Source organism: Siniperca chuatsi, linkage group LG2, assembly GCF_020085105.1.
Source record: "Siniperca chuatsi isolate FFG_IHB_CAS linkage group LG2, ASM2008510v1, whole genome shotgun sequence".
Taxonomy (NCBI): domain Eukaryota; kingdom Metazoa; phylum Chordata; class Actinopteri; order Centrarchiformes; family Sinipercidae; genus Siniperca; species Siniperca chuatsi.
This window is the reverse complement of record NC_058043.1, coordinates 5,636,567-5,780,745: the sequence shown is the minus strand read 5'-3', so window position 1 is coordinate 5,780,745 and position 144,179 is coordinate 5,636,567. Positions and strand designations below refer to the sequence as shown.

The window sequence follows — 144,179 nt, the reverse complement described above, 5'->3', positions numbered from 1 at the left end:
GAGAGAGCAGAAATGAGAAAGAGAATGAGTTCTCCTCTGAGATGCAGCATATGGCCAAAAGTAAGTGGACACCCGAACATTCCAGCCATACGTGACTGTTAAACATGGGCATTAATCTGCTGCTCTAACAGCCTCCACTCTTCTGGTTTCAGGCTTTCCACCAGATAAAATAACACTTTAACCAGACGTTGAACCTGGCTGAAGGGATTTGCTCCCATTTAGCCACAAGAGCATCAGTGAGGTCAGACACTGATGTTGAGTGATAAGGTCTGGCTCACAGTTGGTTGTTCCAGTTCATCCCAAAGGTGTTTGATGGGGTTGAGGTCAGGGATCTGTGCAGGCCAGTCTAGGTCTTCCATATCAAACTGGGAAAACCATTTCTTAATTGACCTGGCTTTGTGCACGGGGGCATTGTCATGTTGAAACAGGAAAGGGCCTTCCTCAAGCTGTTGACACTTAGTTGGAAGTGCATTATTGTCTAAAATGTCATTGTATGCTGTAACAATAAGATTTCCCTTCATTGGAACCAGGGGTATAGCACATATTTCTGGACCCTGTACATAGGCATTCTCTATGGGCCCCTCCCAGCATACACAGCTATTCATTCTAGTATCTTAATGGACCCTCCTCACATGAGGGCTCTGCATGCTCAGTCCTGTTTGTCCCCCAAGTCCTACGCCCCTGATCAGAAATAAGGAATCTGGTTCAAACCACGAAAAACAGACCCAGAATAACAGCACAAAAAAAGTACTTTGTGGACTTCCCTGTCCATATACTTTTGACCATTTGGTGTAACAAAGATTGAACTGTGTATAACAAACTTTGTATTTGTTTGCTCAGAACAGCTGAATAAAGTTTTGAATGAATGTGACTGTGTCAAAAGCCGCTTTATACCAATGAATCAGTTCATAGTTCATAAAAAGCCAAAGCCAAAACCAACTAATAGTTTTATATCATTCTGATAAATCTTTTACTCTTTTAAATATCACATGTAATGTAAACTCATTAAAACATACTCAAAGTCATAATAATGTGGATACATTTGAAAATTCCGCTTGTGTGTCCACACTAGCATTTATGGATCACTTTCTAAACATTTGAAAATTCCTTGGCTTGAACTCTGTTCTGTCTCCTCTGCCTCTCTGTGATTTATCACACAATCCAGTATAACATAACAATTTAACCTGCAAACCAAGGCTAATGATTCCTGAGTTGCTTCATTTAGAGCTTCTATCAAATCCCTATTGTACACAGTCCTGTCTAGATGGAAACCCTGGATTTACAGAAACTCTCGCGAGATTTAGGTTTAGGCAACACAACTACTTGGTTAAGTTTAGGAATACGCACAGTGAAGAAATAACGCGCACGAATCTCGGGAGAGTTTCACAATTCCAGGGTTACCATCTAGACACTTCCTATTTTCAGACTGCATGAGTGTACAATGGTTGTGAGAGAAAGTTGGCTTGTTAATGAAAGCATGAATGCAACTGGGCTGTACGGTAAAGGCTGAAAAAATATAGATTTTTTTAAAAAGCTGCTGAAAATATAGCATTAACATGTTAATTGTTATTACGTTAGAATGTAAACATGCCTACAGTTAGCATGTTAAAATGCATGCTAATCACTGCTAAATGTCAACATCCTAACCTTAGCATCGTAACATGTTCATTTTTAGCATGTTAGCATTAATCTCAAAGAACAGCTGAAGCTGATGGGAATGTGGTCATTAGATTTAGAGGCATCCTGTCATGAACTGAAGAACAAGTGCACATTTTGACATGCTGGTGGTGCTAGATGAAAAGTTGGTGGATCACCAAAATCACTGGGATTCATCCTCTGGGGAACACCAATGTTGATGATGAATCGAAAATGTTTTGAATGGAACCCAAATTTCAATCCATCCTATTGTTTTTGAGGTATTATCATACCGTGCATACTTATCATCAACCGGTAAATCCACTTTGTACTTTACACTTATTTTAATTTTATACTTATATCCACTTTGTACTTAATTTATCCCAGAGTTTCCCCTCAGGGATCAATAAAGTATTTCTGATTCTGATTCTGTATGATAATGTCATTGTAATGATTTGCTTACAACTTCGATTCCCGTGTGCACTGACGTGACAGTGAGCTGCTGTAACAAAAGAGTTTCCCCTCGGGGATCAATAAAGTATTTCTGATTCTGATTCTGATTCTGACGTCATTAAAGTGGCGGACCAGCAAACCACCTTGCTGATACCATGACAACAGCTAAAAAGTAGACAAATCTCATACAAAAAGGGACAATCCATGTAATGTTTTCATTACAATGTTTACTCAGCTCTCTAATAAACCAGTTTACACAGATTAAATGAATCTTTATGCACTTTCCTGTGTTGTCTGACTTGTACATACAATAATCCGTATTGCTGTGTCTAATGACCTTTGACCTGCACAGTTTGGGTTGATTGAGGCGTTTTACATCCACAATGAAGACAGGGCAGAAAAATGTAGTTGCTACTCTGATGAAGACTGATGAAAGTGTTTGCACCACACAGCTCACAGCTCTGCCTGAAGTGGGCCAATGGTCAAGTTCATACTGTTCAAATTCACTCTTTGTAATTTTGCTAAATGGCATGCTGAAACAAAATTAATGTAAAAGCAAAGGGATCTCCACAAGAGGGTGTGAGGCGCAAACATGCAGCAGACTAAACAGTTAGATTATTATCATGCAAAACACTACATCGTCCCTGTCAGCCTGTTAGTTATTAGCAGAGAAGCCTAGCTGCTGTGTGAGAGAGTGTGTGTGTTTGTTTTACAGAGGCCATGTATGTCAATACATCCGCTCTTTGGAAATGCCTGTTAAATGGATGGTCTCACACACACACACACACACACACACACACACTCCTACAGACAGACTGCTGATGAGACTAAAACCCCTCAGGACTCCAAGGGAAAATGCTTATGTGTGTGTGTGTGTGTGTCTGTGTCAGTGATGCTGCCACTCACACAGACTTGTGACTGAAGGGTCGCAGGCTCAAACCTCATGAAGTGTCACAGAGACGTGTGTGTGTGTGTGTTTACTCAGGTAAATTGAAGGACAAGGTCGGCTCGGTCTGACCTGTTCTGGGAAGATGCAGCGGATCATGTGGTCTGCTCAGGTAAACAGTGGGAGCTGATCTCTCAGTCTTTACTTTGGGTTTGTTTGTTTTGTACATCAAGGAGCTGAAGCCTGTTCTGACCACAGTGGATGTCACTCTGTACGATCTGTATGGATAACAGCTGTGCTTTTGAACTCAGTGTCAACAGTGCAGGTTTTCTCTGGAGTTGAGGATGTCATTTTTTTTTTTTTTTTTACACAGAGCAAGATAATCCATCACAGTAGACTGGGAGGAGCCTTCTGCTTTGTCCTCACTTACACTTCATTAATAATTTTATTATAGCCAAAACTGGGCAATGTTCTGATTGTTGTCAACTCTCAGTTAAGGTCAAAATTATCAAAAGAATTGAATTTATTTACATTAATTTAAAAGACCCTTCTTGTCCAAAGCATCTTACAATAAGTGCATTCTAGCCCCATTTTGTGCCTCTCATGTAATAACATTACATTCGAGTTCCAATGGTAGGCATTGGTTTTTTAACTAGTCTCCCAAGTCTCAACTCTGTTTCTTAATTCAAACCATGATCGTAGCCAGTGGCTACCTGGATAGGAAACAGAGTCTTGATTTGAGACTTTGAGGAATCTGGAAATCTGTTTAAAACAGCGGTAAGTGTTAAACAACCGTGGGCAACTCACTACTGTGGGACCAGAACAGAGAAGAGCCTTGACTGAGATGAGCGACTACAGCGTGCTCTGACCAATCATCCAGAGGCAGCGGAGGAGTGTAGGGTTTGACCAGGGTTGTGTAGGGTTGGTCCAGCCCAAAACTTTAGCTGTGCAACTCAACATGCCCTCACACATCTGCACGTGTTCATACCTCCAGATATGTAGACACCCAAAGTAATATAAACATAACTGTGTGCATGATTTGGAGTATCAGGACCACAGGCTTTTTTTAACACCCAAGACCTCTCCCTACTCAGCTCCCCTCCTCTCAGATATTCTTCTCTCTAACATGGTCACTGAGGTCACAGGGACTTTTGTCTGGCCTCTGCAATCTCTCACCTTTGACCTCCTAACCACCGACTGATGGAAATGCTTTGTCATCGAGGAACTGAATCTTGCTGTTCTGCTAATCTGACACACACACACACACACACAGCCCAGAGGCTTTCTTGTAACAGCCCGTTGAGCAACAGTTCACTGTGTACAGTACGTGTGTGCATGTGTCCTCTGGCTGTGAGCCCATCTAAACAGAAACCCCAAGTGTGAGGAGTTGGCACAGCAGATGCCAAGTTTTAGCGTGTAAGTCTCTCTCTCTCTCTCTCTCTCTCTGTTTCTGTCTCTGTCTCTCTCTCTCTCTCTCTTCATAATAATCCAGGGAATTACATGAAATAGATATATTGTTTCAAATCTAATATAGTACTTTGCTTTTTTAATAGCTTTTCTTGACAATGAATGTACATTTTGACCAAACCAAATCTGAACCACGTTATCAAAGTTCAGTGATACAGTAACAGTAGAGTAAAGTGTGCGAGTGGTTCAGAGTGGAAGCTGGCTAAATGCAAATACTGTATTGGCCCAATAAGACAATATTTTTTTCTGGATATTATATTTGAAAAAGTGGGGGTCAAAGATGAGACGTTTACATATTTGCAACAGCAGATGTTCTCTTTGAAAGGAACATGTATTGGCCCAGACATTATGTTACATTAATTAAGAGTGTTGCATTATGGGTTTTTTGTAGTCTAAATGATGCTAAGCTATTAGCTTGTCAGCCCTAAAAGTGTTAAGGAAACTCAGTTTAACCTGCAGGAGTTTCTTACTGCTCATGTAACGTGTTTGCTGCCTCTGAGGAAATAAACTCGAGGTAAAATTTGTAAAAAGCATCTCTCAAAGTCCATACATCAAATGATCTGTCAAATGCTTAAGAATCCCTGGTGTCACTGAATCATCTGAATGTTTCATCTGAAACATGCTCTCTGTCAGAGAAAATCATTCAGACCACAGAAATATAACCAGGAATCACTCAACAGATCACTGTTGGCCAATCAAATACGCCAAAGGGCACATTCCTGGCAATGATGTCATGATAATCAAGATTGATAAAAAGATAAAATGATTGTCACGGTGATAACTTCCAGACTTGTAATATCTTGTATCATAGGAACATAAATCTCTGTGCAGCATTTTGATCTTCAAACTTGTTGATCTATTACTCAAGCCAGTCTTCCTTGATCATATGTTATCTCCCCACACAAGGCAGCAACTTTTTTTCACGCAGTGTTTTTTTCAGTCTGAGCACCTGGTAATTCTCTGTTTTTCCCCCCTTTCTTTCTTTACAAGTCTCCTCTCCAGCAACCATTCAGTGATTATTTTCTGTTCATGTCTCATTGCATGAAAAAACAGCCTCTCTGTTATCAATCATATTCACAAAAAAAAGGAAAAAAACATTAATTTTAATCTAGTCTGGACAAAGAAAAGTGAGCTCTATGAAAAGTGTCACGTCTCGTGTTTATCTTAATAACAATGAATGTAAATTTAATTATACAATACAGGTGCTGTCATTGACACGTCATTCTGTTTCTATTATCAAACAACTGCACAAGTATAAATCAGTGGTTTCATAGATTGATGGAGAGAATTACCACTATCTATGATTACCAGGTAGCATTTATAACCTGTGATTAGATCAGTATTTATTACACCTGTAGTCTCTGACATCAAAAACAGAAAGGTATGTCAACGACAGTTTAACTGTCAGGAGCATGGAACAGACAGCAGCTCTTTGCTTTGTTGCCTAAAGCGAGCAGCTGCTGTTCAGATACCAGCTCTGTTCCCCAGGCAAAACACATTAGGTAACTAAACTCCTCAACTTTTTCTACATATGCAGTAGTGCTCCCAAAGACCTGTAAACAGACTTCAATGTGTAAAATCAGTGCAGTTCCCCTTTATAGACTTGCCAAGACCACATTTTTGGTATGGTTATTTTTAACCCGTGATCCAAATAAATCTAGAATAAATCTAGTTTTATAGATGATAGGAAACATTTTAACAAAGTCAACAAAGTCTGGTGTCATAGAAAAGTTAGCATGAGCAATAGCAATAGCTTCAACTTCTGCATCACCAACATTTCTTTTTTTTTAACAGTGAAATCAGAGGCTGCTCAAAATACACAAACTCACACACATGCACCCAACCACATTCCCTGGAAAGGTATTAGAGGAGTCAGGACTCTCAGTCATCTGGACACAGACATATGTGTGTGGTATGTATTCCTAGAAAGAGTGTGTGATATTATATAACCCCCACCTGGCTGTGTGTCAGTACACTGTGTTACTGTCTGAACCACTGGCAGCTGGCCTGCAGCTACAACTGCTTACAGTTTCTCCATTTGGTAGTAAAAGTCAACGAATCAGATTTCACACCACGGCAGCAGCAGCGATGGCAATGTTGTTGATCCACCACTGTGGTTTCAGACCCAGAATATCTCAACAAATAGTGGACGAATTGCCATTAAATTTGGTACAGACATTTATGGTTCCCAGAGGATGAATCCTACCAACTTTGGTGATCCCCTGACGTTTTATCTAATGCCACGAGCAGATCAGTTTGTTCAATAATTTGGTTTATGGCCACTAGCATGGCTGTAGGGTCTTGCTCTTGTTAAACACAAAGGTGATCTGTGACGTTAATGAATTACAGAGCTGTGTCATCAGTCCGACCCCATCGTCAGACAAGAACTGTCATTGGACAATTCTGTCTGCAAAACCTCAGATGACATTCAATGTTACCTGGTAATGCAACGTTTTTAAGAATCTTGCTTTCTATAATATCTGAGCATGGCAAATGCAGTGTGGTTAAGGTTAGGAGAAGATCATTTTTACAGTTAACAAAATGAAAAACATTAATTGCAGGTTTGTGATGAGACATGAACTGTCACTGGCAAGAACGTCAGACGACCCATCAACCCCCCCGACGTCCACACTTTCTGCTATATAAAGGGAACACTACTTCCTGTGTTGTTTTGATTGAATATTGGCACTGGACAAAAATCGTCCAATATGTCATTCTAAGGCATACTGTGCTGCATATGGTAAATCCATGAAAAAGCCTCTGCAGGATGTAAATAATAGAAGTCAGACATAAACTGCACTGTTCGTCAGCAGCCTAAACATGTGCCCCACAGGCTGTTACAGGTAAATTCGAGTTTTATGGACAAATCATTTTTCCAGTTAATTTTTTTTGTTTGTTGATCCTGTGTTGAAGTAAATGTCACAACTTATGTATCATGGAACCAGTTAACTGCTGGAATTTGCAATTTGTCAACCGTTTTAGATATATTTACTGGTGATAAACATGCAAATGTTTGACACTGAGTTGACACAGCGCACTTGAAGGCACCATTTTGGTCTCTGTTTGACTCATCACATTCTGGGAAGGATAAACCTTTGCGGGTCATGTCCTTTAAAGAGTATGCCTCTGAATTGGGATTATGTCTTTTCATGAATCCCATCAATTAAGCTAAAATGCATTAATATCTCAAAACTGATTGAAAACTGATTTGTACATTTAAATTATTTTTCAAAGTGTGTAAAAACCTTGACCTAATAACATAAAAGGCATAACTTAATTAAAACCATAAAATGATCTAATTCCTTTTTAACACCTTGAAACCCCAAATTAAACCCCTGAATTTGATCCTACATTAATTGAAAGGTCTTTGTAAAAAGGGTACAACTTAAGGAGTACCTGTAATATTTGTAACTTTTAAGCAGTTTTACCCCTTAAATTCAGACAGAAAACTCATTAAAACACCTCAGTATATTACAATCCATTAATGTGACAATTAATTTAACCCAAATATGGGATAAACCTATTAAATACCCAGATACCAAATAAGAATTCCCTAAAATATCAGTAATTTGAAAATATTTCCAACCCCTAAAGCAAACCAAAATCCTACCCTTAATAGCACCATAAACTGATAATTAAATTGATGCTAAAAAAAAAGTTGCTTTCAATATTAAAAAAATTAAAAGGCTGTATGAGTTTGTGTTCTCTCTATGGGTTAAGAATGCATCTTCACATCCTCCAGGTTGTGAAACCACCTGTTTAAGCTTTCACACCACCACCTCACACCCACTTTACCCTCTGAATGAAACCTTACAACATTTTAAATGTCTGGAAATCACAACTCAGCTGCTCTGCTAAGGAGTTTTCTGAAAAGGTCAGTGATCAAAGTAAAAAACAAATGGACTATGAAATTTTCCACCAAAGTGACCTTTTCGCCTCCAGATATTGTTTTCCCCCAAAAGCTTCCAGTTACTGTTAATTACGGTTAATGATAGACAGCCTGTAATTCCTCCTACCTTCAAGGATAACTAATCTCACATTCTTGAGAGAAACATTTGTATAAGATTTGCATTCCTGTAAACTTGCCCTCAGGACATAACCCAGCAGAAGACATCACACTCTGAAACTGGAGGTTCAGTAGGAGGGATCCTGAGGGAGCTGAAAGACAGCCCGACAACGAACTGTGATTGGTCAATGAAAACGTCAAGGTTTTTTTTTTTTTGAAGAACTTCTGTGTGTTTAATGTTTGCGGGAAAACATGAAAGATTTACATAACATCTATACAGATCTTTAAAGTTTCTCAAAGATCTTCCCGGGTTCACACCTGGCTTGCATCCTGAAAAGTTTCTTTATGAACTGAAACAGTCTCCTTCATTTCAACTTATTTTTTATTACTCTCAGTCAAAAAACCTGCATGAAACCTGATCTGTGTGGGTCCTTACGACAACCCCTCATTGATGTCTCAACACCAGAAAGACATACACCAAAACTCCTGTGAGTTGCTCAACAAGGTTGGTATTCAAATTCACTGTTGCTGGAGGATAAATATTTGAATGGCATTTGCATGTGAGTGGAAGGACGACCATCATGCTTTTTCATCTGAACTATGAGGCAACCGAGACGTTGGAGAACATTCCTGTCAGGGCAACGCTTATCTCTGCTGTCGCGTATCTGCCGCGGTGTTGACAGGAGGTGTGGGCCGCAGAGGCTGAAGAGGCTGTTTACTCTGTCCTCTGTTCAGTTAAACCACCACGATCAGATCAGAAATCAATGTCATCACTACTGTTCTGCATAGCTGCTTTAAATTACAGGAACTGATGCAGAAACATACTGACACATCACAAGGAAGCAATCTATAGATAATATAACGTTGGAGGTTTAACAATAGAAAGTTTCCTCAGCTTTAAAAGTGTCATCATAGATGTTTCCAGACACCTTTTCTGTACAAACAGGTTTTGTTGCATTTTCAAAATGACAGAAATTGTAATTAGCATTCTTGATTATATTTACCCACTGAAGCTAACTGTTTGTAGGTCTAGCTATTTTACTTCCTTCTGATCCATTATGTTACTTTCTCATGCAAGAGCAGGTATGTACTTTCATGTGTGTCCACTTTCACTCAACCTGTCTCATGTAGTTAGTGATGTCCTACATTTCCTGTAATGATTTTTACCCCAACCTAAAATACAGAGCTCAAATCAAACTATAGATTATGGGGATGTTTCAGAAGTAAGAAAACCTCATTCAAAATCTCTCTGACACTTGTAATAAATAAATTACAAAACATCCTTGGAACATAACAATTCTCAACAGTATGTCGTGCAGTTTACTCCATTTGTCCAGACAGGGATCATACATTTGAAAAAAACAAGGTAATATTGTTTTCTAATATTTTCTGTTTTTAGCAGCGTTTAGCGAACACCATTTCCCATAAACCTAATTTGAATGTCACCAGCTTGACAGATTGCCGAGGTATAAGAATGGATGGCCGAATGGCATAGAGGTTTTTTAGACAGCAGAGATTACAACTACAAAGGTGGAAAGATGACATTAGAAGAGAGCGTTGGTGGATGAAAGAAGTAAATGGACTGCATATAGCGCTCTTCTGCCTTAACGGACAAAGCGCTTTACAATTCACCTCTCATTCACTCATTCACACACACACTAATTGCGACGGAGCTGCCATGCAAGGCACTGGCCCTCAATAGACCTTTTTAAGAGCAAACATTTCGGCTATTCATTGCAGGAAAAGCACAGGTATAATTGATTAAATTAAAAATTATTGCATTCCATTTAGGTGAGCCAGTTCCAGGGTCCTGGTATTTTGCTTGCTGGCTCTCTGTCATGGCTTATTGGGACACTTAATGGCACTGAGCCATCATTAACAAAATTAGTTTCACCTATTCTTTTCCTGCTATGACAAGTCAAAAATGTCTGCCGTGAAAAAGGTCTATTAAGTTACAGAAGCTAGTGGAACAGCAGCTAGACAGAAAGTGACACTGTTAAACAAGAATCACAGTTTTCTACCTTTAACCAACAGTTTTGGTGACTCCATAAACCAAATGATTAATTTGAAAAGGTTGTAAGCTTTCGCAAATATTGCAGGGACTGGCTGGATTTGCAAGACTGTTAACATCTCGTTTCCTAAAAAGAAAAAAAAAAGCCTCTTTATTGCATACTTGTATTGAAGCATTAAACATTAAACATGCTTTTGTTTTTTTAAAAGGGTTGAATTTCCACCTTTGGATGATACTTAGCTCTTGTTCCTGTGAAGTATGAAAACCCTTCTTGTAAGTTTCTTTGGACAAAAAAAGGGCACCAAACTGTTGGATTTTACTTCACTGTTTTCCTTCTACCTAACAGCAGTTGAAATAATTAATCCTCAGTACAGGTCTGGGCAGAAATATTCCACCACCCTGCAATCAGTCCTTTTTCTGACAGTGGATTTAGAGTACAGTTAGAAGGTGTGTTACCTTGTGATCATTGGTAAATTTAAATTAATTTTGTTGAGCAATTGAGCAGGGGTTTTACCCACCCACGTTTTTACACAGAAAATAAGAAAACACTTCTCCCCTGCAGTATCAGAGTGTGGGAACAAGGATAAGTACCAATGAAACAGGTTAAAAGTAAAATCTGCATGGAAAAAGAACAACCTGGGTCACTCTCTGTACTCTATTTCTCCACAGAGGTCAATAAAGTTAGATTTTCTCTTGAATTAACAAGTTTAGGAATTTAGGACATTTACTGTCACTTTTCACTAAAATACCAGAAAGAATATTTTAAAATGGGAAATAATTGGATTTGACAACAACCAGCATTGTTTGGATTCAAATTATTGACCAACCAATCACTCACTAGGCTCACACTCCGAGAGGAATCTGATTGGTTGACAGATAATGTGGCCCTGCAGCTTGTATAACACCTCCAACAGAGACCACCGTGACTTTTACAATAAATGTTCTCTAGTTCTAACTCAGACAAACACTGTCAATGATTAAACTCACTCCACCGACACACAGTCACTTTCTGACTCAACCTATCGACTCTCTGCTCATTCGGGGAGATTTAATGACTCAAACACACAAAGACCTTTAGCAGCTGCTTTCTGACTCTTCTGAACTAAAAAGAAACTAAAGAGAATCACCATTAACCTCTGCTTCCCATTCAGGTGGATATGAATGATACACTAAATGGAGAGCAAGTGCTTTGCATAAAGATGAGCTTTTCTCCAACTGAACCCAGATCATCAACTTTACTTCAGAAGGTTTTGCTCCAATTGGTTCATCAACAGTTCGCTGCTAGCAGATTATTTCGCTTATTTTGATAAACGTTTACTTGATTTGTGCCAACATGTGGCATGCATGATCAATAACATGATTGATGTATAGTTTGGCTGTGATGTGTTCAATGTGTGTGTATGTCAGAATCAGAAATACTTTATTGATCCCAGAGGGGAAACTCTTTTGTTTGTGATGGCTGTTTTTTATGTTTTCTATATTATAATTATTATTATTATTTTAAATATGGGCCTATAGTGTGAAATAAAGTAAATCAAATTGATAGATGATTTTTGTTTCAAGCAAACACATTGCCTTTAAAGATCTTTTCAAACATCAGCTGTGCAAAAGCTACGGTCCCATGAGGCTTTGATAGCATACAAAGACTCATGGGAGATGTTGTTCAATCCAACAGTTGAGGTTCAAAGTTTATTCTTGACCACCACAAGGTTAATTTGTTAGCTGTTTGGGAGCTTTCAGTTATATCACATCAGCAGCAGCAGCAGAGATTAGGTTTGCCTTGTCATGGATTTTAACTGTAGATGTTCAAATCTGAGTCAATACACTGTCCTGCTCACTAGTGTAGCAAATGTGTATTAATACACAGCTGAAAATAGTACCAAACAAATGTATTATTTACTCCTGTTTGAGTAATGTTTGTTAAAAATTACAGTGCTCAGCTGTTTGACAAAATGATACTACACATTTGTGAGTATCAAGATTTACGCCTTCAGTAGGAAAGTATATGGCCTTGGGATTGAGAGCCAAATACATCACTGGAAAATACTGAGAGATGGAATTTAATAAAGTTTGTTGCCTCAAGTCCGTGTGCTCCAGCATACTTTGGATCTTACCTCTGAAGTCCCTCCTGATACAAGATGGAATAATGTGTTGTTGGTTTTGATCTTTTCATGGGATTTGTTGACAATAAGAAAAGATTGTTTAAAGTCAAAATGAGTACCCCCAAAGAGACATTCATTAAACACCAACTCCTGTTATAAAACATATCAGCGGAAACAATGACAACCCCAAATAAATTTAAATCTTCAGTAACTAGAGCCCAACTTTACTCCACTCTATTTATTTCAGTATAGTACCGAGGATGTTGGCCAGTACTTTAATACTTCCATCACAATGACTCATCCTTCTCTTATTATCCTATTTTACAATTTCCATCAGCTAATTCTTTCCTGCTGAGTAAAGACCCTTATTTTCTCCTTTTTTGTACATTGAGTCTGAAAACATGCACATTAAAAAAAAAAATCACAAGTCTGGGCTACATTTATTACAATTAGTTTTTTTAATTTTTACAAAGAACAAAGATTCACGGAAATGTAAAGTATTGATCTTGGGGTGTGAAACACCTGCATTCTGAATGACTATGTCTAGTTTTGCCTGATTTCAGTGAATGGAAATGAGGGGAAATATTGTTTTCTGGTGTGTAAAATGACCACAGAAGTACAAAATAAAAGTCAGTAAAAGATTTAGCTTACATCTATATTGTATTGACTTTTGTAATAATTGTATTTAAGCCAGCAGAGGTATGTGGAATAAAAGTAAAAGTCCATTTCCTGAGATCCAGGCTGTGTGAAACCTTTACGCTCCATGTTTGAGTAGTTTCAGGTCCTGGTTTTAATACTGACCTTGAGTTGCGAGCATCTCAGATTAGTTTCTGAATGACTAAGTTCTCACACATGTGAAGATAGTGATATCAGTGTCGGTTAGACAAAGCGTTTCCGCTGTAGAGGAATGAGTCACCGAATAGTAAACCAGGCCCTGGTTCGAGCTGTAAGCTGTTTATTACTGACATAAACACACACATAAATGCAGCGAAACCCCCCCACACACACACACACACAGTCACTGCTTTAGAAGATAGACACAGCAGCGCAGAGCATCTCTTTGTGTCTTTGTGTGGGGGTGAATGGGAGAACTTGGCACACTCTGCTGCTAAGGTTTGCATTAACAAGAAAAAAAAGCTGCTTCTTCACCAGATGATGATTCAAATGAAACACTAAAGAAACGCCTTCCTTAAAATCGCCTCAGTCACTGAACCGACGATCCAATTACTTGTTGTCTAAAATACATAATGACGTGCAGTATGTTACCCATTTTTTCCATCCAACATCACCAAATTTTTTAATTTGCCAATGAAAGAACCAACTTCCTGTTTTGTGCCTTGAAAAGATCCAGATGTCCCTCTAAACCAGGTAGATCACACCATAGCACAAACAGCACAGACTGATAAAGGCTAATAGTCTTCTTGGTAAGAGTCTTAGGGGATTAACCAGTGATCATCTCTGCTCTGCGTATTACTTCTGTGGCTGAACATGCATTATTGTAGTGCAAAAGAAACCCACATGACATGCAAAAAAACCACAGAGCTGCTGATATAACTTATACAACCCAAAATTACAACAAAAAGAAGGGCACTTCTTTATTGCATGGATTGTGTACAGTACATCTGAGTCAGAAATGCAGCAAAATGATAAAAATAAGGATATAGTGTCAAACATACATCTGTATATTTGCTTTCTTGTTCTCTTTTTTCTATTTGTGCCTCATAACACCCTCACCTACTTGCACAGGTATGTTGTTATTTGTTTCCTGTGTTCCTCATTGCAGTTTTGTCTTTCTCTCACCCCCTCCTCCCTTTATGTATGTGGTCTTTCCAAATATACTTAGAAACTTAGATTTTATGGTAAATTATATGACTAAATACATACTAAATACAAACTACTTTTTACAAATTTAGATTTTTGGTTATTTTGGTTTATATGATGGTTTCCCCACTGATGGGCATCCACTACAATCCAGTGTAAATCAGTGATTTGAAAATAAATGATAAAAGCATTCCAGGAAAACAAAAAAAAGAAAAATACCTCCCTCTTAGTGTTTCTCGGTCACTTCAAACACAAAACTACAGTCGAGGCAGAAACCTCAGGTGTGAATGTCGAGTTGCCATGACAGTGAATCAGTCCTAAAAAAAAAAAAATTAAAAATTAAAAGGTCTGTTCAGATACCTTCCATGGGGAAATATGTCACTTCAAAAAACCCCAAACTTGAACTGATGAAAAACATGCAGATAAGGAAGTGGGTGTTTTGCAGAACAGAGTCTTTTGTGACGCTTTGGTTGTGTGCCGTCACAGCATGAAAGATCCCCTTAAAACCCAGTGATCATTGTTGTTTACTGTTAATTTACCTTTGAAGGGTATGAAGTAAATATAGAGTACTGTTGCTAGAAATAGCACTATGAGTGTTTGTGAGATATGATATATATAATGACATATAAACTTTTTGCTTCTCATCACATATAATTTGAATTGCTTAATTTTCCTGTTACAGTAAGCAAAGTACCATAAACACCAAAATGATCTGTATGCTTGATGCTAACACTTTTGCATTCTCATCAAAGTGCAACATGCTACGTGTTTTACATGACTTTTGACACATTCCCTCATAGTTCATCTTTTCATGTTGTCTGTTGCTAAATCCTTCTATTTCATCTTTTTAAAAACAGGTGAAATCAGTCTCCCAGTGGGTTTCATTATAAATGTATATAAAGGTATTCACTAACAAAAAGTATTAAAAAAGGTTTCAGATTTCTCAGAGCATATCAATACTGTGGACCCCAACATCAAGTTCACGCGTGAGGACGCCAAAGAGAACCGCTTGGCCTTTCTTGATTGTTCTACACTCAGAGGAGAGGACGGAAAGCTCCAGATAGAAGTGTACAGGAAACCAACACATACGGATCAATACTTGCTCTTTGACTCACACCATCCATTACAGCACAAGCTGGGTGTAATCCGGACATTACAACATAGAGACCAAGAAGTGCCCACCGGCTCAGAGGGTAAGAAGAAAGAGGAAAGGCATGTCCAGAATGCACTGTGGTTATCCTACTTGGGCTATCAACAAAGTTAAAAGAGCCAAAAAACAGGACAAAAGTGTAACAGAACCAAGAAGGAACGGTGTCTCCATCCCTTATGTGTCTGGACTGTCTGAAAAACTACAAAGGATCTTTAGACAGCACGATGTTCCTGTTTTCTTTAAACCAGGCAACACTTTAAGACAGAAACTCGTTCACCCTAAGGACAAGTTACCCACACAGAAACAGAGCAATGTAGTCTACTCCATTCAGTGCAGTGAGGAAAACTGCAAAGAACGGTACATAGGCGAGACACAGCCACTTCACAAAAGACTTTATCAGCACAGACGACACGCTAACTCAGGACTACAGAGCGCCATGCATTTGCATCTAAAAGCTACAAACCACACATTTGAAGACAGCGAGGTGAAGATTGTAAGTAGAGAGAAGAGTTGGTTTGAACGAGGTGTCAAGGAAGCCATTTTTGTGAAAAAAGAGAACCCCTCTTTGAACAGAAATGGTGGTCTGAGATTCAATCTGCCCAAAGTCTATCACAGTGTATTATCACCTTGGTCACGCCAATCACATGCTAATCAGGTACTTAACAGTGATGAGGTAGGTGCAGCCAGAAAACAATAGGCCTGATTACTGATTACTGGGCCATCTTGTAACAATTAGGTCAGTTTCAGGTGAAACTAGCTATTAACAGATACTCAGGTAGATTCCTTCCTGAGGGCAGGGCTTACGTAACACAGAGTAGCTTAAATTTCTAGTTCCCGTTCCATTTTTTTCACAATTGAGAATGACTTCTGGATGGGAGCCGAAACGTCTTGATTCTGAAAACAGTGTCCAGATGACTGAAACCTTTTCTACGATAGAACACTCCTGGACGAATGAGGGACTACACCGTCTCACCCTGAGAAGAAGTTACCAAAAAAGTTAGTAAGTGGACCTTTGAGTTGACATTTTGTCACACGGTAATACATTTTATTCACTGAGCGCAGAATCACAGCAGCTGGAAATATAATCACGTGTTAGAAGAAATATTTAAATAATTTGATAGACTTTTTGAACATAGAAAGATTGGAGTAATTCATGCAGACAATGTAACTGTGCTTCACTAATGGACCCATGGACCCTCCAGAGCTGAACAACTTTAATTTACTGGGATGTCGATGCGATACTGAAGATTTGTCTCATTTGTTTGGGTGTTTCTCTTTAAATAGGAGGACGTTACTGATGTACAAGCAGCTGAAACTGCTCTGACGATAAAAATAACTTCAGTTATTGAGGTTTGTAGAGGCCGGAGATGTTTCCAGGACACGGGGGTGTTTGAGAAGAAAATGAAAGTGTGTGTTGAGTCATCAGAGAGAGAGAGATAGAAAGATAATGTGTGTGTGTGAGTGAAGGGTGAAGAAAAAAGAAGCATTTCCCTCCCCCCTGCAGAGCGGTCAGTCAGGACAGTTTGTGTGTATATTGCAGGGGGAGGTTAAATTGCCACCTTGCTGCAACTGAACCATCTGTCAATAAACTAAAACGACTCTAAAAGAGCCACAAAAGCAGTTTTACAAAAAAAAAATCCAGGAAAAACAAAGACACACAGGAAGGATTTAAGTGGATTTAAATTATTTATTCAGTTTTTTGTTTTATAAATAAAATCCTCCAAACTTTATTCAAACCACCAGCTGTTTCTGTTTGTTACAGGAAAAAGCCCATCTGTGTGCGTACAGCAGAAAGTGAAGGGTTATTATCACTTTACGAAAAGGGAAAAGATAATCTGCCTAAATGCTGCTTAAAATCCAATTTGATTACAATGGGATGTGTTTCTGTATCAGAAACGGTTCTCATCATGCATCTGTTCAGCATAAAACACGGCTGTTCAACTTCCACAGGAAAAGGAATAAGGACAAGGATGAAAAACACTAGGATAGCCTTATTACTATCTGTTCACCACTGAGTTCATCAGCTTTGTTACATGTTGTTAAGTACTTAAACAGACTGTTAATGCTACTTGTATGTAATTGTATTGTATGTGAGGCCAAAAGCTCAACAGTAAAATAAGTAGAAACATAATTATCTTCACTAAAGTTATGTCTATGCACATGAAAGGCTGTTTGTTTCTTATGTCTGTACTTTTTAATTGCCAAGAGACTTGTTACTGCAATTACTCCTGTCTTAGCGTATTGATTAACCTGTCACGGGGGCCCCAAGGAAAAAGACAATTACTGTTGGGCCCCAATTGACCTTCCCATCTCCCACCCTCTGTTATGCATTGTGCATGTGGCCTCGCACCTCCATGTTCTCATGAAAAACAGCGCACACAGCGGACCATACATAGCAGCTTCAACATTAAATCCTTCATCATCCCTCGGCCAGTACTCCTGTTATGGAATAACACTACCTGGCCCCAGGTTTTCTGTGTGTTTGAGATCATTTGATTACAAATTAATTTAATACTCTGCTTCAAATAATAACCCGTCTGATATGTTTTTCCGCAAAACACAGTTCTGAGTCAAGGTTGACATTAAAACTTGATCTTGATGCAGAGCACCTCTACAAGACAGACCCACCTTTGTTCTAATTACACTATAGCGGTGCAAATTCCCAAACATTCCCAAAAGTCTTATCATTCACATGTACACAGAAGCCAATCCTGAATTTGGTATGGTATTAGAGCACTGCTAAGGACTATATGATAAATAAGCATTTTCTGCATCTGCTGTACAGTGAAAACATTATCTTTGCTGGAAGGCTTTTACTTTGAAGCAGCTGCAGAAAGTGTTGAGTTTACACGAACAGAATACTTGCATTACAAAGTCATGAATGAACCTTATTTATATATTACCTTTCATACAATGCAGCTCCAAGTGCTTTACGTTAAAGGGTCAGTTCACCCAAAGAGATTTCTGTCTCTGAAAGGAAACACACACCAGCGATGATGCCTTATGATAATGCGTCACTTATGTACGTATAACTATTGGAAGGAGAAAGCAAAAAATGTAAACACTTAAGCATTAAAACATGATTATGCAGTCAAAAAAGTGAAAGAGGCAGTGGAGAAGTAACAACAGATTTTTAGTGAAAGTAAGGCTAAAAGGGTTCATATATTATATATTATTCATTATTGCTGTCCACGGATGTTGTGCTGAAGGTTTGTTGTTTGTTTGATCACCTTGGTGTTGGCATTCAGATACAAAAATTATTTAGATATGATAGATAGATATGCAGTGTTGGGCAAGCTACAGCAACAAAAGTAGCTTACTACATCGAAGCTATTTTTCCTTTTTACATTGAGCCAACTTCATTCCAAGTCAATGCTATCTCAGTGACCAATAAAACTGTCAATAAGTTGTGCTCTCTGCTCTCACTGCTCCAAAACCAACCACGCTTAATTTTATACATTTTCTGCCAAAAGACACTGAAAAAATTTGTAGTTAGTGGTTAGTTATTGACAAGTTGCTGGCTGGTGTTTGTAGACTGCACTGAATTGTGATGGTTAGCTTGGTTGGCGATGGTTGTGTTAGCTTATTCGGGAATTCCCTGCATGTGTAAACTCAGTCCCGCGTGTCTGTATTCCACTGCAGCAGAGACGCTGGATTGGTATGTGGTGTCACCGTCATATGGAAGTGCTTCTGTTGGCTACACATACACGTCCACACGTCCATGTATGATGGTGGCGTCACCTACTGATCCTTAGCAGTTTTATTTCAACCCGCAGCAGAAAGCTTCAGAAAATGCTCAAGTTTACTCGAAATGGGGAGATGTAACGTTAGCTTGTGTGGACGCTACTGCACTACTTGATTAATAAAAGAGCTAAGCTACTAAAAAGCTATTTGATTCAGAAAACAGTGACGCTTCCACCACGCTACTGAGAAATGAAACTAGTAGCGCCGCTACGTGTAGCTTCAAACTACAGTCATGGCAGCCAACAGCTAACCTGGTAGCTAGCTAAAGTTTTAGAAAAAGAAGAAGAGAGCTTTACTGCCAAAGTCCTTGAGGTAGTTGTGAAGGTTCAGTGCTTTGCTCAAAGGCACTTAGTGAAGTTCAAGTGTATTTCAGAGCACAAGTTAATACAAAAACAGTTCAAAATACAAAGCGAGAAAACAAAAGGTTAAACGCAGATACATATAGACAATACACACACAAAGTAAAGACTAAAGTAAACCAAAATATTTAATTCAGGCTGTTTTTTCCAGGTTTTAGTTGCAAAAACAGCGAATGCTCTGAGTTTGTAGGAGGTGGCTGTCCTGTTGTGCAGTTCTCTCCACTAGAAAACCCCTGACTGTCAGTGCCAGGAATCAAACCAGCAACTCATGGCTGATTGATCAGTCTGTGGTTCACTGGCCCAGAGCAGCACTGGTTTAGAAAAACATTTCTAGAACTAAAACTGCAATCTGCTGAACTGAACTAGTAGTCTGAAGCTGATTATTGATCAAGCTTGTGTGTATGTGTGTGAGTGTATTTTCGGTTTTGTGTTTGTTATGGAATAAACTTCACAGTCCGGTACAGTGATGACGTTGGAGGGGCTATACAGAACTGAGTGGGCTTCCACCGAGGATTACTGAAACCCAGTGGACCAGAAAACACACAGACACACCTACACACCCTTCATTTGTTTCTATAAGGTTCACCACACACCTACATAGATTGTCCATGTACACTGTGAGCGCAAAGAAGCAGAGAAAGTTCCCCTACTGTATTTTTAAGTCTGTCAGGCTCATTCAGTGACTCACAGACTGGGTGAAGAAAACCACACGCTGTCAGTTCAGGACTGATTTGGGTTTTTCAGTTTCAGCTCCCATCCTCGCTGCTGAAAGATGGAGCAAATGAACAATCAGTGGTCTCTGCAATGTCTGCAGAGGGACCACTGAGCAAAGTGGCAAACCCTTCAATGTTTATAGGAGACAGATGGCCCACAGCAAAGGTTAAACTGTTTCTGAAGTGGTTGTTTTGGTGTTCAGCTCCATTTACTTCCATTTAAATGATCTTTCAGTCTGTATATTTTTGGTAGGTGACGTTTAACCAAGCAGACGTCAACAAGCAATTTTCCTGCTGCTTTCTGCGCGCATGATGCAGGTTCACTTTGGGTACACAGAGTATCTCTGGAAATAAAGAGAACTGTTTTACTATGAAGCAGTGTCTTCTACTCAAAATGGAAATAAAACAAAAATTTAAACACTGCAGAATTAAATCATACAAAGACATTACCTGCTCACTTCAACTAATGAAAAAGAGGCTGGAGCTCAGTTGGTAGAGCGGGCCGTTAATCGTAGCTGGTGGTTCATTGTTCAAGGGTCCTTAAGCACGACACTGAACAACAACATTGCTGCTCATGGGTGTGTATGGGAAAGTTTTTGTCACTTTGGAAAAAAACGGCTGCATAATGAATTTAACGTAATGAAGAGACCATATACAGAAAAAATATATATTTTCAGGGGAAAATCCAACAGTCAGCCCGACATATGTTGAGCGTCTGTGGTCGACCATCTGCTGTTGTATTTCTGGTTTGTCCATCACCACTGGCTCTAGTTGGCCATTATCGGCTGTCAAGTCAGCCTGTGGATTCAGGTGAGCTGACACACAGAGTTGGATCAGTCGGCTTTGACATAGCTGGTTGTTTGAGGTTGCTGTGGCGTGTCAGACATCAAGTAAATGCAGTTCCATTTTGTGGTTCCAGGGATTAAGAATTATTTTTTCAAGAAGTTGGGACACTCACAAGAGACAGATTTGTTTTTAAAAGAATTATCAAAATTAAAGCTACAAAGACCTGAAGTCCCTAGTATGAGTCAAACTCCAAAAACACTGGGTTTTAAATTTCCCTTAATGCCCCTCTCTGCCTGATAAACGCACCCACATCTTTCAAACTCTACACCTTCAGTTCACAATGCAGGCTTTCTGTTATAAATGAGTAGTTTCCATGCCTAAATCGAGTAACTCAACCGACGTCACTTGACTCATTTCCTCAGACTTGACAAACCTCCTCCAGAATGACAGAATACAGTTTCACAGGCTGAGAAGACTCCCTATGACCAGTAAACTGACTTTGATGTGTAAAATTGGTGGAGTCCCCCTTTAAGACAGACATGTTAACAAGGTTTCTAGAGAAGAAAAAGAAACGGTTTACATAGTTTCTGTATGTATGGACAAAAACAATGAACATACAAAGAGCAAGTGTGTGTGTGTGTGTGTGTGTGTTGCTTTATGAAGCATATCAGGTTGCATTCAGCAGAACATTTCTTGATATGTCTTGGAAACAATAGCAAATAAGCCTGTAGGTGTGAATGGGTTTGTGTTAGTCCTGTGATAGACTGGAAGCCCAGTGCTTGTAGGGAAATTCTCCAGACCCCCAGAACCCTGAACATGATAGGCAGCCTAGAAAATGTATGAATAGCTGGAAAATAGGAGACGCCAATGCATCAAAACATTGAACATTTGCACAATTGCTTGAACTGCGGATGGTGGTGAAGATCGAAACTGACATAACCAAAACCTGTGGCAGTTTTTTTGAAGAAAAAAACATATAAATAATACAATGAGTGCATTAAGTTTGCTTTTTATATATGTTAGAAGGTTACAACCATTATTTTTCAAAAGAATCAGTGTTTTTTGACTTACCCTGCAAGCACACTGATGGGAGTAGGACTGGGGGGCCATAGGGGACTGCGTATGCAAGGCCCTCATGTGAGGAGGGCCCACAAAGATACTAGAATGAATAGCCGTGGATGCGGGCAGGGGCGCATGGAGAATGCCTATGTACAGGGTTCAGAACAGGCTTCCTTAAGTAGCTTCAACGTAGAAAACAAACTAACAAACTATTCCTTTCAAGAGCCATGCAGCCATGTTGTGATTAAATTATAGTTTTAAATGTATCAATAAAAAACACCAGGTTCAGTAAACCTGATGTTATACCAAATCAGGTGCATTTCAATATCACAGTTAACAAAAAAACTCCTTGACGAAATCTACAGATGCCATTATGTACAGATCAACCACATTTGAACAACAAACGTCTGGGTACAGAGATACTGCATGGTATCTGTATGGTATCTTTTTAAAATTTTCTTGAGCATCATTTTATAAACAGCCTGACATGTTTGGTTTCCTATTAAACGTGTGGATTGATGAAGTTACAATCTTTACAGAGTGTGTTGATGGCTACACCTACAGCTACAGGCTGTAACACTGCAGCACTATTAACATTATTTGTTGGGGTTTTTTTTCCCAAGAAACATAGACAGCCAATAAGTCCTGCTCTTTTTGAAGTTAGCCTCTGTTCCACCAGCCTCAGCCTGATGTATTTTCTCATTAGGGTTTCTTTAACTGATCGTTCTGAAAAGCTGCAACACCATAGAGGGATTTTCTTTTCATACCATGAAACAAATGGTAAACACTGTACTGAGCAAAATTATAATACATTTTACATTATTATTTCTTATGCATGAGGAAATTCAATTCAACAAGTCTAAATAACCCCTGGAAGCATGGATCCTCCAGTCCTCCACAGTATGTTCAATGTTCAGAGTAATCAGTCATCAACAGCCAGACTGAGGAATACATCATGTATTATGTAAGGCCTGTTGCTTGGTTTATGAGAGGGGTCTTCCACCCCAAGGAGCACTGTAAAAGCCAGTAATATTGGACAGGGCATAACTGATCCAATTGTGCAAAATGCACTTGCAGACTATGAGACGACAACGGAAAAAGCTCATCATTTTCATCTCCCATTGAGTTCCTTGGAAATAAATGCCTAGATTCTTGAAAGTAGAGCTTCCACACCTGCGATCATCTAAACTGGTCAGTCAGAGTAAAAGTGGTATAAAAGAACCAATTCACAGTTTACTGTCAGAACATTTGTCGCTTGTGCAGCTGTTAGAAGAAGGAAATTCAACACAGACGTGTTTGGTTTAACAAACAAACAACCAAACAACAAAACAACATTAGTGGTGCTCTGACATGAAAGGACTTGCCATACAATGTGAATATTAACAGCTGACAGTCCAACCCGTTCTCATTCCCAGGTCTTCAAATACCGACGTTTTGTCATGCCCCTTGGCATCTCATACATACGGAGCCCCCTAACGGTCATGGCGAGAATTTTTTTGATGACTACTTTTGCATTCCCTCGCAATACGTTTTGCGTTACCTCTCAATATTTTGCGTTCTCTTGCGATACTTCCTCCATTCCTTCTGAGTCATGTCTATTTGTATTGGAAGGTAGTGTGGAGATTCTCAAGTTAATGCATTATGCATTGTTTATGGACACCTCACCTTATATGACATCCACTGCAAAGAAGCTATCAGATAGAACATTATCAAACTTCTGGGTAGGAGCTGTATGTATAAGGAGCATCAATTATTGCTCCACACTTATAGTAACAGGCCTTCTACCAAAACCTGTTTCAGCATTAAAGGTTACTTTAATTTGTTTTGCGCAAAGAACAGAGGACCCTGTGCAAGTGGTTCAATGCTGTCTGCTCTTTCTGTGACAGAACCACAGACTCTGTTTGCAGCATTTCAGTCGCCTTGTTCTTCTTTTTTTTGACTCATATAAATACAGCACATTAGCTTTATGAGGTAGATTCAACTGCACATCCGTAATTCCGACTCTGGAGACATCTCCTTTTCCTCTGTGAAACCCCTCTGGGGTAAAGTACAGTACAGATACAGTAATTGTTCACAAATGAAACCGACAGCATCCTGCAGATTACTGTACTGCTTTCGTCTGGAGAGACCTCTTGATCTAAGAATTTGTTTAATTTTACTTTCACTACTTACATAACCATGCATGCCTATTAAGCAGTAGTTTTGTATCAGCATACTTAATGCCCAGTTCAAAGTCAAATACAATGAGCTGATATACTGTTGCATTGCGCTGTGAGCAGCTGATTGGAAATATACATATGGCTCTGAAGGAATGGAAGGCGAGTTAACAGTTGGAAGTTGCGAGGTAACACAAAAGTATTTAATTGCGAGAGAACGCAAAACATATTGCGGGGAATGCAAAAGTAGTCCTCAAAAAAATTCTCACCGTGACCTTTAGGGGCCTCCGTACATACAGAGGCACAAGGTACCCTTCAGCGTCTGTATGAGACGCACCGGGCTTTCAATTAACGCCAATGTAAAACCATGCATGCCTCAGTATTTGATGACCTGTGAATGAGAACGAGTTGGTCTTTTCAGCCATAACCCAGGCACTTCAGGCCTTCCTCTAAGCCTATTGATAGATAAAAAAAATACACATAAAATAAAAATAAAATAGAAATAGAAAATAGAAAATAAGAGCTATAAAAACTACATACACCTGTCATGTATAACAGATATGTGATGGATAATTGCACAGAATACTTATGGAAACATTGTAATACAACAGGGTGTGTACCATTATATTACTATATATATATATATATATATATATATATATATATATATATATATATATATATATATATAGATAGATAGATAGATAGATAGATAGATAGATAGATAGATAGGTAATACATAGATAGATAGATATGGTAAGTTCCTCATACAACCCCACTTAAAAAAATACGAACTAACCCTTTAAGTAACCAGGTTACGGTCGGCTTTCTTCAGTAAGTTGATTTCTTAAACGTCATATAACCGAAAACCTAAGTTCTACAATCATTGTAAGGTAGCCTATAAGAGAAACCTAATTTCACCAGCTAGATTTGTCCTCGAGAATGCCGATTTCTTGGCCGTGAATGCAGGTAACCGGGTTTGTAATTGGATTTTTACAAGTACGCAAGTGCAGCACAAACACTTCAGACAGGGAAAGTAACGGCAGCAGGATGAAAGGAGAGGACAGTGGGAAAACAACTTGCATTAAAACACGTTGTTTAAAGTACCAGTGAGACAATGAAATACAATCCAGGAAGTCCAGTTGGAGTAACAATTTAATGCATTTCATGTCTTATCAGATGCCAAAACACACAGAACGGTTTGTAATGCTCACAGACAGGATTTTACAACTCTGGAAAGTCATCACGATGGCAACTATTTTATCTTTCATTGCAACCATAGCGAGGTAAACAAATACGATGTTCACGTTACAAAGCAACATACCAGGAATGTGCGCCTGCATGTATTTGATTGGCCATTGCAGCGCCTTGCCGGATGATGTTGCATGCTGCTCCGTTGAATGAGAGGGCTGCTGTTTTCCACTCAGGGCTCAAGTCGATCTGACAATTCATTCTCATTTTTTAAAATTATTTCATCCGACTAAAACTAACACTAAGACAATGTAGCCTGTGGAAGTCTAAAAAAAGCCTTGGTTGCAATATAAACTTGGGGTAGGGCAGAAATCTGATTACTGACCTGCGCAGATGAACAGTAACCAGGTTACTACGGTGCATGTAAACATGTTATCGTACTGATCTGAGTAACCTGGTTACTTAAGTGCATGTAAACGTACTAAGAAATGGCAACTCCTGCACGGATGACAAACACGGATGAGAGTTTAACGGAAAAGAATTTTAACACATTGTGTTATAAAATATTTTACATTATTTTGTTTTCATTATTATTATCCACATCTTAAAAACGTTCAAAACACTATGTTCTTGAGGAGGTTACAGTGAGCTCCAAAAGTAAATGATTAACGTGTGTTTACTTTAAAATACATAGCGAAAGACATCACCAGGACTTTGGAGACATTTTTTGGTGGATGTGGATTTGGTAAACAGCTCGGTAGTGGATGGAAAGAGGGGAAAAAGTGTGAACAGTAAGGGGGGAAAAGGAAAGAACATGTGAGGAGGGAAAGAAAGAGGAACTCTATTGTCATCTTTTCTTGCTCTGCCCCCCCCCACCTCTCTTGTCAGGCCCATTGTCCACCATCATAATGGAGGCTGTTTGATCATCTTAAAAACTGCTGATTACCAGTCAGGACGCTTTCAAGGTCCGACCTCAAAACAGACTCAACAATACAGATCAGAGAGGGAGTTCCTCTGAACAGTTTGGGCCCCTGCAGATTATAAAGGCCATGGCTTTAAAGCCCCCCCCTCCCCCCACTACTCCTTCTATACCTACCCCAAAACACAGTGGAAACGCCATGCTGCAGTGGATTGTGGTTATGAGTGGCGGGGGGTTTGAGGTGTGGGACGCATACCAGGAAATATATGGCTGCTTCTTGGAAAGAGAAGTAGAGCACACAAAATTTTTCTTCCAAAAAACATGCCAGCTTGTGTTCTCTGAAGTGGGGTCAGCCTGGCATGTGTGTGGCCCACAAGCTGGTATATTTCAAACATCAGACATTGTGGAGTTTTGAGTTTATAGGAGAAAGTGTTTTGGCATTTTAAAATATTATTTTGAACATCCTCAGAATCAAAGAGTGAAGGCTTCTGTAATTCCGATAATTCCAATATTTAAAGCCTAAGTTCGCATCTTTTCAAGTCTAAAAACAATACTCACATGCCTATATTTACATCAAGAGGTATTGGTAATTGTTCCACGTCTCCATACTGGCAGTGAAAAAAATCTCGTCCTAACACCATTAATGTAAGAGAAGAGGAACAAAATCCAGTTATCGCGCTGTGGGTTTTATCCAGCGACTCCTGGTCCTTTTATCAGCCGTCAAGTGAAAAAACGAGAAAGACTTGTTGCTCGTGTGACTAAATCCGGCACTTTATATATCCATGTACAAAACACACAGGCATCGTAGCTTCAGCGGCTCTGGGTAGCTTGTGGAGAGAGAAAGTCATGACGCCACTTGTGCGAATTTTGGGTGTGTAGTCTTTCTAATTACGTGTTTTCACAGTCTTATACTTCAACAGTTTTACGACAAACTGAGACTTTCTTGATATGCAAAGTAATCTTCATGTGTAATTCATGGCACAATTCAAACGGGATCAAAATATTATTTGTCTCTCGCCATTGACTACAATTCATGTTTTTTTCCGAAATAAGGTCCCATGGTGGTCCACCGGAAGTATAACTTTACAGGCTGTTAGAGAACATTTATACGCACAAACACTGTACATTTCTATGAAACCCACAGTCGGCCCCTATAATTTTAAAGGCAGTTGGCAAAGAGCAGGACACACACAAACATGATTCCCTCAGTCCTCAAAGTTGTCCCTGTAATTTTGTAGTGTGATGCTGAATTTGTACACACACACACACACACACACACACACAATACACACACAGTGACAAAGGGCCAGAAGACTCTGTGCTATCAAAACATGTGGGACATGAGGAATGTTTGTGAATTGGACACTGTATGATGTGTGTGGGTGTGTGCACTTTCTTACTTCTTTCTTTATTCTTTAATTTCAGCCATCCTTAAGTCAGAATCAGAATCAGAATCAGAAATACTTTATTGATCCCCGAGGGGAAACTCTTTTGTTACAGCAGCTCACTATCACGTCAGTGCACACAGGAATAGAAGTACTAAGCAAATCAAAATGTAATACGCCATAATACAGGTAAGATAAATTAAGTACAAGAAGCCATAAAGACAAAAAGACATAAGGATGAAAAACATGTGTAAAGTCTAATAAAACATTGTTATTATCATATTTTAAAATCAGTAAGTTATAATGATTTATCAAATAAGACACTTCCTAATTATGTTTCGGCAACATATCAACATTAACACAAAAATCCTGCCATCTTTTCCTGGAACAATATCGATCATCAACAAACATTCATTGGCAGAAGGAGAATATCGACTGATAGATTTCGATAAACTGACAATCATCATTAGTTATCATTATCAAACAAATTAACTCAATATACTCAAGTATTTAATTGAAAAAGCCTTCGTTGGGGAGACGTTTGCAAAGCTCTTCAAAAGATTTTCATAATGCTACTTTTTACCATTTCCTATCTGATACTGTCCTATCCAAAATATGAATAAAGTAACAATCTTGAGTAAAATGTCAGGTGTGAAAACTAAACTCTGAATTCTCAGTCATGTATTTAATGGACATCTGTTGGTTTTCATATGAATGTCAGTTTCCCATTTCCTCTGTAAAAAAGTACATCCCCACCTGTGATCTCTCCCTTTGAGTGTGAAATTTTGATATGAAACTAACTCTTTGTTAAAATGTGGAAAAAATGTTAATGTGTGGGGGTGGGGTACATTTTTGTCATGTGAATATGAATTCTCGCATCTTAAGTAAAAACTGTGACTGATAATGTGATTGTGAAAAATTCTCTTGAAAATATATAGATATTATGACTAAAAAACAATAGAAATATAGATTAAAGAAGGGGTTTTGACCACTAGTAGCACTATGCAGCAATGTTTTTTCTGAAAGGGTCCCTCGCTCAAGCACACGGGCGATGTGATACACATTTCTGCTGTTATTATATGCTGATCAAAAGTTTGAGAAACAAAGAAACACTAATGCGCCAACAACAGCAGTGAAAAAGAAGAGGGGTAGCAAACATGGATGTAAACAATGCGAGATTCAAAACATTCAGAAACATGGCTATGCAAATGTTTTATGAGAAAGGAAATGCATTCACCGTCTCATTCAGCGTTTTGGTGAGAAACAATGAATGCAAACATAACTGGGAATTTAAGTGTAACATTTCATATAACATGAGACATTTTTATATGCACTCATGTTTTTGACTGAACAATTTACTAAATTGCCCTTGAGAAGCTTGAAAAGTTAAATATTTCTCTTCGTTGATCCAGATCTGGGCCCTGTTTCCTGATTAGCGATCAGTCTTTCTGACAGCATATTCAACCAACACTCTTAAATTATTTTACGTGTTTCCCAAAGCAACACTAAAGAGCAAGTGCACACTTAAGCTGTTAAGAGCTTCTTAATGTCAGTCTTGTGTCAAAGTTTGTCTGATAAGCGTTGCAGAAAACGACTGTTTGGGATACTTTTGATAGTTTCAGGGATTCACTGGGTGGAAGTCAGTTTAAGATGTTTCATGTATATGTATGTCATCAATGGTGGATGTCATTTTGTCATAATTTTCTGTATCACTACAATAAATAGAAAGAAAAGACAAGATATGGAAACTGAAAACAACTTTGGGAAAGTTTAGGCAGAAGAGATTAATATATTAGACGAGAAGAAGGACAACGATGAAAGAAAATGGCAGATCAGTTGTTCAGTTAAATATTTTTGTCTGCTCTATAATTGTCATTTTAACCTCATCACTCGTTTTACATCAAACTCACTTAGCAGTGAACATCAGTGCTCATGATAAAAGACTTAAAAATGACCAAAACCAATAAAAATTGAAAAGTGAAACATGTAATTTGCAGCTGGTCTTAGCTGAGTGGAACACCTTTTAAGCTTAACAAGCTTCATAAGAGAGATTTAATGATTGTCTTAGCCTTAAGATGCTTTTGGAAAACGGGCCCTGATTAATTTTCCTAAAACATTCAAATCTGTTGCAAACTGTGACCAAGTATCTTCTGATTGGCTCGCTCATCAAAGATTTCAAGTTTTTCACTCTGTCGTTGCTGCTTTTGAAAAGCAAATAGCATTTTCCACATTACACCACCACAGAAAAATACTGCAACAATTATATATTAAAGTCAGAGACAGAAACTGGTTCCCCACAGGAGGTTTTGGGGGGTCAAAGGTCAGTGGTCTGTAGCTGAATAGACTGTTCCAACTTGGAGGAAGAACAGGACTCTATTGTGTCCTGGAAGTGGATCCTCAAAAGACCTTTGACCTGTCAAGGATTTAAGATCATTAGCTGGTGACCCCCCTCCCATCTCCTCAACACCTAATTCACCCTTTCACCCCAAAATCTCCCAACTCGCCACCCCAGTCCAACCCCCCGACCCCCTGAGGCCAGCTTAAGTCCTGACAGTGAAGTGGTTTAGGATGGAGACTGTGTCCACACTAGATTAGGTATTCATACAGATTCAGATTGTATTAAGACTCACCTACTAGGAAAAGTAATTTTGTTGTTTGTGAGGCAAGACAAAAATCCAAATTGCAGACAGAGAATATAATTTCAAAGGCTCAGTGTGTGTTATGTGGTGTCCAAACTAGTCCCTTGCTATCCACCACTACCTGCAGTATAATAGAGTGCCAGTCCTTGCTGAAGAAGTCACTGTGTCAGACGACGTTGCGACCGCGAAATAAGTTTGGTCACCCGGGCTGTCTGTCCCACTCATTATCAGATGTCGGCTATGTTGCATGCTTTTGAGATTTTGCCATTTTTCTGTCCTTAAGGTGTTGCTCTGTGAGCAGAGGGCTCTATCAAAAACCTGGACCTGGAAATGTTAGTATGGATTAATGGATTAAACGGCTTAGTGTAGATGTAGTCCAAGCTTCTCTCCAAACAGCAGTCACTTCTGGCATCAGCACCTTGATAATAGCTGCACCAAAGTCCTTAGCACACCAAAACATGGAGGTGATGCCAACACCAACCAACTAGGAGACACGTCTATATTCAGAGTTGGTTGCAAGTTTCTGTAGTGCAATGGCAACCCTTTTCTCTACACACAAATAGACAAAAACAAACGTCTTTCTTTTATAATTCTGGGTACAGCATGCAACAAATAATAATATTATAAAGAGTACAGTCTAGACCTACTCTATAGGAAAAGTGCAATGAGATGATATGCTATGAATTGGCGCTATATAAATAAAATTGAATGTCTTGCAACATTCTGAATCTTTGTATCTGCTGGGAATCTATAAAGCTTGGAACCACCATTCAGTGGCTCTCCTCTGCACCCATATTGATGGGTTGAAGAACCGAAAACACAGAAACACAAGGATTTCTCTTTAAAAAGTAAACCATAACACATCATCACATACAAATACATACAAAAGAATCTGCGGGTTTTGGTTTACAACCTGTTAATGATCATAATGCTAGGTGCAAGCTAGCTGTTGCCTTAATAGCCTTATGGTTGACTACGATTATTAACAGAACACATTCTTACATTTGTTGGCAACACTGGAGATGCACATTTTTATGTCCTCAGACCTGCTTCCATGACTTAATCCATAAGTTTAACTTTCTGCTTTCTGAAGTTTTCCATCCTCTTTTGGAATTCTTTCTGTCTTCACAATTGTCGATCTCAAACTCACATAAAAAAAGGGAAAGACAATCTGTCAGAATTAGCGTCACTTCTTCCATCGTTCTGGTGTTGTGCTCATTGACAGATGTTTCCCTAGTTGGATAAACACCCCTCTCTCCCATTCAGAAAATTCTACTGTGAACACGATATCAGGATCTCTCTCTTAAATCCACACACTGTTGTGTAAGTAAAAGTTATGTGTGCATCTGTCGCCTCCATTCGTCTTGCTGTCAGACAGAAGGATCCCTCTGTGTGTGAGTGTGAATGTGAGTGTGATGATTGGACCAACACACGCTCACACCTGTTGAAGATGTTACTGCTGCTGTCAGAAGGTAAACCGAAGCCATTTGGTGTTGGACATATGGCAGCATGCTAACTGCAGGATGCTAACAACAAGATGTTATCACAGGCAAGCTAATGTCAAGATGCTAAAGGCGGCACGGCAACAGCAGCCTCAGTCTGCATCAGCAAACGCACATTTTGTGAAGAGGCAGACTGAAAAAAAGCTGCAGACACCCCTCTCTGAGTGTTTTTCACCACTTTCAAACAGTCAGCCACATGCGAAAAATAGCTTAATTTGATTGCTGATGATTTGACTCTAGCCTGGATTTTCAGTTCTTCAGAGCTAGCTTTCAATTTTATCTAGAAGCAACAGTTCTCTTTAAGTGAATCTTATTCACAGTTAATGGAGTGTCAAAGGTGAATCACAGCTTTTTCATTCAGTTGGCACCAGAACAAGTTAATATAATTACCATTTGAGAAGATGTAGAAAATAATTGTCAAAATGTGTATTTTTATTACAATTTCATTTTCACAATGAAGAGTAAAATACTGAATACTTAAGTTGACTTAATAATAGTTTTCTGAATAATTTATAATAATGACACTACAGGTTTACGTTAGGGCCATCAGTTTGAATTCTTATTCTGAATTAATTACTAAGATTCTGGCGTGAATCAGAGCTGTAGCAAATTCAGAACACTTCATTTTTGCAGTTGAGAATAAAATCTGTCACCATGGTTACTGAATTCATCTAAAACTGACCAAAATCTGAAAACTGATTTAAACTGCTGAATGTTGTATACGTTTCTAGAAAGTATAATCTTAAACTTTGGCTCGCTGTTAGCAGAGCACGCAATATAATTTAAAGCTCTGTGGTTGGATGTTGACTTCCCTCCTTCAGTTTTTATGTCCACGGGCTTTTTTAATAAAAACCCTCATACATTTTCTAACACAGTTGTTAATCTTTTGAACTGATGTGTCAACCAGAAATGTTTCATGTCCATTCAGCCTTGAAGTTTTTGAAGTCATTGTTTATGAGAAAATGAACTGGACTTTTACTATTCTATCAGCACAAATGTTACTGATACTTTTCGCTTTAAATGAATACCCTGTTGACTGTCAACGGGTGATGTTCCTGCACTTCCTGCAATTTGTGCTGCATTTACAAAAAAATCTGAGCATATGTATGTAAATACAGCTGCAGTCCACAGTAAACAAGCTGCATTTTAAATCTACAATTAGCACTTCGATTAACACGTACCACAGGCCTCACTCCATCGTGCAGCTCCGTTAAAACAAAGTTATCTGTGTGTGTGTGTGTGTGTGTCCACCTGTCCTCCATACATCTTGTTGTCAGAGATATCTACATAGCATAAGTGTGTGTGTGTGTGTGTGTGTGTGTGTGTGCGTGTGAACAGGGATGTCATACTAAAGGACTGTAGGTTAGAAGCATGCACACACACACACGTCAGACACACACACAGGAAATTATACAAATACAAAAGCAGTACAAAAGGTTGAACAATGAAACTATGCATTGGTTCAATAATGAAAAAAACCTAAACCAAAACCTAAAAACTGGATTGTAACCCAGTCATAACATACTTCACAGTGTTTAACCCATGAATCATTTCACATCTGGGCGAAATGGAGAAATAGGAATGAAAAAAGGCAAAGACGAGAGAACATGTAGAAGAAATAAAACTCGAGAAACAATCAGGGGAGAGATCAGAAGATAACAGGAAAGGGAAAGAAGTCAGCAAAAGCTAAAGGCTAAGACATGTTGATTTTGTTGTTTTTTTTTTTTTTTTTTACAAAAGCATTAACAGTGTTTTTCCATAGGTTCTAAAATGGTTCTGAGGATTTCAGTTTTAAAGTGCATTTTTAAAGTGCAAACTAATATTCCCTGGAGTGCACAAAAAACACAATTTAAAAAAATAAATAAAAGCGGGGATACAGTATCCATTTTTGCAATTTAACCTTCCCTTTCTTTTTTCCCCATTGGTAATTGGTCGTGGTATAAGACCTCATCCAATATTTTCAATATTTAGGACATTGTCATGCATTATTGCTGACATGTTAAACCTCATCCTGCAGTGGAGTTAAATATTTCTGGCATGGAATGGAATGTAGCGAGGGTGAGGAGGAGGAGGAGGAGGAGGAGGAGGAGGTGTTAGTGTTGTCAGAGTGTCAGGTTGTTTGATATTCAACAAATGCCTTTCATCTCCTAGTGGAGACAAGTGAAGATAAGATGGCTGATTGGGAGGGGTGTTAAATACACACAAACACACACACACAAACACACGTACACTTTAAAGATGGGTGATTTGGTGGAATTTCGTCACATTTAAAGGACATTCTGGCTGACGATAAATAGCCCACTAGCAAAACAACACAATGGTCTGTGTTGGTGATAAGATATAAACTAAGAATTCCAGTTGGAAGGATTATCAGTATTAGACTCCTTCAAGCAGAAGGTAGAATTATCACAATACTGCGAGCTACATGCTGTAAGGTAACCAGAATGAGAATCAAGAATCTGTGTTTTTGTTTCCACAATTATCTTGATAAGGGAGAAATTGGATTATTGACCTGCTGCATGTATACGCAGATGTACAATAACCAGGTTATCACATTGCATGTAAACATGTTAGATTACCTGGACTAGCCATAACCTGGTTTCTCGTGTGTATGCAAACGTATTTTATGTGGTCTAGTTCAGTCGGAAAACTGCTGGATAGGAATTAAGATTTCTGCTTGCGTCTCCAAAATCCTTTAGTATGTACAGAGCAGGAGTATTTTTTTTTCATATTTTGTTAAATATTATACATTTGTAGCTTTTACACTAAAATGAATAATACATTTGTTTCCCCAATGCTGCATGTATTGGGAGTACTGGCACCTTTACTATTCTAATAATAATTTCACATATGGTCATATGGGGTTTTTGAACACTTCACTTGTCACATATAATAGTTAACAGGTGAAGTGTAATATTTCACACATACAAACATGAATTTCCCTTTATTGCTTTATTGTATGAGATATTTACCTCTCAATACACTTACAGAGATTAAAAGTATGCTAACAATCAAATATAGACATATACAGTACAAAAACCACAGTTAAACAAAAGTATGTGGACACCTGAACATTACACCCATTTGTGATACTTGAACGTTTGATTCCAAAACCATGGGCATTAATCTGCTGCTGTAACAGCCTCCACTCCACAACAGCATTAGTGAGGTCGGACACTAGCTGTTATGTTCATGGAAACGCCAAAATTCAAAACAACTTCCACAAATTTGCATCTAAGTTTACACGCTCGCTTGAGTTGATGCGCATAATGGGAGTTGGAAACACTTTTGCCGAATAAGTTCAGACGCAGCGAACATTTAACTCACATGACTGATCAGCTGTAGAAGAAGAAGAAGAAAAAGAAGCTGTTTCCGTTGTCGACGTCTTAGAAAAATTACAAATCCCTCAAGATGGCCTAGGCGACTGGTTTTGTTTCTTCTTGTTCTTTGAGATTTCTTAGTGTTTGACAAACAACTGGTTTCATTTCTTGTTCGTGACCTCTACTTCTTCTACTCTGTTTATTACAGCCATGCGTAACGCAGCCTATACTGCCAACTTCTGCAGGAGGACGAAACTATGCTTGTGGATTGGTTCATTCGCTCCAAACCAGTTGGAAATGTGCCTAATTTGCATTTTCTTTTTTTTTCTTTATTGCGACATTTCAAAAGTTTGCTTCAAATTTGCTTGAGAATTAATGGAAACACAACTACCGATGTTGTGTGATAAGGTCGGGCTCTCAGACCACAGGTCTACAGGTTGTGATGTCATCTGACAAAATCAACATAAATAGAGGTTAATGACAACACTTGTGGTGTATGATCGGCTATACTGACGTTTCAAATACGCAATCACAGAATAGTAAGACTACAGAAAGTTGTCTTCTTTGCTACCACATAAACCTAAACATGAATCCAAGTTATTGACAGCAGCTCTTTCGTGTATTCAGCTATATTAGCATTTCAAATGATCAATCACAGAGAAAGTTAGAGGTGACTAAATGTTGTCTTCTGAACTTTACTGGCATACAGGCCCCAACCCTCACTGGGCTGGTTTATGTAATTGTTTTGGGGGAAGAAAAACCCTGTTTTAGTCTGGATGGAGTGCTGTGGAGAGACAAAGCTGCTTTTACAAGTTTAACCGGCTACATGTGGACATACGGCATTCCACTTCATCCCAGAGGTGTTGGTTGGGGTTGAGGTCAGGCCTCTGTGCCGGCCAGTCAAGTTCTTCCACACCAAACTGGGAAAACCATTTCTTTATGGACCTGGCTTTGTGCATAGGGGCATTGTCATGTTAAAGCAGGAAAGGATCAAACACAATCTGTTAATGCAAAGTTGGAGTATGCTGGAGCATTAAGATATCCCTTCATTTCAACTAAGGGGTCTGGGCAGGAAAAACAGCCCCAGACCTATTTTTCCAGCCTGACCAAAAGTAAATTAAATTATGCAGACATATTATTGTATCCTGTATTTACAGAGTTGTGGTCTGGTGGGATGCTAACTAGAGTGTGTGGCTGTTAGATGTGTTGTCAGATGACGTTGCATTGCGTTGTGGCAAAAGGTGAACCAGACCAACCCTGGGGTTTTGTCTGTGGTGATACACCCTCTGTACCAACACCACGGTCACATTGACATGAATGAGTTGGCTGCTGCTGCTGTCAGTGTAAAAGGGCCGTTAAAACTCACACACGACCCCAACCTCCCCATCCGTTTGTGTGTACTCACCCAGCCCACTGCTGACTTCCTCACAAACATGCACACACACACACACACACACACACACACACACACACACACACACACACACACACACACACACACACACACACACACATTGGAAGCCCACTTTCAGTTCTGTATTTGAGTTCCCATCAGCATATGAGGTCTTACAATAAAAGAGGTGGAGGAGGTGTATGTATGTGTGTGTGTGGGTTGGGGGGAGGAATGGTGGGGTCTTCCTGTTTTCTCTAAAGACTCTTGCGTTTACCTCTCAGTCTAAAAGTCATTTCTCAGCAAAGAACCTTTTCAATTAAAAACCTTTCACACATAGACAAACCTGCTGAAGCTGCGGAGAGAGAAGAAGATAAAGAAGAGACTAAAGAAAACAAACAACAAGACTAAGAGTGATTTGAGCTAAATGCTAACAAGTACAGGTGAGTATTTAATCTGAAATCAAAGAATAGGAAGTTAAACATTTGACCTGACGATGGCACTAGGAAAGTGAAGGGATAACCAAAGTTATTACAATACATCCTGAGGGGGACATGAATGAATATCTCTTCCAAATGTCATGTTAATCCATCCAATAGTTGTTGACCAAAGTGGTTAACTAACAGACTGACAGTGCCATCCATAGTGCCATGCCACAAGCAGAAAAGGAACCTGTTAATAATTTATCACTAAACTAATCCAAACTCTTCTAATCTAATTTCCCTGCTAAACTAATCGTTTTTGCCAGCAGAACTAGACAGTTCAGCATTGAGGGGGCCATACAAGGTCAGAATGAAGAAGCCTTTCCTGATTTAGGAGCAACACACCCCGTGGTATCAGGGTGGCATTGCATCATTTGGTGCATGTAGCACACAGTACAGACAGAAGAAGAAGTCAAGATTCAGTAGTTCAGTAGAAAGAGAGAATGTGCTCCATGTCTAGTAGCAGAAGTTGGGGTGGACTGCCTCGCTCATGCAGATACATCTAGTACTATATGGACACTTAATGGTAACAGTATGTTATAAGATATGTTATAAATTAGTAATTGATCATAAAATTGGAATAAACATTGAAAATAACATTTAAAAGCATTTAAGAAAGAAGTAAATAAATCAACACAACATACTACAAAACTCAAATTAAAATAAAAAAAGAAAACTGATGGAAACAACTTTGAAACTTGATGTTAAAAACACGGCAGTGACGGATGGCCACCCACCATTGAGTCTGGTTCTGTCCAAGGTTTCTGCCTCTTAAAGGAAGTTTTTCCTTGCCACTGTCGCCAAATGCTTGCTCATGGTGGGATTTGTTGGGTCTCTGTAATTAATATTATAAAGAGTGCGGTCTAGACCTGCTCTATAGGAAAAGTGCAATGAGATAAACTTCTGTTATGAATTGGCACTATATAAATAAAAAAAAATTATCCCATCTGCTCGCCTCCTCAGGCCAAAATACCTCAGAGATGCTCTGCACTGACAAACTCCTGGAAACAACAACAACCAAACCTTTCAAACTGTCAAACTCGACACATTTTCCTGGAAATGCTGCACGAGTTTATAGATAACTGTATGAACATTCGGTAAAAAAGACGGGAACAAAAAAATGTCCGTAAAGTAGAAACAATGGAACGTGTAGAATTAGATGTAGATAAAAATATAACAGAAAAGAAAGTTTGTTGCATTATTATTTTTAGTACTACATCATTAAAAGCTTTTCCAACATTCAATTGAAGGAATATTTGGACATTTCCTGGAACATGCCTATTTTAGGCATGACTAAATCTTACTTAAAAATTTAGCACACAATACCGGCTACTTAAATCTAGATCATATTACCTGATTGCTGTCACAGTGAACATTTAGTCACTTAGATTTTTCTGACAAAGTTAAATTATATTTGTGTGCAGGGGCCATTTTTAAAGTGTCAAAGTGTCCCTGAACACACCACCAGAGTGCAGGGACAGTCCCTCCTAGATACTGCATTACCACATGACAGAAACATTACAATGGGAAAAAATAAATATATAAAACAAATTAATCTTTATCTCAATCAAGTTTCCAGTTGATTTCCATTGCATTTTTGGAAGGTAGGGAAATCTATCAAAAATCCTTATTACGCTAAGGAAAATGGTCAGCAATCATCAAGTTTGTAGTTCACAGGCTAAAATATTCAAATTACTGGATTAAAGAGAATTGGATTTACATCCAGTTTGTGGGTTTATCCTCTTGTAGTTCCTCTTAAATCCTCAATGATTCACAACCTGCAGGAAGCGCACAGGCATGTAACGAGCAACAAAAATGAGGGCAACAACCGTCGTTTGACAGGTTACCTCCAATCTGAGCATTTGTTGGAGCCTGAACGTCAACGTCATAAACAGGGAGGGAGGAGGATAAAAGTCACTGCAGGCACCTTGTTAGCTCTGATTAGAACCTGGATCTCTTTCATTTTCAGAGGTTAACTGACCGGAAACGGAAATCTGTTCACCCCATGACTGTCCCCGATGAGTCAGTTGATGTTTCTTATGACTTTCCTACAAGTTCTTAGCTCCAATGTGTTTTTAGAAATTGGTTTATGAATGATTATATTAAAGCACCTATCTGTTTTCTGCTTGACTAAGTGCCAACCATTTTTGCTTTCTGTGATTGAGAGGAGTTTCTGCGTTTTCCGATCATAAACGTACTTTAAAAGTTAACCACAGTATTTCACAAGGAATCAGCAATTATTAACATTCTAGATTGAAGTGTGATTAGACATTTATACATCCATAGCTTTTTGTAAGGGCTTCTGCCTTGTGGCGTTCCCCCCAACAGTTAGCCTAATGCATGTTTGGCCATAGGAATGAAGCAGATTTTGGCACAGGTCAAGGGAAAAGGGAGAGAGATACAAGCAGAAGCAAGAGGAAAGATATTACTCTGCCCGTCATGTTTGTCATGCATGCTTGTGTTTTTCAAAATAAAATTCAATCAACAGTTAACCTGCTCTGAGGTTACATTAGGCAGCTCTAAATCACAATCCAGTCAAACCTACAAGGTGAACTAAAACAAGATGAAAACTAGATTAATATTTACTTTACTTGGAATAACTTGTAAACGATACAAATAGTTTGTTTCAAAATATTTATATTTAATAATGAGACAAACATGGAAAAGATGAACACTGACGTAAAACAGTGTGGGAATGAGGGGAAATTGTGACACTGCACTCAAGAGAACACTACCACTGTTTAGATCAGAGCCATTAAATGTAAGGACATCACACAACGTGGGGACAGAACAGGCCGTGTTTTAGAAAGTGAGACTCCAATCAGGCCAATCAGGAGCAGATGTGCACCAACATCAGTCATCGCCATCATCAGTCAGGAGGAGCAGGTGTGTCTGACAACTGTGAAATCAACTCTAAAGCTGCTTTCAGAATGCGAGCAGTTGCCGCTGCCGGCCCCATTGGTTTCAACGTAAACATGGCGGCAGACGTGCTGCCAAGGTCTGCGGCAGCGGCAAGGAGAGGGGGGCTCTGCTCTATTCAGCTGTATGATAAAATTATAGGTGGATAGCAGCAGCACGTGGTGTACACAGCTGGTAGAATCCGAGGGTGCCGGGAGCCACCACAGATTCAAAACACAGAACATTGAAGTTGCCAAGCGGCAGCGGCAACCGCCCGCTGTCTGAAAGCACCTTAACTGCAAAAAGAACAAACTCTTACTTTATTTACAGGTTTTGGATGATTATAGGTTTGTTTACCTATACATCTGTTACTCATGTTTTTCCTCATCTCCTCCATCTTGATCACTATACCTCGATCAGTATAGTAAGGGTAATCAATAAGAAGATACATTTATCAATCAACTGTATTTTGTAGCACCTTAGACCAAGGTTTGTGCAGTTCTATGGGCTTCACAGATTATTGCAAAAGTGATAAGTTTGCTAAAGTGAAACATTTGTAATTGTGAAACAGTGGAGACTATATGCACACAAAGTTAATGATAAAATTGTTCAATTATTAGAAAAATATGAATGACATTTAAACAATTATAAAGAAAGTAGAAAAGTATAAAGAAAGCAGGGAACTGGATATTTGGTATATTCATTGTATCAGTTATTGTGCGAACTGACGACAGAAGTCTTCTTGAAAGCTTAGAAACTGTCAAATTCAGGGTAATCAAACATAAAGAGTCTTGGTAATTACAGCAACAATTTGTTGCATTTCACCCCTCATCACATTTTATTGTTTTATTGAAGCTGTGATGTGACTTCTGGTGTCCCATGAGGGCTACTGTAGGTGACTGATACAGCCTGTAACGTTCGGGGGTTTTCAGTAAAGTAAAACAAGGGTCTATCTTTGTGTGGTTGTGTTGCTTTAAGGTAGACAAAGAATGTGCAATTCCGGGGGGAATACCCCCTCCCCCGGCTCCAACACTGCCAGAAACTGAGAACCAAATAATCGTACAAAGACTCCAGAATCATCAGATTTTAAGGGAAATTATCATACATTCAAAATCCAGACTGCGGAGCGACAAAAATTTAGTTTTTAACATCAGGAGGATATGTCCATTCCTCACCTAGGAGATCATTAAAAACTGAAGAAAATCTCTGAAATGGGAATTTACAGTGGTGAAAAATACTTCAAGAACCAGCAGCTAATCCCACTTTGTAACTCTTTACTACCCTGCATTTTTCATTCTTTGTTTTTTCTAGAACACCCTGGAAGAACCCCTGCTGCACTAATACAGCGGTCTCATTGAAATGAACGAGGAGCCTGGGGGTTTGTGCTGCAGAGCTATGTTAAGGGGCCATTAGCTAGTGTGCTAATCAGATGGGCTGAAGACCTCCAACTAGCTGCCAGTGGAGCGGTACATTCCCATTTTCTGCATATAGATAGTAGACTTTACTCTTTCTTGTTGCAGAAACATTTTGCTTGCATGTGTAACATATGCCTCTTGCATGTTACATTAAATACATAATTTCAGCTTTAAAGGTCCAGTATGTAACATTTAGGAGGAGCTATTGGCAGAAATTGATATAAAAGTGATATAAACTGTGTTACACGTTTCCTCAGTGTGAGCCAAAATGGTGTTTGGTGCAAGTTGTTTTGTTTGTATATTCAGTTTTCTGCTGTGATACCCGGATGAACATCAGGGGAACTACACTAGCAGACTTATTTCACTGCTCATGCAGTGAAACGCCAGAGGAGAGGGAACTTGTGCTCTCTGTCTGTGCAGACTTCGCACACCGCTACCAGGAATATTTCTCTCCAACGTGCGCTCACTGTGCAATAAACTGGATGAACTTCAGCTACTGGTGAGGAAAAACAGAGACTTTTATTCACCTTCCGTTTACTGCTTCACAGAGACGTGGCCGTGTGGATCGATACCGGACTCTGTGCTGCAGCTGGCAGGCTTCCAACTCAACAAATAGAGACAGTTTATTCAATGTCCGACCAGAACGGAAAATATTCTGGATCACTGTTACACTGCAGTAAGCAGTGCCTATCACGCTGTGCCCCGTGCTGCACTGGTTCACCTGATTCCTGCATACAGGCAGAAATTAAAGCTCTGTAAACCTGTTGTGAGGACATCAAAGCAGTGGACCAGTGAAGCTATGCAGGTCCTTCAGACATGCTTGGACTGTACTGGCTGGGGGGTTTTCAGGACTTTCTACCAACCGTCTGGATGAGTTCACAGAGGCTGTGATGTTCTACATCAGCTTCTGTGAGGACTGCTGTGTACCATCATGCACCAGGGTGAGTTATAACAATGACAAACCGTGGTTCACAGCTAAACTCAGACAGCTATGGTTGGAAAAGGAAGAGGCGTTCAGGAGTAGAGACAGGGATAGGTTTAGGGAGTCAAAGTACAGGTTTAGCAAGGCAGTGAGAGAAGCTAAACGACTGTACTCTGAGAAACTCCAGCACCACTTCTCAGCCATTGACTTTGCTTCTGTCTGGAAGGGGTCAGACAGATCACCACTGTCGCTTTGAAAGACAATGGGACCGTTCTGACACCATCCCACCATCTCCACCTCCCCCACCTAAGCAGGGGCCTGGGCCTCTCCACAACTGCCCACCCCAGAGGCTCCCCCTCCCCTACAGCAACCACGACTCTCAACAGACAGTTCAGGAGACAGAACCTCCGCAAAGCAGCCGGGCCAGACTCTGTCGCTCCATCCTCCCTGAAGCACTGTGCCGATCAGCTGTCTCCAGTGTTCACGGACATCTTTAACACCTCACTTGAGACATGCCATGTGCCAGCCTGCTTCAAATCCTCCACCATCATCCCCATCTCCAAAAAACCAAGGACCACAGGACTTAAAGACTACAAACCCGTCGCCCTGACCTCTGTGGTAATGAAGTCTTTTGAGCGCCTTGTGTTGTCCCATCTCAAATCCATCGCAGACCCACTCCTGGACCCCATGCAGTTCGCCTACAGAGCAGGGTAGACTGCAGCATATTATTTGCTCCGCAGAGAAGGTGATTGGCTGTAGTCTAGCTTTCCTCCAGGACCTGCACGCTTCCAGGACTCTGAGGCGCACAGGAAAGATTGTGGTTGACCCCTCCCACCCTGGACGCAAACTGTTTCAGACACAATTTTACATTATATTATTATATTTATGATTCTTGACCTGCAGTACTTGCTTTATCTTTCTTTCAATTTCTACTATGTTTATTGTTTTTCACCAAAATACCAAAGTATATTCCTTGTATGTGTAAACCTACTTGGCAATAAACCTGATTCTGATTCTGATTCCAGATTCCTGGAGCACACAAAATGTTTGACAGCTGAGGCTGGCTGTGTGCAGAGTCAGCACACAGCTCAAAACCAAACAGCAGCATGTGAAAGAGAACATGAGGACATGATGGCTCACCCTCACACTGGAAAGTTTACTTTTAACAATAACCACAATATTCCTTAAAGGATAAGACTGGCATTATAGTTTTCTTATTGTCAACAAATCCCATGACTTCCCTACCCTGTCTGCGGCACTTTAATCAGAGGAAAATCTGTAAAAACTCACGGCTCACACATGTTCATAAACATGTGTTATTTGTTGTGTCTCCTTGTTTGTAATGATGATTCAACCAGAAGTATTTCATGTCCATCCAAGTGTTGAAATGCTCTCACACACAGTCACCTGACGTTGTCTGTGGGACAAATGAACCTCTCCTCTCTCTCCTTGCTTTCACCTGTCCTGAGCTGTGTTGTGATGATTCATGTTGGTGAGTCAGACTTTTTATGCTGTGCAGGGATTTCCCCAAGAATTAATCTCTCTCTTGTTTCTCATCTCAGGCGTGTGTGACACACATACACAAAAAGGTGTTGCAAGGCAGTATCTGTGACCACTGATGTTAGCATTATGTTATGTTAGCACCAAAGGAAACACCCTCCCCCCCCCCATACCTTTCCAATGTCGCAATTGGGAGAGCTGTGTCTGACAATTTTTGTAACTTTCTGAAACAAATAATGCAACATTGATGCCAACTTCACAGAGTGAGCGGTCAGCTATGTGGAGGTGAGAAAAGAGCCAGGGTTTGAACTTCTCACTCAAGCTTTCCTTCATTTGTTACACTCCTTTCGAGTCCAACAATATGATGCTTTCAAGGAGATACTGTCTGAAAGGCAGTCACGCCCCTCTATGACTTAGTTATAAACACATGACATGATCCGACGACAGGCCGTATGTCCTGTAGGCCTGGGGGTTAAGGCACAGGCCCTGAAAAAATAATGCTCATAATCAATGATTTCTTCGTCAGCACTTTGTTACCACCAGCGAGGATACAAAATCGGATCAAGTTCAGTAAAGAGCAGCAAGATTTGCTGTCAGTCACCAGAATATGATTTGTTTTGATTTGAATTTTGAGTTGTTTTTCCATGCCCTCTTGAACAACAAATAGAGGTGTTTTTTGATCTGATGGCCCTATCAGCAGGACCATATAATTTGTCTTTGCCTTTACAAATCACTGTTGAAAAATAAATCAGTTTTATGATGTGACAAAGTTATGGTTAAGGTCTGGTTGGGTTAAAATAAGTACTTTGTTAAGGTTAGGGGACATTTATTGTCATGGTTTTAATAATAAACACTTGGTTAAGGTTAGGGAACGATTGTGGTCATGCTTTTAAAAAAACACCCTAATGCAGACTTCGTCATTCTATAATAACGTCACCTGACTTCCTCCTGTGCTCCTGTGATAATTAGTAGGGCTTTGTCACTTTGACGTAAACATATGATGTTTTAGGACACTTGCTGAAACATCTATTGCTGTTGTTCTTCTTGGGAGGACAGTCTTGTCCATGTAGCACTGATGATGCAGAATGACATCTCAAACTCATTGAATGAGTTACCTGTCAGTCAATATGACTTTATGTGTACAGCTTTTGTTCATATTTTAATAAGCCAGTGTGAACATAATGATAATCATTATGATGCTGTTGAAAAAGTCCACTACATGACTAAACCCTCCACCAGATCTTCCACAAACCTAAACCTGAATCTAAACCAAGGCTTTTTTTGTCTTTCTCTCTCTCACACATTATTTATTCAAACCACAGAGGAAACAAGTCAGATGTCATGGGGGATTTTTCAAGACTCTCAAGAGCTGTGCATTTGTTTTCCACTCAAATTTACATGCAGAGTGGGACCTCCCCTCATCGCTCTCATTTACATGCACTCAGTAACCCCGATTCTGTGAAGAAGCAGATAAAGGTGTCAGCCTAATCAAAGCGTACGGTCAGCAGCAACCTCAAATACCTGAGTTTGTATGGTTTTCCTGATCATCAGGTTAATCTCTGGAAGGACGTGTGACACCTTACCATCTGGATTAAATAACAAAGGGATAAAAAGAAGACATTGTTTACTGTTAAACCCCTCAACTCTCCACTACCAGTGTCCAACACATGATGACGAGCACAGTGTCCAACGAAATGAGACCAAACCATGCATTTCAGTTTTTAGAGTCATAAAGACAGTTTCCCATTCATTTTCATTCAGGCTGCTGTTGGTCTCCATTTATTTCAGTAGGTTATGAAACACCTTCAGGGACATGAAACTTGCTCGAGTGCAGTGATCTGTCACAGAGAACATCATGTCTCATTCAAGTTTGGCTGATTTGAGAATTCCTCCTTGACGGTGTGTTCAAGGGGTTATGGTGGAACCAATTTTACATCAAAGTCTGTTTACAGGTCTTGGGGAGTACTACTGTATTACTGTACTGTACTGAAATGTAGTGTATGTGACCTCACTTAAGGTAGCGTTGGATGGGGCAGAAAAAATCTGGGGGAGCGGAGTTAGAAGTGAGCTTACCAGACCTCTGTAGCCCGCTCCTCATCCCTGCTTGAGGCTACGCAAGCTGCTACTAGCATAAGGCCACATTCAGACCAACTTTGTCTCTGTGTGAAAAAATGCAGCCCTCTCATTTATTTGAATGGAGCCAGTCCGGTGGTGCAGAGGGGTTGCCAACGCAGGGGGCTCCGGCAAAATAACGCAGTTCTTTTCTTCTGTTTTCATTTGGATTCTATGGATTTTGATATAAACTCTTTGTCTCATTTTAAGGATGTTTTTATCAAATGTTGCTATGTTCCTTGTCCATGGTCCATGACTGAAATGCTGCTACATGACAGTTGGCATAACTGCAGTAACCTAATCTGGTTGTCACAGCCTGCATGGAAACACGATTCAGGTCAGAGTTTTAGGAAGCAGACTCTGCAGAGTCTCCTGCACCTCACAGCTACGATCCAATGATACCGAAACAGAGCAGAGAGAAAACAAATGTGTGACACGAACAGTTAGCTGCTTCCTTTAGCATGCTAATGATGTGTCAATAGGTTGACTGAGACCACTTTCACACATTAGAAGGATGACAAGAGGAGTTCAGTGAAGCAGAAAGTGAGGGGGAGCTGTAATTGAAATGAGAGCAACATGAGATGTAAACAAGCTTCTAAACTATCAGGTGAAAAACTGCAGCCGCCGCGTCTCAGCTATATTTACACATGAACACACTGACCCTGTGTCACACAATCCCCGTTCACACATACAGCTACTGTCACTACTTAATAACACTACATCAAAGCTGAGGGCTCTAACATGCTTCCTAACGTCAAACACCCACTATGAGGTGTTTTTACTGAAGCTTTGTACCATTTCCTGAAAGTCCTTAGCACCCTGACATCAGATCAGTGATGATACTGGAGGAGCAGTTAAGGGCACGAGGCAGTGCGTTTTGTGATGCACTTTGTTTATGGGTACACATGCTTGTTCAAAGTCTCTCTATTATCCTGTCACCCATATAAATTAAGCATTTGCCCATTTGCTTCCTAGTTGGTGGGATGGAGGGATAGGAATGTATTTTAAAAACAGTGAGAGAAAGTAAACTTAACTGTATCGGGTCCTTATTTCATTGGGGATGCTTGTTGATGTAGAATAGCAGCAGATAAAAGTCAGAAACACTCACATTTGGACTTGTGCTTGTCTCAGACCTGACTTGAACCTGCCCAGTCTGTAACTGGGCGCTGAAAGTACACTACATGGCCAAAACTATGTGGACACCCCATTAATTCCAAAACCATGGGCATTAATCTGCTGTTATAACAGCCTCCACTCTTCCGATTTCAGCCTCTCCACCAGGTTTTGGAACCTGGATTTGCTCCCATTCAGCCACAATGTGGTTGTGTATGGTACACTTTGCTATCTGCAATATGTGAGTTTTAATAAATTGTTTTCAGACACAGATGTCAGTGAAAAGAAACTGGTGCCTGCAGGGGTTAACACACAAGAAAACACACACTGAAGCTCTAAAAACTGGCCATTGGCAATTCTGAAGTGATCAATCAGACATTCATCAGTTAGGGCTTCTAACAGACAGCCACTGCACACAACTGGGCTTGATCAATACACTCACTTCAGTTACTGATCACATTTAAAAGGTAAAAATGGCGACTGGCAGAATTAGAATCTGTCTGTGTTGTGCAGAAACTGATCTGTAGTCAAAGGAGAACTGCAACTTTAAATGAATTATTTTTTTAAATATTTTTTTCGATTGTTTTTATATGTTTATTTTGCCTGAAATGTGGCATTGCACCTACAGCAAGTTTACTTTTCATAACAGCTTCTGTGTAGAAAATTGCTGAACATCTTTAATAAGTCACACTCTTCATACATTTGGATCCTGGTCTGTAGTTTGTGTGTGAAGCTTTTTGTACCTCAGAACATGCTGGCAGCAAATTATATTAATTTTCTCTGCGGGAAACTAGTTTCACAAGAACAACGACACACAGAGAGACAAAGAAAAACACACACATGCACACAGAAAAGCAAACAGACACACATTTGCACTTTCTTGGCATTCCCGCTGGCTATGCACACACACAGTGCCAGCCCACCCGGATCAGGATCTCGTGCTTGTGACTGAGCTCTGATATAATAGCCTTATTATTTTAACATGACTCTCATAGCCAGTGATGTACAGACAGGAAACGCATCATCAGAGCTGGCTGGCGGCCCTCAGGGGAGCTCATGGCCATGCACTAGAGCAAAAGGTTCTGGGTAATGGGTTACAGATGAGGATAATGTAGGGCAGCTGCGTCAGCCTTGGAACAAACTAGAAGGACCGTAGACTTACCGGCTGTTGAGTCACATCCAGGCTAAATGTAGATTTATCATCTCAGAATGAACACGTAATGATGAAGATGATGACTGAGAACAGCTGCTACACACTGACTGTCTGAAAAATAAACTAGTGTGATTTTATCACATGTGAAATTTTCACACCAAGTCTGGTACAATTAATGTTAAAAAAATAAAATAAAAATTCAGAGAAAGAGATGAAACCTCAGAAGCTGTTTTACAGAACGAACTTACTGGCAGTAGAGAGAGAACTATCTACTGAAAATCTATATTTTACATAAGAGTAACTTTCTCTTTTATCTTTTGGGTCAGCAGGCAAACTCATGAGCTTGATAACAAAGCAAAAGGTTAGTGTGACTGAACTGAACTTTGAAAGTCAGCTGGGCTGTTTGGGTTGCGACACCCGAGGGGTCATGGGAAATGTTTGGGTCACCAAATGTTGCTGGTTAAACACTTTCAATAGAATACCTTTAATTTAATTTGGGCATATGCTGCCACACTTGTGTTATACACAACTAAATTTGCTTAGCTACATAGCCACGCCCTGTGCTAGCAACACACTATGTATTTGGCAATATTTTGGTGTATTCAGGCCAAAATATGACAGTTTGGAGCATAATAAGCATAAGGAAATCTTGGTTGCCAGATTGTCAATTTTTCTGTTGTAAGTCATATTTTATAGCAGATTCTTTATTCATTCAAATGGTAATACAATAATAGACATTTTCGATGTCAGCGCAACTCTTACTGTTTTGTTTGGCTACTTCAAATGTTAAAAAAACATTTACACATGTACACTTTTGTACAATGCTAACATATGGCAAAAGTTGCTAGCATGGTTAGCTGTTTAGATATGAGGCATGTACCTGCGTTTGTTGAGCTATGTAGAGTTCAAATCACATTGCAGAGACGGCTAATTATGTGCAGCTAAATTGGAATAATTGCTCATATCAGTGTCCTAATTGTAATTTAGAGTCAGAGATATCAGAAATTTCTGGAGATATTGAAAGAACTACAAAAGTGTTAACAAACTGATGGCACAATCGCTGCAAATCCATCATCAAATCACCTCTGAAAGTTATGTATTTAGCCATATTGTGGCATATCGAGCATTTCTGTTACACATCTGCATTTCCGTAGCTACGTATGTAGCTGACCGAGCTAGCAGCAATTGCAAGCTGTGTATTTAGCCATATTTTGTCATATTCTGTCCAAAATCTGATCGTCTGGAACATACTGAGTGTACTGATGGACAGTGGAGATTTAAAATATGCTAATGTAGTGGTGTGATAGGTTTCTTTGAATTCAATTCAGTTCAATTCAATTATATTTATATAGTGCCAATTCATTACAGAAGTTATCCCTTTAGACATTTTGACAAGTTTCGGCACATTTTTTTGCCATGACTCATCGGAATCCATTGTAAATGCAGCTCACTACAGCTGCATTCCCCCATAAAGGAACAAGCTATAAATGTTTCAGAGCTTCCTTTAACAGAAGTCTAGTAATACAGATTACAGGATAAAACAGGATCATAGACAGTATGATGGGATATACTGAAGATTTCACTTCAGACCCAATTTATGACTTGTGTGTGTTGTATTGTGGCTCAGTGACTGTATTCAGAATGTGGTTTGGACTGAGTTGTGCTATAACCTTCTCTCTGAGCTCTGTCATTATTTCCTGCACAGTTGGAAAATAAAACAAACTTTAGTCTCATGGCTCCTTTTTCTCTCTCTTTCTCTGCATTTTCTCTGTTCCTTGCTTTTTCTCTCCATCTTTCCTTCCTCCCCTTATTCTCATTTGTTTCCTCTCTCTTGTATTCTTTTTCCATCTCTTCATGTTCACTCCCTCTCTCTCTCTCTCTCTCTCTCTCTCTCTCTCTCTCTCTCTCTCTCTCTGTCATGATGTGGTGGATCAGAATGAATGATATAAGATATTTGGGTCACTGAACCACATAAGAAGCAAACAGCTACTGTACAACGCCCCCACACAAACACACACGCACACACTGGGCTTGGTCTGTTACAGTTTGACTTTAAAGTAACACTCCACCCAAATTTTTACTAAATCAAACACTCAGCCCTGTGGCCTTGGAAAGGTTTTTTGTGTCCTCCTTCATGGAGAGCAGCAGCTGTGCTCAACTTATGTCACTTACAATATATTCCAATGAAGTTTTCATGGCAGAAAAAAGTATCAAGACAAAAAGTGAAGCCATTTACAGCTCCACTTTACTTACTAGCCCACTGGTTCCATCATACAGGCTCAGTAATTTCCTAAAACAGCTGGACAAAGTAGTTTTTAGCAAACAAACCAGGATGACATCATACATTTGTTGGAGACTATTTTCAGCAGCAGATTAATACATATTTAGTGCTCTAGTGAGTATTCCTGGCTGCAGGACGGTGTATGTGGGATTGACTCAAAATAAACTACAGTGTAAACATGTGTTTTTATTAGTTTTTAGCCATGCTTGCAGTATGGCTATACAGATGGTAATGTTTGTCCTGTTAGTTGGTCGGTCGGTCCAGGATTTATCAGATATGCAGAAACATTTATGACCTCTGACTGTAATATAAACCTGCATGGCTCAGTTATCTAAATGCAGCATGGGAAGAAGCAATGAGATAATAGTTAAAGGTCCAGTATGTAACATTTAGGGGGAGCCATTGTCAGAAATGGAATATAATATTTATAAATATGTTTTCATTAGTGTAAACTCACCTGAAAACAATAATTGCTGTGTTTTCATTTTCTTAGAATGAGCCGTTTATAACTACATAGGGAGCGGGTCCCCTTCCACGGAGGTCGCCATGTTGCACCGCCATGTTTCTACAGTAGCCCAGAACAGACAAACCAATTATTGTCTCTAGATTGGACCTTTTGTGAGTTTCGTAGCCACCGTAGTTTCTCCTACACACTTGGAAGGGGAGGGTGAGGCAAACGGTATTCAAATGGTTGGAAACTGCAATTTTAACGCTAGATGCCACTAAATCCTACATACTGGACCTTTAAGACTAATAGCCTGTAAATAAAAAAATTAAACACAGATCAACTGGTGCCAAGTTTAAGCAAAGCTCCACCTCTTCACTTCCTTTCACCAACTACACGTTTTTAACTGAGTGAGCAGGAAATCAGACTGAGATCATGTTTGTGTGTATTTAGCACAGTTACTATCAGGCCTCTCCCTGCACTCTTTCATAAAACAACAAACCTAATCTGTCGCTCGCTGATGAAAGGCTTTTATGGCATCTGAACCGATCAGTTAGCTGCTATCTGACACACCTGACAGTCACATCCACTTGGTGACCTTGACTCACATAGGTGCACACACAAAACCTAGCCAGCCAATCAGTATTTCTTTTTCAGTTTACCTTTTAAATGCAACAGACTTTGGACCTCTGTTTTAAACGACACTCTACAAGTAAAATGTATTATGTATCACTATTGTAGGTTATTGCTGAAGTTAGGAATCATCTTTAGAACTTTGATGCCTTAACAGTTCAGTCTTTAAGGATCAAACCAACTGGAGTTTTGGCTGTTGAACTGGTGAAGCACAAGTTTTTCAGAAGTGAGTTTAAAAGAAACACATACACTGCACAGGAACAAGATAACACAGAAACTCTGGAGAGTATAACACACACACACACACACACACACACACACACACACACACACACACACACACACACACTGGCACCTGTCCACCTGCTCCACACACACACTGGGACACATGGACTGAGCTCAGGTTGCACAACACATACCTGCTGCAGGCTCACACTTTGCCCTGAGAAAACATTTGCATATCTCTACACCTGGGAGGGGCCGCTGAGGGTGACAGGTGTGTGAAGGTGAGCATTTTTGCACAGAACGAGGACTGTGGATTTCTTATCGTGTGGTCAGACCAAACTTTGCTCCCCGTTTATTGTAGTGAGGATGGGGGCTTCCAATCGTCCAATGACCTTCCAGCTTGAGAGACAGGGTGGGATTGACCTCTCATTCAGAATATCATAAGGATATATTGATTTTTCATATCCTTGTTTATATAACTGCACGGCAAAATATTACAAGCAGCAGAGAAGGAGGGATGTTGCATGGCTGTAATGAGTGCAAGGACAACAACAGAGGTTAATGACAGCAAAGTATTAAGAAGCTGAAAAATTTACAAATTGTGGAATGCTGTTGTTAGCCTGCAAGCCACACTAGCTCCACAAGTTTATGCTTACAATCCTACCCATTTTATTACCTGTCCCAACTGCTTTTCAGCACATTACACAAGTTAGTTTTGCCTTCCAAAATCATACGGTCACCTGTACCTTTACAGTGGAGTTGTGCAAGGAAGGGATCAATTTCACGGCTAGTACGGACAGGAGAAATTATTACTTTAAAGGCCCTGCACATCCACGCAGATGTTCTCACTCATTCTGGCTGATTAACCTACTGCTCAGATTGAAGTTGGGTCAAACTTTGCTGGGCATTACATGGTCACCTATCTCAATGCACGAATAGTTGAAGTTTGTTCCATCTTAATAGGTGCAACAGGAGAATATCAGAGATGTCAATCAAGCACAGTCTGTACGTTCCCATACAGTCCTGAGAAGAGGTCTAATGAGGCTGAATAAGTGAAAACACATGTGAGGATGTACCATGAGAAGTGTTAAAGGGAACTGCAACAATTTTACACATCAAAGTCTGTTTACATGTATTGGCGATTACTATCGCATATGAAAAAAATGTGTGAAGTCTTATAAATTGCCTCAATTGATGTCACCCGAGTCAACATTGGTTGGGTCTGTGGAATGCAAGTTTGGAAAAACACCTGTGGGTGTGGAGTTGTGTGGAGAAAAAGGTGAGCTTACGAGACCTCGCTCCTCATCTCACTTCATCTTCAACAATTTCCCTCTGGTTAAATTATGTTCTATCTTATCTTATCTCTGCTTGAGGCTGACGGCTCAAGGCTACATTAGCCACTACTAGCATGACACACCCAAATCTCCGATCAAGCTATCGCCAGTTGAGTTTCATTGTGGGTAATGTAGGTGCCAGGTTTTGACAGGAAGATGAATGCATAGAATAAAAAAAGATATCTCTGATTCCACTGATCCAATTTGGATCTTTTTTTTTTTACTATCCATCACTCAAGTCAATTTTATTTATATAGTGCCAATTCATAACATAAGTTATCTCATTGCACTTTTCCTATAGCGCAGGTCTAGACCCTACTCTTTGTAATAATATTTACAGAAAACCAACAATTCCCACCACGAGCAAGCACTTGGTGACAGTTGGCAAGGAAAAACTTCCTTTTAAGAGGCAGAAACCTCGAGCAGAACCAGACTCAGGGTGGGCGGCCATCTGCCACAACCTGAGGGATAGTGAATTAATACTATATTATCTTACATTTCTGTATATATTTTAATAGCACATTTTTCTGTTTGTTTTTATTTCACACATGCTCTGGTGATGTGATCTGTTTCCCATGCCAATAAAGTCCAAATGAATTGAGAGAGGATACAAATGCAAATTCCATATAGTCCTTTAAAATAATAATGTAGTGGTAATATTAATACTATAATAATGACAATAATTGTAGTAGTAAAAGAACATTGACATCCAACACAGCAAAAACATTTTGTATTCTCAGTTCATCCATTTGATTTAAATGAGTTTCCCTGCAAACTTTAGGTAAAGAAAGTGTAACTTGTAAGACAGGAATGAGTTACGCAGTGCAGACTTTATTCCATATTTAATGTTCTCATTTTATTAATCTTGTCAAGAGCTTTATAACTCAGCTGTAGTAAGAGCTCTATGCTTCACTATATTGTTTTGTTTTCATGTGCGTTTTAATCATCTTCTAAAAAGTTGTATAATAGCACAATTAAAATATATAAAAACGTGCTGAAATTTCCTGCCTTCCTATGTGAATCTAACTAATCATATTATACACTGAATGGCTGTGTGTGCACGTGCATGTGTGTAAGCAATAAAACCACACCGATGTCCCAACTCTCATTCTTTAATTACATCAATATTTTTAAAAAAAAAAAAAAAAGTGCTGTTTGGAAATAACATTACTTTTAAAGTTCTCAAATTTAAATGAACAAAGAAAAAAAGAAAGAAAAAAAGACTAAAATAATTTATGATACAATAACAAAATTTTTACATTTAAAAAAAAAAAAATCTGTACAATATTTAAACCAGGAAAAACAACAACATTACAGGACAGACTGCAGCCAGGTGGAGGTAGGTTTTATCATGCTAAGAAAAAAAAAAATCATCCCTGCTGTCTTGTTAAAATCTGAGTCTTTACTTCAGAAGGCAATTCTTTGTGACCGTGAAGCTCTACAAAAATGACAAACAAATAATTAGACGTTTGGAAGAAAAACCAAGAAGCTAAAGCTTCCCTGAAAAAACTAGCTCATGTTAGAAGCAGACAAGGATTTAACCAGACAGCAACGTCATCAAACAAGGAAACAAGGAGTCCTGAACAAATGCATTTCAAGGCAGAACAGGTTTTTACACCTCTATTCTCATTATTCCTACCGACCGGGTCTGTTCAACTCAGACTGAAGGAGGAAAAAACAGGATGCATTTTAAGACATTTGACACAAATTAGCCCCCCCTCCCCCATTTTGACATTTCATTGCAATCTGCACATTAATGGATAACATTGGCAAAAATTGATATTTAGAGTAAAATGACATTTGGTTAAACATTCAGCCCCATTATTAATATTTCAAACTTCAGATCCAGCCCAAAGTACAAGTTCAACAAAACACCTGATAGTAAGCAGATACAACAGGCTCCTGGTGAACACGTACAGCCTTAATTTTTTCATTAAAATATTACTTTGTGTTACAGCTCTCTTTTGCGGGTATTTTGTGTCCATGTGATCATAAATAACAGTTCAATGGGGCACAAAATGGTGCCAACGAAGGCGGTCCCTCTTTAAAAAAAAAAAAAAAGAGGGGAATGTTGGTCAGTGGCCCTCATTCATGCAACTTGTACATAGTTCAAATCTTATTTTACAATGGAAAATTTTTGTTAAGATCCTGTGTCACATCTGCTTAGAAAGCATGATTGCTCTGTAACTGAACTACAGTATATTCATCCTCATAATGAGAACAGCTTTTTAGTTTTAGGAAAATTCAATCCTTATGACTTTAAATGAGCCTCATTTTCTTTCTTTACACCTGCTAGAGATTGAGTGACAATCTCAGAATCTTTACCAGTTTCCAAGAAGGTTTGATTGAGGGCCACTGACTAATGAAGGACAGTGACATTTTAGGAATTTCCACTGGATTAATGGTCGTCCAATAGTAAAAGATGTCGACCGTTTTTCTTATTTTACACCAAGCGAAATGGCTACTCTATGAGCAAGGGAACTAAATGTCACAGTATCGCTGTTGTTGCAGCTTCCTCCAACCAGAACCTTTAAATAAAATGTCAGGACACCATCGGTCTGTCACTCTGTCTCGGACATGCAAGAATTAAATGTTATCCAGCGGTTTTCCGTCCAGACTTTGGCTGATTAGCTACGTCAGCACAGCTCACAGTTCAGTTCACTTTCCAGTTCAGTCTCCTCAAAACCTGAATGCTGTTTAATATGGCTACCATTGAGCTTGAACAGTTTATTAATGACAAATATACAATGTAATTAAAAATTTTCAACTTAAGCAAACACACACATACTCTGAGGTAAGTGAGCTGGTGGTGAATTGAACCCGAGACTGAGCATTGTTGTGTACAGTATCAAACCTGGTCTATACAGTACTGTCATTAACACACATTAACCTGATAACAGAGTGGTGTTGGGCCCAAGGGTCCGCCTGAGGCCAAACAGGGCTGAAAGCACACTGAAGAACATTTTTATCAAAAAGTTTAATTAATTTAACTGGAACTGACAGGAGGTGCAGTTGACCAAATAACTCCAAAGCCACCATCAAACACCTGTCAGAGTGGAGGGATCACTGGTTAGTATGGCTATAAGACATCCTGAAAACACAATATTCAAGTTTCATTTAACTACTGAGCTGATGTGGCTTCCAGTTATTTGACCCAACGTCACGCCTCGTGGCATTTCACCTGTGCCATTTGGCATCCCCAAAGTAAAGATTCCCAATTGGGATGAAATAAAGAAAAACAATAACAAAAAAGGTATTCGTTTTTCAGTGTGAGTCCAGCCAAACTAAAAACACTATCTGCTCGCTCCGTCCTCCTTTCAACTTTAAAAAACGTCTTACTCTCTACAACAGTCAGCAGTCAAGGCATGAGAATGATCAATTCTGAGGCAATGAGTGTGTTGTGTTTGTCCATGGCAACAGTTGCAAGTATGAGTATATACACTCACTCCAGAGCTATTGTTACCATAAAGTCCTTGAAATGAAAAACTTTGTGCGTTCTTTTCAGCATGACACGCCACCCCCGCCCATCCCTCTGTCTGTACAAAGTCTCTTCCCTTATCCCCCCTCGCCCCCCCACATCGTCTCTAAAACACCTAAAAATGCAGCCGATGGTTTCCCCCTGGTCCATTAGCTGCGAAGCTGCTCCAGCCTGGCTTTCAGCTCTTCCTGTTTGGTTCTAAGTTTGTCCCTCTTGGATTGCAGTCTGTGGCCCTCGTCCTCCAGGCCGTAGATACAGTCTCGGGCCTTCTTCAGGATCACCACCTTGGACGCCTTGTCATTGTGCGACAGCTCGGGCACATTGTCACGCAGGCGCATAAAGCAGTTCTTCAGCTCGTTGCGCCGCTGCCGCTCCATCACGTTGTGTGTCCGCCGCCGCTCCTCCTCATCCTCCGTCTCTGTTGAGTTCCGGGACGAGTGGTGATGGTACCGGGACGAGGATGATGATGAAGAAGAGCTGCGAGAAGAGTGGTGAGAGCGCGATGAGCCGTCGCTCCCTCTCGAGCGTTTGTTGGAGGAGGAAGAGGATGAAGGTGGCGGTGAGGCAGGACAGGGCGCTGCATAGTTGTGTTGCAGCTGGATCTCAAAGTGGTGACGCTGAAGAACTCGCTGCTCCTCTTCCTGCTTCTGCTGACGGACAGACAGGTCAGCCAGTGAGGGCAGAGGGGAGGGACTGGAGGAACAGCGCACCACTGTCACCACATCAATCTCCTCCTCTGTCAGAGAGAAGAGAAGAAGAAAGGAGGGGGGGGTTAGATGAGTTTTCTGGCACAACCTTGTTTTCTGACCCATGTGGTAATTTTATCTGCTCTGTGAAGACGTGACACCAAAAACAAGAGTGTAGACACTGTACACAGCACGCCAGTGTGTGTGCATGGCTCACTCACACAGGAAACCAGTCAGTGGTGAAAATCTTTTCTTCTACTGTAAAAACAGCCACGTGCAGAAGCTTACAACTGTAACGCTGTTGATGAGTGAAGGCAGCTCAGGATTACAGCAACAGTTACATGTTTAAACAGCAGTTACAGTTTTGGTGCTCTGAAATGTACAATAAAGTATTTCAAGTGAAACTGGAGCATGAAAAGCTATTTAATGTTAAAAAATATATACATAGTTATGTTTATTCAAAAACTATTATAACAAAGCCAAAATGTGTTTGATATAATTAGTGTTTTAACAATGAGTAATCCTCAAGAGAATTCAATGCCAGTCTGCCTCTTGCTCTCTGGCTTATAGCAAGAGATGCCAGAGGGCTCGAGTCAGTGAAATGACTCATTGCAAGTTAATGGATGGAGCCGCAACTGTTACCACTAAACATGAGTCACTCACACACATACACACACCCTTACAGTCAACTCTCTCTCCTAAAACCTCTCATCTACTCATGAGAGTCAACAGCTAAAACCCTGCCCACGCTGCAACAACATCCTCGAGTATTAAAGGCTTCTGAAGATTACAGGTGGGCGGTTGGCGTACAGATAAGCTGAGTGCAAAGAACAAGTTGGGTTCAGTGCCACTAAACATTAACAGTGAATTATCAATGAAATGCCAGTGAAGCGGTTCTTGGCCATGAGTGTTTATACTGATAAGCTGCACAATAACAAGGCAGGAATGAGATTAAACTTTGATGACTATCACACATCAACAAAAAACCAAAATCATTTTTAAAAAGATGAAATATGATCCCAAAAGAGATCAAAGATTAAAGACTCACAACAAAAAGTCCAAACATTCTGGCTAAACTTTCATATGGGTGAAAATCATTAATGTAAAATGGAGATTAGCGTCTGAACTCACCAGAGTCACTGGATGAATAGTTGGACATCTCGCCACCCGTTGATCCGTAGTCTGATGTGGCCTCGCTGGGCTCCTGAGTGTCCATCAGGTTCTGGCAGTCCAGCGTGGAGCCGGCGATCTCCTCAAAGATGCTGGTGTTGATGTCAGACAGCAGCGGGCTAGAGCCGAGCATTGAGGAGACCAGCTTCTCTTCCAAGCTCTGCCACAGGCAGTCCTCGCCGCTCTCCTCCAGGGGGGAGCAGGGCTGGATGGCCTCGCCCTCCTTCTCAGAAGCATCAGAGTGGAAGAAGTCGTAGTTCCAGTTGAGCTGCATGTCGTGATCCTCCAGCAGTATGTCCGACACATAGCTCAGTTGGTCCTCCTTGGACAGGGGCTTACTCCCGCCTACCCCGGCCTTCATGGGGGGGGACTGCGGTGGTGTCGGCAGCGACTGGAGGTCCTTCATCAAACTCTGGCAGAACTCATCGTCAAACAGCAGCGGCTCGGAGTAAAGCCAATCCTGCGACTGAGCGAAGCTTTGCAACATGTTTGATCGCAGAATCTGGGAGAACAACAACAAAAACCAGGACAAAAAACTAAATAACAGAGGTAGTGGAGCTTATTAGGTTTAAATCCAGATACGCTAAGCCAGTAGTGTGTTTAAAGCAGCGCCTGTCAGAGTTGAACAGGGTAAATCCCAGCAGCAGCAGCACGTGTTGTAGTGAAAGTTTAAACCAGTTTCTTCAGATTGAGACCCCGACGGCAGCGTGCCACCTTTTATCTGTGTTTACATCACCGTAGCCCCGCCCCGCTGCTCCCCCAGAGGCCGTAAACCACCTAAAAGGATTTAACACGCCCCTCCCCGTGACGTCACAGGAACAGCTGGGAGAGACCGGGGTAGAAACTTTACACCTCTCTGCGCAATTTACATTTTCCTTCTCAGAAAGTTAATAAAAAACAACCGCAAATCGAGCCCAAAACCTTAAGAGGAGGGACGAGTGGCTTTTGTTTCCTTTTTGTTACTAGACACTTAAAACCTCTGCTGCTGTTTCTCACACACACACACACACACACACACACACACACACACACACACGACAAATCTTACAACTTCTTCCAGAGAATACAAAACCTACTCTGCTTAGCACAAAGTCTGGATAGTTATCATTTAAAAAGCCCCAAGGATATTGTATGATACCACTAATCAGTTAGGACATGCTTGGTTTTTGTAAACCACTTATTCACCATAAAAACTTTAAATTACTGCAAAATGCTACAAAAATCAGTCTTGTGATTAAACAAACGTAACTCAAAGTGGAACAGATGGAGAAGCAGTCCTACTTAGTGGGGAAAAAAATCCAATATTCCTATGGGGTCTCATGGTATGTGTATGTATAGCAGGCTGTGTTGGAGAACAAAGCAGCAGTGTGTGTGGTGCAGACAGGCTCTGGGAGTTAAAGGCTGCCTTTCTTTACCATCACAGCCTGGGGAAACCTGAGCCAAAACTTAAATACAGCCCGGTCTGCACCGTGACCGTAAAAATAAGTAATTAATAGTGTTTATGATCACATTTCCCCCACTCAACATAACGCTAAATGAGTTTCCCCACCCCACACACACACACACACATGAATGCATGCCATTCTCTAAGACTACAGGCGTTTAAGTACAGCAACTGAACAACTAAAGAATAAAAAAATAAATAAAAACCCAATTTCTAAATGGAGGTTTTGAATGCAGATCCGCTGAAGCTTCAATATTTCCTGTTAGGTCGCATCGACTGCATGCTTTTACACCAGATTTTTATTTTATTTTTTTTAATTTTTACAGATTTTTAATCAGATTTCAAACAGCACATTTAGTCATTTGCTAAAAACCTCAACATGCAACATGTCATGAATCTGACCAAATTCAGCAGTGTGAAAGAAGTCAGTCGATGCACCAGAAAAAAATCCAAAGGTTAACCCGCTTTGAGGGTCATTTAAACCCGGCATGGGTTGAGCAACTCTGGGTCTCCACGTGGAACCGGCATTCTTTTTCTTTAATTTAACACTTTAAATACATGAAACGCAAAGTTACAATAAAGAAATGCACAAAAGCACGATTTAACACCCAGCCATGAGATGACTTAAACGCCCCATGTGTAAATTAGATTACATTAGGTAGCCCCAATTCACCCGCATGCAGCTTCCTTACTTACATTCAACTGTCCTTACAGAGGGGAAATTTAAAATGATGAGAAATCGAGGAAACGTTCAAAATATCCAATAAAATCCACAGAGAGAGGTATAAAACTAGAGTTATCTGCTGAAGTGGGATTTTCTGCGAGTAAAATTAAAGTTAGAGCAGGGAAGCATGATGTTTTTCTCCTGACTAGCTTCTTCTTCTCCGCTACTAGCAGACAGAGTAGGTGTGGCCGTCGGGGTCGCTCGGTTTATATATCTGCTACTCACCGGTGTCCTTCCGCCAAGGACCAAAATCGCGCCAAAACGTAAAAACCGACAACGGGTCGTTAACGGCAACCCAACCTATCGCCTGTATATCCGCCGTCGGTTGCCGGTGCGATCAAGTACTGGCGGAAAAAGCTGGGGCGACGGCGATTCTGGTTGATTTTGCATTGAAGTCGGGGTCTATGCTGTCTTGCCGGCGGAGTGATACAGCGCAGGCTGGAATTCCAGGAAAATGGTGGCGGGTAAAAGTTAGGATAGATCACACGTGGATCGTGAGGTGATGCCGGCTGTCTCACTCCCTGTCTGCCTGCTTGTCTGTCTGTCTCGCCTCGGGGCGTCATTTCGAGTGGAACAGCGAAGACAATTTAAAACTCTTTCAATTGTTATTTTATTAGGCTAATTTTTTAAAAAAGTAGGTTAATCAAAAAAAAGAATAGTATGCGATGCGTTCAGGGTCAGTAGTCTGTGTTCAGATGCATGTGTGATTCATCGCACAGATTATAAACTAACCTTCTCAGTCATTAGTGGGGAATGTAGTGGGAACAGTAAGCCTCTTTGGGATTCTTGCGGCGTGGTACAGGCAGGGGGGCTTACAGTAGCCTATGTTTTCTCCGCCTCTCTACCTTTAATTGTAGTATTATGACTGAGAGACAGGCAGACAGACAGGCTGAATGCTTTCAGAGCCACGTTGTCCTCCACTTCCAACTCTTGCAAGGGTATTTCACCATCCATCCATCTATCCCCAACTCCTCCTCCTACTACTGGAAGCTGCTACTACTACAACCACAAACTATCTCGAACTGTCATCCACATACGTTTAAAGAAAAACATGCACCCCACTCCACCGCCGCCCCGCACATTTTTGCACTTTTTTCTGTTAAACAATAAAAAAAAAAAACAACTGAAACTAAATGAAACATAAATAGGCCTAAATCACTTTCATAGACAGTTCACATGAAAATAAAACAGATGAAATGCAAACACACACACACACATATATATATATATATATATATATATAGTAGTATGTGGGTGAAAGGACTGTGGACTGAGATGAATGAACTCCAAACAGCCCCACTCAGACACCGCAGCCCTCCCTGCTGCCTCTGCCCCGTGTTGCTTCTGCACTTGCACGTTACGTAACGGACAACGATTCGCCGGTACACGTGCAGAGGCGTCGCCCAGTCAGTGTGCGAGTCAGCCTCGGTTCACGTAAATTCTCAGAAAGGAATCTTGAAATAGGAGATCACAGTCTTCATTTATATTTATATTTATATACTCACACGCCCATTTAATGTAATATTTTCACATGAGAAGGTCCAGTTGGTGGTCATCTGATAACCAACAAATGTATATATAAAGGCATATTATATATTTACAACTGCTATATTATTTTTCATATCTATTCTTGCATTAATAGTCACTGCTAATTTATGTTAAAAATGGTTTAAAAAATGCATGAAGTCTGGTTCACATAACAAAAGGCTGGTGAATTAATCTCCATTACACCCTGTGTGTCTTCATACATGTAAATAAACAGCTCCTGCATGTTTATTGTTATTCAGCAATGCCTTTTCTTCATGCATTCTGCACTTTTAGGGATAATCACAGCCTTGTTGGGAGTCTGTCATATGGAAACTATTTTTGCTGAGTGTAAATGCACACCACATTTCCACAAACGGAGGGGAAATGCAGCATAATCCTACAAAGAAAAAAAAAAAACTTGGCTGAATTTTTAAAAAGTCTGCTGTTCCATATTTGGAGGAGGAGGTTTCTGTCTGTAGCAGCTGATGTTGGGCGGATCACAGTAGCAGAGCAGAATAGAACAGCACCAACAATATCAACACACAAAGAGAAGAGATCTGGTGGTGAATAAGTGGGTTAATATGCCACCTACAGGCCAACTGGCAGACTGACTAACTGGCCTGGTTTCAGCTCTGAATACTAAACCTCCTGGCTGGCTGAATGACTCACTGGTTTGATTTCTGACTAACTGGTTAAATCTGGGATTTCCAAATTGTTTCATATAAATCCCACCCCAGACACATCTGCATTAGATCATAAAATCAATTTAAATTATTAAACTTTTGTTAAACTCACAGTGCAGTTCATTGTGAACTGATCTTTTGTCATCAGCTGAGTATAAATACATTTGTCAGTTTTAAGTGAAGTTAAAATTACTCATTACCACCTTCATTATTAGGTAAATGAACGTCCCACAAGTTGTGCTTCTTAAGAATAATTTTTGGTTTATTACACTTCTATTTCCTAGACTTACAGTATCTCAGATGAGTCACAGGTCTTTTTTTTTTTACCATCATCAGAATCAGAATCAGAATCAGAAATACTTTATTGATCCCCGTAGGGAAACTCTTTGTTACAGTAGCTCGCCTTTACGTCAGTGCACACATGATCATGATGATAATGATGAGCATCCACTTCTAATCTACACCCCACATGGAATCTAAGGTTAAGTTCATTTAACGCAGTGGGTTTTACATCAGAACAATTATTAAACAAACTATTAGGTTCTTATTACGTTAACTCAGCAGCAGGGAAACATATGTTCTCAGATGGGGCTCCACATATATCAGCCCAGTATCCTCGAAATTACGCTCATATCGTACAATTCTGCACCTCACCATTTAAATGACGAGCAGCACAAAACGGCTATCTAGGATGCTATAATACGCCTGACTACATGGGATGTAAACAATCACAATGGTGATTTTATAACCTGACATCCCTGTCTTCTTTAATATTTCCTGCCATGCTTTAGTATAGGATCGGAGAGCGGACATAACTCCATAACTTCCTCCCATCAAAGCCAGAATCCCACTGGACGTGTGTTGTGGACGTCAACGTATTTCAGGTCAAAGTTCAATTTAGTTTAACTTTTTCTGCACAACCTGGCGGAAAATCGGAGAAGTGCATGCAACTGTGAGAGAGAATATTATTGATATTTATTCAAACTTCTATTACTGCTGTGCAATATCCTCCGTCTCATTATAATCTTAATAAGCTACATTTAACTTGACAGTTCATGCACTATTACTTCATACCGTATTATTGTCATCAACCAGTAAACCCACTTTGTACTTCACACTTATTTTAAATTTCTACTTATACCCACTTGGTACTTAATTTATCTGACCTGTATTATAGTGTATTATATTTTTTGCTTAGTACTTCTATTCCTGTGTGCACTGACGTGATACTGAGCTGCTGTAACAAAAGAGTTTCCCCTCGGGGATCAATAAAGTATTTCTGATTCTGAATGCAGCCGCTCTCTGCGTTGAAAATAATGGCTTTGCTCTGCACAATATTGTACTTCCACTTTTGGTGTGAAATCCCTGTGAGAACCCTGAACTCCACTTCAGTAACCTCTGAACTCCTGACTGAAAGATTGGTTTAAATGTTGAATGAAATCAGACATCATTAGAATTAAGGGTTAAACAGGGTTGGCTGACTAATTGTCAAATTGCGGACTCAGTGAAATTGTTAAAATGCTGATCAACTGACTGGTTTCCATTAAAGTGACAGTAGTAACCTCTTCACTGGTAGCTGACAGACTAAATCATGTTTAAGTTGCTGACTGCCAAGTGACAGACTGCTTTGGTCATGACATTAAAGGCACCTCTTGCACTATTATTCAAATCAACACTGATGGTTAGATTTCTACCATATTTTTATATTAATTTCATCGGATGGTGTCACTTCCTGTTCTGCCTGTAAATTCCTCTGCATAAGAGGATCTGTCAAATGTAACTGTGAAATAAATTCAGATCATTTCCATGATTTAACCACATTTTTTAAAAGTCGGGTCAAATAATGTGTAATGTGACTGCTAGGGTTATGATTCCAATCACCACCTGACTGAGCCTCAGATCAGTTGGAGCCGCCATATTCATAATTGGATTTTGTTAAAGACTTTATTCTGGATGTATCTGAAAGATGCCATCATGTAGTTTGAGCTGGTAATCTACAGAAACCTGAACAAAGGTGACTGTAATTTGCAAAAGTGGGTCATTAAATTTGTGATCCCACAGCCTAGTGAGATTCTCAATGTCTAATGTTCTAGTTTGTTCCCTGTTTAAATGGTAAAATTGCTGACTGGTGGGGTAAAAGGTTAATTAACTGACTGACTGACCGACAAACCGACTGACTGGTTGACTGGCCCAGTGAACTTGATGGCATAACAAAGCTAATAGGACACACACACAGCCGAAGCCCCAGGGGGGAGAGACAGCCTGGGAATAGGATTACCGCTCTGTGTGTGTGTGTGTGTGCCCACTGCTGTGATCTCCTTATTAGGACTCTTCATCCTGCAGTGTCTCTGTGCAGACAGACAGGCTGCTGCTGCCTGTCTGTCTGCCTGCTTTAATTAGATAGCAGCAGCTACTGAATAAGCTCATACACACACACACATCACTGAAGCGAGTGGTTCTCAAACTCTGGTCTGTGTGCCGGTTCTGGTCCACCAGGTGTTGACGGATGGACTCTGGGTAGAGAGATAAAATAAATCTTCACAATTCTTGAAAAAGAAATCAAAATCAGTCTTCTTTTGGTATTTTAAAGACAAAAAAGCTTCGATTTGACTGTGGCTTCCCTTTAAGTTTTTACTGCTAGATGCTTTTATTTGTCAGATTTCAGTTAAAATGGACAAATGAACAGCGAGGGTAAAGAGGGTTTCTAGGTTAGGTAACACCTACAGGAAGTACCTTTATGTCTAACAAGACAAGCCTGATATTTCAGCCATCTAATATCTATTTATCAGTTACACTTTAAATGGACAACATGGAGTATAAATCAATTATAATTGATTTTATGTGAAGTGGGTTACGCGTATTTAACACTGCACCTTGGGAATGACCAAACAACAAATCATTTTACCAGTACTACATCTGCCGTGACATCCTCAAAGAAACCAGCCCCCTTATACGGCAAAAGCACTATCGGCTCCCAGAAAAAGCCATTTGAGTATTTTGCAACTGTCCAAATACTTAATTTAATTAATTTACCAGTAAATAATTGAATAATGAGTTACCTTCACCTATTAGTTAATATTAATCCCATCTGAATGGCACCAAGGACTTTCTGCAGAAATCTGAGATTACAGAGTTGAACTTGTTAAAGTAAACGTTCCTTATTTCATTGAATGTTGTACGTTGTAGGAGGAAGTGCATCTCTGTCTCAACCTCACCTGTCGAACACTGACTACATATTCTGTTTTCTTTTGGTTGCCAGGATTTTTTTGTGTCTTCCTTTTTCGATTGCTAGTTTGTGGTCACTGAGCCTGTACTTGGTTAGGATCTGTCTCTGCTTTCTATTTCTGACAGCAGAGAGATATTCTGTTAATTCATCATCTCTTTTTAGGGCCAGATAACATTCAAATCTTCTTTGGCTTTTAGTTTCTTCTTTCCAATGTTCCAAATAGGTTTCTTTACATTGTGTTATAATTTGGTTTCCTCTGATTGGTGTTTGGAAAGCAGTGCTGTTGTGAGACTGGTCAGAGTGTGTCTGAGAGGGGGCAGATAGTCTCAGCACCAACTGACATAGGGGGCTCTTTTCTGGGCTCAGCTCTTGGGTTTGGAGGTCTCTCTCTCTCTCTAAATGTTAGTGCTGTTGTGTTGTAGAGATGTATATAAATTTGTCCTGAGAAAAATCATCCAGGCGCACACAGGCAGTGATGCATTTTATGTTTTTCCAATAAACAGAAGAAGAAGACACAGGCTGTTACCATCATGGCTAATAAACAAAAAGTGTGAGTGCCACCTACAACAGAGGACAAAGAGGGAAGACCACACACGAGCTGTAACTTAAAAAAGGTTTACTTTGACCTGTAGAGAACGGAAAAGAAACTACAGACCAAAGTGAAAACACATAGGGAGGGTTTTATGAAATGTCAGTGGTAATCTGAGAAGCATGAATGAGTGGAAAATGCTTTGGGGACGTTGTATGGTGCAGAAAACAAGCCAAATATAACCAAACAAAAGCCAGGAGAGAGACACACATGCTTATGATAATAATGTCACAGTTTTGACATTTTGATTTCTACAGTTTGGAAGGCAGAGAACAACACTGGATGGTAGCAACTGTAATAATTACTTCATGTTGTTCCTCCCATCCTTTATCAATTTCTCCCATATGTTTCCTTCCTCTCTGATATATTTTCAGCAAATATCTGCAGAAGCAGCCCCTTTTATCATCTGTTTCCTTCGGGGCTTGAACCCTTAATTAATAACGTTTTAATGATGGCTGCATTCCATTTTGTTGTGCAGGTTTGGTGGTATTGTGCATGCTAGCTCTGGTTTTGCTCACTGGGACACTTAAATGGAACAGAGCCATTGTTATGTTATCAGTTACACCTGTACTTTTCCTGCTATAAGTCAAAATGTCTGCTGTAAAAAAGGTCTATGGAGTTGAATGGACATCATATACATTTTTTTTAAATGGCTATACCATTTATTGTAGGAAATTAATGCCACAATGGTTCTTTCAAGGGAGCCAAAATGAGAATCTGCTTTAGCCTTGCTATTACAAGCCAAAATATGTTGGTTTGGATATTTAAACAGGAACAGGAGTAATTATTTTGACTCTGGTAAATGAGATGCAGGTAAAGATAAGTTCGTAAAAAGGTTCTTGGAAAAGTTCCAATGTTGGAAAAGGTGAATACAGTGAGGCAAAATCTTGCCTTGTGTTGAATTTGAATGCGCTTTCACTTCTTTCTTTATTCACAAATGAGTCATTTTGTATGTTCTGCATCTCAGCACCATGATGAGGGACAAGAAATAAAACAGCCAATAAAAGTGAATAAATTCCACGGGCACTGTGATTTTAAAAAGCACCAGCTTTCATCACAAGTTGTGAACGTGGAACCTTTATAGAAACTAACACCAAATCCTGACAATTACTATTGTTTCAGACCAGGGAAACATTTTCTTCCAACATAATGGAAAATATCTGGACTTGACATCACAGCCGGGAAAAAGAACAATATCACAAAAACACCAAACAGAGCCAAAACTCTAAGAAAGACCACCAGCAGCTGGTTTTTAAAGGGTTTAAGTGGTTTCGGGTGGAGTTTTTCCTTCAAGGATTTTAATACAAGCGAGCGTCCGTCTGACCTCAGTCAGCTGCTGGAAGAAGGAGGAGGAAAAGAGGCAGGCAGCCAGGGAGCATTCCTTCTGGGAACAGCCTTCATGTGGTGTGTGTGTGTGTGTGTGTGGTTCGGCATGCTTGGTGGTAGTCATCAAAGAGAGTAACCACAGCTTTGCCAGGAACATGTAAAAGTACATCCTGCTGCACTTTCTCCAGGGCTGTGTGTGTAAGTGTGTGTGTGTGCATGAACCAAATGCCCCCAAAGTCTTCTTAAACATAAAATGAGTAAGAAAATAACTGTCAGTTCTGAAAGAGACACGTTGGTTGTAGGCCCTGCACACTCACACAGGTGTTTTCAGTTACTCTGTCTGATTATACCCTGCTTAGGTTGAAGGGGGGTGTGGAGGTATGCTGGGATGTTGGAATTTACATGGCATCACCAATGTCCATGTACTGTGTATATGAATGTTTGTGCTCCATTTGACTGTAAGTGAGGGAACCCTTTTAAATCGGGTGGAGGCAGGAGGCAGGAGGTACGGTGTTGAATCTCTTATCAACTGATAATAAAACAGCAGCAGATTCTGGAGATGCTCTGGTAACACTTCTTGAAGGGGGTGAGTTGTACAAATATTGAACTTGAAAAATGTAAATATAAGGAAGGGCAAAATCTTATCAAACCACAGACTGTTACACAACTTATGCAGACAGGTGTTTTCATTTTTTTTTTTGCCTAAGCTTTATCCTAAATTCATACTACACACTAATTCTGCACAGTATGCACTACATACCAATCATCATAGTTTACTGTTTTAGCAGTTAGTACACAAAATGTCAACATACTTTATCATTTTATACTAACAGAACTGATACAATATGTATAACATCAGTTGTCAATCAAACTGTGACTTTGGAATATCACAGACAATCAAACTTCACAAATAAACATCAAAATGTTTCTCCTAAGATTTTCTAGATTTTGGAAGCATTAAATATGTTTTTACTAGTCTCTATTGTTTTGCCATGCTGTTGGTAGACAAGGTATTTTGTTTACTTGTCCAACAAGCCGTCAAACCAGGTTGACATGCTTTGATTTCATACACAATATCAGACTGAAATGTCCTCGACGAAAACTAGATTAAAACTCATTAATCAAGTGACTTTTCTTCAAAAATCAATCAGGTGGGGCCCTGGTAGCTCACCTGGTAGAGTGCGTACCACTAAGGCTGAGTTCTTACCGGAGTGGCCCGGGTTTGATTCCATCCCACAGCCCTTTGCTGCATGTCATCCCTTCTCTCTTTCCCGCCTTTCCTGTCTCTGTCTGCAGCTATCACTGACCAATAAAAGTAAAATACCCCAAAAAACTATCTTTAAAAAAATCAATCATGTGATGGAGAGTGAGGGTTGATGTCAATTAATGAATCACAGTCTAGATGCATACACAATCCTGAGAAGAGGTCTAATCACACAAAAGTGAAAACACCTGGTATACTATGGCTGTGTAGGGTCTTCAAGGGGATGACTGTAAGAAATACAGCTGCCAAACAACTAATGCAAATGTGTTTTTGTGTATACTGTTGAACTTTCTTTCTTATCTTTGTGAGGACCAATCACAGTTTTAGACCTTGAAAGTTCGGACATTTTGCACCGTTCTGCTGGTCCTAAGGTTAGTATTAGTATCAATAGACATGAAGCTCTTATGTTTTGGGTTTGGAAGTAGGGAAAGCATTACTTTATGAAAAATGGTTGGATGGATGTTGGATGCTGATGCTAATTACAGGGGAAATTTCAGGGCCACATTAAATGCACATAGGCAGACCTGGTGAATGAGTACCTCAATCTGCTCCGGTCCATAACCTTCCTTATAATGGGGTACTGAGTTTAAAAAACTTAGAATTTGTAAGAATCTTAAAAAGTATATCTTAGGTAGCCCATACTCTTCTTGTTCACAGAGATCATTTATCACCTGAATTCCAAATGTGTTCCACTCTTTAAAACCAGGGTCAAAACAAGAAGAAGAAGATATGGATCCCCAGATATTCAAAGCCATTGTAGAACTAATTATATTAATAGAGATGTTATGCTGTTATTTGAATCTCCACTACCTCCCAGTGGGAGAGCAGTAGGTTTACCCACATTGATCTTATAGCCAGTAAGACTACCAAATTCATTAATTGTTTCTAGCATAGCTGGAAATGATTGTTTAGGGTTGCAGAGAAATAGCAGTCTATCATCCGCATACAACGAAATAATAAAAAAGTGGGGACAGTGGACAACCTTGACGAGTACCACACCCAAGAGTAAACCGCAGTGATGTGAAACCATTAGCCATAACCATTGCTTGTGGAGAGGTATGCAGTAATTTCACCCAACTTATAAATATATTGCCCAAAGAGAAACACTTCAAAACGTTGAACATGTATTTCCATTCGATTTGGTTGAACGCTTTCCTATATTAATGTGGGACTAGAATAGGATCTAATAACTTAGCTAAAAGCCAATATTTTATTGTCCACACATTGCAAACTAATTGGTAGTTTTGAGTTCCTCTGGGCTTTACCTTGCTTAGGTATTATCAAAACACAGCTATCTGTGTTGGCTCTGGCAGTTTTTGATTTAGGAAAGAATGCTTTTACATTTTACTTAAGAGTGGAGTGAGAAAGTGTCAAAACAGTTTAACCTGAAAGAGTTCAGATCCTGAGGCTCCATCAGCTGATCTGAGAACAGAAATCATCTGTAAAATATTTACAGATCTAAACACACACACACATACATACATAACATTTCAAATTTCCAGTGGTGTGTGTGGAGAGTTGGCATGCATTAAAAAACAAAAGCAGATTGATATGCATGGGTTCATAAGAACAAATATGTGTGTGTGTTTCAAACAAAGAGTACACAGACAGGTCAGGAGAGGTTTATGTGAAGTCGACATCCTTGTTTGGCTTTTGGCCCCCTGACATTTTCTTAAACCTTAATGCATTTTCTAATTCTACTTCTACTCCTTTTTTTATTAGACACATTGTACAAACTACATGCATGCACAACTTGCCATCCATTCCCTTTGTATTTATAAATGAAGACATTGTAATTCATATGACAGCAGCTGGAAACTGGAAAGAAGAAAACTGACATGTAAAATGTCCAACACATCAGTTTTGTTTAAACAACAAAAAATGAATTAGTAGTTTTTTTCACAGTCTTACTGTAATAATGACATCATCAGATATTGGCTAACTGGTTGATTTTTAACCTCCTGCTGCAGTTAAGTCTGTGTATCGTTGTGTTTCAACAGAAAGGAAATCAGTTGCTTGTGTGTGCGTGTGTGTGTGTGTGTGTGTGTGTGTGAGTGTGTGTGTATAATCAGTCGCCTGCTGTGTCAGGACAGATAAGTGAATCCCGAATGGCAATCAATGGAAAACAGAACTGTTCATCACCAGAGTGCTATCAGCAACAACATACTGCTGTCCTGACACACACACACACACACACACACACACACACACACACACACACACACACACACAGACACAAGCTCATTGATAAGAAAGCTGGTGGTATAATGCAACACAGAGTATCTGATCACACACAAACACACACTATCACTTGACTCCACACACACATCCCATTTCCTCCTGCCTGTACCCACCACTCACACACACACACACACACACACACACACACACACACACACACACACACACACACACACACATACACACTCGCCTGGTCTCACAGTTACTGAAACTCCTGAATTCTCTTTAAGTGGAGAAACCGTTTGAGAAAGTGGTTTTCCCTCAGAAACAACACCTAACCCCCAACACGAACAAACACACACACACACACAGCCCATTACAATCTATAATAAAGAAACTGAATTAAGCTGAACCTTGTATGACTGGTACATGTAACGAAAGAGTGAACTGAGTACTGTGTGTGTATGAGCAGGTAAACACAGGCTGCTCTCTCAGCTACATCTGTAACCATAGTAACCAAGATGGCAGTTGTGGTGGCCTCATGGGACGATCAATCTGGATGCCTAAAAACATCGATGCACAAACACAAAGTCTCCATGCAGCTCTGATTCCCATCACACTGATGCATTTTTGGCAGTCTTGCCGTTGCTAGGCAATGTGTAATTGAGTCCCTCATGTGTTGATAACATTCAGCAGCAGCTTTGTTCAATCAAAAACAGAAATAACATAAATTCCTCCAAGCTGGATGTTTGTAGTTTATTTTGTGGTTAATTCTGTCTGTTGCAAAAAATATCAACAATAACTACTAGCCATTCCTCTATTTGTACTGTTATTTGTAAATGCTCAACTCTTCTGATTGGATTGGCTAGCACAGAAAAAGCTGCAGTGATGGAGAGCATAATGTCTGCCATTTTCAGCCATGCTAGCAGCTCTAGGGACAACAATGTCTGTCTGTCAGCCGGTCAGTCCACCGCTTTGGTCCAGACTGAAATATCTCAATATTTATTACTTGGATTGAAACTAAATTTGGTCAGATATACATGGTCTTCAGAGGATGAATCCTACTGACTTTGGTGATCCCAGACTTTTCATCAAGCACCACCAATACGCTATCTCAAAATCTACTTGATGGTATGGACATTTGTGGTCCCCAGATAATGTATCCTACTGACTTTATTGATCATATTTCCATCATGTTTTCCGCATGGTTTTCCATCATTTGAGCTTTGACTGGAGCTCTTTTAATGACGTCATCTCGTTGTGTCCTCTTCTTCTTCTGCAGTGGTTTAATGCACAGACTAGAAATTGTGCTGACAGTTATTGGATGGATTGCCATGAAACTGAATACAGACATTCATGTTCCCCTGATTTTGTGTCATGATGACCCTTGCCCTCCCCGAACCCCTGCATCTATTATTGAACTCTTTTGATCATTCCCCGCCTGTCCACCAGATACCTGCAGAGTTTCCCGCCCGGCCTGATCGCCACATCTGTTTCTTGTTTTCTCATTTAGCCCCACACTATACAGTATGCCTGCCCCCTGCCTGTACCTGCCGGTCAGTATCCTGGCCCTGTCCTGTAAACCTGCCTGTTACCTGGGTAAACCCATTCATAGACTACTGATTTTAGTAAAGTGCGAGTACCCTGCTTTGCTCAGCCTGTCCGCATTTCTGTTCTCTTTTTTGTTGCCTAGTACCTCGAATTGTGACACTTAGACAACAGACAAACATGAAAGAGGCTATGAAAGAGTGAGAGAGTCATGATAAAGACAAACAGTTGGAGCTGTAACAAAAAAGCTACAGATTATCAGTGACAGCAGACACGATGCCAGTGTGATGAGTCCTCTGCTGTTGAAACTGACAAAAATGCAGCAGAAGAGCTGCAAATGAGATGATGTTATCACTGAAAATGTGCAGGACTGTGAAGTTATTCACTAAATATTACTACTGCTGTCATATAACAGTAGTAGTAGCTAAAAGAGCAGAACAAACCACCTTAAAGTGAGAAAGATAAGGACGCACACACTTATATACACACAGACAGACACATTCACACTTGTGCATACACACTTGCATGCAGAAACACAGTTTGCCAGGAAGCAACTCATTCAAGTTTTAGCTAAAAGAGGAAGTCTGGGGGCCAATGGCACTGTGTAAGATCGAGCAGCGAAAAGGATATTTGACCTTGAAATACGATTTTTTCCCCCATGGGGATTTCTTGCCATAACTGATGTTGGATTTAAAAAACACAGAACCGCAGATGATTAAACAGAACCCCAGTTTGTGTCCAGCCAGTAGCTTTGTTGCATGTCATCCTCCATTTCTCTCTCTCTCTCCCCTTATTGTCTATATTCTTTTACTGAAACTATTGAATAAAGGCATAAAAAATCCCCCCAAAACTATTAAAAAAACCCACACATATGTCAAATGCCTTATGATGGTGTTGCAACTTAGAAATGTTTATAAAGTTCATGGAAACATAATATACAAAACATTTAATTGTATTTATTTTCTTTATTGTCCATCATTAAATTATTTTTTTTGTCAATTACTTATACAGAAGAAGCTGTGTACTGTTGTTTTGAATGACACAGTATGTCAGTTGTTAATCAGCGCTTGAGTTGAGTCTGTGCTGTGCATGGTACTCTGCTTTATGGGGTATTAGTCGACTTTCGTGTGGAGCAGAGGAACATTTGAGAGCTGATAAGGAAAAGTCTACACCCTCAGGGCCTTTAGCGATCATGCTGTTACTTTAAGAGCTCTTTGGTAGGGGAGGAAGCTGCACTGTCAGACAGACTCAGTAAATTTCACTATAAGGCTTTTGATACACACCAGTAAGATCTTTATCTGCATCACTTCTGCTGAAAAAAATCTATAAATGTCACTGTTGCAAAAGACTACCCTTTGTCTTTTGTGATTGCTGAAATGTCAAAGTGAATTGGGCAATGGGAGATTTGAATGTACCAGTTTATGGCCAGTTAGTTTAAAATCTGAAATTTTAGCTGGTTCAGAGTTGAATTCAGATGCCAGGGTCCAGATGTGTAAACACTGTGTATGCACAAAAACCATGCATAAACTGTTTCCCATACATAGTCTTGTTTTATTAATACCAGCTTAAGAGTCTAAATCCATGCCCTGTGAGGCTGTACTTAGGGCACAGTGGTGCTTTGAGCTAAATGCTAATGTCAGTATGCTAACATGCATACAATAACAATTTTAATATGCTGATGTTTAACAGGTAATGTTTTCTATGGTCACCATTTTAGTTTAGCATGTTAGCATGCTAACATTTGCTAATTAGCAATGAACAAAATACAGCTGATGAGGGCATGTCATTAGTTAAGCAGCTATTTGGTCATAAACCAAAGTATTGGACAAATTATAATTTTGACCTCATGTTGGCAAAAGATGAAAACTTAAGAGATCCAAAGATCCATCCAAACCCATCCAATAGGGTTGAGGAATTTCACTGCATAAGTGAAAACTTTGACCTTCTGGTGGCGCAAAAGTCAGGAGATTACTAAAGTCATTAGGATTCATCCTTGGGGCACCATAAATATCTGTGCCATCATGGCAATCCATCCAACTGTTAACTAACAAAGACCACGCCATTTGGGGCGGAATAAAAGGTAGTTTATTTGGATTGGTATTAGGATTCTGGAAGGATAGGATGAGGGTCGTGTACAGTGGGATGATTAGGGGTCGAGGAGAAGGATGAAGGGGGTCGATTGCATGGGGATAAACAGGGTCCGATTAGAGTCGTGATGTAGCTGGAGTGGCTAGGAAGCCGGGGGTCGAGACTCAGTGTGGGGGCAGGTCTCGATGAGCTTTCTGCTTCATCATCCCCCAAAGTTAACTTCACTGGACTAGGTGAGAAGAGGCTTTTTGGATGTCGCGGAGGTGGCTGTGGATGTAGCTATGGTAAGTTTGGAAAGACCAGTGACCAAGAATTTTGATGGTGTGGTCTGGGATTCCTTATCTGGAAGCAGTTGAAGCGGCTCTAATGTGGAAGGAGTGAGTATAGTTTGGGAGAAATCCCTGGCTTGGACAGAGCTTGGCGGAGATGGTGGTGGAACCAGAAGCAACTCTGCCTAGTTCGGTGGTGAAGAGAGGGTCTTGTGGTGAAGCATGGTGGGCTAATCTTTGGTTAGTAGGTTTGGATGGGTTCAAATGAGCTCAGTAAGTGAATCTAACTGTTAACTAGATTCAAGTAACGTGTGAGTCTAAGCAAAAATGAACACTCGTAAGTTGTGGTGATTGAATTAGCGAGGCACAGGTGATTGGATTAGTGAGAGAGAGAGAGGCATGGTCTTGTTTCTGAACCTTAGTTATAATAACTTCATTTGTTGAGATATTTCACTAAAAACAAAAAGGTCCACCTCTTGGTGGAACTAGATGATGTCTGGGTACCATGAAAGTCTGTACAAAATGTATTGTGAAGAACTTTGTGAGTCTGTTTTGCAATAAACTAAATCATTGATTATATTTTCTGATGTTTAGTGATAGTGATTACAATATCCCTGGTAGATACTGTAGGTAACCTACAGAAAACGTTTATTTACAAAATGACAGGTAAAGAATTTGATCACGGATACAAGCAGCTGAAATGACTTTCCTTTGCATTTGGACTTACCCTCAAATATGACAGGTTGGAAACTGCTGCTCTTTCACATTGAAAGAGTCACTTGGTGACACCCAACTGGGAGGAAACCAAGGAGCAGACCCAGAACACGCTGAAGGGATTACATATCCCATCTGGTGTAGGAATGCGTCGGGATCACCCAGAAACACCTGGAGGACGTGGCTGAGGCAAAGGATGCACCAGCCCAGATTAGTGGCTGGATGAATGGAAGGAAAACAGAAGCGTGCATATTTCCATGTTTCTGTCTTTGTGCGTACACAGAGTTTTAGTCATGAACCTACACACTTTTATGCATCTGGCCCCAGTACTCTATGCTGTACTAACAGTAATTAGAGGAGGGTCATCAGCAAACAGTGAGTGCTCAAAGCCTTTTCTGGCCTGATTGGGTTCAGGTCTGTGTTTTTCAGTGTGACGGGTCAATTTCGAGTGTGCAAATTTTCCGAACTCTGTACTGGAGCTAAAAGATTTGTGCCTAACGTGGGTTAAATGTCATCAAGCAGAAGGGAAAGACAAATGTAATGACAAAATGACATTCATACACACATGTATTGAATAAATGAAAAGCATGAATGATAACTGTCTGCACTCTGGACACACACACACTACTTCTCCATTCAGTCTGCCAGGAACCTGCTCATTCATGACTGCAACAGGACGAATGGGAGGAAGAGGAAGAGGCCTCCATCCCCCAACTGCCTGCTCTCTCTTCCTCTTTCTGCTTCATAATAGAAAGTATAGGACGCTCTGGACCCTGCATTTCGAAAGTGTTGAGATCTTGTTGCATGCAGACCGCAGGTCACACATACAGGACGCCTTGCAAAAACACCATTCATGTCAGCAGAGAGGTGTGAAGAACAGTCTGTCTCTCACTCTGTTTTAGACAATATACAGTTCTTTAGACATTTTCCATATGCAGATGGTGTCTAGTAGCTCTGTCCTGCCACAGAAGGAGGTGTAGCCTCAGAAACCTTTGAGATTTTGTCTTGAAAACAGCCATTAAGAAAAGTTGGTCGGACCAATCACCAAATTATAGAAGTGTTTAGATGATGACATGACTTCCCGCACATCAAAACTCCTGAATCCAGTGAAGCATGACGTTACAGCTACATGGCAGGGTTAAATCACACCAGTGTCTATGAATATCTGCTACTGTGTCATTCCCTAAAAGTTAAATTTTTTAATGAATTCTTGGATGCATTTTATCTTAGGTTAAACTTCACTTTTGCTTAACTTTGACCTGTGAATTTGCAGAAACAATGTTGTCTTGATGCATCTTGTGTTGATGATAATGTAGTACCAGACAACAAACTGCAGGATTGCTCTCATAAACTCTTCACTTGTCTATGATTACTAAACAAAATATATATTTTGGACCCAACACATCCTTTTTCTGTGCTACATGCTGGATAATTTTGTTAGATTGAAGTGACTTCAGAGGCGTTCAGACAGAAAACAGCTCTGCGTTAAAAAAATGCAAGGGGCTGTGTCACAAAATAATCTACCAGGAATGTAGCCAAATCAATCCATTTAATTGGCCAATGCAGTGTGTTGTCGGTAAAGTTGAGCCAGGTTAAAAATTTTGCCACAGTGGTCTTACTGAAAGGAATGAGGGGGCAATGTTTTTTCATATAGTGCTAATGTCATAGCACTTAGAGTCTTAGAGTGGCTCACACAGCATGAAAGTACTGGGTGCAAACCCAACAGCCGACTGGATTCTTTCTCTGTGGAATTTGCATGTTCTCTCTGTGTCTGCGTGGGTTTTAAGGTTATATATAATTAATGCAATGGACTAAGTGACATCAGTACAATTGTGGCTGCAGGAGGTGATGCTTTTCACAATGATGATTTAGTTTGAAGCTAAAAGAACTATATAGTTAGCATGAGCAACGTTAGCCACCAGAGTGGAATAGGCAAAGAAAAGGGCACCCACCTATCATCTTTAACAGTGCAGTGCAGGAACACCACAGGAATCAGCACCACAGAGGAAGACAGAGTTCTGAAGAAAAGGAGTGCGTGTATTAGCACGATAAATTTTCACTGAAAAGATGCTCTGACATTTAAATTTGCTCCTGATACAATTTTCTAATGTTTGTGGCATAATCAAACGTTCTTCCTTTGAAGATTATTTTCATGACATTTCACAGTTAATTCTGTAGGAATAAAGCGGATGACACAGGACAGAAGCCAACAGTGAGCGCCGAACCGCCGCCGGCTCAGAGTGAGTTGTCGCCACCTGCTGAGCCACCGGCCTGCCCCACTTATGGTACAGTCATTCAATTACACAGCTACTATTGTCAAATAGCCAATATTGTACACAGACATAAACAAAACACACTGTCCTATTGAGCTGAAGTTAATCCCCTGCAGGCCTCTGAACACACAGTCACAGATGCTCCTTTGTGTGATTGAACACCCGTTCAGCCCTGTGGAGACATTTTTTCTGTGCTCCTCAGTGTCTCATCACATGTCTGTTTTTCCGGTTGGTTATTACATTATTTAGGGCAGTAGCTCCAGGATGTTTTAATGTCATGGCTCATGGCACATCTCAGTTTGGGAACATTTTGTCTCAGGATCTATTTATTGTTAAACTTGACTTGATAACTTGATACTTTTCTGTGCTGTAGTTGGGAAGAGTGAATCCTCTGGTTTGAAAGACACTGACAAGACTTTTTGAAGAATAGTGCATGTTTGATTTAAGAAATAATGATAATTTTAATTATTTATATAGCACTTGTCTTAAAGGTACACTGTGGTGTTTTCTTGTAAGCAAACATTATTTTTACATTAATGGTTTCTCACCACACATTGTGGCTGCATCTACACATTGTCATCAATTGTCTCATATCTGCATAAAATCTAGATGTGATTTAATACACTTTAATTTACACATAGCCCCATATATGTTTCTCTGTTGGCCAGATCACAAATCTGATTGCATCTGTCTTGGTTTTCCCAGCTGCATGCAAATCCGGTTCAGCTCTACTCCAGTTCAGAGGGTGGTGTTAATGCACCTGAAGCTGTTTGGTAACTGCCAAAAACACCAGAAGAAGAATAACTTCAACAAGTTAGCTAGCTAACAACTTTCCATCAATTAACACAAACGTACTCGTACATTTTAACTGACATACTTTTTACTTTTATGTAAGTACATTTATATCAATATGTATATCATCTATACTAAGTACATTTTTACACAAGTACTTTTACTTAAGTAGAATTTCTTTAAAGTAACAGTACTTTTATTTGAGTATAATATTCTAGTACTCTTTCCATCTCTAGCTACAATAGTTGCTAGACCCAGATACAGATTGAAGTACAGTATGTGAATCTGAATGGCAAGACAGTAGCTAGCTATCTGGATAACTGCTCCTTCCTAGAACGTAAGGCATTGTGCTGAAATTTCCCTGACCAATATCAGTGATAATGGCTAACGCTATATCCATAAAAACATAGATTTCTGCACTGGGTTGCACCAGCTATTTGTAAGTTCTCTTCTAAGTTAGGGTGTAAAGTCGACACTAGAGGCTTAGTAACTGCTAGTTAGTCTGTAACTAAATCAGCTACCACCATTACTTAGGCAACTAGTTGGATGTAAAGTCATAACTAAGGCAAGTGGCTAGTCAAAGATAGAGTTCCATCATCATGGTTAACATGCACATTAGCTTTCAGGCTGGCATGAGCCACTTGGCATCTTAGTAATATTGACTCTCCTTTTAGCTCTGGTTTGATCTCCACAAATTCCTGAGACAATTATCTGGCTGTTAAATGTTTATCAGAGCTTGTTTGCTGAAAACAGCTGCCTGCCACAGCTGGAAACAACTGAAACATACAGTAAAACCAAAAGAAGCTAAAAGACATAAAAACGCTCGGAAGAGCTGAAGAGAACTGCAGAGTTGGGAGATAATTCTGTTCTCTGCAGCTCTAAAGCCACTGTGTGTAAAACAGAAAGCAACACAAAGCACTGCACTCATTTTTGCCTGGATAATCTTATTTTTCTACTAATTTACACCATGAAAATAATTTGAAAGATTTAGTTTTCAACAATTTGATGAACTGTAATAGATGTATATTTGATTGGATGTTAACCTTGATGCTATCGAGTGCACACACTGCAGAAACAGGTCTATTTTCAGCCAGTAAGGCAGCTGGACAGATATGCAGTGAACCAATCAGACAGAGAGATGGATGTACAGACAGTGTCCGGCACATCTCACATGTGAACTACATGTGGAGAGACAGAAAGAACAAGACGTCATCTGAGGCCAACCACAGTTTTTGGAGCTGGCAGCGTCTTGACGTTCCCGACATTCCCTGAAACTGGAACTGTGGAAGATTCTAGGAACTTCAGGAACGAACCAGGAGGAGGAGGAGGTGGAGTGGAAACAGGGCGGGAGATCAGGGTTAGTGTGGTGGAGTGGTGTTTCCAGAGGACTTTATTTTTAGGACTACAAGAAGAAAGAGACACAGAGAGAGGGAAATGCAGAAATATATTATTTTATCTTGATCCTAAAAACAAATATTTATACTCATCTGAGCATTTTAGCAGATTGTTTTGTAGCTTCATGCATCTTCAGCATGCTGCATCACTTCTGCATTTAGCAGACACGCAACCTTGTTTAGGTTAGACATAGCTTCCCTTTTACTCTTCTTCAAAGGAAAACCGAAAGTAAGAAAGACAGTAAGCGTGAGAGACACAGTCCACAGTGGGTTGGTGGGAGCTGAAAGAAAATGTGACTGTTAAAGAACCAGCTGATAATCGTGATATGTTACAAGTTCCAGTGAGAGTAAAAATTAGTTTAGGAATCTCTAAGATGATTTCAGAAGTTGGTAGCTGCTAGCGTGTGCAGTTAGCCACCAAGCTGGACGCACTTAACTGTTTTTTCCTTTCCATTTAGTCTTAAGGTAACCTTTGTGCTTCCTACCATGTAGTGTTGCCAACACACTCCATAAAACAAATGATTAGTTTAAAGTCAAATAAAGTTCCTCATATTTGATTGATCGCTAAAAAGTGGGCACTGTGGTGGCCTAAAGGTTAGAGAAGCGAGCTTGTGACCGGAAGGTTGTCGGTTCAATCAGCAGGATAAAAGCAACGCTTGGCCCTCCCTCATTACCACCACTGAGGTGCCCTTGAGCACGGCCCTTAACCCCAACCACTCAGTGGCCAGCAGATCAGACTGTGCTTGTACTGGACAACTTCCAGGCATGAATGTGATCAGGGCGTCCCTGAAAAACTTGGAAAGTCCTAATCTAACCCCTAATTATTGCGATCACAATACCGTGAATTACTGACAAAACTGTTTATTTTTTGCTTTGTGTCAAGGTGATTTAGTGATGTGGATTTAATCATCTATGCTTAATTTCTGCCCTAAACTCAGATCAGAGGGCCACTTCAGTGTCCCGACTGCTTAACAAACAGTTGATGAAATAGATATGATTTGAATGCAACCCTGCTTTTCTTAGTTTGTGTGTTTGGATGAAAGCATAAAACATGTCGAACAGCTGCTGATACTAATGAAGAAGAAGAACAACTATTTCCAGCACACACTCTCTCACACACGCGTTGGACATGTTTGGATGCTCATCTCACCTAGCCATATTTGGCAGCTCGTTGCTGCCACACACACACACACACACACACATTCCCCTGCTGTTCCCTCTCTCTCCATGACCTGGACTGAACCCAAGAACCTGACGAACCCCCCACCCACCTCCCTCCTCCTCCTCCTCCTCCTCCTCCTCCTCCTCCTCCTCCTCCTCCTCCTCCTCCTTCAGGTTCACTGGGTGATCTTCTGGGAATCAAAGGCAGCAGCACTCTTTTTGGACAGCTGGTTGGCGGGAGCTTTTTTTTCTTCTCTTCAGGCGAGATGACGAAGTGGTCGCAGAGTGACACTGAGCCCAAACTTTGTTTGGTCATTCTATATTTGTCAGGTTTAATTTCAACCTGCTGTACATAACATCTACTTTGGAAAAATGTTGCCTCTTGCGAGAAATATTTGAACTGAATGAATTTGAATTTAAACTCTCCTTTCTCAACGAATGAACAAATGCCTTCAGATATGATTTTTATAAATGGTGGACTTGACATTTTGAGGGACGACTGTTTATTCCTATTTACAAAGCCAAAAGCAAGCAGTGCTTTCAAATGTTGAGGATTTACATTTCACACCTCGTAAAGTACTTCTGTCCCAGTGATCCAGGCTGCACTCCTTCACTCCTGACCATGTGTTTCAGCAGAGGTGGCGCCAATGCCGCCAGTTGACATAAAAACCCAGTGTGGCCCCGCCCACACGCACGCTGCCGTGGAGTGCCTCGTTCAGAGCATGCAGTCCACTCCGAGAATAAATGTACTACTATGTCATCACCGAGGATACGATCTGTGTAATACAGCTGAGCGGGTCAGGTCGATGAAATCCAGCACTCACTCTATTTCAGGCAGGAATGTGTTGGCTGCAGCTCACTGCCTCGACACTATGGAGACCAAAAAAAAAAAAAAAGATTTGTCAGAGTTCGTCACAGGCTTAACACCTGACATCACTCTCTAGATATCAGTCCAGATATTCCCCTCTACTGATCTATTTTTTTGGTAGGTTACATAAAAGAGATTTTCACTCGTAACTCAAATTCAGGATATTTCATCTCCACTTTTGACTATGCTTAAGTGCAGTTCCAGATACGTATAACTTCACTTTGAAGTTATATTCAAATTATTATATTTCAAAAGATATTTAGGATCTCATTAATATATCTTAAACTAATGTCTTAAATAGTCATAAATGAACCATAGATGTCAGTAATGGTAATCTAGCAAAGTTGAAAAAAGGCTGATAAATAAAAACGGAATGAAATAAAAGAATCAAAAATTATATAAAAAAACTGAAAATAATATAATTCAAAAATTCTAATAAAAGCAAATAAATAAATAAAATAAATATAAATACATTAAATAAATACATTAAATTAAAAATATAATACATGTGCTGTTCTCCACTTCCCCATCACAACCAAGACTGTCATCTTGTCCTGGGAGAGTTGACCAATGAAGGTCCATCATCCACCTGCTGCCTCTTCACTTCCACCAGCGTCTGTGCTTTAAGAGAACATCCTGTCTTTTATTTTAATTCGCCTCCTTTTAACAATGCATTTTTCTCTGCATCTGTCTCAACTCATTATGTTGACCTCCAGGTTTTCCCCCAAAGAACTTGGTTAGCAGAGGTGGAAAGCTCCTCTGCTTTTGTGGTGAGTTTCCATTTTAAGTCTTCCTGACCACCAGAGACAGTATGCAATACCTGAATTTGCATCTCTAGCGTTCATCCAGTATTCGTAGAACTACTCCTGTTCTCCTCACACTGATTGTGACTGACTGAGTTGTTTGCTTCTTTTTCCCCCATCATTTCGATGTGCTGTTCTGATTAATTACCACAAAGTGAACATACGATGTGATGATTCCAGCCCGTCCTCACCAGAAAAATGGCCGTATAGGTCGTATGTGCAAGCAGCTTATTAAGACCCATATTTACGTTCATTGTTAGGTGGGGTTCTCTAGTGGCCATGGTAATTTTGATCTAATCCTAACCCCCAAACAAACACAGGACATTCACCCAGGAGCCCGGGGTTCGTGTCCCGCGTGAAACCAAGTACGTGACTTACGTCATGTCCATCACGCCACTTACGTAACGTAACATACTTATTTTAACCCAATCCATGATCTTTTCCTAAACCTAACCAAGTAGTTTTGTTGCCGAAACCTAACCAAACTGTGACCGTTTCATAACGTTAACCACATGTTTAACGTCACGCCTGTTTTGGGGAACAGTCATATGTGTCATTTTGGGAGTTGGCAATCGACCTTTTCTGTTGTTTAGGTATGAGGACTTATTGGATGATTCATCAATCAGTGTCACCGGCTGAGGTGAATCAGGCAGAATGTGACACATTTGTTAGAAGATGGTATAAACACCTTCCTCAATTATTAAATATGTGGTCTTTGCTGTGTGTAGTACCTCTGCTTCTACCCTTAAGGGATAATATATTTGATAAAAATGTAATGATTTCGTCTGAAGTTAACATGAGCAGGCTTGTTCTCTGGGGAGGCATCTCTGCTATAATATGCTGCATGAAACTGAGGTCAGTCTGTTTGAGTTCAGTTTTCAGTGACACCATCATCCAAGTTGTTGAATACAGTATTTACTGCAGGAAACCACAGGGGCTGTAAACTGAAACACTCAGTGGACCAAAGCTGAAGTGACTCTTTGAGCCTGTGAAGAGTTTCACTGCAGCTTTACAGAAATATTAAACTCACAACTGCATCCCTCAAATCCAGAGTCTGACAATGAAATATGGACTCTGACTGCTCCCTGCTGCTGCAGACAGCCTTATACAGAGCTCTTTAAACACACACACACACACACTGTGCAGAGTCAGGCTGACACAGCTGACGTGGCATCCACAAGGCACGTGGAATGATGTGTAGAGAGAAAAAAAACGCTGAGAGCTTTTTGGCTAGAGGGATTTCAAGGGGAGGTCCACCTACACCACAAGCTCTCTCTCTCTCTCTCTCTCTCTCTCTCTCTCTCTCTCTCTTCTCACACACACACACACACACACACACACACACACACACACACACACACACACACACACACACACTACAGTGAACACATAAGCATGGAGACAAGCACATTCACAGGCAAAAATGTACACATACACAAACTAATTCACTTCCTGTTCCTGGTAAAATTATGAAATGAAACTCAGACTGTTGCAGCTGTTGCTCAGCAGGCTGAAGTTTCTCACATACACACAGATGTACGCATTGTCATTAATACATACATACATACTTTTACACATCTACAAGCATCAACACGCAGAGATACAAGTAAAATTCAGGTGAACATACATTTCTAAACACAAGTGGGAAAAAAAGGAAGTACCTCTCCACCTCCGCACACACCTGGGGTTCAGTTCCAGCTAGAGCTACCTCCGGCTTGATTGCGCAAATCAGTGAACACAAATTGGACGTGTTCACGTGTGGGAAGAGATAATGTCCTTGTTGCAGTACGAGTGACTCCTCCTGGTTGGTTGGAACACCTGCACAGCATGAACCTCCAACATGTTATGACCTCCAAGTGAAGCGTGTCACTGGCAAGTGAAAAGAAGCAGCTGGAAAAAAATGTGAGGCAGAGGTAGAACATGTCTGCAGCCTCCACAGGACAACAGGAGAGTCATGCCGGGATCAGACTACATGACATTAGCCTGATAATAAATAGCTTAATTGAATAACAAGTTAAATTTGTGATCCGTAGATTTTGTTTTAATAGATGGACTAGTCATTTCAGCACAATATCCACTGGACTGATCTGAAGAGAGAAACTGTGGTTTATGTCTCCACAGTCAGACAGAAGAGACTGATGCCATGCTTCTTAAATCTTCATTCATGCTTGTCATTATTTTCTCTACCTTTAATTAACCACTGAGATCAGTCAGGGACAATTTCCTATTTACAGTGATGATCTGACCAACACACCCACCCACACACCCACACACAGCTCCCTTGACTTTAATTTCGCTTCTCTGTATTTGTTGGAGAAGCTCATAATAATTAAATCACCATAAAAATGTCCACATCCCAAAACACTGATGGTACAAGCTACCGTGAATGAGTAGGTCAAAGATCAGAGGAGGGAAGAGGAAATATTCATTCATAAATGTAAGACACTAGTCAGGTTTACTCAGTGTTTCACAAGAATAACGCATACTATAGCTGATACTGATAATACTTTTCTCTGGCAGAGTTATGTTGATTTGATCCCAGCTGCGTACGTTTGTAGATAAAAAAAAAACAAGATTATTATCACTTGATTATAAAGTAAATCACAAGCATACTTCTCAACACTGATGTGAGCTTTTCAAATCATTAGGCCGGTTAACCCTTTAACATCCATTCCCCTATTTCGGTAGTGGTCCGCCTACAAATTAAAGCAAATGTTCTGTTCTTGATCATTTAATTGTTGTGGTTTTCAAGAATATTGTTGGACTGCCAGACTGCTTTGAAGGCAGGGACATACCACACAGATTCAGTTGTGTTATTTTTATAATGTGACCAAAATTATCTATCTATTCATGTATTACTTTTTCATATTCATGTGACTTTTCACAGCACTGGCAGTCTGTGAAAGGTCTAGTGTTAGTGTCCTGCGGGCAAAGGGTGGTAGTTAAAGTGGGAGATAAGAGGTTGATCAGTTGCAAGCACTCTGGAAAGTTTAAGGGAGTTTGCCCGCTTACTGTGTTTTTTGGACCTAGAGAAGGCTCATAACGTTGTCCCCCAAAGTGTCTTGTGGCGTGTGCTGTGGAAATACAGGGTGCCAGGACCATTGCTACGAGCCATCCGGTCTTTGGATTATATTTTGTCACCAGTTCTGTTGATTTTGATGGACAGAATCAGGCCCAGAAATGTTTACATTTTTTAAAAAGTCCAGCGGGAGCCATGGGGGTTGTGGAGAGAATGTTTCCCAACTTCCTGCGGTACAGAGTAGTAGCTTCCATCTATTAAATGCATATTTCTGTATCTGTCTGATGACCTCAGTGGTAGCTACAGCGGTAGACAAAATCTCAAGGTGCAGCCAAAGGACGGAGAGTACGTTGGCCTCAGGATTGCATCTTTGCTTTTGGCTGATGATGTAGTTCTGCTGGCCTCATTAGATTGTGACCTCCAGCTTGTACTGAGATGGTTTGCAGCTGAATGTGAAGCAACTGGAATGAGCGTCAGCACCTCCTAGTCTGTGGCCATGGAGTTTCAGTATTGACTTGTTCATGAATGAGTGAGGGTAAGATGAAGCATGAGATCAACAGGTGAATTGGTACAGTGTCAGTGGTGATGCAGGCACTGTACCAGAGACTGTCGTGGTGAAAAGGGAGTCTGAAGGTGAAGCTGGCCGATCTACGTTCCCTCTACGTCACCCTCGCGTCCAACTGAGAGGAGACCCCAAGATACACCCAGAACACAGTAAAGGGATTCCCCGTCTTCCCCGGAATAGCCAATGAGAGGCTAGAGGACATGGCTGGAGAAGCACGTGTGTGCTACCTGGATAAGTGGATGGATGGATGGAAGAGACTTCACTGAAACAGGGCTGGTAATCAACACAATGACCCATGTGGACGATGACCCCGCTGGATTGTGTGTGTGTGTGTGCTCCTGGGGTCATACATGGCTGAAACTTGTTCTGGGTTTTGGAGGGCAGTGATTCTTTTAAGTCAAGACTTTAATCTTGACTAACAATTTTCTCATAAAGAGGTGAAAAGTAACTTGGACATAGGGATGTATTTGAGACTTTTCTGGAAACACCCTAATGTGCAACAGATTTAACGAAAACAAAGAGATTTGTCAGCAGTTTGACCACAATCAGACAGACACTTCAGACTGAATCCTTCATATTTAAGGACACTAAATGAAGAACTTAGCGAAATGATTTTAAAAAAATCCAAAATAGATGTGTATAGTTTTGGAAAATCCTGAACTTCCTTCCTCAGAGCTGTAGATGCTGGACTGACTCACCACAGAGTCGTCTGCTACCTTCAGTTCCTCCAAAACAAAACAGCTAATGAAAAGGAGGAATTTAAGAGTCAGGAGTGACTCTCAATTCCTCATCTGTAAATATAAAACAACTTGTGATGATATTATGAAATAAAGATCAGACTCAGCAGTCTGCAGAGTTGAAAGCTGTATGTTTCTATTTGGCTCTTTGATTTGATCACACCAAGTATTTTACAAGCAAACCAGGGATAGTAAACTGACGGACTGACAAGGTAGCTTGTTAACTGGACAGCTACCAGAGTTTTGGTGACCTGTCAACCTGCCATCACTGTCAAACTGAACTGAAGGGGGAGTTTAATAAACTCTTAAGACGTGTAGAGTGTTAAGAGTGTTGCAGATTCAAGTCTGTGCTGTAATTAAACAGAAACACTGTATAAACAGTGACAAAATGTTTGACTACTTGTCCTGTAACCTGTAACAGTAAGTCAGCTTCATTAATACAACTCTAAAGAGAAACCAGGTTTTCATCAAAGAGCTTCACAGAAATAGAAGAAAGAGGGAAGTGAAGCTCGAGGACCAAACATCTACAGCAGCGGTTCCCAACCTTTTTGGTTTGTGAGCCCTGAAAACAAAGCAGTGCGAGCACTTATGTGTCTATATGTTGTGGCTGTGACAGTGTCTGATTTCCAAATGTTATTCCCCTGTCCTGTGTCTCCTGTCTCTCCCTTGTCTGTCTCTCTGTGTGTGCATAAGTGTCTGGAGGCATGGCTACTCTTCCTGTCTCTCTCCACTGGCTCCTGACTTCACCACTCTCACTCACCTGAGATCACTCTGCTCAGCCGACACACCTGCCTCCCATTAAGCTCATCAACGCCAGTGTATCTGAGCAGAGTGAGCAGGTGAGAGAGTGGTTTATTTTTTCCTCTCACAGTTTTCAATTTTAATGATTTTTATACACCTGAAAAGGGCCAAAGTATCCAGTATTTCACAAGGTAAAATTAGACAATAGTCAAAAAAATTGTAAGAGAAATGTATTTCTTTTGGTCTACATTTTTTTTCATCCCTGTAACCATCTCACTACTTCTCAGGCTTATTATGGGCTCCTGACATCTTGGTTTGGATAAACTGATCTACAGCAAAGTCAAATTATAATAGTTTTAAATACAGCAGAGAAATGTATATTATAGACAACATCACACAGAGAAAAGCCAATAATTAAAAACAGGTTTTAAACAAGACAGTAGCAATAGTTTTGAATGTTTTTGCCTATTAACTACAATACCATATACTTTACATTACTGCCAACTGTTTTCCAAAGCTACAATACGTTTTGAACCCCACTAGTGATGCGGCTTTAACAGTGGTAACCAATCTGTTGGTCTTTGGGTCCACCACTTGAGAGTGAAATATTTCAACACCTATTGGACTGGATTTGGTACAGTTTAGACATTCATGATCCCCAGAGGAAGAATACCCTATTACAATTTGGTGACTTTTCATATAGTGCTACCAACAGGTCGGTGTAGGATTTCTTCATGCACAAAGTGCATAAATCATGACGTAAATGAACATGTGTAAAAGCAGCAGATGAAAACATTAGCTCTGTGTGGAGTGATGAGGAGACTGTGTTCCTCAAATTAATACATGAAAAAAAACATAAATGTCATATTTCCATCATGTTTTCCACATTGTTTGCCCTCTTCTTCTGCAGTGGTGTAATGCAACCAACAGCTTATCTCCATAAACCAGCTCCCAAACCAGCTCTTACGAGTGTAATTTCTTGGGAAAAGGAAATTGGAATATCCTGATCTGGCACAGCATGTCAACAATGACGAGCATCTTGCCACCGGCGGTGTGGGCTTACATAGAAAACGATGGGTGCGGATGTTTGACTTGCATGGAGAACCCTCCCTGGTGCATCAAAGATGCCGTGATGCCTGAGACTTGATAGGTGGCTGCCCAAATGTGGTTCACTAATGAATGTGTGAATGTTGTCGGAAAATCTAATTCAGTCATCAAAGAGGAGGAAGTCATTTCTTCTGTTAATGTTTTCAAAAAATTCCCTGCTCAGAACTTGACTCACAACGGTAACTAAAGCCAACTAATCACTGGTTCACTGTGATGGATCATCTATCCGCAGCAGGTTTCAAGTTTTTTTTAAAACATACTTTTTGAACTATACTAAACTTCAACCAATGGCTGCTTGGAAGGAAGGAAATGTGCTAAACTATGCCAAACCAACACTATGCTCCACTGAGCTGAGTTTTAAACATTTCTACTGATTCATCTGCTGCGATTCTTAGTAGAAGGGATTTCCATGAGTGTATAAAACACTGAGCAACCTCAGCGTGAGTCACTGTGGATCAGAGGCAGACTAATGCCTGAAAAAATCAGAATAAAATGACAGTGGACTCTTTTTGGTGCATTTTGGTTTATGTTTGATGTTTTCCATTTTGCTGTGGAGGGAATGTATCAGCTTCAGACGACACGATGAGTCAAATTCAGCTGTCCACTCTCTGAGGGAAGTGCGGTCATTTATAAAACTGTCTGCATCTGGTTGGCAGAGGAAATCAGTATAGTACATTCATCACTCAGTCACCCTGTCCAAAATCATTTCAGTCCTCTCCTGTTACCTGTTTTCTATTCAAACGTATCTCCACTGAGTTTATTGTGTCTGATTAATGTAGACATCAGATGAGCTGAAAATGATAAGATAGCCGGGACATGTTGGTGGAAACAGTAGTTTTGTTTGGGGGTTTTTGTCTTTGTATGTTTCATTAATCTTAAAGTGTGTTCCCAGCTTTAGTATCAGTAGGTGGGCTACAGTGTAAAAAGTCATAAAAAATAAACTGGTTCTTAAAATGTAGCTGTGATAGCAATAGTACATGAAGCCTGGTCACATACTGATTTTTTTACACTGCATTCTGGATATTTCTTAGAAAGATAAACTTCCACTACACTGGAATGTTTTTCTTACTCGGACAGACTACAGAACCTCACTGTAAGCACTGACCTGATCATTTTCACATTAAAACCTATTTTTGTCAATGTCTAGGTCACATGTAACTGTTGTTCAACAGCATATTTAAATCTGTAGTTAGGACCTGCTTCACACTGAAACATAACCATTTAAATTCCATAGAAACAACAGTTATCTGTATCCTGGACATCCAAAAAATCAAACCAAACGTAGCCTAGTTTTAACCTCGATGTCTAGATGTCTTTGGACCTACAAATCACCAAATTAGTGCTTATTTTTAGGCAGTTAACCGCCTACGGAACCAGGGAGAGACACACCCAGAGTTTAGATAGAAGAGAAGATGAGAAGAAACTAAGTGATTACCGGCAGACAAGTGACTATTTTGCAGAGTAATGAACCCAGTGCTGCTTACTTTTAGTTCTGATTCACAAACCAGCACATCTGGTCTGCAGAACTGCTGACTACGCCCTTTTCCTTTTTCTATCAGCAAGCCAGAGTGTGTGTGTGTGTGTGTGTGTGTGTGTGTGTTTGTGCATGAGGGGACCACTGTGTGTGCAAATCCCAAAGCTAACATCCGTACCTTGTAGATCCCAGCTGATAGAGCAGCGGCTCGCATTGATGGCATCATAATCCAGAGACAGGAAGTAGGTGGATGAGTGTGTGAATACAGCGCCAACATGCACACACACGCGCACACGCGCATGTACGTACACACACACACACACACACACACACACACACAGCTGAAAAAGGGTCATAGGTTTGTCTTTTTCTCGAGTGGGTAGATCAAAGCTATAAATTATAATTATTTACTGTATATGTTATATTGTTTGGGTACAATATTCCTTAAATTGCCACAAATCAACATTTGTTTATATTTACAATGAAGCAGATGACTCTGTAATGTGAAAGGGTTTCTTCTACTGACAAACTCACAGAGGATTCTCACCAATTCTGCAGCTCCACTGAATTTTTGAGCATCTTTTAGCTCATAGTTTTGGGTTCATTTTATGTTCAGCCATGCTAGTGGCATGGCTCTATGGATGACAATGATGGTCTGTTGATCGGTCAGTTCACCACTTTGGTTCAGGCTGAAATATCTCTATTGGATATAACAACTATTGGATGGATTGCCATGAAATGTGTTAGCATGTTGATGTTAGCATTTAGCTTAAAGCTTTACCTTAATTATCTCATGCTGCGTTTGGTTGTGTGTGTGTGTGTGTGTGTGTTTGCGTGTGTTTCTGTCCGCAGCTATTCTTGCATACTATTGGATCCATCAGCTTAATATTTTTTGTGCACATTTATGACTGTATGCTCAAGGACCTCTCGTGGTTGCGGTGATTCACAATTTTTGAAAAACCTATTTTATTGACTAAGCCTAACGTAAAGCTTAGACTTTCGTCTTTTCAGCAGTATTCGCCATTTTACGATATGCGTCACGACATAGCAAAAGGCATTTCGGCTAGGCTTTCCTATCTATTGCAGGCCACATTTTGCCCTTTGTCGTGACTCAAAAACTCACATCCATAGAAAAGTTTGGTCTCATCTTGAACCGGAGCATCTGCAGACGCTCGTACACTATACTATCTATATATCTGTCAGCAAAAAAACCCTTTCTCCATCTATGTAAGAAAACTTCATATCCTACTCCAGCAAACTCTCATTCCACTCCTCTCATGCATACACGCTGGACACAGCCTGCCCTGCACTCCCTGTTCCCCACCCACATGCCCCCAGACACACCTGGCAGATTTCTGAATGCACTCTTCTAGTTGGAAGTGTGTTCATCTTGCTGCATAGTTGTGCACCTACACACATAGTCTGAGCAGAAGATAAGCATTCTACTTACTTAAAGGACAATTGAGGTTTATTACAACTTTGGTCTTCTTTGCATAGTTTTATCCATCATTCCCATCATTAACAATAAAATTGCACTAATTGCTGACAGACAGTTTGGGACGTCTTTGTGTTGCGTTCCCAAATCTCTGCATTTAACTTTGTGAGTACAATGATATTACTGTATTACTGTTAGAAGTCATGGGCAAATCTACGAAAATAAGTTGTGATTAACCGGAATTATTCTTTAAACTAGGTAACAGTACTTTAAACTGAGTGTGATTTCATAGTACTCTGGTTATTGAGCAGTAAGGGCAGTGAGTTCCTGTTGCTGTAAACTGAATACAGTATGTGAAGATTGTGGTGTTATGTTGACCACACCACAACAGAGGGATTTTTTTTACACTTTATTATTGATACAGACAATAACTTGACCATTTAAGACCATAGACAAATCTCCCTTTGAGCCGGTTAATGAAGATGGATGACCAAGAAAAGCACTGGGGAAAGAAAGACAATATGAAGGTCAGTGCGATCAGAAGTGGGAGTTGTTCCAGTGTAACATTGTATCTTATCTCTTTTGTTTATACACAAGTGCCAGTAAGTATGTCAGCCTGCTGGAAGCTGGAGGGATGCTTCCAGGATGGGAAATTACTCTTTCCAAATAATGCCTAAACATTAAACCAGATGCTTATTTCTTTTCCCTAAAAGGAAAGCCATCATAAGTGGTTGATGTAATCAGAACATTTACAGGAGAGGCTGTGGTTTTCCTTTTTTACAAAACATCTGCTGTATGTTTCTGTTCTCTGTATCGCTGAATGTTGCACAACTTTCTGCACAATCCAGGGTCCATGAACTGGTTTCTGATGTATGCCTGATGGAAGTTCACTGTAATGATCCAAGCACTATAGGAAATGAAAACTTGCATTGGGAGTTAGTACTTGGCAATGAGAATGAGAATGGGAGGACACAGTACACTCAGTTTTCATTGGGAACATCAGCGTTCCCACCGTACAACTGTTCTATGACACAATAATCTCAATTTAAGGGTCCGCTTAGCTCTTTTTCAAACATTGACTGTGAGTTGTGGTCAACAGCTACACCTTTTATCCTCACTATTATAAAACATGATTTTAATATCATACTTCTCAATGAAGTCAGCTCCATGGATGTATTAGGAGAGCTAGATACAGTGTGGCCAATCAGCCTTGCTACCAATTTACCCGAGTGGCCGATTGCAGTACTGCAACAGAAATTCACCTGCAGCCCATTAAGATTTTACCCGTAGACCTCCATTATAAAAGAGACATCTGTATAACTGACAAGACACCTCGAAATGCCAACAAGGTAAATTATTACTCTTTGTATTATGAATTTCTTAACCATGAAGGTTTTATGTTTGTAAAACTTCCCCAGAGCCTGGAAAAGCTATTTTTCTGTGTTTGATGTCATCCCAGTGTAAAGTCTATAGATTGAATGGGCGGGGCCAGAGGAAGAAACACTAATGCACATGTGCAGTGCTGCACAGCGTGGAAGCAAACGAAGAAGACGGAAAACTTAATTGGCTCATGCGCTGGGCGGGCAATTTTCATTCAAATGAATGGGTGCCATGTTTGAGTCCAGTATCCAGTTATTATGATACATCCATGGTTGGAACCCTTCTGGTTATTGGACCATTCTTGGTTAAATATGGCTTTGAATAAGGCACAGTACTTTGGGTTGAGACTGATGACAAATACAGACAGGAACGCAAACTAAGGAAGTGTGGCTGTGTACTCTTAAATGTGCTTTGTTTTAGCAGGGAAGCTAGATGTAGATAGCACACCAGCTAGCTTCTGGTACTGCCGGTAATCACAACACACAAGGAACTTTGCTCTGGTATTGATCAACACCACTATCAGCTTCTGCTGGTAGAAATGGAATGTGTCACAGATCAGTAAAAATCTGACTTAAATTCAGTTTAACAAGCCAACAGGTTTTTACATCATTGCCTCTGAATCCCAAAGACAGAAAACACACACACAGTTGTGAGGTCCAGACATTCTGAAGAATTTCAGCATAAAATTATTTCTGAAAATGTTTGGTTAAAGCTAGAGTAGGCATTGTTGGAGAAACTAGCAAGAGACAGCTAGATTTTGAAAGTACCCCCCCCCCCATTAATTTTATTCAGGCAGAATTAAATGATTGGCTTTTTACAGGCCTGCCAGCCACAGATTCAGGATATTTTTCTTTCTTTTTTTACATTACCTACCTTTGCTTGAAGGTTACAGTAAAATGTGTGTGTGTGTGTGTGTGTGTGTGTGTGTGTGTGTGTGTGTGTATTGTATCGACACAGGTATGGAAAATTCAAATGAGACCCCATTCCCACCTGGTAAAACCATATGATCTATATCTACATACATTATCTAGATCTGTGGTTCCCAACTTTCTTGGCTTGGGGTCCCCATAAAGCAATAGTTTAACAATTTGGGAAATACACTTATTTGCTTTCTTTCAGAGAGTTAGCTAAGAAGCTCGATACCATCGTCATGTTTGTGCGATAAACATGCAGCTTCAGCCAGCAGCTGGTTAGACTGGAAACGGGGGGAAACAGCTAGCCCGGCTATATCCAGAGGTAACAAAATCCGCCTACCAGCACCTCTAAAGCTCACTAATTAACACATTATATTTTCTTGGCTTATTCATATAAAAAACTTAAAGTTAAAAGCAACAAGTTGCACTTTTACGGGGGGTTATGTGCTGGAGTACTTCTTGGCAGGGAGAAGTCAGTAAATAAAGTCTCCGCTGGATGCCTATCAACCTCATGATGATGTCAAGACTCCAGGAAGTTACTGCGCTCGGCCAATGAGATATAATGTGTTAATAAGTGAGCTTCAGAGGTGCTGGCAGGCAGATTTTGGCTAGTTGTTTGACCATGTTTCCAATCTTTATGCTAAGCTAAGCTAACTGCTGGTGGTAGCGGATTGCCGCCCACCATTGAGTCTGGTTCTGTCCAAGGTTTCTGCCTCTTAAAGGAAGTTTTTCCTTGCCACTGTCGCCAAATGCTTGCTCATGGTGGGATTTGTTGGGTCTCTGTAAATAATATTATAAAGAGTACAGTCTAGACCTGCTCTATAGGAAAAGTGCAATGAGATAACTTCTGTTATGAATTGGCACTATATAAATAAAATTTAATTTAATTTAATTTAGCATACAGACATGAGAGTGGTATTGATCTTGTCAACTCTCCAAGAAAGCAAAACAAAGAATATCATTTTGCTCTTAAATGTTCCCATTCTTCACACATCAACTGACTTTACTAATGACCACATCCCATCTCTTCTATGCATTTTAGTTCGATTTTAGTAGTTAGATTTGCAGAGACATCACCAGATTAATCACAAAATGTAAGTATGAGCTAGCAAGGATAGCCATTCAACATCTCAAGAGCATCCATGTTATTGGGCTGGATCACTGGAACATTTAGAGGTTAGAAATCTCACCTTCAGACATTATACTTTAAACTGAATGCAAAGCAAACCTCGAGCTTCTTCTTAAACCTGAAACCTCAACTTAAAGTCTTGACTCCAACCATAATCTAAAGTCTAAATCCTGCACCCTCTAAATAAACCAGAATCCTAAACCTCTAATTAAATCTTAACCCTAACTCCAACACATTTTAAACCAAAAACCCTAGAAATAAACACAGAAACCGAAACCTCACGTCTAACCCTAACTCCAGACTATAGACCTTAAATCATTACCCAAAACCCATTAACCCTACACTGTAAATCCAAAAAACAGATCCTGAAACCCGTCCTAACCATTATTGAACCTAACACAATACATTTGAAAAACCCCCAACTCATCTTTGAATCTTAAAATTATAACCTAAGCCTTAGAATAATCCCTGAACTAAGGTTGGTTTTACATCCACAGCGTCACCAACTGTCAGTGCTCTTAAGCAAGGCACCAAACCTCTACAACAGCCCCAGGGGCATTGCACTGTGCTTGGCCCTGACCTCTGGCTCCTCTGTGCAGGGTAATAGGTAAGGATGACAGAAAACATTTTTTCTATGCGCACATTGACAGTAAAGTTATCTTCTTTTTTTAAAACACAACAAAAAGCTCTCCTACCTAACACCACAAACCCTACAAATGAACCCTAAATGCCAAATTTAAGCTGAACTGTAACCTGTAAAAAATAACCTCTAAAAGGTTTTAGGTCGCAAAATTCTCACGACCCCAGAAGTTGGACGGCTGTCGAGTTAGCGTGAATGTAATGTGAATCTATGCTTTAGTCTATTGTCTCACACAATATACAACTTATATATTTAGAACTGGAAAACACTGACACAGCATATACCTTTGTCAAGGCTACAAAATCTTTCCAAAATCTTCTGTTTAATAACAGAAAACATTTATGCTTCAGAATAGTGATAAATGATCATTAGATAGATGTAGAAGATTTGCATTCAAGTGAGTGCAATAGTTCATGAAAAAACTATCAAATTGTCCTATTTCACAATATTAAGAAGTAAAAAGTTCCTGGATCTGCACCAAAGCTCGTAATTTGTTCCTTGGCTCATGGCTGAATGTTCCACCACATTTCACTCAGTTCTCTTCACAGGTTTTTAAGGATATCTCACTGACAAACTGCTGAATGGGACTGCCTGGTGGGGGTAAATGGAAAGTTACTAAGTACATTTACTCGTGTACTGTACTCAAGGACAATTCTGAGGTACTTTACTTGAGTATCTCCATTGTGTACTACTATACTTTTACGTCACATTTCAGAGAGAAATGTGTACATTATTTGACAGTTGCAGTTACTACTTACGTTGCAGTTCAATATTTTACATGCAAAGCATATTATCATCTTATAGAATATGATTTGATATATATTCAAATATAGATTAAAATGAACATCAGATCAACTAGCTGCAACATTAAAATGCTGCTTACATTTTGATTCATCAGTAATACTAATCTTGTAAGCCTAACATGAAAATAAATGATAACATAACTCTCTGACGGGGGCCATTCTGACACCTAATGAGTACTTTTACTTTTCACACTTTACGTCCATTTTGCGGATAATACTTCTGTAGTTGTACTTAAGTAAAATTATGAATGCAGGACTTTTACTCATAATGAAGTACATTGTTGTATTGCTACTTTTAAGTAAAAGATCTATATTACACTTCCACAACTATGTAAAGTTGTCAGTGTTAGAAATGCACCTGATGATGTCTTTCTGTCCCTGTGAGGACTTAAAATGTACATGTGATGGATTTAATGTGACACACACACAGAGAAAGAGAACAGAGCATCTGAATGAAATTACAGCAGGCTTGAGTAACTTCCTGTGGGTGTGTGTGCGTATGCATGTGTGTGTGTGTGTGTCAGAGCCCACACAAGGCTGAGCAGTCCAGCATTACAGTCCACAGAGAACAGTTTAATACTGGAAATATGATTATCTGTCTGGGGCGAAGTGATCTGTATCTCCCTCTGTGTGTGTGTGTGTGTGTGTGAGGACAGTGGCAAGAACTAATCAGTTTGAAGCACATAGTCGCCATCTAGTGGCTGATAGACGTAAACTGGAATTTCAAATTATTGAAGAAGAGATTAATTTATGTGACAGAAAAACTTTCATTTCAGCAGGAAAGAACAAGCATTATTCAACAATGACATCAAATATAACATTAAGAAAAACAAGTTACTGCTCTCTCTGTTTTATAGATTTCCTGTTAGTTTGATTTGATTTGTGTAGAATGAAGAGAAGTGTATCTGCTGCTTCAGATGATTCAGTGAGAAATCAGTTTTCCACGTCTCCCTCTGAAAAGACTTACAGGTGTGCGTTTGGCCTGCGGGGTCAGAGGTCAGCCAGGAGCCACACTTGACCTCTGGGGTTCATCATTTTGCTCAAGGGCACTTCAGCAGGGACAGACTGTTTTTTCTTTGTTGTGTAAGGCTTTGTTGTTCTGTTCAGAAAAGTGCTGTTAAATAAAAGATGATGTGGATGAACACATAATCTGCTGCTGTCTGAGGCTAATGTGCTAATGTGTTGCTAAATTTACTGTTACTTTTACTCTTGTGGACTCTTTGTATGTTCTCTAACTATATTGATCACTGTGTTGTGCTTCCTATGGGGACTTAACGTGATTCTTTCACTGGTGACACTTTGCATCTTCCTGGCATGAGAGACAATGTTACTAATTTGACAGCCTATATTTTTGTGAATCCAGTTTCCTTGTTATGAAAAGCTGGAATCAACTCAAAACATCAAGCAGAACAGTTTTTTCATAAAACTCAAGAGTCACAATAGTGTGTGATGGTGACGTGACTATGATTTAAAGTGTCCCTGATGGCTCAGCTCTGAACAGACTGATGCTAATCTGCTAACTGTTGCTCCCAATGGGAGCACACAATCAACTTCATCACACACTTCAATAAACAGAATTAGTCTGTAAAAAGTAATGTATCAACCAAGAATTTCTTTAACTACCATACTGTGATCTGATTTAATGTAAGGCAGTGTTTTAAGATGTTTTAAGATTACATTTTAATATTAAAGCCAAAATAATGAGGAGGCAGACAGTTGAAGCTGGTGTATTCAACATTTATTTTCTGTCATTTTAAAAACTGTTTGAGGACAATCAAAATATAAATACATTTCTCTCTCACACTCAGACACACACACACACACACACACAAACTGGCAGGCATCAGAACACACATACAAACACACACACACACACACACACACACACACACACACCCCCCTGCCCCTGATTTAGATGTTAAAAGGTGCAACAATCAACCATCAACAACCGACTCATCGGGAACTTTCATCATCCAGATTTCAGAAGCTATTTAAACACAGAGAGAGAAGAAATATTGGACAGTTTTGATACTTATGGTCATCAAAGTGTCTCTTTACAGCCATAATACTCTGAATTGTTCATGTTAGCTGCAACAGTAACATGAGCTTCAATCTTAGTCACAGATTCACACTGAACCAACATGTCTTCACATCCTGGATGAACTTCATCATGACATTAGCCATATCTGCTATTACATACTGTATTTGTCTGTTAGCCGAGTCAAACAGAAGTTGAGTGTTGTCAAAACCACAAAAAAGAGGTTTGGTCCAATGCTGCAAGGTCTGACTGACTGACTGAAGTCTTTTGTAATTTTGTTGATACATTTCGTAGTTTTAGTTTGTTAGGGACAGACAGAAACAGAAGAGCTGGGAGCAACATCGTGATCTCCACCGCACAAAGAGCCCCACATAGAGGAACTCAAACTTCATCAAAACATGATGTGTGTCCTACTGACTTTCATTGATTGACAGGTGATTTGTGGTGAATGTGAATTTAGATTGTTAAGGAAAACTGGTGGTTTTGCATGTTTTAGCCAGATGGTTGTTTTTTGTTTAATTTTTACAACTTTTAAAAAAGCCTGAAAAGTCATTTCAGCGCTTTCAACTCTGAAAATCACCATGCATTGATTTTAAACTTGCTTTACAGTAAGCTATTTGTTGCCTTTATTTTGTTGTTTAAGTTATATTGCCATGTGGTAAAGCAGGGACTATATACTGTAGAATACCTTCCTGGCATTAGAAAGCTATATTGTTGGAAAAAAAATCCCACCAAAAGATACACAGTAAGCAGACACGGGCATCCTGTAACGGATAATGATCCACAAGGTTCTTTAACATGTTTAAGAAACTACAGCTTTGACCAGAAATGATTTTGATTGACATTAAAACTGACCAAACACAGAATGCTGCTTTGGTGTGACCTAATACAGCAGTCAAGTTCGGAAATGGTGCCTCAGGAAAACAGATCAACACAGCTCAAAACTCAAAGAAACACGGTGAGGACTACTCACAGAAAACTATCTTCCATCTATTCAGAAGGAACAAGCACCATTTTTTAATCTCTCTTCACTTGTTTCCAGTCAACTAATAAAAAGCGACACCTGAAACCTGTGTGTAGACACTTGTGATTGCTGTTGTGGATAGCCAGTCGGAGTGGATCAACAGAAAATTAAACAACTATTTTGATAATTAACACTCTTCATTTTTAAAGCAAACATTCCCTCGTTCCAGCTTTTCCAAATGTAAAGATTTGCTGCTCTTCTCTGTTTTTATATCATTGTAAACTGAACATCTTTGGTTTTGGGACAGTTGGTCTGGCAAAACAAGACATGAAAGTGGCTCTGGGACCTTACGAGGGTTTTTTCCCACAATTATATCTGCCGTTTTATAAACCAAATGATTAACTGATTAAGAACAATAGATTAATGCATCATGAAAATAACTTGCAGCCCTATTTGTTTCCTAGCAGACTGATAAAAAGCAAAGCACCTGTGGCATTTGGCGTTAGACAGACTGGCATTGTGGATTGGAGTTGATGTCCAGTGAGACTTATTAGGCAGTAGACTCTACACACCCTAACAATTACAACATTACAACATGATGAAAAAAATACAATAAATGTAACTGACTGTTGGACTACCAACTTGAAGAGCAAGTTCCAATCTGTATATTTGATTTTCTTAACATATTGAAATAAAAATGGTCGGTCGTGATATAAACTATGCTATGCTTATGATTTGTAGCATGCGAAACCACCAGTGTGGTCTTTTCAGATAAATTCCTTTTAACCGACAATCTCGCCCGGCTGGGTCTGTTTCTGTCTGTCTAACACTCGGGACGGTCGAAATTGGCTCAAAATAAACACAGAGAGGCGAAGATCAAACTGTCAGAAACATCTGGGTCTCATATGGTGACCCAACACTGAGTCAGGAATAAAGTCAGAATCAACCCGCCATTTACACGCTGTGTTCTTGTGGTCGGGAGCTTCCTGCTGCCTCCCTGCTAGGCCTGTCATTAACAGCTGGATGAGAATAACACTCACAGGGCCACAGGACGAGGATCATCATCTGAAGCAACTGGTTTTGTTGTGGTCCTTTTAACATTCCCAACACCCACAGACCCAATAAAAAAATAAAAAAAAAAATACAAAAACATAAGCATATCGTTTAACAGCAGTCTAACAGGGCAGATTGCGTTCTATTATCCCAGCAAATGAAAGAAAGAAACAAGCAGAGTAGAAGCAGCCCTTTTCCCTATATTAAAAAAAAAATCTCATCTACTTAATCTGAGTTTTTAACACTGACAGTGCAGTGCAACACTCCATCTGGTGGGATACATATAGTGTTTAGTCGTTTCCCTCCCTTCTCTGAGGCAGTGGTGGATGTGTCTGTACAGTATTTACACTCCTGAATGTATAACAAAAAGAGTTAAAATCATAAGAAGACTTCATTTCCAAATAGCTGCATGATCATGTTGAGGGAAACGTCAGGAAAAGGGCCATTTTGTCAACTGGGGAGGTAACTTGCCCTAAAACAGCGCCTGAATTTGCATACATTTTCTGGTGGCAATACATTTAAAACATTAGGTGTCAAATGAGTGAAACTGAGGATGGATGTAGAGGAGAGGGGAGGAAGAAAGGCAGGGCGCACTCTGAAAATTGTGTCATTGAAATCACAAGAAGCTACAGTGACTTTTCTGGTGGAGGTTCATCTTCCTATTCTGAGTCCAACCCAGGCGGGGGACAAAAGAAACTGAGCCAAATGCTGCAAATTTTGGCTGCGCTAGTCGGCTAGCCTCAACGGCCACTTAAACATTTTTAAAGCTGTTATGTGCAGGATTTATGTAAGTTTGTGTTGACCAGCTGGACTTGTATCATCAATGGCTGTGATCAGATGGACACGATGTCAGACTGAATAATGAAGTGAACAAAATTCTGTCCGATTATCAGGATAGACTAACATGCACCCCCACTCACAGATCCAACACAGGCACATGGAGATGAGCAGGCTGAAAGCAACACAGGCTGCACCAACCTCCATCAGGATCGTCTAATTTTTTAACAAACTTACAAAATCCTACACATAGTGGCTTTTCTGGCAAAAATCTGCCAGTATAGTGTTGTTATTTTAGCGGTTTCAAAAGAATATCAGCTTGTTTCAAGCATTTTATGTACTGCAAGTCTTTACGGGAACACGTCACCCAAAATGTTTTGTTTCAGCAACTCACAACTGAGGCCTGGAGTACCGGATGATTTCTTTCTCACATTCATAGAGAATAGAGCTTCGGTGGAAGAGGTTTCTCCTAAGTCCATTAAACACACACAATATTAAAACGTGTCAAGCGACTTGTTTAGCAAACCGGTATGCTAATAATCTTTTCAGATCCTGCTTGGCTTTGAACATGGGTCTTTATCTGACGGACTGGAATTTTAGTTAAGGTTACTATATTTAAACACTTAAACACTAAATTCCTGACTAAAAAACAGACAAACAGTGCGTGGCGAGAGAACTTAAAGGAGAAGGCAGGCAGGCAATATTATGTACTTTTCTTAATGTCAATAAATCCCATGAAAAGACCAAAACCAACAATGTGTTAGTCCTTCTCTCAATAATTTCTGACATCCCTATCATGTTTGTGGCACTCCAAGCCCCAAGCTCACTGGTTCCTTCTGAAGACATACATCTTTAAATAAGGCTCAGGATTTTTTCTTAAACAGCTAATCACTGTAGTTTTTCACAGGAGGAAATAGTGCATTTGTAGGGGACTATTTTCAGCGGTGGATTAATCCACATTTGGTGATCTAGTGAGTATTTCCAGCAGCAGGACGGTGTATGTGGGATTGAGTCAAAATAAACTAGTGTGTGTGTTCATGGTAATGAAGGAACATGTCACCCAGTGCACCAGTGTGGCTCATTGATGTGTTTTTAATAATTTTTGGACAACAATGGAGCTCTATGGCCCAGAGGAATAAGATATATCAGGCTTTGGATACACAGAAAATATCTGTTAGTAGGATCAATTAATTGTTGGTTTTGTTTTTTTTCATGGGATTTGTGGACAATAAGAAAAGTATAAAATATCACCAGACATCATTAAAACCTATGACCAAAACAATCATTCTTTGTTACACTGAGATCGCAAAACAATTTTCTTGTAATCATGAGAAAACATTATCTATGTCCTATTGTGCTTTCTGTGATTCTGTGTAAAGAAATGTGAGTACAAACATTTTTTCATCAAGCAGTCCAGGTTACATGGGGTGAGTAACTGATAGGAAAATGAAAAATTTTGGGTGACATATTACTTTAAAAAGTCTCCATGCCCTCTCATCATGACCCCTCTGGAACAAAGGCTCGGCTACAGATCCTCTAAAGAACATTCAGTGTAGCGATCAGAGCGTTGACTGGCGCTGAAGCAGGACGTAAACAGGAGGGAGGGAAGGAAGTTCCCTTTCTCCATGAAGAAGCTTCTGGAGGCTGGCATCCTCTTCTCTGCTTGAGTTCAGTCTCAAAAAGTCTCTGGTTGATGTCTGACTCTGTCCTGTTGGCATCGAATTTAACAGTGGAGAGCAAAATTCAAAAAGGCCCACAAGTTCCTCTCCAGTGCTTTGTCACAACGAAAAGAGAGACAGACAGAGGAATTCAAAACTTGGATGATTTAAAACATCTCTGTCTCTCTCTGTATTTCTCTCACTCAATCTGACAGAAGACAGAAAAACTAAAGGAAAACAAACTGCTTGACTCTGTTTCCAAACTGCTCCTTCTGTCTGTCTGTCCCTCTTCTTTCCGTCTCCGTGTCCGTGTCTTGGTCTGTGTTGCACCATGGAGGCCAGCGGGGGGCGCTGTTAGGACGCCTTGCCCAGCTCTATCTTCTTCTGGATGACCCGAGCTGAGTGGTAGATGAGCGAGTCGATCAGACCGGCCACTGCAGGAAATAGAAGTGACAGAAGAAGAGAGTCTGATTTCATCCACTTCATTTAAATTTCTATTCATATTTCAGTCTGCGGTGTATTATCAGGTAACCTGACTGACCTGTAAATACACCTCCAACAATGGCACAAACTCCTGTTAAGAAGTGTGTGAACGATCTGAACAGAGAGAGAGAGAGAAAATTGGTTATTTAGCAATAAGATTTAAAGAAGCTCACATCTTCTTGACATAACTGTCAATAAAATCCTCCTTAAAAATGTGAGACTAGCAATTTGAATTTACTTCTTGAACCATTGTATTGCCTTTAAATGTCCTTTAAACCATTTCCCCTTTAAACTATTATTTTATTTATTGATGCAGTATCTGGTTAATTTTTCTAATCTGATTATTCCAAAATCGCTACTAAAGCTATATGAATCAGACACTGAGTGAAGTATTCAAACCTAAAATACTCCTTCTTTTTAGAACTGGTTGAACCATTACATCTCCATGTAACAAACAAGGATCTCTACTCTAGACCGCCTGATATGTGGGAGTTTAAAGAATCTGAAAACGATATATCAGCCAATAGTCATTTTTAGAAAACATAAACAATCTTGAAATTTTTGTTGTTTTAAAATTCGTGACCAAGATACATACTGAGCAGATCATTTAAAACTAAAATATCGGCGCGACCGATTTATTGCTCACTCTCTCTCTACTAGTTTGTAAAATTACATTGTGAGAGTTTGAACAAAGCTCAGCTACATAAGATGCATTTGCAATTTGAACTGGTACGATCTCAAAGAATGGAGAAGCCACAGGATCTCAGACATTGTGAATTGAACAATACATGCCGTCGCTTATCACAAGAATCTGAGACTCAAAAGGTATCCAGCAGCACGACATGGAGGAGCAAGTTTCAACTTTATGCAGATGTCTTCAGACTTGCAGGGTCGACAACCACTAGTGGTTCTCTTGATTTCCGACAACGGGACCAGAACCAGCTCAGGTACAGATACAGCTCATGCACCATGTCTGTATTATGCAGTTTCAACAACACAGTTACCATGTTGCAAGACAAATACACTGCCAAGCTAGGAGCCATCTGCACACGAGTTGAAAAAGCAGCTGGAAATGGGCTGCGTAATGTGCCAGTATAGTGTCAACATCAATTCACCAATTTAAATGAGAGGGCAATAAAGTAACTGACAGCTTTTATTAAGCGAGCCCCTCCATTGTCTCCTACCTGTGTTTCTCTGTGAATTTAACCATCATGGGTGACAGCTCATATAAAACAAACACGCCCGGCAGCCCCTGGTCTCCTATTAGCCCGTTGGCCACTTTCTCATGCCTGGTGACTGAGAACTGGTTTGTTTTTACCACCTGCAAAAACAAAATGACAACACTGTTTTAGGATGATGAGAAGGACTGGAGGTTAAATGTAGCCTGGTACAGCTTTCAATTAAAGATTAGATTAGATTAAATAAATGTTTGCTTTATGGTACACAACATGTTTGTTGCATTTAAATGCTTAAGAACCTACTAAACATAAAAAGAAAGGATACAAAAACTATGTTTCTGTGTACTGCACCAACCTTTTTATTTCTCAATTTGTCACTTTAACAACATTGATAAGGTCTGGAATGAAAGAGGAATTTCAGGGACGAAATGTAAAATAAACTTAATACAATTTTGGACTCACCTCTCCATCAGTTTTAACGTAGATGGTAGGAACAATTTTCACAAAATACTGGTACATCATTGATGCTGTGGGGAGAAAAAGGAAATAAAATATGAATGCAGACACACAGAAAACACTTGAGATCAACATGGTTGTTAATAATCTCTGAAATACCAATAGCAAATGGTAGCTCAAGAAGAAATAGCAGGAAATAAGAAAAACTATTTAGAGCAATGGATATAGTTAAATATTACAGAACAAACAATTATCAAACCAGAATGTAAGAGGCAGGACTTTTAAGTAAGGAATATATGGATTATTACAGCAGTGAAGCGTGTTGAGGAGTGTCATGAGACGAAGAAAATGAATGAGGTATAACTGAGGTGTGGATGTTCATACAGCATAAAACAATTTACAGTCTATTCTACTGTAGTTTAATCTACTTGAATAAAACAGAAGTTTTAGGATCAACCGCTATATAATTAAAGCTCATTCACAATAGGATATATATTACATATATTAAATACACCATACTGTGTACTCAAAAACATGTGTATTTATTATCGTATTCCAGTATTATAAACAACAATACAATGTCCAGTCGATCAGACGGATTCAACTTTCAGAAGCATCGATACCAAACAAGTTCTGAAAATAAAACACTGACACTCACAATGTGACCAGTACTGAAAAACTAAAGAGGAACGAGTTTTGTATTGCAAGTGGGTTAACTATCTAAATAACACTAGTAATGGAACAAACCACGGGTTGGCGCTGTTCATTTTCTCCTCCAGGTTATTTCTCCTCTTATAAATTGCTTCCTCTGTCCTTTTTTCCTTCCTCTATCCGGTTATGGAGGTCTGCTAGAAAGACATTTAAACGCACCTGCGCTCCAAAATACGATAATCCTCTAGTTAGGAACCAGAAAACCAACCTTATTCTAAACACATAGTTCAAGGTAAGGTCGATTTCAGACGCATTTGCGAGAATGTGTTGATCAAAGACACAATTTATCGGTGAAAACGCGCCATGTTTATCTGTCAAGGCCATAGGTGACGTTAGCCTGTTAGTTAGCATGCTAAGCTAGCACAACAAACGATCTGGGTGGGATAAAGAGTGAATTTTACAGAAATAACGTTACTGTATGGTATTGTATGGTGACCGTTTAAAGGCTGCAGTAAAACAAGCCGCTGGTTATTTCGTCTGCAAACGTTAATACAAGTGTGCTCGCTAACATTAGCCTCGTAGAGCTTACTAGCTAATTAAATAACCCAGACTTAGCTAACCTTACAGGCTTAGCAATACAACTTAATCATTAACGTTATCCAGAAACAATTAACAACTTTAACCAGCAACTTAACTGCCAAATGACTTTAGTTAAGGCAACGTTTGTAGCTAGCATGGATTGTCAGCTGAGCATTAAATGACCAGTAGGAATTATAGTAAAATAACTGACTATTAGCAATTGAATTTATTTTTATTTGATAGGGACGATGCAATTTAACATAGTTTCAATACAGAGCATGAAACTTGTGTGCTGCACAGAGAGTTTATAGCTATTTTCAACGCGTGTCCCTAGTTGGGCTTTTTCATATACAGTGTATTTAAAATATACAGCTTTCAGTATCAAAACCACAATACACTGCAGATATGAAAATACATATACCCCAATAAACATACCGCAGTACACCAATACACTTTGGTAATTTAGAGTTCAATTAGCTAAAATGGGTACAGCTCTGGTTGGCTTTTAGCCAGCACTTAACCTTTTGTTGTAAAAGATTTTATATCTGGAATTAATTTGACTTCAGTTGGCAATGTGCTCCTGAGTTGACAGGCCTTTTATGGAGAAAGCTGATTGTCCAAATTTACATCTATGATGTGGTATTTTATAGTTGCATTCATGTTACTGTCTTGTCTTTGGATATATCTGGAAAGAGGCTCTGGGGCTAGACTGTTGATACGTCTAAAAACTAATTTGAGAAAACAAAAATGAGTAAAGCTCTCAAAGCTGACTAGATTTGATCTTTTTAGTACATTACTGTGATGCCACCGGACAGGCTTTTTTTTTTTTTTTACAAATAGCAAGCAAACGTTGGATACATAGGTCAAATGTCTGACTTTTAGGAAGCAATCATTTGAATTTCTAAAACTTTAATTGCATTTTCGAACAGTAGTTAGATGTTGAAAGCATTAGTGTCCTCAATCCATACTAGTGTTTACTTAATATTTTTTTGCAGGTTTTGAGTATGTAATGTTCACAGTGGAATAAAGACAATACTGCTCAGTATATTGTTCCTCACGCTATCAGAACAGACTGCATGTCACTCGGAAAACAGAACAGTAACTGTCTACTGCTCCATCTATCTCATCTCTAACGTGCCTCTGTCCGTCTTTCCTCTCCAGATGCCAGTGGCTGTAGGTCCATATGGCCAGACCCAGCCCAGCTGTTTTGACCGGGTCAAGATGGGCTTCATGATGGGATTTGCAGTAGGAATGGCTGCTGGCGCCATGTTTGGCACTTTCTCCTGTCTTAGGTAACTCTGAACTTAGCGTGCACCCAAGCTATTCTGCTTTTATAGAAACAGCAATTGCATATGGGATGAAATTGAAAATGTAAACTTGGTTTCCATTAAGACCAGCTGTTGTTGTCTAGAAGCCAGTGTGAACTGTTCAGTGGACCAATGAATCAGCTTTTCTGAACATCTGTACAACAGTCTGAATATAAAATTGGCTTATTATACACATGGAAAAAGGGCTGGTGGGTCAATTATTCAGATTTTTCTGCCAAATAAGAAACCAGACAACTTCTCTTTGCCTCCCAGTGACTTTACTCTAAAAACAGTGTCAGTTTTATTTGAAAAGCAGAATAATGTGAACATGCCCTTCCTCTGCTCTGAGTTGGAAGCTCAGTGTGTTAAGGCACTAGGTGTGGTTGGTGGTTTGATTCCTTCAGGAGTACCTGTCTGTCTATTTCCTACGATCTACCAATGATCATAAATGCTACTGTCCAGTAGTCAGCTGTGTTACAACCAGCGGTGGATGTTTTGTGTGTGCTGTGAGCGATGAGTATATTGTCTATAGACAATCTCAAATGACACCAACAATGAAGACGTAAATTAGCATAATTAGTTGTAAGTAATCTACAGTATTGAGTGATAACTGTCTGTGTATTTATTATAATAAACGGAGGGTACTTAATGATTATAATGGAGCAAAGAGTAACAGGCCTGTTGCGGTTTTGTCTAAACCACACAGATTAGGCCTAATATTAACCTCTGACATGTTGTCCACATCTCAGAAATTTTATCAGCAACTCAATAGGTCTGGGGCTGGGCTCATTGGTGGTGTTTGATAAACAACTGAGCCAATCAGAGCTTTGTAGGCAAATAGAAAACAGGCTAACTTGAAATAAAATCAATTTTTGGACCATCCTCTGCATAGATTCAAACACAACATCCACACTTGGCCTGCAAGTAAATTTCGAGTTGAGTCAAATTTGTACACGAACAGAGTTCTTAAACTTAATTCTGTGTACACTGTTATTGATCAGCCATATCAACTCAAAGTTATCTGACACCATTATTTACATGTTAAATTGTAAGTCTACTTTTCAGACAACCTACAGTTGAGTCTAACATTCAAACTAGAGCCTGATGGTCACTTTCCCAATTCAGTTGCCACTAAATAAAAGCTGTCTCTTCTGTCTCTAGGATCGGCATGCGTGGCAGGGAGCTGATGGGAGGAGTAGGGAAGACCATGATGCAGAGCGGGGGGACGTTCGGTACCTTCATGGCTATCGGTATGGGCATCCGCTGCTGAGGACGAGTAACAACAACCTCCTCTACACAACTGTACAGCTATGGGACTCTTCCAGGAACTACAACCACACCTCTCTGTCTGCTCAATGCTGTCACACTCTCAACCGACAGTCTAGTTTTGTCAATAAAAGTTCTGATTTGTCAAATGGTTTTCAGAGTGGATATGTTAAACGTTCTGCTGCTGCCAACGTCTAGTTTAGAGTGACAGACACAAAACAGCAAATTTTATCCCGGCACACTTAGTTTGTTTAATTCTGCATCGCTAAGTTTAGTCCAAATGTATGAAACTGAGTCAAACCAGAAGTGGGCTTCTGCCTGGATGTTCAAATTTCTTGTTTTATTTGGGTCAAACTCTTAGCAAGTTAATTCAGCCCTTGAGCCAGAAGCTAAACCAGTAACTACTTCTTACAGTCCACATCCATCAAAAACAACTGTGGATAAACTAGCCACTTCAGTGTGAGTTAGTCAACTCCTTTCGAAAGCACGTCATAAATTTACAGGGTCCAGTGTAAATGTGCATTGATTATCACGGATACTGTTATATGTAGCTGATAAAAGCCCTTCCTTGTTCCTTAGTGCGGTAGACAGGGACAGTTCACATGGTCATAATTTTTGGGTGGTCCATGGACATCCACACAGATAATGAGCAGATGAAGAAATGTATGTCATTGATTTTGAGAGGGTTTTCCAACCCACTAAGAATGAACAGGATGTAATAGTAAGATTTAGAGTAAAATTATCCATGTATTTTTCAAGAAAACATTTAGTTTGAACACCAAACATAAGTGTTAGACTGCTGCTTATTGTGTTCTTCCTACCAGCATCATACTGAAAACAGCAAAACCATGATATTACTGACCTTGTGGCGCTGTGACGTCTGTCTCATCCAGAGGATTAACAATGCCGGGGTAATCTTTACCAAACGACAGGTGCTTTATTAGATGGGTCATGTTTATCTGCAGGACGACAGACAGAAATATTAGTAGTTGACAGACTTCAGCAACCCTTCATAGGGATTAGCAACAAGCAGGTCTTCCATTAAAAATGTCTTCATTCCCAGCCTTTTGTTTTTGTGAACGAGATCATGGTATCAAACTCATCAGAATTTAACAGACTTAAAACACAAAATTCATATAACTGAACAGCTTGTCATCTCAAGCCTTTTCTTAATATTATTAATAAGGGACATGTAGTGCGAAGTGTTTATTTAGTATTAATATATACAATTTTGAATATTACCTGACAGTTCAAGGTTTGGGATTTTTCTAAAATTATACAAACTCTTATTCAAGTAAGCAAACGAAAAAAATACAAATCTGTTATTTTTGAAAATATAAAGTTGCAGAAACTCAAAAACAGATAAAGAAGATATCATCTGTTGTGTTACTTACATTGTCTAAGCCGAAACTCTGCAGGTCGTGTACTGCAAACACAAACAAAAACATCACTTAGCCTGTTAATTACAAATGCTTCAAATACACATTTAGTAAAGAAAAAGGAATGTGAATGTATCTTAAGTTACAGATCTGTCAGAAATGAGAGTTAATGATCAGTTTGTGACTGATTACTGCCATCGATTCAGCTGTTCAGTCTGATTAGTTTGTAGATGAAAGGCAGCAAATAAAGCTGAAGTCACCAGTCACACACAAGTTCATATCAGAGTTAGTAGCTGCGTGTCTGTCCTCAGGGTGCTAAGGCTCTGACCTTTGACCTCGCTTAAATGTGGTTGTTTGTATTTATAAACTATCATGAGGTATTTGGTTTGAGTCATCTTTCACTTCATTTGTTAACACAAATTCAGAATGACCTCAGCATGCTGACATTTTATGTGATATTTATTCCTGTACAGTAAATATGTGTTATGATAACTGTGTGAGCAGGTGTTATTGTGAAGTTGTTCTTCCCACTGTATCTAAAATCTAATTGGCTGCAAACCTGACCAGACTTGACCAACAAACCTAACATCAAATATGTTTGTAAAAATGCTAAAAACTGGCTGAATAACTACAATTCAAAGACTTAAGATTTGACGTCAGACTAAATATGTAAGTCAGTGGTTAAAAGTGCCAGCTAAATACAGTAAATATAAAGAGCCCATCCACAGCTCTGCTAAGGAGCTTGGAGTTGGAGGCTTTAACAACACTCAACTTTACAGCAGCTCCATTGCCCTGTTTGTTAACCTGTTGGAAAGTACTGCAAATACACAATAACAAAGCAAGTTTCTCAGAGTTGCACAAACCAGATTTTCCGTCTGTTCAGGACAAAACTTTAGTTTGTAATAATATACAAGCCTCCCAACTGAGACACAGTGGATTTGTTTTCTAAAAATACAGTTCTGCTGTCAGTTTGGTCAGTGGCGTGAATTGACCAACTTCATTCTAAGTTCACACACTATGACTGACACCATCAAAAGTTCAGCAGATGTCTACAGATGGAGCACAGTGAGATACAAGGCTGATGAGCAGAAGCTCAAGACGCTTGCTGGATGAGAAACGTCGGTCTTCAATAATAACATTTCTAACTGGAAAGATTCCGCTTCCTTCAGCCCTTTAAAAATGTATGCCCAATCACATGCTGATACCACAGTAATATTTAGATACATTTACTGGTTTAATGTTAGTATCTATTAAGTCATATTTGAGTGCATCTTGTGAATATCAAAACAAATCACATCAAAATTGTAAATTTAACTTTGTCTTCTGACTTGTAAACTGGGTTCTATATAGTGAGCACGATCCTCTACTTAAATTCAACATTAAGTCATTTTCACCCGTTTTCACTTCTTATTACAAAATATTCATATACTTGCAATACTTTCCCATATATCAATAAACAGGTTACTGTACTGGAATGAGGCTGTTCTTCAGTGACGTTTATAGGTATTTATATAATTTTAAAAAACGGCAAATAAAGATGGACTTACTTTCCACAGCGTGCACTGCAGAAAGAAGAGAGAAGAGTCACTATAACGATGCAGGTAGACAACAAACCATGTTATGTTAATGTGTGGGAGGGTGCTGATATGGGCTGCACAACACTGACAAAATGTTTTTTTTTTAGATTTTGTACGATCAATATTTTTTACAAATCTAATTTTATGAAGATATGAACAGTGACACATGAGGACACAGCTTTTAAAACTAACCTCAGGCTTCTGTGCTCATGATTTGGTTGGTTTCAAAGTGTTAAAAGCTCAACTCCACTTTACGAATTGATTTACAAGCCAGAGATTTTACATAACAGCAGAATATCTCATTGAGGAGGATTATATTTTTTTCTGTGTCAAAGAATAAGAGCTTTAGAAAATAGTCTGTATAACTTCTGTCTGGGTAATCGTGCAGCCCCAAACACATGACGTCAGTCCAGACTAAAGGGGGTTTGGGACCAGAATAAGGGTGAGGCTGATTTATTTCAGCCGCAGACTTATTTACAGTCAAATCCTCAGCACAAGTGATTCTTGTCTCTTGTTTCTGCTGCTAAGCATTCAAATATAACTGCAAACAAAATAAATACGTTCAATCAGATTGTTTTATCTCACATTACAGAGCCAGAGATCAGAGGATGTTGTTCAGGGTAGGAAACTAACAGCAACACTGGTAAGTGCAGCCCAGACTTCAGCCACTTGCACTATTTTAGCAACCAACCAGATTTGCATGTCAGCATACTAGTATTTTCAATTGATGCTTGGATACCTGAAGAGTAATCTAACTTACTAGCCACGTTCTCCATTTTAGTAGCCAACTACTGTTCGTTCAGATTAGACGCAGCCTATAAATTGTGGCACTTTTCCTGCTGAAGTGGCTGTTAGAGAAGATTTATTTGAGCATTTGATGGCTGGCTGCTGTTAATTTCCTGCTCTGATTTAATGTGCAGACGAGGGAAATGTTTAGCAGGCAAGGAAAACAGGACAGTCCAGTCACGATAATAACAAAGACCAAAACTGACACACGATGATGGCAGAACAAAAGTCACCAACAGCAGTCAAAGGACAAAACAAATGAAAGAAATAAAAATGTAGACAAATGCAGAGGAAAAGCACAAAAATGTGAGGAAATTGTGCTTTTTAGAGGTACACTAATGCATAATCAAGTGTTTGCTGATGTATCAGGTGATAATGTCCTTTGTTTTAAAAACAAAACAAGAAAATCTGCCAGCCAGAGCAGATAAAGAGACTGATTGTATTTGTCAGCCTCTGCAAAAGAATGTCATCAGTTTGGTTTCAGTGTAGAGTCATGGAGCCCTATTATGACCAAAATTATGTTTCTGAGGCTTTTTCACTCTTGACAGGAAAACAAATATGGACAGATGTAAATTAAAATAGTCAAATTTACACTTACAGAATATTGATTCAATCAGATAATACTGGCATCAGCTTTAGAAACCTTGTAACACTCAAACTCTCTATATATAGTACTATATATATAGCTGGTGCCCGACCTTCACCTGTGTGAGTCAAACTGTACAACAGAGAGCTGAACAGACAGACTGACTGCAGGCCTGCACAATACAATACAGTGTCCTATACCAACATTTTTACGATTCAACTACAATGGGTTTTCTAAATAAAACTGTTCAAATACTGACAAAATGTCACTTTTAGTGCACAAACACTGAAACATGTTCAATGAAAATCACACTGATTATCTGAATCTCAACATGCAATCAGAAATTATTCTGTGCAGCCCTGAGTTGGGATTAATGAATGTTTTGTTCATGGATGTGGTGGGTGTGGATGTATAGATCTATGATGAGGGATGAAGAATGGATGAATGAACAGAGACTGATAAACACACTTACCAGACAAATGTTTCAGAACACCTTTTATTGTAGAAAGTGAACTGAGAAGTGAATCTGATCGGAAAGGGCCCGACGACGGGAGAATCTCAAACTTAGATTCATCATTCCACAAGTCTTATTCCGTTGCCTTTTCTCTGATGTGAGCTGGCTGTGAGTGTCTTTACAAATGTTTTTCTAATTGTTAAAACTAGCATAACTTATTGAACAGTGCAAATGTAACTGACATTTACAGATTTTCAGTTTCTCTGACACTGACACTAACACCTGTCTATACAGCTTGCTGCAGCTTTGATTTTTGTGCTTCACTTGCATTACTTCTTGATAGTTGTGTAGTGCATCTTCAACGAAAAAAAGGTCCCAACAAAGACCTAACTAACTAAAGTATTTTTAAAAGGGCTACCACTTCAGCCCGTATAAGTTAGAAACATGTAGAAAATGCATTTAAGCGTAGAACAAATTTCCAGTGTATGTCGTCTGCCACAGGAAACTAACACAGGGTGTTCAAAAACCTTTGAATGGTTATGTGAGTGTATGAGCAGAGCGGATAAACAGCAGGTCTTACCGTGGACATGAGACTGCTGGAAACTTTTTCCTGGAGCGAAGTGGAAATTTCCTGCCACCTGAGACACAAAGAGGAAGAGAGGGTAAATAAAAATAATCCAATCAATATAGTATCAGGACCACTGTCAGGAAAGAGAAAATAAGAAATTTCAAGAATAAAGTCATAATATTTTGAGAAAAAAAGTCATAATATTGCAAGACTAAAATCAAAGTATTATGAGAAAGTTGTTGTTGTATTTTAAGAACTAAGTGTTGTATGTTATTAAGCATTTCCTGATAGTACATATATACTGAACAGTTAAAACTTTTCTTTGCAAAAGACATGATTTTGGACTGTAGACACTTTCTATGACAGGTATACAGCTTAACATTTTCTTTAAATTACAGTTTTATTCTCATATCATGATGTTCGTCTCAAAATATTTCAACTTTACTCTCAAATTTCTATCTTCATTTCATTGGACCTTATACTCATATATCACTGAGTCAGGCATATAACTCATTTATTATGTCTGGAACAGGTGTTGAAGGAAAGAACACACGAGTAAGACCAGAAAGAGTATGACGACAGTCTGAGGAAGAGTTGTTGTGTGTTTTTTAAGGAACTGTAAAAGAATCATACACTACAAACTGTTGTTTTAATAAATTACAAACACTCTAAAAGTTTCTCCAGGGTTTGCAAATTCAGGATGTTACTTCTAGATTACTAATTTTATAAACTAAAATCTCAACATAAAATTATACAAATGTAATTTTGCAGATCTAAAGTATTACAGGTCACTGAATTTTTATATTTGCATATGTTCCTCTGAACATTTTTCCAAACCCCACTGGATGTCCTCCAGATAGAAACAAGGCTGTTGCTCTTTGTTTAAAGACTGACATTTTTGAGATACTAACAATAATTCACAGATAAGAACTGGAGTACCTTGTTGACCTCCAGAAAGCCGTAAACCTGGCAGCCTTCGTTCTTCTGCTCCTGCATCTTCTGTGTGAAGCCCTCCCTCTTACACTGCTCGATGGTGTCGGCGCTCTTGAACGCCCAGCCTCGCCGCCGGTATGCCTCCCGCACGTCATCACATGTGTTACAACATCTGCACACACACACACACACACACAAGCAGAAGGCAAGGCAAGTAAATACAAGGTTATACAGAAAACACAAAGACAGAAAAAGCAGAGCCTGTCTGTGTGTGTGTGTGTGTGTTCGTGTCTTACTTGAGGTCTTCAGTCTCAGCTCCATAGCAGCTCTCGCATCTGTTTGGGTCCAGTGTACTGGGGTCAAACACTTCACCATCGTCAGCCTTACCAAGTTCTACACAAAAAAACACAAAATCATCATCATCATCATCATCATCATCATCATCTTCACGATTATCAACCAACAAACATGATTTAGTTTTGAAATTCCTGTCGCAGAGGCTCTGGCAAAAAAACACAGGGCTGTCCAGCAAAAAACTTACTTTTGCTGCCATGCATTCCAGTGTTATCTGTTAACGCACAATCAGAAAGGCAAATCAAAAATGCGCACCCAAACTGTCCAGCTAGAACCTTGTAGTGTGTAGCTTTTAGTGTTGCTTTAATGTCTGCTAACCTCACAAGCACTAAGGAAGAGGAGCAAACTGTTGCTGCCTGTCTGCGTATTACAAAATGCTGTGCGCTGTTTTGACCTCATGGATGTATCACTCAAACTGGCCTTCCTGGATCATATTTCCTCTACTCACAGATACCTGTAGCAACCTGACCACATCAATGTAGCCCCTTGCGTTTTTTGTTTTTTAATTTGTTTAACTTTAATGCACCATTTTTGGCCTGAATGCCTTGCCAAGAGCTGTCGATCAGTGTCAGGGGGTCATTTGTCTGAGTAAAGTCTAGGTTTACCATGTTTATCTGCCTCTTGGGTGACAGGTTTGAGGTCTTTGTCCAGCCGCAATTTGAACAGATTATGTTCAACGTCCAACTGCTGCTCACCGGCCACATCCATCGCATCTATACTGAGATCTGAGCGAACAAAAGAAAAAAGAATGGGGGAAGGCGAGGGGTTGTTTATAATTAACATGTGTCATCATTAACATGTTCGCTTCATCAGCCAGAAGCTTCTCGCTAAGGCAGCGAGGTAACAGCAGTGCCACTTACAGGCGCAGGGCATGTGAGGGAAAATGACATCGATGTTGATTTTCAGTTTGTCTCCTCGCGACGTGTCGACATACAGCTCAGGGTGAACCTGCAGGGAACAAACAGCACGGACAAATTTTCATGAAGTCAAAACACAAAACATGTCTGACACTGATGCATGAAACATTTAACTGACAGTTTTTTAGATGACAACAACACATCTCCCCTTTCGTGATGTTTTTTGCACCAAAGCAACAGAAAATTAAGCCTTTCTGCCATTCAGTTTGTAGTAGTAGAAGTAATTAAACATTTTAATGGGTCTTTGTACTACATTCCTACTGGCCTTATTAGCTATACAACATTTTGTACCATGAAACAAAAGACATCGACTGAATTTTTGTCCTTGATTTACTTAATTGGAGCTAACATGTTGAAATGTTTAGGAAACAGGACTTTAACAGTCACTGATTGCATTACCTGATGAATATAAAACTGTTCAATGCAAACATAATTCTGAATCTTGTGACTTTAAAGGTAAGTGAAAACATGTCACTTTCAAATTATTAAGACCAGTTATCATGATTAACAACTATGAGCAACACAATGATGAAAACTAGTGTTGATTTCACAGTTGTGTGTTGGAACTTTGAGCCTTCAGCATACAAAAGCTTCATTGTTTGTGTGATTGGACTCATCAGACCAGCCTGACAGGAAACACACCTGAAGGCTGAAAGATGGTTAATGGTAACCCCAGACAGCCTTTATTATTATCATTATTTATTAATTTTGGATAGTTTACTAATCTGTGCCCTTCATCGCCTGAAAAAACAAACAAACTTGGAAACAGCTTCATCAACAACTACTTTGTTTTTCTGGGCACTTTTGGGACTTCTTGTCCATGTTGGCCTAAAAGTTGAACTTGATGAGAAGTCTTAAAAGTGCTGCAAAAATAGAACATTTGAACATCTACAGCTCCATTACAACTGCACAAACGCCATCTGCTAATGAAGACTGCGTAATATGGTTTAAAGCTTGGGAACAAGCTGGTGAGTGGACCTTGAATTGAGATTGTTTTGTTAAACCATTACAATGTTGCTGTCAGTGTTACGGGTAACTGGTACAGGGTTTGTGCAGTGTTCACAAAGTTAAATTTAAGACCTTTTTAATGCCACATGCAATTGCAATTTAGCAAGGACAATAAGGCCTACAATTATTCATTAAGTACATGAATTTATTGACATTTATCTTACATTTTTGTCTGTATCAATAATTCCTGGTAATATAATAATCGTGACCTGAACCCAGATAAGTGGCATAAAATTGATGAAGTAACCAATTAAAAATAATCAATTAAAAAGTTTTTGCTAAAATTCACCCAATATGAGTCGATGAGCCTCCTAGCTACTGTGGCTAGCAGTTGTGACAGTGTTTGCTACAGGTTGCTGAAGGACTGAACAGCCTCCTGTGCGAACAATCTGCTTCAAAACAATCTCACTTTTAATTTATAGATGTGTAACGTGTCCACAACCACAACCCAAAAAATAATAATAAAAAAAAAAAAAAAAACTATGTTACTGTCTACAGGAGGCAAGAACAAATATTCAAGACTTTTGTAATTCAAATGTAAGACTTTTTAATACCTTCTTAGGCCTTTTTTTGTTGAGGGGATTGAATTCAATGCTTTTAAAGACTTTTCAAGACCTGTGGTAGTCAGTGGACAAATTATCACCTGTTTACATGTAATTTGTACAATCGATAAATGAGGCTGTGTGAAAATGTGTGCTGGCCTGCCTGGACACACTATAGTGATCAAAGCCAAAAGCAGGACTTCTTTTTGGCAGCACACGTGTTAAATTGCCTCTGTGTTAAGTGTCAAATTTAATTTCACCTGGAGCTTTCTGCCCACTAGAGGACAATATCAAATAGTCAGGTGATGTGGATGAACTCACCTCTTTAGTAAGATAGTACTGCAGCTCAGAGACGAACAGGATTAACATGATGACACCGCTGATGATGGTCACTGCAGAGACACAGAGGCAGTGTGCATGTTAGAAATCAGAAGAGTTCTTTTAAATCCTGTTTCAAACTGTGAGAGCGAGAATTTAAAAAAAAAAAAGCACTCAGATCCTCTTCTAATGTTTTTTCATCATATTTTATCAAATGCGAGAAACATTTTCAGAGATGCATTACATTATGTTTTTCACATTTTAAAAAGACACTATCTTTGCTCTGTAACTTACATCAGCCTAATAGCTTCTGTTTAAGGAAAATGTTAATTAGAAAATTAAATGCATAACACAACCAGCAAGTTTCAACAGTCTATCACTGGATTTTCAAACCACACAGAAATAAAATGAAATCAATGGCTGCTTGATAGGCTAAAGTAATAGTAACATATCTAACACCATTTTCATTGAATTATATTACTGGTGTCATTATATAATAGTACTATATTCCTACTATATTTTGTAATTATTGTGCTTTCATTATTATATTTTGCTATATCATTCCATTTCTATTATATATACTTCACAGCATTGCATTTTTACTGTATATACTGCACATATAACATACACAACATTCTAGACTATATTTATTATTTTTATATAAATATATATACACTATACTATACTATACTATACTATATATAGTTCATGTCATGGCTGCCAGAGTTGCACTACTGGACTTAATTTGCACAATTCACTTATATAGTCTAAGGCATTGTAATGTATATCAGAATCAGAATCAGAATCAGAAATACTTTATTGATCCCTGAGGGGAAACTCTTTTGTTACAGCAGCTCACTGTCACGTCAGTGCACACAGGAATAGAAGTACTAAGCAAATCAGAACATAATACACTATGATACAGGCAAGATAAATTAAGTACAAAGTGGATAAGTATAACATTAAAATAAGTGTAAAGTACAAAGTGGATTTACCGGTTGATGATAAGTATGTACGGTATAATAATACAATGTAGTAATATAAGTAATAAGTAATAGTGCATGAACTGTCAAGTTAAGTGTAGGTTATTAAGATGATTATGAGACGGTGGATATGGCCCAGTATATAGTGTATGTAGCTTTTCTAATGTCGCAAAAAAATATGCAAAATCACTGGTAATGCCCTTTGCAGAAAATATGCGGTAAAAATACCTAAAAATGAGCTGATGTCACATAAGTTTATTTGAAAATACATCTCCTGTTTATGTATATGTTTGCATTTTCATCACTAGCCTTGCCGTTGTGGTGCTCTATTATTGAATTATAAATGTTAAAGATGTCTAATCTGCTGCTGTTCAGGCTTACTCAGCGTTATAAGGATAATGATAAGACTGTAACTTGATGTGTTTTCTATATTTTATAATTTAAAGGAGAAATGACTGAGTTAGCCTTGTTGTTAGCCGCAGCAGCTAACAACCTGTGTGTCTGAATGGCTGCTGCTCTCTGATAAATTAAAGCCTCTCACCGGTCGCTCCTCCCCACGTCTTCACTCGGAAATCCTCCAGAGTTTTGGGATAAGCGTCAAACTGCTTCAGTTTATTTAACGTGTCCATTTTCTAAACTAGAAAACCACCGCTAAACACAAATGTTACCGACAGATTCCTACACTACAGCTCCAGACACACATCAGTCCTTCGCTTTCACTTCCGGGACACACACGACACGAGGCACGACTGAACCAATCAGCGTCGGCCGCGTAATTTTGTCTTTTTAATTTTTGACGAAGCATAAAGTGAAAATTCAATGCACAAAAAATGAAATAAAGTTTCAGTGTTTATTTATTAATTAATTTTGGTATGTATTTATGTGTTTGAGTTGTAGCTATGTTCAGTTACCTTTAATAAATACAAAATGAAAATAACGACTTACCAGCATAAACAATATATTATCTTGAGTGCCTGCTTAAAAGTATTATTAAAAGTACTATTAAAAGTTTTGGTGAATCGTTGGCTTAAAAACAATGTTTCTGACCAGTGAATATAACAGCCATCAAATTGATAAATCTGAATGACTGTACTATGGTGAAGTCATGCCAGGGACAGACACAAGATTCAAATACTTGAATTAGTTTTAATTAGACTTTGTACAGTTTAGAAAACAGAAACCTATTCACACATTAAGACACTTTAACATTGCAGAGCATTAAACAAATGGATCCAGACCAGATCTCACAGCAATCTCCAAACTGCCAAATCTTCAAGACAACAGACGGCATACTTCCTCAGTATGCTTGATAGATTCACCTGTTTTTGTAAACATTAAATCCTGTTTACTAAAAATCACAGACTTCAAAAAACCAAAAACGATCGGTGCACCAATTATCACTGTGATACTAGGGTTAGAAAGCAAACTGTGACTTTTATTTGTCACCATTTGTTTTCCACAGTTGTGTTTTTGCATGACATTTGGAAGGAAGGAAGAAGAAAGACAGAAGCTGGTAGAAACTGATGAATAAATGTACGTGTAAACAGCCAATCCTGATATCAGAAACAGGTTGAGGTCATCAGCATCACTCCTCCTTTTCCTCCACCTCCAGCTGGAGACGAGAGGCTAGCCACCGGGTGAGCTACAGGTCACTTTGCAGATTCCGCTTGGCCTTCAGTTGACCTATGACCTCGTGTCTGACCCCGAGGTCAGCCACGGCCGTCTGAACCAGCTGAAGACGGGTTTCTCTGAGGGAACGCCTCAGCTTGGCCCGCCGGTTCTGAAACCAGATCTGAGAGAGAGAGAGAAAATGAATGTGGCAGAGATATCAGGAGAAGAGCTTCTTGTCATTAAGTACAACATGCTTTCATATGAGGCTACTGTCTTCTGCGCCTGTTTTACAGCCGCTTACTTGTATTAGATGATTAGATCAAGAAGTAATGGTAAAATGCTTAAAAAGTTAAAAAACAGCTAATTAATTTGCTCATGTAAAATAATCAATAATAATTTATTAAGCTTGTTGACTGTGAATTAAGCTTATGCTCCCTCTGTTGACCAGCTGCCAGTATTTTTACCACCTGTAAACTATGTGTAAAATTGGTGGAGTTCTCCTTTAAAGGCACCACCATTAGCCAACGTGAGCGAGTGAAGTGGGACTACAAATACCAAACATGTGTCCTGGTGGTATATGTAGTTTTATGGCTGGAAATATACAGCACATGTCTTGTGCATTATTTTACACACATTTCCCCCAAAACAAGCCTGACATATCTGGTATCTTTGGAAAGTTTTCGATTTAAAATGAGGTTCTTTGGTTTTGAACAGAGTTTGTAATGATTTGTGGATTGTTGATGTTTAAGAGGTTAAAAGGAGTAACAGCAGCAGAAGCAGTATAGCTAGCTTCATTTCAGAATAAAATGGCAGAGTTAAATTCTCAGTGTGTGCTGTCTGAACCTGTATTCGGTCCTCGTCCAGGTCGAGTCTCCCGGCCAGATGCTCCCTCAGCTGGATACCTGGATAACAGTTCACCTGAAACACTGTCTCCAGTACATTTACCTGCAGGACACACACATACAGATTAACATACTAAAGACTATCTTGTATTTGCTTTCAGTGTTCTCTGTATGACAGAGAATCCTTTCTTAGGATCTATCTGTCTGAATGACTAATTGACAGATTGATTTATTGATTAACTGATTACCTGGCTGTTGGTGAAGGCAGTGCGCGGTCTGCGTCCGATATACCAGTTTGATGTCGGCCTGGCAGAGTTCAGCTGCTGAGGATGATGACGTTGTTGTTGTTTAGAGCATATACTGTTTCCTCTGTTCTCTGTCTCTGCTCCTATCTCTGGAAAAATAAAAGAAGGACAGATCACACATTATGTGCTTCATCCCTTCGGTTAATGAAACACTGAGATTTAGTTTAGTTTAGTTTTTGTTTAGTTTACAGTTCAGTTAAGCTGAACAGGACAATATCCTGATCAATCACCAGACAAACTAGAGAAACTGAAGTTTGAGTAAGAGTTTGATCTGTTTCATCTGTTGTCAAAGAACAGCAAGGAAAATATTTACTGAAAATGATTATAAGTGAATGTACTAAATGTGGAAGCTAATACCATTAACAATAGAAATACTGAGCTCAGAAGTCATATAATCACACAAATGAGCCAAAAATTCAATTTCTGCATTTATATTAGGATATATGGAAAATTGACTGCTTTTCAAAAATTAACTTTTGCTCTGAAAAGATTTTGTATGAGCCTCTTTTTACATTTAATCAAGTAGAGTTTTACATCACCAATGTTACCTTTATATACATTTACAGTACTATACAGGATATTGTGGTGCTCTGTGTCATATACATTTATATCAAATTAATGGTGTTAATGTTTGCAATAATATTTTTGCTATACCTCAATTGATTTCCTATTTTATTTTCTTGTCAACTACGGCACACTCATTGAGATGAGACTGAAAAGATTGAATTAAATGGCACTTAAATATTGTAAATACAGGACAAGATGGAACTAATGGTTCAATTCTATATTTCTATAATTGTATATATATTTTTAGCACTACAGTAAGATGCACACAATTCATATCAAACTGACGGTTGGTGCTTCATCAATAAGAAACAGGCCCATCACTCTTTGACTCTTCACTTAACTTGCACAGAAAAGGGTTCAAATTCAAAGACTTTTGCTCCTCACCTGCCCAGGGTCGGTGGAGTTTCAGGCAGTTTCCAGGACTTTTCAGCTCCAAACCCAGAATCCGCTCGATGGAAAACGTTGGCCTGTTTTCTGCTGTCACAGGAGCCATAATGATAGATCTGACTAAGTGATCAATAAACAGCCCTGAGAGCAGAAAGCCCCCAGCGTGCTAACAAAAATACCGACAACAACTAACAAAGTTATTCTGATTTCACTGTAAATAAAATAGTTCCATAAGTCGATTTTCTTTCAGTGGAAATCTTGATGATACTACAGTTCTATACTGTGGACCTGTGGTCTAAAACCAACTGAGAAGGTGAATGGATGGTTAAGTCTGAGGTACATGTAAAGCAGCAGGAATACAAACTGCTGACTGCTGGTTTAAATGGGAGTGGAGGATTCACACTGGCCACCAATTAGAATTAAGAAGTGGTTTTCCATGTGAATGAGATTCCCTGAGGTTCCATACAGCAGCTAATCTCTGCTGTGTGTGTCTGTGTGTGTGTATTACTGAGGGACAACGTATTTACATTTTTAGTATACTTAGTCACAACTCGGCAAAAAGAGGGTATTTGCAAACTTTGCAGTTTGTGTGTGAGCATGTACGAATGTGTGTGTGTGTATCTGTATCTGAGTTTTCCCTCATGCGATATACTGTATGGCTGTATGTGTGAGATTAGGATGAGGAGCCCTTTTAAAAACCGTCACCAGTGTCACACAAACACAAAGCATAATCGCGCCCTTTTCTTCTGAATTACCAAAGTAGAAAATCAGTTTAGTTTTCACACTAAAAATACATCCATCCTTCTGTTACAAGTCTGTGACGGAGTTTAATCTAATAATAATAATAATAATGATGATGATAATGATGGCAATAATAATGATCCGGTGAGATCCAGTAATGCTATTAACCTAATCTGTGTGTGTTGTGATGCAGATGAAGCTCGTAGTGTCTGAATGCAGGTTGAAGCAGCAGGGAGGAAAACCTTTTCAGGACCAGATAAGCTCCTAATGAAGGCCTGAAGCAGCTTTAAACTAACAGCACACTTATTTATTTATCCCTCAATGAAAGGCAGGATGGATGTAAGGATGTGATGACTACAGGCAGAAAGGAAGGCCATCTAAACTCAGCTGCAGTGTGATTGGTGGAATATAGTTGAAGAATATTTCAACATTTTGGGAAAAAGACTCATTCACTTTCTTTTCGAGTATGAGATAAGAAGATTGTTATCCATCTTATGTCTGTGCGTTAAATACAAAGCCGGAGCAAGGAGGTGATTAGTTTAGCTTAGCTTAAAGAGTGGAAGCAGGGGGGAAACAGCTAGATTGGCTTTGTCCAGAGTTCAAAAATACACCAACCAGTGAAGCTCACTAATTAACATATTGTGCCTAGTTTTAACCCAACAAAAAACAATTTGTGGTTTTAGGAGGAGTTACATAGTGAAACGATTTCTTGACAAACAGTTTATCCATCCACGGCGTACTTTGTTGCACAAGTTTTGGTTTCTGTTCTCTTTACAGGCACGATGGTACCAAACCTGGCAACCTCATTGTGACAACAAGACTTCAAGAAGCTGCACACTGTACCTGTTTGCTCTGTTGTTTGCCAAGAAATAGCTAGGATGTAACTCCACCTAAAACCATAAACTGGCATTTTTACATTTCTATTTATGTAGAAGGTAAACCAGCAAGATACCTTGTATAAATATGACAGTTTCAGTGGCATTGTGGCTTATTGTTTCACTTTAGAAAGAGCCGAGCAAGCTGTTTCCCCCTGTTCCCAGATTTTGTATTAAGGGTGACATAAATATTGACAGCTTTATTTCATGGTTAGTATTATAACAAGCAGCATCACAGTGATGTAAGTTTAGCCTAAATGAAAACTTTTCTGCCTTATAATGTTCCCAAACCCCCGATGCGATCAGGACATGTATGTTACTGTTTGGATCACTGGACAAAATGGTAAAGAGCTTTTAAAGTTACAGCACCGTGACTTTACACTAAGCACTAACAGTTGTCTTGAAAGACACCAGATTTTGGGTCACTGCATCCCTATCAACATATTTATTTATTAGTAAAACTACAATACATATAAAGACAAAGAAAGACTAATAGATCCTAATAATCAGTATATCTATGTGTATACTAAACTGTGGGTTTGTGAGTATGTTGCTGTCTGAAGTGAGGAGTTGTTGGGTCAGTACAGTCTAGACCTGCTCTATAGGAAAAGTGCAATGAGATAACTTCTGTTATGAATTGGCGCTATATAAATAAAAATGAATTGAACTGAAGTATCTCAGAGGAAATCTGCCATTCTCTGATCTTGATACAAAGTGATGCTTTGAACTAAATGCTAACATGTTGATGTTTACTAAACATCAACATCAACTTCTTCTTCTTCTTCCTGTTAGCATGCTATCATTTGCTAATTAGCACTAAACACAAAGTACACCTGAGGCTGATGGGTCATTAGTTTATCTAGTTTCTCAAGAATTTGGTCCTAAACTAATTACTGGGCAAATTAAAACTTTTACTTGATGCTATTTAGCAGCCCCCCAAATTCCGACGTTATTGTCAAGACATTACCAGGTTATTATTCCTATAATTACCATGGTATTACAAGTATTTCTGTGTTGTAACTAAGATATCAGTCAATTGTTATCTTGTTATTAGGGTGCTGGAATGTAAACCAATACCAACCAACAGATCTTTTGGAATTAAACCTTTTGTATATTGCAGTTAATGCATCAGCATTTAGCAGAGGTAGTCTTACAAAGCTCCACCCCTTACTCAACTCACCTGAGGCACACCAGGAAACATAGTTTGTTATTTTGTGCTAAGGAGAGACAAACAGACGGAGAGACGGACAATAAGATTTACTTCTGACTAAACTCACAGCTTCCACTGAGAAACAAAAGGTACAGGAGCAAATACTGGATTATTGAACTACTAAAATACTGCTACTTCAACCTGCTGCAAATCTGCTTACAGACTCATCTCAAGGGAAAAACAAGTGTCAGGTAACTTTCTAGAAGGGGGAGGGGAGGCACAGCTATGCTGACTGTGCTTTCTGTCTGATGTATTTTTTTTCTTAAGACAGAGAAAAAATGGCTTCCCCATCAGAGGAGGATCTCTCTTGTCCTGTCTGCCAGGACATTTTTAAAGATCCTGTTGTCCTGTCATGTAGCCACAGCTTCTGCAATGACTGTCTGAAGAGCTGGTGGAGAAAGAAAGGAACACAGGAGTGTCCAGTTTGTAAGAGAAGATCATCTATGTATAAACCACCTGTCAGTTTAACGTTGAAGAACCTGTGTGAGGCCTTCTTACTGGAGAGAGATCAGAGAGCTTCAGCAGGGTCTGAGGCTCTCTGCAGTCTGCACTCTGAGAGACTCAAACTCTTCTGTCTGGACCATCAGCAGCCAGTGTGTGTCATCTGTCGAGATTCAAAAACACACAGCAACCACAGATTCAGACCCGTCGATGAAGCTGCACAGGATCGCAGAGAGGAGCTCCAGAAGTCCCTGAAGCCTGTACAGGAGAAACTGAAAGCTCTTTAAACAAGTTAAAGGAAACTGTGATCAAACAGCAGAACACATTAAGGTCCAGGCCCGAAACACAGAGAGGGAGATTAAGGAGCAGTTTAAGAAGCTTCACCAGTTTCTACAAGAGGAAGAGGAGGCCAGGATCGCTGCAGTGAGGGAGGACGAGGAGCAGAAGAGTCAGATGATGAAGGAGCAGATTGAGGCTCTGAATAACGACATAGCAGATCTTTCAGACACAATCAGAGCCACAGAGGAGCAGCTGAAAGCTGCAGACGTCTCATTCCTGCAGAACTACAAGGCTGCAGTGGAAAGAGTCCAGCGGCGCCCCCTGCTGGATGATCCAGCGCTGGTCTCAGGAGCTCTGATAGACGAGGCCAAACACCTGGGCAACCTGACCTTCAACATCTGGAGCAAGATGAAGGAGATGGTCTCCTACACTCCTGTGATTCTGGATCCAAACTCTGCCAACCCACACCTGATCCTGTCTGAAGATCTGACCAGTGTGCGACATGAAGAGGGACAAAACCTTCCTGACAATTCAGAGAGGTTTGATCCCTTTCACTCTGTCCTGGGGTCTGAGGGCTTTGACTCAGGGACTCACAGCTGGGATGTTGAGGTTCAAAAAAGCACATTCTGGTTTCTGGGTGTGGCAGCAGAATCTGTTGAGAGGAAGGGAAAGAAACAGTCTGGATTATGGAGAATAGGGTTCTGTGATAGTAAATACAGAGCACGCTCCCCATTAGATCCAGAGACTGTTCTTTCAGTGAAGAAGACACTCCATAGGATCAGAGTTCATCTGGACTGGAACAGAGGAAGACTGTCGTTCTCTGATCCTGATACACACACACACATACACACCTTCACACACACTTTCACTGACAAGCTGTTTCCATACATCAACACACTAAATGAACTGCCACTGAAGATATTACCAATTAAGATCTCTATAACAACAGAACAGGACAGTCAGAGATGAAGAGCATGATGGATTTAACAGTGGTGTAAAATATGCCGTCCATCTTTTCAAAATTGAACGTTACCTTTTTATCTATGTCATTTATCTATAATGGCTTTTGGGCTTTCAAATACAGGTCTTATAGAAATGTTGCACGTTGACTCTACGTTCAAAAAAAGACAGGAATGTTACAGATGGAGCCGCAATTTAGCAAATGGAGTGCTTTTCTTCTCATCATGGTGACAGGCGCCCTCCTGGAGAACTGTGTGGTCAATGGTTAATTCAGTTCAGTTAAAGGTCCAGTGTGTAACATTTAGGAGGAGCTATTGGCAGAAATGTTTTAATTAGTGTATAATCACATGAAAATAAGAATTGCTGTGTTTTCATTACCTTAGAATAAGCCATTTTTATATACATAGGGAGCGGGTCCCCTTCATCAGAGGCCACCACGTTGCATCGGCATGTTTCTACAGTAGCCCAGAACGGACAAACCAAACAGTGGCTCTAGATAGGGCCGTTGATGTTTTTAGCGAGTTTCGTGGCCACCTTAGCTTCTCCTACACGCATGGAAGGGGAGGTGAGGCGAGGCTGCAGCGATGCTATTCAAATGGCATTTAAATAAACAAGAAAATAACTGTAGGCAATTATTTAGCTATTTTACTGCTAAATGCACACATAATCACATAGATTCTTGTTGGCATACTGTGTTAAAACAGGTGATTTTTCCGACAATGCATACATTACATACATGCTCCAAACTAGCTTGCATGCATGACCCCTGGGGTGCCGACTTCTGTGACCCCTCCTCAACCGCCAAGAAAATAGCCAAGACTCTGAGGTATATTTCACTCAATGGCGTCCACAACTGCTCAAGCAGTGTGCTTTCTTGCATTCTCCATTGTTTTCAATGTAAACAAGTATGCATGGACTGTGAACGCGCACAACTTTTTGACCGCTGCATTTGGATTTTACGGTGGTTCAACTTTTTCCAACTTTCCACCACGGAAACATTGGCTTTTGTCTGATTATAAGTTTTATGATACTAGTTAGCAAAGCTTGCTAACGTTATATTGTGTCATATTACCCTTTCCTCTATTTTAAGTTGCTCTATTTAGCTGTGTGATAACATTATAGTATGTGGATAGCAGCAGGTAGGACCGGAGGTAGCCGGGAGCTGCGCCAATTCAAAACACTGAACATCGACTTTGAAGGGCAGCAACCTCTCCCTGTCTGAAACCGCGCCAAGTATGAAAAGCAGGATATTGGCTGATCTGCTCTTTTCAACGGAGAACATTACAGTTGTCAGACAGCCAATACCAAAATATTTCTGGTTGTGAAAATAAGTGACTGAACTAGGCAAAGTTTGAGGGTGTGAAGAGCTGGTCTAACTGGCTCCAGGAGTTATGCAGGGAATGCTGTGTCAAACTTTGTGGAAATGTCATGAATGTACAAAACAATAAAAACTGAGTAGTTGTTTTGTATTATTTTACTATTTTTCTTCCATATATTTTTGTGAAATACAGGAAACAGATGAATCTCCCACATATTCAAAGGATTAGTGAAGTTCCACTCTGGAGGTCAACAAATTATAACCTCATAAGTTTGTTCATTCACCACTTTATTAAATATTTACATGACAAAGTGTAGATGCAGAAGTCAGGCAGAAATGATCAGAATGACACAGGTAACATTAGAAAGGTTTGAGAGTGTGTAACATCTATTGTTGCTTGAAACAAAACAAACTGCCACACAGAAAAGTTTCCTTTAAGATAATTTATTTTGTACAGTAAAACAGAGGTTCAGAGGCTGCATTTGATCCACTGAGTGGCTGTGTGGACAGGACGGGAGGATGGATTTACACACACCCAGGATGTTACAAACTTTGATGGCAACCATTTCTCAGCGCTTCTGTGGTTATTGAGTATCTTATAAAGATGGCCGATCAATCAACTTCAGTCAATTGTGACAAAGTGTCTGATTTGATACGAGATGTCGAGATGGGAACTGCTACCAGCAATGACTCGATGCAGATAAACCAAACATAAACTTTGTGGAAGGTGCGTTCAAGAACGCCACAACTCTCTGACCCAAACTTGCACCACAATATTCCAGATGTAGGGAAATCTGTCACACAATTAGTTCTACCACGCCAACAACTAAAAAAGGCATTTTTCTGTAAGAATAAATATAGTATATATATATGTACTCTTATTTCTCCATCCCCTCTTAGAAAGGCATGTGTGTGTTTGTCAGTTGTTCTGTGTCCGCATGATCATTATGAGGAGAGCGTTGGGGGGTCATTGAACGCAGCCCTCTCTGTGGTAGGTTTTAAGCCCAGGTAGGGATGTGTTTGTTTCCGTTTACTTCGGAGGCCTGTAGGCGATCTTCCTGCTCTTCAGCACAGACCACCGATGTCTCTTCATGTAGTAGAGCAGAGGGATGATGATGGCCGAGCCCATTAGCAACTTGAAAGAGAATGAGAACGGAAAGATTAATCCCACAACAAGCTCCATGTTTACACCCTGTTTCCACTTGTTCCATTGTGTATGTGTGCTCAGACTACATTCTAAAAATTCCTTCATTAAACACAGAAAATGTCTAAAAGGGCATTTATAGGCACATCCGGTGGCCTAGTGGTTAAGATGCATACCATATAACCAGAACGTCCCTGGTTTGGGGTATGACATGCGTTTATACCCTTCTTTCTCCCCACATTTCCTGTTATCCCCTACCCACCTTGCATTAAAATGTGTTTTGGGTGATCGCACTGCAATCAGATAGTGCTTGACCACATGAAAGTACAGGTGTAAATGCACCCAAGAAGCATTGAGGACGGATTGTGATGCGATCAGTCAAACCACCTCCAGAGGTGGTCAGGGCGAACCACATTGAATATGTAATGTAATCCACATGTATGGTGGACATAACTAAATAAAATCAAAACTTTGACGGCGCATACAGGCAGTGTTGTGCATGAACACGCTTAGAAAATGTGTTTGGGACAAAGATCTTCCCCGGGACGAAAGGGAATTTTGTATGTATGTATGGATGGATAACTATCGCTTAGCAAATGACAAACTGAATCGAGCGCGTTCTCATGCTGTTACTATAGTTACTATTACTGGCTGGCTACTCAGCACAAGACCTACGAAAAATATGAAGTTTCTGAAATGTTCCCGCGGTATCGGTCCATCTATCCCCTCAGTCACGAAGGGCTTGCTGGCAGGACCTCGTAAATATGTTGCACTGGTTACTGATTGAGCACATCATTTGATTAAAACCGTCTAGCCCGTTGCTTGCTACTAGCTAGCTAACTTTAGCCAGGCGCTACCCTGGCTGTGTGTGAAATTTCAAATGAGACCCAGTCCAGATGCAGTATGTGTGTGTGTGTGTGTGTGTGTGTGTTGTACCTTCAGTCCCATGCGTTTGCGTTGGTCATGCTCCGGCTCAGCAGCCCATCTCAAGAAAGTACACACGTCTTTAGCAACCTGGCTCATAGTGGCAGGCGTTCCTATGGCAACAGACACACAACAACCATCAGCACAATGATTTTTACTACAGCAAACTGTAAATCACCCTCCTAGACATAGGACACACTCCTGGGTGTGGGCGATATGGTTCAACTTATATCACAGTATTTTTTACAAACCATTAGCAATTGCTAGAATGGAAAGTCTGTTTTTGGCTAATCTCTAGTGGATTAAATACATGATAAATTAAGGTATTTGTAGTAAACCTTGAAGCAAATTGCTCGACACAGTATCAACCATTTAAAACAAAAACATTGCAACGTATCAAAGCCTCACTTCAACACGCCAATCATGTGGCCATTACAAAAGAGGCCTTGTTACGACACAGCTGTAGAGAGAGGTGTAGCGCTGGTTTGAATAGAGGAGATGCTTGTAATTTTGCCACAGTCTAAACGCTGATTTCACGTGAAAACAAATTGCCTCCATACTAGTGTTTCCAGGTTGTTTTTGTAGAGACCTCTGACCACAGTGAAATACCTGAACATAAAACAGCTAAATCGCTACTTTTCAGATGGCAAACAACAAAACTGCGCATCTGGTAAAGAGTGGGACAGACAGCCCAGTTGTCAAAGTCATTATTTTATGGTCGCAGCATTGTCTAAAAATCATCATGAATCCAGGTTAATGACAATAGTTGCTTCTTAAATTTACTGTCACACAGCCCCCGACCAACCCGCACTGGGCTGGATTACATCATTGTTTTGAAAAAGCCCAGTTTCCCCCATACACACTGAAACACCAAGCCGGTGTTTTAAGAGATATACTCAGAGACCGTTGTGAAAAGGCTCAATTTTGGGTGAGAAGAAGGCTGTTTTGGATGTAGGGATGAAAACAAGAGAAAAAGATGCGTTTACAAATTTTAACAGCTTAATGTGGACGTACTCTCTGTTTAGAAGTGGTCAGTTCTTATAATATAGCCCTTTTTGATCAGCAAGTCCACTTATATTTTGACTCACTGTTTTATCATAGTCTTGGATTTAACTCTTCCAAGGGATGGCAAGCAGGGAGACATCTTTGGTTTTGCGTTTTGTACTCAACTTAATATGTTCATAACAAAAAAATACATGTAATGGGATACCAGACGCGCTCCCTACACAATTTCTGTTTGAGCATTTTTTCCCCCTTTCTGCACGGCTCAGTCAATCAAACAGCCCCACAGCAGATTAAGCACACATACACACTGCATCTTTACGTACCGTCCTCAAACTCCAGCACCTCGTTGTAGATGGGCGGGGCCATGCCAATGGCCTGGCCTGGGAAGTATGGGTTGTAGTACAGTCCCTCTCTCACCATCACTCCTGCTGGAGGTTCGCAGTATCCTGTCAGCAGGCTGAATACATAGTCCTCTCCTCCATGTCTTAGGGAAGCAGGGAGAAACATCAAGTGAACACCAAGGATATGCAGATTTCAGGCGATTTCATGACTTTCAGACTTAACTGTGTAGGTTTTATGTTTTTCAGGAGTTACCTGGCATTGACAATGTAGCTGAGATCTGGAGGCAGGGCTCCGTTGTTGGCGGCGCGGGCTGCCTCGGGGTTGGGGTAGGGCTTTGGAAAATAGTCCGACAGCTTTCCTGGCCGGGTGAACATCTCTCCATTCTCATCAGGACCATCCACTACCTCAACCTGAACACAACACACAAGACACCTTTAAAATATGGCCGAAAACCTAGAAATATAAACAGCAGATAGAGCCGGGTGTCAACACCTACTGGCGGCACTTGGTGTTTAATTGTAAAAATAACCAAAAACAATGATACTGTTTTTTAAAATATTCTATACTGTAAAATACAAAGCCAGTGTTATATGATCAATTTGAAACTCACTCTTATTATGCTCACACACACACACACAGCCTCACCTCCTCAGCGATGGTCTTAACCTCTGCCTCTGTGTGCGACACTCCCACCAGGTTTCTGAAGGCCAGGTACTCCATACTGTGGCAGGCTGAACACACCTGCTTATACACCTGGTAACCACGACGAATACTGCAGGGGTGGAGAGAGTGGGAGAGAAAGAAAGCATGGAGAGATACTTAGGGTGAAAAATGTGGTCATCCTCTACAAAGTGTAGGACTAAAGGAGCCAAAAAACAACAGACTTTAAATCAAAAGTTCAAACAAAACAGTACGAAAAATAGAATTTGAGACAAAAAAACGAATAACAAATTGCCAATAAAACACTTCCAAAGATAATTTACTACTTTAACAATGTGCCCTTTGGAGTTTTCTTGTAAACAAATAAAAGTTATGTTTACATTCAGTGTAAGTCATCAAAATGCATTGTGTATATCCATGAGCTCCAACAAATGTGTTGAAGGCATTTCCTTCCTCATAAAACATTTGCAAAGCTGAGGTTTTAAGTATGTTAAATCCAGCATTGTTTACATCCATGTTTACTTGGTGGAAGTCTTCTTCTTCCCTGCTTTTGCTGGCACATTGAAGAGTGGAATAGGGTGAAACCACTGACAGGACTGTGTATCACTTACAGAAAAACAGCTCCATAGCGCTAATAGGTCAAAAACTCCACAGGGTACCTTTAAACTGATGCAGGTGAAATGCAATCAGAGCGTTGTTTTTGTCAGTTTGGGTAAAATATATTTTTAATCTTTACTTTTGTGCAACTAGCTTGTCATACCTATGACGCCCTTTTCACATTAAATGATTACATCTAGATTAGTCTATAAGTGTTAACTGCAGCTCATAAGTGCTGAATTCATTGTATAGATGTAAATGTCACAAAACAGTGAAGTTATAAAAATATTCTCCTTACTGATAGTGGGTGTGGGAAGCCGTATAAATTACTCTCAGGACCTCTGAGGTAGCAGAATTTGTAATACTAGTTTAACTTTCAGTGCGTTTCCACACAGTGATTATAATTGCAGACTCTGGAGAATGTGTGTGTGTGTGCACACCTAGCGTGGTCCAAAGAGGACAGAGGTCCAGCGTGGCTCCAGGGGTACTGAGGGGGGTGGAGCTCCAGGTCGGAGGCTTTAACGGACTGGTGCAGCATCAGAGCGAGCCCCGCCCCACCGGCTGTGACCACACCTAGTGTCGTCAAGGCAACCTTCTTGTTCCTCGGCAGGCTGGCAAAGGACATGTTGGCCTACGAAGGAACAAAAGCACAACAACATACCAGTTACTTAAAATGATCCCAGTACAATAATTTACAGGTGATTATTCAATACATTTGATTGCTTAATATTGTGTGTTATAAGAATAAGATAAGAATAATATTTTTAAATGGGGGGGGGGTGAAAATGATAAGAATTCACTGGTTGTAGCAACCCAAATGTGAGTATTTGTTTTTTTCTTCCATAAAAATGGTCTTAAACTTTGACTTCGGGGTAAAAAGATTCTTAGCAAGTAGGGCTGCAACTAATTTTAACTATTTTCATCATCGATTAATCTGCTGATTCATTTCTCAATGAAACAATAAATTATTTGGACTATAAAATGTCAGAAAATATTGAAAATCCCAATTTCTGGAAGCCAAATGTGACATCTTCAACCTACTTGTTTTGTCCCACAAACAGTCTAAAGCCCAAAGATACTCTGATTACTATCACACAAGACAAAGAAAAGCAGCAAACCCTCACGTTTGAGAGGCTGGAACTAGATATCGCATGGCATACCTTCTTAAAAAAATTAGTAAACAGGTTAAAAGATTATCACAATTGTTGCTCATTAATTTAATGTCCATCGACTAATCGATTCAGCTCTAGAAAGTACAAAGAAAGTAAAGCTAATGTTCAGGACAGCAAAGCATTATTTTTAAATGCTGCTGCAACGACACAGCTTTACTGTATGAACACTATTTGCAAGTGCAGTTCATCATAAAGCCCTTGCTTTTAATGCGCACGCTGGTCATCCTCATTAAACTGCCCTTCACTAGTGCTTCTGTAACCAGGTAGCAGGCGTCACATGACATCACTATACCTGCATCATTATACACACACAAACCTTGATCTCCAGCCTGAAACCATGCTACACTCAGGAAGGGTGCCTATTTACAAACTTGGGAATTAAATGGTGGGAAGTGGTATTTGCCAACGGGCAAATGACATACCATTCCCACAAGTCCCATATGTTGGGTGCCTAGTGGCTTAGACGCATATCATATACTGTGATGGCAATCGATTAATCAGAAAAATAACCAGCAGATTAATTAATAATTAAACTAAATATTGCTGCCCTAAAGACAAGAGTGGCATACCATTAGCTACTTTTCTGTAGTAGACAAAATTTGCAGTTAGCTATGAGCATGGGGATTTTGCTGCAATTTAAACAACCTTAACAAGCTTAGACAAACAGGAATCTAAATACTCATGGTGACAAGTTTCTATTTGTACCTCAACCAGGTCACAACTGATACTTAAGTCATTTGCTAAGTAACATCAGTTTACATAGCTTCATGTTTTCTCCACCAGATTAAACGGCAACAAACACATAAAATAAAAATGTGGACAGTTCAAACCAGTCTCAGGACGCACCCACAGATGACAGTTGGCTAACTGGTGAAGGGTACAGCAATATACGCCTAAAGAAGGCTTTCTTCGCCGGAAGTCCTGACAGTCCTTGAAATGCTAACTCGTTAGCAAGCTGATTAACAGTTAGCTCAGCTACTTTAGCCACTGGTGTTTTTGACAAAATATGAACGCAACGTGACTCATTTAAGGACTGAAACGATTACAAACACTACGAGCACATATGGCGTGCAGATTCGTATCCCTGCACCGTTAAGTAAGGTAGAAGCTTAATTTTAATGAACCTGTCCACTTGCCGGGCTGTTGACCCGGCATCATGAGTTAGCTAACCGGCTAGCTTGCTACATATAGCGATGGCTGCCAGGTTTTAGAGAATCTGTGGCGTGTGTTATAGCAGTTGTTGACTCCATGTCGATCCCTACATTTTAAGAATGACAAAATATCCGAGGAGATATTGCCACAGTCGTTGGCAACATCCTAAAAATATGTGGGAACACGAGTGACCTTGTCTCACCCCGCTGACAGCAACCAGGCTAACGTTAGCTCGGTACCAGGACACCCCACTGCAGCGCTTTCCTATTAAACTGTTCTTGTAAACACACTCTGTCCTGGGTGATAAATACAATACTCATCTATCGACCTACCATTGGGGTCTTGATAGTTTTCGGCGTGCTGAGGAGAGCCCTACAACCCCCCGATAGCACCACGACTCGTAGCGCCGCCATCTTCTCTGCAGTTCTATGAGCTGAAAGGCTGCCCGGACCAGCGTCGAGCAAGACACAGAATTCTTCCGGTCTGAACCTTCAAAATAAAAAGCCTGCGTGAAGTGCACTGTATTATATTTACACGGGACCCCCCCGGTCACAACTGTCAGAATAAAACCACTGAGCCCCATTCCCATCACATCTAGTTTGTATGAAAAACTATAAGAATAGTGTACATACACATTTACTATAAAACACTCGTAGCAAAAACAACTAAGCTACAATTTTTTTTGGTTTAACATTATTTGCACGTAGAGAAAACCTGTCTTTGTCGTGCTAGTTACTTTTGAAGGCTAGAGCTGTAGAAGTACAACTCAACAGTGTGCAATACAAAATATTTATAACAGCCCCTGAGTATCTCAAAGGCCACAAAGGGTTGTGGGAACCCGACCTCACCAGACTAGAACTGTAGTTACTAAATTATGCTTGTTGAAGTTTAATATCAACACTGGTTTTTGTTCCTTTAGGTTTAGTGGTGCTAGTAATTGTAATAGGTTACCTTTGTGCCTTATACCACCACCATTTTAAAAGGAAGGTAAAATTATGGCTTATGGAAAACTTGGAAGGATAAGCTAATAATTCTACTCATAACTTGTTGTAACTTGTAATTATTTTGTATTACTTTGAGCAATTGTATTGATGATAATTTAGGTATTTATCATATTGGTTTGTTGGTAGTGTGATGTCACCTGGACTGGACTCGTCTGTACTCCTTTACATAAGGACTAAGGTGGAAATAAATCTTGGACTTGTATCATCCTTAACATGTTGTTACTTCTCTGTGATTCAATGTCTCCCTTTTGATAATGCAAAATGTAAATAAAATAAACAATAGATATTTTAACTAATCTAATAACATTTGCAAGAAAGCAAAGGAGGATTTTGCAGCTCTAAATGAAGTCAAATCTGAAATGCCTGTCACATTATGAAATGGGTTTTTACCCATTACTCTCTTGAGATAAATGAATTGAGGTAAATTAATGTGTCTCTTGAATGATATACAGTTTATATGGTAAGTTTTTCGTTGCTCTTTGGACCTTTTTGCTTAATCTATTGTCCCTTTCTCCCAGTGTCAAGTCGTCTGCTCTTATTGTGAAAGTAGCACTCATCTACTGACCGGAACTTCATAGCCGGGCTGATTCTGGCTAACTTTACACAGCCTTACACAACCTGGATTTACAAAACAGTTTTTTCCGCATTGTTTTGTAACATATTACAAAACAAAACAAAGTCAAAAATATGAATAGACTCCCAGCCATTTTTCGCTGTTTTTTATGATCAGTTTGTTTGTAATAAATCAGATGTGAAGGTGATGTTGTGGAACTGTGAGGTGAAGTCTCCATCCAGTGGCTGCTCCGTGACTCTTCATAACTTTTGACCTACATTGACTGTACATACATCAGACTGTAGCTCAACAGTAACATGATCTTAGCAGAAATCTTTTTATATACTCCCACTGATTAAAGCCACCGTTTTGCTATTCAAGGCCCTTTCTTCATGTTTAACACTGACATGAGGACAAGAGCAGTTCTTTCTGCACATTCAGCACTTGACCCCAAATAGCTTTTGAAGGAGAAAACTTTATTGAACCACTGATCAAAAGACAACATGCACTTTTCTAGTGGACTCAACATGTTCTCTCATTTGTTTTGTCCATAATTTAGGACCCTGTCTTTCTTTCTTGGTCTTTGTTACCACAAACAAGTAAACATTTCAATAAAATATATATTATCACTTGCGGGTAGATAAAAAATCACAACCCTTTAATAAATATGTAATATATGTAAAAAAAGTAGGGCTGCAACTAACTTTTATTTCAGTTATTAATTAATCTGTCCATTACTTTTTCAATTGTTCAGTCGCCAGAAAATTGTGAAACAATGCCCATCAAAATTTCCCGGAACTGTAGGTGACGTCTTATCCGACTACCAGTCTAAAACCTGAATGGTGTGATGTTACTGTCCATGTCTGTTTGTTTCTGGTTACGTTTTTAAAGTTGTTTTGTTTTATTTTATTTCCAGAGGTTAAATGTAGATAATTGTAATGCTCTTCCTGCTCTAACTGAGTATTAAAAAAAATCAGTAGTCTGCGTTAGTCAGATCAAATGGGTAACTTCCAAAGTTACAGCGTTTTTTAGACAAAAGTCTGTCGTTGTGTTTCCCCGGACAGCGTTTCCATGCTGAGCTGCGGTGAACACAAAGAAGGAATTTTATACTAAAAAGACTGTAACTTTGGAAGAAATTCACTTCATTTGTCTAATTTTGACTGGTGAAGCTTCATATTAACTTCAGATAAACTTTGGAATGTATTTTGGGATTTTGTCGCCCTTCCCTTACATGGGAACCATGTTAGAAGGAGATCTTTAAATAGCCAGTATGAGCAGGAGGAATGATTACAGCAAGCAAAAACTGCTTAAATGTACATACCTGACTAAGACCTGACCTAAGACAGACTTGAAATATTTAACAGCCTTCTTCCTGCATCACAAACCCAAATGGGACAAAACAGACCAAAACTGAATTTGAAGCTGTTGTACCTGTGTCCTCCAGAAGATGGAAGCACAGCATCAAAGCATAAAACACAGGGACACAGTTCACACTAACAAAAGGTTACAAATAAAACATATTTGTATCTTTTTGTCTGCTTTTATTCACATTTATGAGCTTATCTTTATCCAGTATATGCCAGATGACACTCATAGAATGTAGAAAACATGGACGCAGTATCTGTGGTGTAACCTATAGATTTCTAAAAGGGATGTTTTAACATTACAGGTGGAGTGGAACCTGAAGGTTTTTTGGAGCCTGGTACTGCATCTCAAAGGCAATCCAAATATAAACAAACTGTTTGACTGGGACCAAAGCTTGCAATCTGCTATCACTCTGAATCAGGATGAACGTTGGACAACGGAAAAGAAGGATTTTGTTGTTTGGATTAATATGAGTGGTTTGGGCTGGTAACAGCAGGAATTAATCACCTGAATCACATATTTAAATATGTAAATAATGCAAAAATACTTCATAAAGTTCCTCAAAACAAATCAAAACCTGAAACTTTTCAGACAAATGTAGAGCTATGTTAACATCCATCAGAGACAGGAGATGGAGAAGGAAGATACAATCTAAATAATGAAAAGAACAAACATGTAGCCTGAAATATTAAGATACGTAAAAACATCCAGCTTGTTTGAATGAACTGAAGTTGGTTGTGAGTGTAACTGCAGATGGATGTTTGCTGTTTGACAGCAGGTAGGTAATAAACTATTCATCAGCCCCAGCAGTGTCTGTCATGGCCTGTCATGTTTGGTTGACAGGAGACCTTCTCTGTGACGCTGCCACCGGATACGTGCTGTGCATACGAGCACTCCAGATGTACAGCTAGATGACAACCGCTACAGCTTCAAATTAGACCGAAAAATTCAAACCAAAGCTCATCAGAAATTACACACGAGCAGCAATTAGAAACCCTGAGTCTGACTTTGTTTACTGGACTGAACTGCTGAAAACAACAAGCCAGTAACTTACTATACTTTGTGCAAGGCCACTAATGCTAACGCAAGTGTGTTGGAGAATCTGGAGAAACTGTTGCCTTGTTTCCAACCTGTCTGATCATCTCACTGCTCATGTTTCCTCCCCCATCAGACACTGTAGTGATGTTGAGTGTTTCCAGATTTCAGCTATTGACTTGGTGGCATAATAACTGTTACTAATGATTGGCAAAACCACAAAAATAAGACCCAAGCTGTAATAAACCTGAATTATCCTTGCACAATTTAACAACTTGTTTTACAGGCCTCTCTCACATATTCAAAAATGCATTAAAATCCTGAGCCCCCAACTACTGCCAGTCAATCTCCTCTTTTCAACTACACTTATGTATGTAACCTAATCCCTAAGTGAGGACTGAACAAAACATCCTCCCTTCCCTCACTTATGGTCTAAAACTCAAACTAGTTCAAACACACACAGGCACACACACACAGAAACAAATGTGTCCAACAGTGTACATACATGTCAGCCTCAGCTCAGTCAACAGTTCCAACCCTGTCTCCTAGATATTACATTTTTAAACTACTGAGCTGAAACAGCAATTATGTTTGGAGAGAAACATAACATCACCTGAATTTTTGGTCAACATAATAAGGACACATCTTGAATGAACGTATCGGCAAAGTGTTGACAACTGACAACGTATTTCATTCGTTTTTACCAACAATTTTGTTTTCACAGCTCTTTGCTTGTAGCAACTTAAGCTTGATCAATGTTTTTTTATGGTTATGTTTAGGCACTCACAGGATTTGGTTTAAGGTTCCACTTGGACATATGAAACTTGTGTTTATAATAATGGCTCGATTGACTAAATCAGACAATTAATGGAGGGTTATCATATTTATTATCAGATTTAAATCTGAGTCTGATTTGCAAAAATAACCCAAACATGATTAAAGATGTTATAACTTCTTTAATTTAAATGACAGCACCTCTTTTAAATATGAAGGACTCAATAGTTGCAATTCTGAACATATCCAATAAAGACTGCATTTATCTTTGCGTGTGTGTTTATGTTTGATGACTCGGGTTTCTGGTGGGATACTGCACACAGCAGCAGTTTCACACATCAAGGCTTGCATTATGGAGGCTGATCGATGGGAATGTAGTGCTGTTGTTGAACTCCATCACCGCTGTACTGAACGCTTTCATACTTTTATTGTTATTGTACAAGTTCAGTGGGACAAGAGGGACGAAGAGGAAGAAGTCTTTAGTTTTATACTTCAGCCATTCAGCTGACACTCTGACCTGGGGTGAATTATATAAAGTAGAACAGTGGACAACACCTTACTTTTATAACAACAAGGAACCAGAAAACAGAAAAGCAAAGGTCAAGGACTTGAGACCCTGAAAGTAAGTAAACTTCACAAAGCACCTCCGCTTCAAACAGAAGGAACAAGGTGCTTTACAGAAGAGAGAACAGAAAAGAGGAATCAGAGAGGACACAAAGTGTGCAAACCATAAAATATAAAGCTATAAGACTCCTCTGAGATTTTGCATGTGGCTGCTACCTCACTTGGCATTCAGGTGATGTACAGTGACTATATTTTTCAAGAAATTTAGACGATATTTGGAACAATTTCTGATGTCTGGAAATCTTACTTTTTGATCTTGTTGGCATATTAACACAATATAGAAGTAGCCTTGTTTGGTAGTGGTGCCTCTGGATTGGTTGTGTGTTACAATGAACGCAACTGTTCACATTTGTGGGAAGTCAGTGAGGGATCCATTTCTTGTTATAGGGGCCCTGTGGTGTTTTCTTCTTGAAGTTATGTTTACATTCAGTTATACTCACTAAAATGCATTGTGCGTATCCTTGATGGGGTAGCATGACCTCCTACATGTTACGACCTCCAAGTGAAGCTCATCGCTGCCAGGTGAAATAAAGCAACTGGAGACATCATGGGGGAATATTACTCTCTTAGTTTGAACCTGACTATAGTCCCTCTCCCTCTGAGTGTGTCCGGTAAAACAGTGCAGCAGATTTTACACCTGCTTGTCCCAGACATTAAATTTCAGAAGCAAATTTCTCTGCCACAGTGGTCAGTCTGCAGTGATAAATAAGGTGCAGAGACTTTTGTAGTAATTTCCATCCCATCCTTCATATTTTGCGCCTCTAAATAGGAATGCCCTAAAACGCATATTGAATGAGCACAAACCCAATTTTAGCAGGGCTCCTTTTCTTTAAATGTATTGGTGCAACTCCTTCGGCATTTTGGTAAATATGGACAACACAACTGACTGTTTAGTGCCAAAAGAAAGGCTGCAAATGCTTTGTGAATATCCTTCGTGTGCTTGTAGACCATAGCAGTAGACCAGGTCGGTCAGCAGCCCTCCAACAACAACAACAGCAGTTAGCAGGGAAAATGACTGCAGTACAGGGGGAACTGGGCATTCCAGTTTTCCAGTTCCCCCTGTACTACCTGGAGAAAATGGGGGCAAAGTGAAAAGAAAACGATTTAGGATGATTATTTGTGCATAATCCTTCAGGGAGCCCTGAAAACCACAAACATAGAAGTGTTTAAGCTGTTACAAAAAATGTTATGTATCACTTTTGGGAAAGTGCTTGACATGAACAGAGCTGCTTAAAATAGAAGAGCATAGATCAGCATCCATTTCCGTTTTTGTGTTTACAGTGTAAGACATGAATTTGTCTTATAAACGAACACTTTAGTTTGCTTCAGCAGAATTAATTATGCCGTCCATTATTGCTTCCTTCATACATTTATGTTATTAAGTGTCGAGAGACATACAGTTTTCTTTAAGTAGGATGCACAATTAAATGTCCTATTATTTATGAATTCATATCGCTTTTTGTATTTGTTGCTCTCCAGTGTAGAGAGGCGACAGTTGGGTTATTAAAAACGGCATCATTAACGTTGTCATGTTTAAGCCGAGGGAGCAGTTGCGCGCATGGATTCTGTGCAGCTGTAGACCTGAGAGACTAAGGTTGAGCTTTTCAATCAGCATTAAAATTATTGTTTTTGTGCAGATCCACAAAGAGATGAGATCTGGGTAATTAAAATGAGACGAGATTAGCATTAGCACATTGACAGCTGAAGTAATTGACGCACTTTCATATTTTATGGTTTTATGTTGCGTGTCAAGGGACAAAAGTTTGGCTTTTCAGTCAGCATCAAAATCTTGTTCTTTTGAGTGTTAATGCACAAGCATATCCTACCACAACTTTGTATGTATTTACAGGGGTGAAATACATTTATTATGATGGAGGGAATAGATTTGGATAAAAAAAAAAAAAGTGGAACAGATCAACATTCACACACTGGTGAGCAGAGCTGACAGCTGAAGTAATTGTCTCAGATCTTTTTAATGGCTGCCGTGGATACATGCTGTGTAATTATAGACATGTTAGCTGTCATGAAGATTACAGGCTGTGCATCAGTCTCTGTGTGAATGTGTGTATTTTGAAGTGTCCACGGTTGTGACAGTAAGTGTGAATGAAGGCATGTGTT

The 144,179-nt window shown here is 39.6% G+C and overlaps 5 protein-coding genes, 2 long non-coding RNA genes and 1 pseudogene across 12 annotated transcripts; 3 read left to right on the top strand and 5 right to left on the bottom strand.

Moving 5' to 3' along the window:
- The first annotated feature begins 16,389 nt into the window (after positions 1-16,389).
- Positions 16,390-43,344, top strand: LOC122882515. Of its 2 annotated transcripts, none has more exons than XR_006379387.1 (4): positions 16,390-16,527; positions 16,816-16,881; positions 41,386-41,540; positions 41,796-43,344. It is a non-coding gene; the product is annotated as an uncharacterized LOC122882515 (long non-coding RNA). The 2 variants fall into 2 exon arrangements; XR_006379385.1 differs by having other exon boundaries at positions 16,391-16,531.
- A 10,959-nt stretch (positions 43,345-54,303) lies between these two features.
- On the bottom strand, positions 54,304-60,901 carry mych (myelocytomatosis oncogene homolog). Its single transcript, XM_044209986.1, has 3 exons — positions 60,682-60,901; positions 58,503-59,043; positions 54,304-57,421 (listed from the first exon to the last, which is right to left on the bottom strand). Exons 2-3 carry the CDS (start codon positions 59,026-59,028, stop codon positions 56,835-56,837), a joined length of 1,113 nt encoding a protein of 370 aa, XP_044065921.1. The 5' UTR covers positions 59,029-59,043; positions 60,682-60,901; the 3' UTR covers positions 54,304-56,834.
- Positions 60,902-78,949: 18,048 nt separating this feature from the next.
- On the bottom strand, positions 78,950-88,543 carry LOC122882501. Of its 2 annotated transcripts, XR_006379383.1 has the most exons (4): positions 88,497-88,543; positions 85,077-85,284; positions 82,313-82,614; positions 78,950-80,591 (listed from the first exon to the last, which is right to left on the bottom strand). It is a non-coding gene; the product is annotated as an uncharacterized LOC122882501 (long non-coding RNA). The 2 variants fall into 2 exon arrangements; XR_006379382.1 differs by lacking the exon at positions 78,950-80,591 and having other exon boundaries at positions 81,955-82,614.
- Positions 88,544-100,159: 11,616 nt separating this feature from the next.
- ergic3 (ERGIC and golgi 3) lies at positions 100,160-120,921 on the bottom strand. 4 transcript variants are annotated; one of them, XM_044209904.1, is made up of 15 exons: positions 120,716-120,921; positions 119,195-119,265; positions 117,267-117,354; positions 117,012-117,131; positions 116,594-116,620; positions 116,349-116,445; positions 116,059-116,224; positions 115,132-115,189; positions 112,696-112,710; positions 111,164-111,195; positions 110,632-110,728; positions 105,973-106,037; positions 105,517-105,653; positions 104,391-104,446; positions 100,160-104,283 (listed from the first exon to the last, which is right to left on the bottom strand). In XM_044209904.1, the coding sequence occupies exons 1-15, from the start codon at positions 120,801-120,803 to the stop codon at positions 104,204-104,206; spliced, it is 1,197 nt and encodes a 398-aa protein (XP_044065839.1). In that variant the 5' UTR covers positions 120,804-120,921; the 3' UTR covers positions 100,160-104,203. The 4 variants fall into 4 exon arrangements, with proteins under 4 accessions (XP_044065839.1, XP_044065849.1, XP_044065858.1 ...); XM_044209914.1 differs by lacking the exon at positions 112,696-112,710 and having other exon boundaries at positions 120,716-120,920; XM_044209923.1 differs by lacking the exon at positions 116,594-116,620 and having other exon boundaries at positions 120,716-120,920.
- Positions 106,756-109,918, top strand: romo1 (reactive oxygen species modulator 1). The gene is made up of 3 exons (XM_044209961.1): positions 106,756-106,909; positions 108,358-108,488; positions 109,665-109,918. Exons 2-3 carry the CDS (start codon positions 108,358-108,360, stop codon positions 109,771-109,773), a joined length of 240 nt encoding a protein of 79 aa, XP_044065896.1. The 5' UTR covers positions 106,756-106,909; the 3' UTR covers positions 109,774-109,918.
- Positions 120,922-121,300: 379 nt separating the features above from the next.
- LOC122882491 (homeobox expressed in ES cells 1-like) lies at positions 121,301-124,258 on the bottom strand. The gene is made up of 4 exons (XM_044209947.1): positions 123,884-124,258; positions 122,876-123,021; positions 122,629-122,730; positions 121,301-121,966 (listed from the first exon to the last, which is right to left on the bottom strand). Exons 1-4 carry the CDS (start codon positions 123,990-123,992, stop codon positions 121,817-121,819), a joined length of 507 nt encoding a protein of 168 aa, XP_044065882.1. The 5' UTR covers positions 123,993-124,258; the 3' UTR covers positions 121,301-121,816.
- Positions 124,259-126,688: 2,430 nt separating this feature from the next.
- LOC122882473 lies at positions 126,689-128,961 on the top strand (annotated as a pseudogene).
- Positions 128,962-130,138: 1,177 nt separating this feature from the next.
- LOC122882471 (cytochrome c1, heme protein, mitochondrial) lies at positions 130,139-137,197 on the bottom strand. Its single transcript, XM_044209884.1, has 7 exons — positions 137,039-137,197; positions 134,823-135,013; positions 133,771-133,897; positions 133,378-133,535; positions 133,107-133,267; positions 131,791-131,891; positions 130,139-130,845 (listed from the first exon to the last, which is right to left on the bottom strand). The coding sequence occupies exons 1-7, from the start codon at positions 137,117-137,119 to the stop codon at positions 130,741-130,743; spliced, it is 924 nt and encodes a 307-aa protein (XP_044065819.1). The 5' UTR covers positions 137,120-137,197; the 3' UTR covers positions 130,139-130,740.
- Between the last annotated feature and the right edge of the window lie 6,982 nt (positions 137,198-144,179).

Coding starts and splice junctions, on each gene's coding strand:
- LOC122882491 (XM_044209947.1), bottom strand. CDS start 123,992: ATGGCTCCTGTGACAGCAGAAAACAGGCCAACGTTTTCCATCGAGCGG. Junction 122,731..122,875: donor CTGCCTTCACCAACAGCCAG/GTAATCAGTTAA, acceptor TGTGTCCTGCAG/GTAAATGTACTGGAGACAGT. Junction 121,967..122,628: donor TGGACGAGGACCGAATACAG/GTTCAGACAGCA, acceptor TCTCTCTCTCAG/ATCTGGTTTCAGAACCGGCG.
- ergic3 (XM_044209904.1), bottom strand. CDS start 120,803: ATGGACACGTTAAATAAACTGAAGCAGTTTGACGCTTATCCCAAAACT. Junction 110,729..111,163: donor AGAGTTTCGGCTTAGACAAT/GTAAGTAACACA, acceptor GTCGTCCTGCAG/ATAAACATGACCCATCTAAT. Junction 104,284..104,390: donor TGTTGGAGGTGTATTTACAG/GTCAGTCAGGTT, acceptor TATTTCCTGCAG/TGGCCGGTCTGATCGACTCG.
- romo1 (XM_044209961.1), top strand. CDS start 108,358: ATGCCAGTGGCTGTAGGTCCATATGGCCAGACCCAGCCCAGCTGTTTT. Junction 108,489..109,664: donor GGCACTTTCTCCTGTCTTAG/GTAACTCTGAAC, acceptor TTCTGTCTCTAG/GATCGGCATGCGTGGCAGGG.
- LOC122882471 (XM_044209884.1), bottom strand. CDS start 137,119: ATGGCGGCGCTACGAGTCGTGGTGCTATCGGGGGGTTGTAGGGCTCTC. Junction 135,014..137,038: donor AAACTATCAAGACCCCAATG/GTAGGTCGATAG, acceptor GTTCCTTCGTAG/GCCAACATGTCCTTTGCCAG. Junction 131,892..133,106: donor GGTGCTGGAGTTTGAGGACG/GTACGTAAAGAT, acceptor CTGTTGCCATAG/GAACGCCTGCCACTATGAGC.
- mych (XM_044209986.1), bottom strand. CDS start 59,028: ATGTTGCAAAGCTTCGCTCAGTCGCAGGATTGGCTTTACTCCGAGCCG. Junction 57,422..58,502: donor CTATTCATCCAGTGACTCTG/GTGAGTTCAGAC, acceptor TCTCTCTGACAG/AGGAGGAGATTGATGTGGTG.